Source organism: Nelusetta ayraudi, unplaced genomic scaffold (genome assembly GCF_046127955.1).
Source record: "Nelusetta ayraudi isolate G7.1 ecotype Tasmania unplaced genomic scaffold, CSIRO-AGI_Nayr_v1 ptg000019l, whole genome shotgun sequence".
NCBI lineage: Eukaryota > Metazoa > Chordata > Actinopteri > Tetraodontiformes > Monacanthidae > Nelusetta > Nelusetta ayraudi.
The window spans coordinates 1,139,476-1,281,926 of record NW_027466069.1 but is presented as its reverse complement, the minus strand read 5'-3'; the positions used below and the strand labels follow the sequence as shown (position 1 = coordinate 1,281,926).

The window sequence follows — 142,451 nt, the reverse complement described above, 5'->3', positions numbered from 1 at the left end:
GTTGGAAACCTCCTGGGAGGCAGAGTGAGGAAGCCTGATGATGAGTCAAAGTGTCACGAGAGCAACGGCGGCAGCGAGGTGAAGTCATCCAATATCTAACCACTGCTTGGCGACACTTAGCTACTGTCACGTGTTGGAAAATAAACTGAGCTACTTTGGGTTTTTCTTCTATGATACTGTTGTAACTCCCCATATTGAACTCGTATTGAAATTGAAATTTGTATTTTGTTAATTCCAGGTCTGCAGCCTAAAAATACTGAGGGATTGGTTAGTGCACTGACTTTTCGGAATACCCAATTTTGTATACAAAAAAAAAAAAAAAAAAAAGGGAAAAAACTATTGTACAGAGAAAGGACAAAATTAAAATTTTCAAAAAACATGACGATTAGGTATACACAAAAATAATCAGCTGGCAGTGGCAGGGATTTGTAATTACGCAACTAAAAGGGCAGCTTAACTGTAGATCATCCCCATGTTTACACCTTTACATACGATTTAGTTCTGCCCAGTGGGAACGTGTGCGCCTGTTGTGTTTCAAGCAGCTCTGGCTCTGAACAGGACTGCTGGCTAATTCCTTCGCGCTGGGCCGTGAACCCACACAGAAGCCTGCAGGCGTGTAGCCTCGTGTCACTCTCCAAACAAGCAAACCCACGGACCCGTTCACTGGTAACACATTAGGCTTTTCTCCACAACGTAATGCTGCTTCCCTGTCAGAGTGTTGTTTTTTTTTGGTTTTCACTGTGCCAGTATGCACTGATGAGGCAAGCGATGGAACCTGGCCACTGCGATGAGGACAAGTGAGGATTTTCCCGACAGGGACAGACAGCGAGACAGTGTTTATACACTGCTCTCTGAGTCAGTATGAGTGAAATCCAAAGTTTGTTTCAGAATCAGGTCGCAATTCCCTTTGGGCTGCAGTTTTTCTTATATTTGATTGGCTGGTTCCTTCCAGGGTCAAACGCCATAATAACTGGTTCGAGGCTTTGATATTTTTGATAAGAAGGAAGAGTGTGTTGTTACAAAACGGCAGAGACAGAGAGCCAGTGGGGTGTGTCCTGGTGTCAAATGCGAGAGGACATGACTAATCTGCATATTTCTCTGTGTCAGTCATTCCCTCAGAGACCAGGACGGTGAAGCAGAGATCCAATCACTATAAATTATCTGGACACACCAGACATACTACTGTCACGACAATGAAAAGCAGAAAGTTGCTTGACTTTTTTTTTATTTTCCTTTGACTTTTTCATAGTTTTGTTTTTCTGAATGTGAAAATGCAAAAGTGAAATTCAAAAGTGACTCATGACATTTCGATGAGAAACTGTTCCTTGCAGATAGCCAGTAATCGTTCCCTGATGCGGTCCTTCCTGCAGAGTTGCGGTGCAGCGATGATCAGATTAGATTACAGACCACGTTGCCCACATCTTATCTCAAAATACCACACACTGACTGGACCACCACTAAAGGATTCTCCCCAGGTAAAGACCTCTTCAATAAACATTCGCCCCCTCTGTGAAGATTGCTCTAGTTGTCAGTTCAAGCAAAACATAAAAGTGTGGCTCCGGGGGGGGGCGGGAGAAAAAAAAAACACAACTAAAACACAAGGGGAATGCTGAAACAATTCCCTTGCATTTCTGTTGGAGAAAAGCAATAAAAGAAAGGAAAACTGAACAACAGAATAGTAAATCTCAATAAAACACACACACACGCACACACACACACAGGGTCGCTGTCAATGCGTGTGAAGTGGGTTTGCAGCTGTGGACTCACACACAAGGAATGCCTGCCAGGCTTTCGGCCCCGATCAAAGGGAAAACTGTGACCGACTGCATGGTGTTGAAAAGAGTTGCGTGTCCCACAGCGCGGGCCACTTTTATCCAGCCAGTGGGATCGCACGTAAGTATGCATTTAAAGTCACCATAAAAGATGGAATAGAGTGAATAACTCAGGGAGGAGACCAGAGGAAGCTCCTGGTTATCAGTAGCAGAGAAACAGCCGTGTGGAGAACATGGCTCCGTGAGCGTTTCTGACACCTCTGGTGAGAAAAAAAAAAAAGGCAACGTGTTGGAATAGGAGCAGAAATACTATAAATACTGTACTTACAAATATGTCATGTCGCTTCGCACCAAGACTTAAGAGTTAACTTTGACCGTCTGTGCCACGGTTGGCCGAGGGCCGATCAAAGTGGGTGGCTGGCCGGCGTGACTGTTTTCTGTTTCACAGACTGTTTATCTGCCAGTCTACCTGCTTGCCTCCGGTAGACGGCCTGTGCTTGTGACAGATGAGGGTATTGATTGGATCAGGCGGAGGCAGAGTCATGGAGAGGCATTTGTTGGCCTTACTGTGACCCTGATCAGAACCAGACAGGCTGGCATGCTGTCTGTCTACGTGCCTGGATATCACGTCAAGGGGTTTCAAACCCAGAGACGGCAGAGTCTGCAATTTGTTATGTCAGTAACAAATAAGTGCTTAGATCCACACTGATTGCTGCCCTTATCTTATTTCCTTATATGTACTTATACGTTCCTTGCTGGAAAATTCTTGTCCGTGGAAAAAAAATTGTTAAAGGAAAATGGCCATAGACAAAATAACAAATGAGAACTAAATTAAAGGGTTTATTAACAAAATGGGAGTGAGAAGGAAGAGCAAAGTGCAGGTGCATCTCTTGGAACTAAAATTCCAGCTGCCGACAGGAATTTGCATGTCCAAAGACATTACGTAGCTTGAACTTAACAATGATTTGTTTTTCTTGTCGCGTGATGCTGATTTCGTGCAAAATTCAGACGTGTGGCAGGAAGAAATAAACAGAGCCAATACACAACAATTAGACGGGAAAGTCTGTGTTGCGCAAGCTTGGTCGCTATGAATGGAAAATCACTCAACATGTCTGGTATTAGGTGTAGACGCCCAGTCTGCCGACTCAGTGCTGCTAAGCAGTGCGGCAGTCCCTAGGAGTCAGTTTTCCAAGGTTTGTCCGTCCTCGTGCCTGCATGTTTTACTCTTTATGAGCAAGAATCTTGGCTGGATGGATTAGAGTTCCCATAAACAACAGTAAACATGAGCGTGATGTTTGTTAGACCTCTTCTTCAGCACAAAATCGCTGTCTGCTTCCCATCTGCACCTGAGTGCAAAGACGCTGCAGCCAGCTCGTCCCCGCACAGAGAGCTAAGATCAATCGTCTGTGTGAAAGGAGTTGATCAGGTATATTCTGAGCACTGCAGGCCCTGACAGTGTCTGTTCTCCGGCTCTAACCTTGCGAGGGTTCTGCGTGATGTCATCCAAACTGGTGGACAGCAGGTTGTCTTTCATGGCCACGTACAGATGCCTCCCGTCTTCGTCAGGCAGCAGGGAGTGCAGGTCACCTGCCGCCAGGGGCAGAGTCAGCAGCCGGCCGTTCTGGATCAGCTCTAGAAGAGAAGAGGAGGAATTTGTTCAAATGACCCTTTTCATTTTTATTAATTACCCTCACGCTCAAACTAGTTTAATTGACTTGACCTTTTCTTTTCAGTGTGAAGAAACAATGAAGACACACACAAACGTCCATACAGACACACTCTATGTGGACGACATCTTAGACAGATGGGATGATAAACGTTGAGATAACCAGCTCACAGATTGCATGTTTTTTAGCTGATTACACCGATGCACACTGTAAACTATGTGAATACCTCACGTACGTCTTCCAAGTCTTTCTCCGTGGGTTGGACTTGGCACTGGCTTGCAAAGCTATAGGCATAAGCATAAAGGCTTTTGGCCAACATCAGGCATGGTTTCACACGTTGGCAGCCGTAAACAGCAATAAGAGCCTGAGATGAGATGAAACGAGCTCAAAAATAACTGGTTGGACTAGAAAAAACACTCAAAGCCGGACCCATGACTTCTGAAAGCTTCATGGAACGCAACAAACAAAAAGCATGAAGTCCAATTCTCATAGACAAAAACACATCAAGAGGCAACGGTTTCCATACACAAGTTGTGCCAATTGCAATTAGCACAACTGACTGGCCACAGTGAAACAGGATCCGATGCTTAAAGCAGTATCTAATATCTGTTTGCACTGTCACACGAAGCTTAGCTAAGTGTTGCAACTGAGGAGATGATGAATAATAATGGAATGTTTAAAGGTCGAACATTTGTTTGGTACCCTCTTTGGTTTTTCCAACACTGGCCCTGGGCAAAATGACTAATTAGAACTTTGCAGCCAAAACTATTGCAATATTAATATCATGGTGCATTGCAAATTCACAGTGCTAAAGGATCCGTATCCAACAGATGTCTACCGTATGCTCACTCTTGTTCGATTAGTGAAGGAAAGAAACCATGAAAGAATCCATCCACCCGTCCACGAATAAGCATGAAGGTGAACGGAATCTATGGCGACATGGGTTTGCTTGGTACTCATCCAAACTCATCAAAAAGAACAGCATGCGGCAGCAACATGTTTCCACAGCTCTGCCCAATTAACCAGCTACATGGTGTGAAGCCATGTAAACGTGTGCGCAGGTCCTCGCCGTGGTGTAATTATATGACTTGGACAGAAAATTACATGCCACCCTTTGGTCATTGTCACTGGTTACACGTGCTATCACCTTTTATGACATACCCCATCTAATAGAATATTTAACCAAATAAACAAAAAGGAGGAGGAGGAGAAGATGTGAAAAGAACAAGAGGTGGAGAGGATGAGAAAAATGACGTGGCCAAGTGACAACGAAATGAAAACGGCCTGACGTGCGAAGACGGCCACGAGATTAAAACGGGGGAGAAAAGTGTCAAAAAACGACAGTGACGGACAAATGAGGAGGAAGGGGAAGATAGGGAGGTAGAGGAGAGCATCACGGACTGTGGGGGAGGAGAAGGAAAACTTAATAGAAAATTAATCAGTCGAGATGGATGATGATGAGGGAGGAGGAGAGAAATGAGACCAGACGTGTGGGGATCGGACCAAGGCTGCGGGTGGTGATCAAAGAAAGAGTACATAGCGGCGTGATGACAAGGTAGGGAGAGGGGGGGTTGCCGGGCGCTGAGAGAGAAGTGGTACCAAGTGGAAAAACGAAGAATGATGGGAGAACAGTGGGAAAATTGCGCCGCGAAAAATGACAGATTGATGATAGATGGTTGGACTGGGGAGGAGGAGATGAGTGGAGAGGCGGATCAAAAAAATACAGCAAATGTGAGATGAGAGTGGCAGGAAAACAAATAGCACGACGGCTGGAAAAGGTGATGGCTAGACGGACTGATAAGAGAAGCAGCAGGCGGGCGGAGAGACGGAGCGAAGTGGAGAAAAAACGGCAGCGAGCGAGACAAAGAAAAGGGAGCAAGTGGCGGAAAAAATAGGTTAAGAAATCACAGCGAACAAAAAGGACGAGGAAGAGGGAGAACAGATGCCGGTGACGGACGACGGGGGAATCACAACACGCTGACGGCCGAGCAGAGACGCAGTAGACGGATGAGCAGCCGGGAAATGAGGAGAGGAATAAAGGAAGAGGACATTATGCGGTGGAAATGAAGAAATAATATGAAACAGAAAGTTGCAACAGAAGAGAAAACGTCTGCACATTTCGAGCAAAAAGTACAAAACGCGCTATAGCCCCGGGGGGAGGCGTCCCAGCTTCCTGCAATTGGAACCGTTACCGTCATACAGAGAATGACTGGAAAAATGTTTGGTTGGTATTGGTCTGATTATGTATGAAGTTTTAATTTATTCTCAAATTTGCAACTTCCTGGTCCTCAGTGAGGAGATATGTGGGTAAAAAGTCACAGGCTGCATTTCTGTGCGGGGTTCTCGGTCATCCTGGACATCGTGGCCTTCAAGTGCTACCTTTCAAGAGTACCAGATGTTCAGCCGTGGTGGGGAACACCTGAGGAGGTGCTCCCGAGAGTTATCACGCCCTGTCAACATGTGACTTCTTTTCATCGTGTTACATGGGGCGGAACATATTGGTAAGATGTTAGCCAAACAACTTGTGAGACCTCCAGTCGTCCACAACTTAGCACCTTGAGACCTTAGCAGCAGCTCCTTTGTGCTGGCCTGGCATTCCAGATGGAATGTTTCCTCAATCCACTGGGTTTATTTGACAAAAACATCTGGGAAAGAGCCCATCCACAACATTTGGAAAGGAGAGAACCGTCTCAAACCACACTACTTGAAAGGTATTTGGACAAACGTTCTGCCAGCCGTGTTTAGAATGGACCGATGCCAATTTTTTTTATTTATGGCGAAGACAGCAACAATTTGAGTCACTTCCAAACACAGTACAAATAATGCTAAGACCAAGTGAAAACACTTTAGACAATTTCACTGTCTGATTTCCTCTCTCCCACCTGTGGGATCAGCACAAGCTCTCAGTTCAAGAGCAGCGATGTGAAATAAAATCTGAGCTGCAGCTCGCAGCTTTAATTCAGCGGCGTACACGACATGGAAGTCAAAAAGCACAGGCGCGTTCACTTCCATTTTTCATTCCCGTATCAAAGGTTAAACTATTAGAATTCCTGGCATGTCTCCGGTTGAAAGTCGAACCTCTGGACCCGCTTGAAGGCAAGACGTATCTGACACTCTTTTCACGGGGAAACCAACCCCGGTGGAATTCATCCCTCGCTCTGCCTGCTCTGAATTACAGCGCCGAGTGCCACAAGAGCGGCGTGACCTTGATTAATTCAATGTAAAAAAGGGAGCAGCTCGCAGCGCAACAGAAAGTAAAACCGCCTCTGCGGCGGAAACGCCAGCGACATTCAGTGTCCATCACACGTTGCGGTTAGAGCGGGACGGCGGACGCGTCCCGCTCATAGCTTTCCAATCAATCATCAAAACAGCGAGGAGGAAGTTGCTCTGATCTACTGGAGGACTGACTTTGGACACCGTGGAAAGACGGCAAACTCTTTCACGTGGTTTGTTGACCCGCCTTGATTTCTTACTGACGTACTGTTTTCTTCTTCTCAAACTCGCAAAGGCCAATAAAACACCAGCTGCACCCACCCCACCCTTACACTTGGGACAGTCGCCTTGGCAACAGCAACCATGCCGGCATAATTTTTGAGGTTGGCTTAGTGTGTGTGTGTGTGTGTGTGTGTGTGTGTGTGTGTGTGTGTGTGTGTGTGTGGCGTGTCAAGGGGTGGTTCCTGGCCTTGGACCCCACCCACCCCCCACATTTTACACATACACACACACACACACACACACAATTGAGTGATTTCGGCCAACACCTCCCACTAACCAACGCTTTCGGTTGAACACGCAGTTTTACACTCTTTCACAAAGCTACTGTATGAAAGTGACTTCATGTTTCTTCAGTACATATATATGTCAAGATAAAATGACACCTCTTACAGCTGCTGAGGAAAACCAACAGAAGTCCAACCACACCAATGTGGATCATTTTAGAATTTATATTTGTTGTTTCAAGACACACCCTAGTTTTATTTGGTAGAATTAATGAGGATTTAATTGCAAACAAAGATGTTGGGTTGTTGTTTTTTTGTTTTTTTTTTGTCTGTTCCAGCTCTAAATTCCTTCAAGAAGTTGACTGAATTTTGATTTTCAGTTTAATGGTCTAAAAGCATGTCTCTTTCCACAAGTTTCCACAGCTGAAAGTTGGAAAACAATGTGGTACCACAATAATGAGATGTCCTGCTGACCAGACAGAAGAAAGACATCAGACGTCCTTTAAGTTACAATATAAAAGCCTGGTTGAAAAGTACAGCTGGGCTTCCATCAAGGAATCACAGATGGAGTCACACAATTGGCCAATTAAAATTGAGTTAGTTTTTTTTTTTTTTTTTCCTTAGAGAAATTATGGAAAGATGTCCCTTTTACAATCCACGTTAAGTATGACATTATAAAATAACATTTTCTTCGTTCACAGTATAAAATGTTAATTGTCGCATGCACACGCACACATGCACACACACGCCTGCTGAGTGCAGCCAGTCTTATGAGCATGGAGCTGACAGTGGGGTCAATAAATGTCACGACCCTTGACCCCAACCAATTGGCCCCTGACCCCTGTCACCCGGAATCAAAGACTGAAAAAGTTAAGACACAAAAGAACTGAAACGCTCAGAGATAATCCCACTGGTACGTACATACACACACACACACACACACACACACACACACACACACACACACACCGCACTTATAATGTCATCCTTTGTGTGTGGGTGAACAGGGTCTGTCTGGCTGGCTGCCATTGTTTGAGAGTTTGAATGTTTCCAGTGCTATTTGTGTGGTCATATTTGTGCGTATGTGCCTGTGTGTTTTAGCGGGAGGTATTTTTATCCACAGTGAACATTAGATTAAAGGCTGTTGGTCATGGGAACAGTGATAGACCTCGATGTGATTAGGGCAAATGTGCGGCGTGTGATACAGCTAAGAACATTCCTGCACTGCACCTCACACACGCACGCACGCACAAATACTACTTTTTAGACAATTTTTTTATATACTGAACATGGCTGTTGAGCATCTGCTAAAACACCTTGTGTATAATTTTACAAGGCAGACATTCATTTTACTGGAAACCTGTTTCTTTATTTTGACAACTGACATTACCTTGAGTGTTTCACTACAGTTTCCTCCCTTGCAGTACATTCGTTGCGCAATGGACTAATTTCACACACGCACTGAACCACTCAATAAACTACTTGTTCACGAGGGTGTGAATTTAATTTTGTTTTTTTTACCGTCTTATTTTCTTTTTCAATCAATTCAGTTTAAAAAAAATCCTGACATATGAAGGTGAGATACTGCGCTGGTTATTTGAAAATGTTTTTGCTTTAGCTACATTTATAGAAAAGGCCTGGTGTCAGCGGCAAAGTAGTTTGTATCCCACATTACAAAACCATTTTCATTGGATGTGTTCCTATTTTTATAGGTTGTGTTAAGTTTTGCTTTATTCTGTAGTCACGTGGCTATCGTGGATGTAACGGTGGGAATATTACTTGACAAATGTATTGGTCAGTGTTTAAAAAGCCCATGAGAGTTCTGCACCAATCATGGTGTTTGAAATTTAAAATGAACAGATCAATCAATCAATCAATCAATCAATCAATCAATCAATCAATGTTTATTGAGGGTGTGTCTTGTGTTTTTGACTGTTGTGTCAGAAGTGGGTTGCATTTTCCCATGCTTGGCATCACAACATGTCAAGTGTTCAGTATAAAAACATCGATTTGAGTCGCATTTCATGTTCCACAGGTTAAAGTGAGTTCTGTCATTTGCAATCGTAGCAGCTAGAATACAAGGCAGTAATTCTGTGATGATGTCATCAAATATAGAATTGTGCTTTTGACTGCCTCTGTTCTAGAGCCGCACCAGCTGAAATATGATATTAAAAACGTGTTTTCACTGATATCTGCAATGTCTGCTTGTGGCCATGACGTAACTCCACACTCAATTTGCGACTCTGCAGGAGATGTGCAACTTCTACCGCCATATCAACGGAGGACAAGTCATTTTAAATGGGAAAATGGGGTCGTGTGGGCTCTGCTGGTGGTGGCGCAAGCACAGCGAGACAAGAGACATGCAAGGCTGAAAGCAACAGAACAAGAAGATGAAAGAAAGAGTCTGAGTTAAAAGACTGTTTCAGTTGTTATCTCACTCCTGGGAGTCCAATTTGTTGTTGTTCTGGCCTCAATCATTCTCGATAGTACATTGAGGCGCGCTGAACTGCAAACTGAACTCTTAACGTCATTAAATTATTCTCGCACAAAGTTACGCCAGTGTGCCGTTCTGTCCCCGTGCTGTTTACGCGTCTCCGTCCATCTGCTCGTCTACTTGCCGAGCCTCGGGGAACCCAAACTGTCTGGTGCGACGTTCCCGGGGGGAGGACATTGTTGGCCGCGCCACCAGAGGGGGCGATGGCTGCGCTGGTGGCGGTGGTGGGCGGAAAGGAAACCGGGGCACATTTCCTGTGGAAATGGGGTTATCACTTCCCCAATTACTATTGCAATTACTGAAGGAGGCCTGCCTGGGAACCAGGCCTATGGGCATGCAGATGGGGAGACATGAGGGACAAATTCAGAAATCATTTGTGATTCATCAGTCCACTCTCACTTTACACTGAGATTCAGTATAAGCGCCTCACACTATCAGACCTTTGGTGTCATGAATTTTTACTGAGTTCACTTGTCTAGATGGATCTGAACATTCAACTGAAAAAATATGGTGTCCTGAACCTGAAGCAGATGTTGAGTGAACGACTAATCAAGAAAGAAAGTCGCCCTCTACAGTTTGAAATAAACCACAATTTAATCTTGTAGGGGGGGTCGGTGGGGGTGGGGGTGTAAAATTTAAAATAGGATTCGCTAAAAATTGATTTAATGCTTCTTGCTTTCACACTTGGACTGTCAAACGTTCAACAACTCACTGGGCACAGACCACCACAGCGGGAACACGACCGAACACACATCTGGACTGTGTCACTGACGGAGCAGACCCCACGTGGATGGCTTAACCTTCAACCTCAGCGCGTATGATGATTCATCATCATCATCATCATCATCATCATCGTCGTCGGGCTGCTGAGTGTTGGTTCTGGGCCGCGCCGCTGTTTAGCAGCAGTCTGCAAGTTCAGTCCCTGTTCGCTTGTTAGCGAGTTTTCTTTTTTTTCATCTATATTTATTCTGAAAGGGTTCACTGCAAAGACACCCATTGTTCTCTCCGGTTCACATTTTCCCAGCTAAATTAAGTCTTGAGGGAGTAGCCTTAATCTTTTTTCCTGCTTCACTTACACAAATAGATTTTCTGAACAAAAATTAGACCATTTGTTTGAATTTAGAACCGGAGCGGCTTTTAAATACTTTTATTTACTGCGTTCTCTTGTTGTCGTCTGTGTGGAGCGAGCAGGAGGGGGACCCGTGCGGAGGACAGTGTTAGTCATGCAATTAAAATATGCGTGCGACTGTGGTTAGAAAGTCTCTGACTGATTGCAAAAACATGTATTTGTGTTCATAATTTGGAGCAGGAGTCGATAATGAGTGTCATGAGTGTCATGAATTTAAATGACTTTTCCTCTGTTAATTAGACCAAAAACACATGATAAAAATACTGTAGTGCATTATTTTTTATAGCGACCAACATCGAAGATGGCAAAAGGTGGATTTTTGCATGCATGAGATGGTGACAGATACCAGGAAAACTCGTCCCATGCTTGCTTGTCGCTGAGTGCTTCGTATTTAAAATACATTAAAGGAGAATCATCTGTGCCTCCACATCCATCAGACAGAAAAATCCCTGTAATCTGCACTGTCTGTGGCTGAAACTTCTTGGCTCAGCTTCAAAAGCATAGTAGACATGCATTACCGTATATAACCGTCTTTCTTTGCACGTGGGCAATAACAATTTCTCGACATCTTCAAAAGTGGGCAGAGAGCCGGACGGGGGCTGTTCCTTACAAGGTTATTGCTCAACTGAGCAATTCAGAATTACAAGCACATCAATCTAAAGGGTAAAATGTTACGAGAAATCATTGGCAATGATTAAAAAAAAAAAAAAAAAAAAAAAAATCACTATCTGCCATCACACACCCTGTATTTTCTGATAAAGTCCTGGCTTTTTAAACAGGAAGAGGAAGTCTGACTTCCGACCTTTTGTGGCACTTGTCTGAGCTTCTCAACGCTGACAAAAACAGAAAGAATCACATTCTTGCGGCTTCTTCGTGTTTACACAAGCAGGGCGACGTCAGATCGTCATCACCAAACAGTCAAAGATCAGATGGTTTTGTTTTTTTTTTGGCGAGGTTGGATTTGGGTCGAAAAGTTCCCATTTTCGCTTCGGCTGCTGTACATTTGAAAAATATGACGGGGGAAGGCTTTTGAATTAGGATAAGGTAGGGTGGGTGATAGAAATGTTCCGAACAATACACATAGCACATCAGAGGCCCGTCCCCAAACATTGAGCGCAAAGTTACTCCAACTTTTTCCTGAGACGCGAGCGCGCGAAAAGTTAGTTCCCCTTCATCTTTGTGATTTCTCTTAACCCCTCTTATGTGGAAAATAGACGGCGCCAAAAATACCCTGCCACTCGTGCGCCCACCTACAGCGCTTCTTTTAAAAGAATCGCTGACACAGAAGCGAGATGAGAAACTTTTCTCGAAATTACCAACCGAACGCGTTGCAGCAAATGAATACTTCGGGGAAATGATGGAAATACGAAGCTCGTCGGTTATTTTTAACTAATTACCGTCAACAGGCGTGTCAACACGGGAGACCTCTGGGGGGGCGTATGATGTCCATTGTTGTCAGGACACCAGCACACACCAGTGTAATTAGATCCTTTTTGTATTGCCACAAAAAGCCCGGAAACACCAATACCCTGAAGTCCAGGCCAATCAACAACACTTTCGCCCTGCAGACATCCACCAAACTAACTTTATAATTGAAATATATAAAAGGCAGATTGTGGTGATTTGGCAAACTACTACAACAACAACAACAACAACAACAAAAACCCTGTGGAGAAAACTGCTTTTTTTTGTGCCCCAAGTGTGCGGTGAGCAAACGATGCCTGTTTGACTTCAGCGTTTACGAGCAATAATATTGCCACCAGTGGGGACGGCGGCTATTAAAATTAATCACGGAGAATAGCCTGATTCTGTGGCGGAGAAGCGTCCCAGCGAAAAAAGAAAAGGAAAAAAAAGCCCAGTCTCAGCAACATCCCAGCCCTAAGCCTGGAAAGCTCTGGCCTAGATAGAACCACATCTGAAAGAATAAATGAATAATGAAATGTCTCTTGGTTTTCATTATCACTCAGAAGGCTTTTGTGACTTATTAGCACACAGAGAGAATGGAGAGGTAAGTTGGGGGGGGGGGGGGGGGGGCACTTCTTAACTTACAACTTTGCCGGTGCAGGGAAAGGTAACCAGGATAAAACTGAACAGAAAAGCTTTGTGAGGTCTCGGGAAATGTTACTTTGATAAAATCTAAAGTGGCAAAATCAGCTTAATGTCAGCCCCATAAAACTTCAAAGTTGGTCTTAAATCTATTAGCAGTGACTCAATTGAATGTCTACATTGTTTTCCCCGGTTATCGGTGCAACACAATATCCCATCAAATGCATTCTTTGGTGTTTGCTTCTCCTTAATTTGAAAATGAAAGCCAGGCGACATGTGAGCAAAGAAACATCTGGACGCTGATGAGCTAATCTGCTGCGTCGACTCACCAGGCAATTTACATGCTAATAGCACAAACAGGAAAAGGACTCATTTACATTTACATTGCGGCTCCGGCATTTCTCCCTCGACAACACATTAGAAAGTCGTCGCGTGGGCCGGCACTCCCGAGGTCAAAGGTCACGGCAACACTTCAAACTGAGAGCAAACAAAAGTCAATTTATTCAATGAATCTGTGAGTAACACTAAACGTCCATCAAAAAGCAATTCGCAGTGTGAACACTGCGTGAATAAAACATGACCCCGGCGGCTTGGAAAACAGAATCGAAACTGACTGAATCAACCATCGAATCTCAAATAATTTATGGCTTTTCTCTCAGCGATCGAGACGGGAAGTCCACATGATGTCATGTGACAGCAGCAACTTGGCGGAGCTGCGGCGAAGTGGAGATGATCGAGTCACCGCGCGCTGCTTGTATGTATAGTTCAGTCATGGTGGTTTGTTGATAACTCTGGACAGTTCCCCTCTTAAACTGTTTGAGTCAGTGTTTTATAGCTTTTTATATTTCTCATAATGCACGTCTGTGTGTGTGTGGCAGAGAGGCTCTATCACAAACCACATTATCAAGAAAATCGCACTACCGTCCGCTGAATGGCTGCGGTAATTGACTCATTAAACAAGAGTCTCTGTGTGCACTCTGTGTGTGTGTGTGTGTGTGTGCGTGTGTGTGTGTGTGTGTGGGACGAGGTTGGACTGAAAAACTGGGATCATTTAGTCATTAAGAATGAGATGGTGGCTTTAGGAGCTAATCAGGCATGCATTTAAGTATTTAAAGCTGTTTTACACAATCCGGTCAGTCAGTCTGATTACATTTCACCATTCAGAGGTAATTAGGAACGACCCAGCGGTTCCAAGCTTGGGTCTATGCCAGGATCGACCCAGTTCTGATTGAGTTTTTTACCAGTTTAAAACTGAGAAAACATGTGTCAGGTGTAAAGAAGGTCCAAATGATGAATAAGTTGTTTTGTGATTTTTTTTGTATTTTATTATTGTATTTTGTGATTGCATTAACATTGATACTGCGAATAAAGCATCGGATAAACCTTCACGATGGTTTATCTGATGGGATGAGGTTCAAACTGTCCAATGGTGGCATCATGTTAGATTTTCACAATAAAACAATGGTTGCGGTGATTTGAAATAATTTGGTAGAATTTGAAGGTATATTTACATCACTAATTATTTTTCCACATTCAATTGGTGTGTTGTCTGTATAGTCACTGATTCATTAAAATGACACAACAATGATCTCAAACTGAAAATGTGTCATATGTCCTGGGAAAGAACGTCTTGTTGGTCTTGCCTGTTTCGACCACGTGTTGCTGAGTCTTATAGTTGCTGCTTACGACATCATGTTACATCTTACGTCACAACACATACACACACATAGAGGCATACAGTCAAATACCATGAACGTAACCTCCAGAAAATAATTTGTATTTTTTTTTATTTTCATTTCAATTATTTCATAATTCAGCAGATTTTAGAAAAATAATTGAAGAGCGTTTGTGCACCTACATGTATGTGTGCGTGAGAGAGTTTGTGCGGTGTTTAAGTGGAGCTAAAATTGTCTTCCAATTACAGCGAGTCTGCAACCCCCCCCCAAAAAAAATCTGTCTGCAAAAATCCAACATAATGATGAGAAGGGAAATGACCACAGCATGGAGCTCCCTCAGAGAGAGAGAGAGAGAACACACACACACACACACCAGTGTGCACGCGCATGCACACACATGCACACACAGACGCAGCATGCGGTCCATCACAAAGCCTTCGCAAATCATTTGTTTTTGCTTCTCTTTTCACAGATGAACATACTGGTTATCGTAGGTAAACACACACACACACACACACACACACACACACACACACACACACACAAACCTCTGTTGTTAAAAGACCACTCGCATCAGCTGAAGACACACAGCAAAGCAAGCAGCAGGGAGGAATCCTGGGACTGAAACACGCTTCCGACGCAGCATCAAGCGCAAACCTTGAAGCCAATGAAGCGAAACAAAACTCGACCGTTGCAACACCAACAGTGACTAACTGACGGTGTTCACACTGGACGCAACCGCTTGGCCCACGTGAGTCCTCCCCTTGGCTCGGCTCCCCTGGTGTGTACGACAAATGCAGTAGGTGGCGCTGTACATCACGTTGGTTTGCAAAACCACCATTACACAAGAATTGGTTGGTGTTGATTGCGAATGAATATACACATATACATACATATTGGGGGATTTGTTTCCTCACTCTGCCAATATGAACATCAACTGTTTTGCCAGCTTTGGCTCGTGATGTGTACAGCAGCTCGTGCCACGCACTCTTGGGCACAGGTCGGTGTCAAACACGCCCAGGCCTGAAGCATTCTCTACAGATAGTCTTTTACTAACATTTTGGTGGAGGAGTTATGTTGAAATTAGTCCCAACGATTGGAATCTTGGCTCCGATAGCATCCAAAACACCTACCAAGTTAAAAGGAACAATCTGACTTGGATAAACGAAGCGCAGAGCAAAGAATGCCACGGGTGGGTTCCATCATGCTGACCTGCCAAGGTGCGAACAGTCAAGATGTTTACAAAAAGTGAGAAACAGGAAAGACCAGGAAAGCAACAGATAGTAAGTTACAGAGAGAAGAAGGACGTTAGAAAACATTAAGAAAGTGAGTTTTGCATTCCCACAGGAAACACACACCTGCTTCCTCAGCCGCTCTTCCTTCATCTACGTTCCCACATTCTGATCTCATTGAATACAAAGTCCCACCTGTACCGACAGAATCTGAATTCTTTTTTTACCCTGCTGCGCTATTCACCGCAGAGTCTGGTCGTCTTCAGCCTTATCGCATCTACTTTCACACAGACTTTTAACTTTAGGCTTATGTAAGGGTTCGTAAACAGTTGGTTTCTCCCCACCAAAACCAAACAGGATTATAGGATAATAAGTTAACTGGACTGTAACTAGAAGCCTGGAAGCCTCAGCAAGGCTTAATTGGAGGGCACTTCACTGAGGGTTTGGTCGGGAGGGCTGAAGATCAAACTCCAAAATTCCGACTTAATTAGAAACGGTGCTTCATCACTTCCGACCGTCGTGTTCATCATGCCATAACAAAAAAAAACACAACAAGTGCAGATTTGAAGCTGCCACATTTTTTGTCACTTCTGCCTCGATGTTACAACAAATCCCGGCCACTGTGCAGCGCCACCTTCTGCTGAAAGGGGAGCGTACAACTCCGATTTTATTATACATAAAAACACACTGTGTTGTTAATGCAAGCAGAGGGAGGAAAACAAGGTGAAATCAGGAGCAACACAGTACTTTGCACAATATCCAGGAAATTCAAGCGTGTGTGAGTGTGTGTGTGTGTGTGTGTGTGTGTGTGTGTGTGTGTGTGTGTGTGTGTGTGTGTGTGTGTGTGTGTGTGTGTGTTTGTGTGTGCGCATGTGTGTGCCAATGATTTCCCAGTAACCTGTCCGTGGTTTCCAGCATGGTGGACACATGGGCCCGGGGCCAAGGAATAATTAAGCTGGTGCTTGATCTGAATCTGGGATCAGTGCCATCAGATAATTATTTCCTTTGTGAGCCATAGCTGAAACTAACGGACGGAGACACTTGATGTCGCATCCCGAGGGCCCGTCTGTGTCGAGGGGGCGTCGGCGATGGGGACGACGTCCCCGGGTGTGAAGCCGAACTGCAAAGATGCTAGCGCAAGATTTGATTCAGTCAGGGGGAAAAAAATGAATCCCTGGGCGATTAAGCAGCCTGTCGATGTTCTTTTATCAGTCTGAATTGTTTGTGTCATAAAAAAAAATCCATCAGCGAATATTAAAATGGAATGTGTGTAGAAGGCAGCAAATGAGCTGTTAGAGTTATACTGCTACTGATTCTTGGGGCAATAATAGCATCATCACTTTCAGGGTATTGTAGTGACAAGTGTCCTGATGTCATCATGGACATGCAGCGCTTTCAAAACGGTCTTGTGGGCCTTAAGGTGTCATTTTTACAGCTGCACTGAAGTAGGAATAGGAATGACGTATCAGTCTGTGTGTGGCCAACACCGTTTGCAGTGGAGCGAAAGTGACAAACTGCAAGTGGCAAAGACAAACTGAGTGACTGAAGTTCGGAAACAAGGACGCTTTAGCAACTTCTAAACCTGGTGTGTGGAAGCGTTTTGGTTCCGCTGCATTAGGAAGAGAAAAAGGAGAAAAGGTCGCAGGGAGATGAAAAGAATAATCAAAATAAACCCAACAACTAGAGCCCTCCAGTGCACAGACTGCAGTGTTAAAATGTTCAACTGTTGAAGAAAGACTGAACTTCCATTTCTCCCGAGTTTCCATTTGTCCTAAAGTTTTCATTTGTCTTTTTCTTTTTATTGATATCACAAATTGTCACCAGGTGTTTGCACAGTGCGATATTTCAGCAGGTCACATGTATCTGCCGTGTTAATTCCTCAGATGTAAAGATGGTGAACTTTGCTGTCGCCTTGTCTTTGACGGAAAATGTTCTAGTTATGGGGGGAAACAGAAACAAAGTTAAAAATGCCGAGATACAGTAGGTTTAACCAAATATCTTCCTGACAACTCTTGTCTGTTGACCTCGCTGTGAATGTAAGCTTACACCTGTCTTTAAACCGTGGTGTGGTGTAACTCCACCTGCATCGTCTCATTCAATATTGAAGAAGATGAGGGCAGCAACAGATAGGGGCACTGAAATGGAGCTTCAGAAAGAAAAATATTTTGTTGGTGTGAACACAAGCGGGAACAAAAAAGAGGTGCGACTGCGTTCGCGGTTGCGGTTTTGTATGTGTGTGTGTGTATCAGAGAGAGAGAGATAGAGAAGGAGAGAAAGAGAGAGAGGAGCAACAGATGTATCAGACATGAAGAGCGGCTAAAGGCTGGACGGACAGAAGCAAGGAGACGTGACAGGGTGTGTTTTCTCACCTGAGTGTGTGAACTGCAGTCTGGGCTGAGAAGCTCTCCAGGCCCCTGTGGTGGTGGACCCCAGGAGAGCCAGCAGGACCACTGCCGTCACCGAGAAGCTCATCCTCCTCCTCCTCCTGCTCCTCCTCTGGCCGAATCCTGCAGGAATCGGGCGTCTGACGAGCACCAGCTCAGCTTCAGTCACAATCTCACTGCTTTGTTTCCGGGTTGCAGAGCTAGAATCCCGACACACACGCAGTGTCGTACTGCTAAAAAAAAAAGATTAAAAAAAATTGTAAAATGCTGAAAATTAAAATCCAATCTGAGGTCCGAGTGGCACAGATGCTGAATCCAAACAGTGTCAGAGTCCCAGTGAGCAGGGATGACTTGTCCCAGGTCCTCAGGATAGTTCAGCACTCCGCGTCCCTGTTTGTAAACCTTCAGAGTGTGTGTCGGCGTCGGCTGCAGCACTGGAGAGTCTTCCAAGAATGAAGTAAGTCGTCTTTCTGCTGCCTCCTCGAAGCTTGACAGCTCTCCTCTCCTCTGCTCTGTCTATCGTCCTGCCTCTCTCTGCATGCGACTCCTTTCTCACTCTCCCTCTGTCTCTCTCCCTCTCTCTCTCTCTCTCCCTCTCTCTCTCCCTCTGTCTCTCTCTCTCTCTAGGAGGCGGAGGAAGAAAATATCCCAGATCACTGTGGCCATCCTGCACACGGACCAATGCAGCAACGCTCAACTGTTCCGCGCTCATGGAAAACCTGCCAAAAGTGGAAAAGAGAATCCTGCTTTACACCAAGCAGGTGCTACTGCTAATCAGATATTATACTAAACTATGTTATATATCATAACAGATTTTAAGGACCTGGTTTTAAAAAGGAAAAAGAAATTCAGAAAATGGTCCAGAGAACAATTATGTATAGAGAGATTTGATTGCAATCAGAGAAATTGTTCGCAGACAGACAGCTTGATAATTAGACTCCTGCTTGAAACCCTCAGACTGTGTGCATGTTGAGAAAGAATTTAGACTAATCTGGGGCCATGAGGTGCATTAAAATGAATGAGAACGATCTTAAAATCAATTAAGAGACAAGTCTTCCCCTCCCTCTCCCTCCTCCTGCCCTCTTTTCTCATTATTTTCTCCATTTTCGCTCCCCAACCCAGATGCAATCATTAAAACCCAGCCCCTTCCCTTTTTTTCTATTTAAATTCTCGCTCTGTTATTTTCATTAGACGGCTGCGGCTCACAGGAGTAAAGCAGCGGAGGCTGAATTTTTCACAAGCTCAAGTTCAATCTCAGGCTAGCGGGGACAATTTATTCACTCAGCGGGATAAATAATGAATTTAGGTTGCGTGCAAATGAACACGTATATCCTCCCTCTGAGGACTTTACATTCGTAAATGATTTATTTTCCACACTTGTTTGCTATTGTATAATTATTGCAAACCCCTTTTCAAACCATGACCCCGCAGATTAATTACATGGTGAGGTTTTCTGTAACCTGCTGTTTACACAGCTTTGTACACCTTTTAATTAGTTAAGGGCGAATCTGATCAAACACCACCCAATTAAGCTCAGCAAATGCTTCCACACAGCAAACGGATGCAGACGCCGGTACATGGTTTTACCAACAGGATAATCCCCAGTGATGGGAGCATGAACTGCCAGAGAACCCAGATACTTTCAAGTTGACAAATAATGAGCAATATTCTTATAAATGGTTTATAGCTTTTTGGTTTCACATGCTACAATACAGAAGCAAACACACAAGTTCACTGATCACGCATGAGCACCATGTAATGTATAAACTAACAGACGTTTTAGAAAAAAGTCAGGTTGATAACTTGTCTAAGATAAAAAAGGACAAACAAGGGTCTCTGAGACTCTTGTGTTATTAAAAGAGCATAATTAATAGCACTTTACCAATCTTTTTTGATCAGTCACCCTGTTAATCACAAATAATGACCTCCCAGCAAGTCCAAACAAAAAGCCTCTGATTTCTCTCCTAATGTGACCTCAATTAGTCAATTAGCGTGCAAGTTCTGGTTGGTGGGGATCATTACTGGCCTCAGATCGTACCGCTGCGGTTTCACACACACACACACACACACACACACACACACACACACACACACACAGCCATCAACTCATGCACACTCACTGTGTGTGTGCTGAATGAGAAGCTATTGAGTGTTGTTCTGTGTGATGTCGTTCATTGAAGTTCACATCATCAGCTGGAACTAATAGAAAGCGCCAGTGTTTTAAAAAAAAAAACATGATACTCGTGGTGCTCAAATTCAAATGCTTACACTAAAATGTTGTATTTGTCTCGAGAATACATTTAGGGTCTCTCTTGTTCACATGACAATGAGACAACTGAAAAATTAGATGGCTTAAATTCGCATTAAATTACATTGAAGGTAATTTAAAGGTAAAACCAAAACACACAATTCTGCAAATCAACCCTTTGTAATGACACAAAGGAGAATATACCTCACCAAGGCCAATGACCACTCATCCAGAGTACAGAGCCTGTAAATACAGAGCTAAATGTGTTTGTTTTCTCGAGATAAAAAACGTTTTTGGATAGTAATCATGCATCACTCGAGTCGAGACAAAAAGATTTGAAAAATAATATAGCGAGGATGTGGAGTATCTGGCTACAATACTTTGGACAAATAAAACAAAGCATACACAAGCAGTCAACAGGTGAAAAGTCTGATTATTATTTTTTTTTGATAACTTCTAAAATTCAACCTCAGATATTGAAAGTTAATTGTTCTAATTAAAATTGATAAATTGACGCCAAAAGATGTTAAAGTGTCGACTAATATCAAACGTAAAATGAGTTCTCAGATAATTAGCTTTAAAGCTAAGTTTACTGTACTGCATTTTAACGTTTCAATCTAAATGTATTGTTTTTATTACATTTGAAAACTGAGAAACGTGAAGTTTACTGAAAATGCCCAAACGAGAAAAGAAATTAACGAACAAACAGTCTTACCATATTGTAACGTGACTTTTTCATAAATGACTGACGGGCAGTTCTATCAGGTTCGCGCCATTACTCAAGCAGCACTCTGCTGCCATCTTGTGTTTCTTCCCGTAGCTCGCGGCTCAGCTCAAAGCTCTCGCGTTCATTTCAAATCAACAATTCTGAAGGATAGAGCCTGTACACGAAACGTGACTTTGCACAGTTGTAATCGTATTTTTCCTCACAAAAAAAACACATTCTCAGATAACAGGAGAAGAACATAACGATGCGTATTAACATAGTGGCGAATAACTTGAGGGAAATTGTCTTCAAATCATGTATGATGTACTGACAGCCTGTATCCGCTAGGGGCCAGTGTGAGATAAAGTAAAAATGGGAGTACGCGAAATGTGTTAGTTTTTGTTTTGCAAAAATAAGTATTCCTGTAATTGTTTGAATTAATTTTGTATTATCATAATAACAACAATAACGACCACGAAATGCCGCATTCTGGAAAACTGAAGAGTAATTATTAGCATAAATACATTTGGCTTTAACTGAAAGTTTAATTCAAGTTAACCTTCTCCCTTGGAATAATTTATTGTATAGTTTTGACATTTTCGTAATGACCTTCAAAAATCAGATGTCTGGGTTTGAATCTGACCAATCACATTATGTCCGTGGGCCGTTTGAATTTGGAGTTGATGACAGGGTGGGGTGACTCCCTCACTGGCTGTGCGTGTTTCACACTGCTGCGGCGCGCTCCCCGAGTCATGTGTTGGGTTGGAACCCTTTGTATGGGGGCGCGGCTGCCAGGAGCGCGCAGCCGCAGGGGGGTTGCTGTCAGTAATGAAGTGTACAGTGAATAATAATAATAATAATAATAATAATAATAATAATAATAATAATAATAATAATAATAATAATAATAATAATACAAGTAAGATTATCTCAAGATTGAAAAGTTAAAAATTTGGTTTTCTTTCTTTCGTGGGAAAGTGGTAGTGGTCAGTATTTTATGTTGCCTTTACAAATAAATATGCAATGGAAACTATGAACAGCGGTCCCATTATGCCTATTCTTAATTTCCCTGAGGGAGTCATCCCAAAGGGATCAATAAAGTCTTTATCTATCTATCTATCTATTAGAGAAACGAGGACTGATAGGTCACATGGGACGTGTGTTTCGGTGCGGACTAACTAAAAATAAAACTTTGGGAAACAACGGAATAGGTGGGTGTACGGATGACTCACAGACTCCGACCAGCCTTTGTCACAGCCTTACTCCAATGTCAAAACAAACAAAAAGAACACACACACACACACACACACACACACACACACACACACACACACACACACACACACACACACACACTTCATAAACTCAACACAGCCCCATCACTCCCAAGTCATCCTCAAAGATCGTTCATAGGAAGGATGCGTCACAGGGTATCCTTCCCTCTTTCCGCAGGGCTGACGATGCAGCAGGCACCAAGCCAACATGGGTTAAATTAAAAAAAAAAAAAAATCTAGTCACACCCCGTTGTGAGGATCCCTTGTCTACATTATGACACAATCTAGAGTCTACCCACAAGCCTTCTGTCTTAAGTTAAGACAGGAAGTGCCAAGTGTCTGCCGCTTCCTCATTCTGTCCATCCTGCAAAAACAAGTTATTCCATTTTGTTTGTTCACTTCTTTATTTGTCCTGTGCGCAGCAGTTCACATATGATCTCTTATAATTTTTAAAATTCCGTTGGTTAGCTTTTTGTGACTGAGAATTCCTGGAAGTACATATTCAAGTTTATAGTCATTCGTGCTACAGTTCTTCTACATTGGACCATTTGTTGCCCCTGACTTTCTCCCTCTTTGTACTATGCTATGGTGCCAACTTTTTTCTCTCTGTGTCATAACATTATCACTGTCACACACAATGTGGTGCAGATCGACACCAAAGCATTTTTGGATCAGTGTCAAACTCACAATGGAACGACAGCGTCAATATATCAGCACTGATCCTTTTGGCATGAACGAAAACAATCAAATAACACCGCTTGAATGAATCCATATCTTCTGGCTCCTTGTTTATGCCTATAAGATGAAATCACATTTCTCAGTCACAGCTTAGAAACCCAAAGTTGTGTTGAGAGCCCATTCAACTAGATTAAATTGTTTAAGCCAATGGTATGCGTCAATGGGCGATGTCAATTGGCCAGTTAGCCAGAGTTATTTGTTCAGCAACGCAGCAAAAAAAAAAAAAAAAAAATCCAAATGAAAAAAAAACACAGCAGATGGCCAATGTTTATAAGGTGGATTTAAACATTTGAAACTGTGCTTCAGTTTGTTGTATTCTATGTTTTAGAGTGCTACACCACTTTTTGTGGTAACATTTACCTGATGAAAATCAGTAGTAAATGCCTTTATTTATGGGAGGTAGCTGAGGTTGATGTTTTTCCTGGCACATGTCTTTACAAACATCATATCTACTTGGCCCAAAATTGGAAGCTCAACCACTGAGTTTAATTGAAAAATAAACCTTAAATACTCTTTGGAATATTCACTTCAATATTTTTTTCCTATTTCCTCCCACATACCCATCAAGTGAAGAGAACATTTACATCATTGGAAAAAGTACACGTCAAACATAATGTTTACTTCTTCATATTCTTCTGGGGCTCTAAAAAGCAGCTATAGGAAGAATGAAACTAAAACGGTTCCTATAAACAAACTGAAAATGTATAATATATTGAAGGTTAGCAAAATGGTTGAGCAAGATTTCAACACATGAGTCTGAGTAAGCCAAGCTAGTGTGCTACACAGACACAGCTGGTCGTGACAGCTAATCAGATAGCTGCAAAGACAATGCGAACAATTGTCTCAACCCGGGACATGCCTTTGGGAAAGACATTCAATGAGAAGCTGGAAAGGCTCACGGACTCGTCTAAAAACGCGTCAGAGTGAGACATCGCTCCCTCTATTTTTTTTTTATTCCCCCCCGCCGTCCCCCTTTGCCGCCCCTGAATGCCTTGCGAGCGGCCTGTTCCGCTCAAGATGATTGGTTGTCGCATGGCCCCGCCCACTCCTCGCCGATCGCCGGCTCCCATTAGACGACTGTGTTTCTCTTACTTCGCACCCCATTGGAGGACTCGGACGGACGATGAGCTCATATTGGTTAAATATAGTTGCGCTTGCGACGGGCTAAAAATAGGCTGGTATATAAAGCGGGTGGTTGAGCCGCGTCGAGCTGCACTCCTCCTCCGGTCGGCAGTCAGAGCTGCTGCGGCGCCTCCGCCGCGATAGGGTTAATTAGAGCCGGGGGAGCGAGAGAGACTCAGCCCGGCCCGTCACTCTCAGCCCAGCAGCGGCTCTGCGGCTCTCACTCCACCCCGCTTAAAGTGTTGCACCACAGGAGACGAAGCCCGGCCACCAGATTTTAGGGTGGAGCAGGAGGTGACGGGCTTCCTTCCTTCCCCCCCCCCCTCGTCATTTGAGCGGCGGTTTCACGTCTCTCATGCAACAGTCATTTCCCTCCTGCTGCTAAACCAAGTAGCCGTGTCGTGGACACGAGCAAACCTCTTAAATAAGTCATGAGCCGTAACGGCCAGCCATAACAATATGCCTCGATGGAGTGATATCATTGTTAAGTGCAGTCTCCTCTGTCAAGCCAACAAGTTGCCAAATCAGTAAGGTGAAAACCACGCCGACCACGGGCGTTGCTAGACCTACAGGGGAAAAGTCTGGCCTTCAGTTGTTGGAAGTGTTGTGGGCTATAATACAGTGGAAAATGTCAGCTTAAGAAAAGTTCCCATATACCCATTTTTAGATCTTTATTTTCCATCCCAGGTTCCAGTTGAGCAGCCTTGCGTAACAGACTCTCAAGATCTTCTCTAGAAAAACAGCACATTTAACCTGCTGTTTTTAGCCTCAGGAAAAAAAAGTTTTTTTTTTTTTTTTTTTTTTTTAACTTCCTGCTAAAACAAATGCTTTGTTCTCATCGTTCAATTTTTGGAGGCGGAAACTAAAGCAAGGTCAATCCAGAGGGCAGGACTAACACTTGGTAGAAAGTAGCAATAATGATAGTGATAGCTTGAGTTTACCTGGTACCCTTGGTGACATCACAAAGCGGAGGAGGAGCAGATGAAAGAAGTCAAGGGTGGACAAGGACAAAAGTGAATTTTTTGGTTACCTCTCCGCATTTAATTACAATGGTGTTATTTTACATCTTTGCCTCTTTGCATGCCTGCACCTTGCATCATGGTGCAGCTCTGTGGCTCTCAGTCATTTTCACTTGGCCGATGCTCTCGTCTCATTTGCAAAAAGGCTTCATTTCAGAAGCAGAGTGGCTCGAGCTGTGTTCTCGCTGCCTCTCAAATCCACCCACTGCGCCTCGTGAAATCACTTTTGAGGGGTGTCCGGCTCGTGTCTCCCGTCCATCCTTTCGTTTTTCCACACAAGCTTAGATCCTCCTCCACCCCCCACTTTTTGCATAACTGCACAGCTGTCAAGCTGCAACTCCCAAAAGTTTGCTCCTCCCTTACGTAATGAGGTGGAAACTGCAGTTGTGATCCGAAACGCGCGCAGTGGAAAAGACAAAAAAAAAATTCACCGTCGTCGGAACTCGAGGAATGTCGGCGCACTTGCAGGTCTCCTCTGGTTCAGCTGGTGTGTCTTTGAAAAGATTCCAAATACTTTCATGCAAAGTCGTTTCAGTAGTTTGGGGTAGTTTATGATTCTGATTCTGATTCTGATTCTTTAATGACCACACAACCAAGCTGGTGGAATTTCTTTTCAGTACGGCTTGGTACAGGTTCCAACATTTAGACACAACATATATTTATGTATGCAGACAGAAACACATTTAGACACATTTAGACAAACACAAGGCCGTGCTTAACCCACGTCAGAGTTCAGGATGTTGGTTGCAACTATAGTACTGTTTTTGAAGTACATCAAGAAAAGTATTGTGAGTCTGAGTCAGCGTATGTCTTTTCTAAATGGGGGAAGGGGGGGGGGGGCTGGGTGGGAATGGGGTGATGCGTGTTGCACCTCAGAGTCGGATGTGAGCAATTGCTAAATGGCACTGAGCATTTGTGAGCAGCATCCCGCGCCCACACTTGTCCACTTTATTCTCGGATCTCCACACACCTCCTTGACGCCTTGACTTACACAACTGCTGCTGCTGCTGCTGCTACTCGCAGCGGCCGCCCTTGTTGCAACAGTATCAAGTCCTGCAGCATCCGGCATCATCCCACACAGGCTGAAAACGCCTCACCTCAGCATCCCACGCACTCCGCTCCCCTCTGCAGCAACGCCGGCAGAGCCCTCACGGTTTCGCCACGTTCCCGACAAGACGAGGGCAGGGTTTGGAGAGGATCCACAGTTGCAGGGAACGATCAGCTGCTCGCTCGTGGGAAAGCAAGCCCCGAGCAAAACCTTGCACATTTGGTGCAGGAGAAAAAAGATGATGCACAGTCGTTCCTGCAGTCACGTGGTGAGAGCCCTGAGGGACCCAGAGAAGGTTGAGGAATCCTGAGAGCTCCACTAGTTTGTGCTCGTGATCGGCTCGTCCTGACCCATGAACAGTCTAAATGCGCCAGTTCATATTTTACACCATAATCTGGTATTTTGTATACCAATGGCTACTAATTGTTGTAACACAGCAATACGGAGTTGGAATCATTTTACTATAGTCACTGGCATGCAGATACTTGTTTTGTCAACTTTATAAAGACTGATTAATACAGAAACTTTGATATTTCAACATCCCAAACTGTCAAATACTTTACATGGGTCTATATATATATATATATATATATATATATATATACATATATATACATACATATATATATATATATATATATATATATATATATATATATATATATATATATATATATATATACATATATATATATATATATATATATACATATATACATATATATATATATATATATACATATATATATATATATATATATATATACATATATATATATATATATATATATACATATATATATATATACATATATATATATATATATATATATACATATATATATATATATATATATATATATATATATATATATATATATATACACATACATACATACATACATACACATACATACATATATATATATATATATATATGATATTTATATCTCAACAATGGCAATCTCTACTTATTTTTGGTCAATCACCTACAAAGGGCATTGACAACTCTCCCCAGCTAGTTAACCCCTTGTTTGAATTCTCTTTTAAATGTGGGAAGTCCAACAAACTGCCAGGTTTTATCAGTAGGCTGTAAACAAAGGGTTAAATATGCTATTTTCTGGAGGCAGGACAGTTGGTTTAATAATGTGATGCTACTCTACTGGAATCAAGGACTCTCAAGTCTTGGCTGCCCGCCCCCCCCCATCTCATTTCCGCATGTGCCTAATTAGTTTCTACAGTACGTAGAAGACTGGAGGTAGAAGACTGGAGCCGCTAATGAATTAAGGCCCCAGGTCATGAATCCTCTCCTCTTGAAGCATTCGTTACTTCATGTGCATTGATTGAACATAAGAGCTCATTCCCATCGTCCCCCCCGAGACCCCAATGAAAAGAAGCTGGGTGTTATAGAAAGTAATTTATTACACAAACCAAAAGCTAGTTTACAAATACAGTTTCCAGTCCTGTGCGTGTGTAATTGTCTAGTATGAACAAAACCCACTTTCATATTTACAGACTTTGCATACAGCTTTTGTTTTCCCGTTCATTTGTTGACGTCACCGTTTCAGCATCCAAGAGCAGGATTTAAAAACAAAAACAATAAAAAGGGTGGGAATTAAAACCGATTTGTACATCAGGAGACTAGAATTTTTTTTTTCCTTTCGTCTTTTCAGCCAAGTCTGTGTTCCAAACAAACAAAGAGAAAACAGAACCTGCAGGTACGCGGCCCTTGGCGACGCTCTAGACAGGCAGCCGAGGGGCCAGCCTTTCTCCTGACTGCCTAACAACAGCATGTGGCTGGGGATGATTGACGGGAATCATCGCAGCCATTCGGGTAAAGCACATGAAAAGAAGAAACAAAAAAGCAACGACACAATCCCCCCCCCTGCCCCTCTGAATCTTCCACCTCCTATTTTAAATACTGAAAGATGACATGACTTCCTTATCTTTTTTGTTTTTTTTTTTTTTTTAAAGCAAGAAAAATTAAAAAAAAAAAAAAAACAACAACAGCACAAGACTAGTTTCTGCAACGGATTCCTCCCGTGGTAGACCAGGAGAAGGAAAAGGAGGGCGCCACACCGGAAGTGGGTGTGCTTGACAGCCGCGGCCAGCAACGTGCAGAAGAGTCAGGGAAGGTTGCTCGTTTGAATCCTTAACATCAATCAGAGAGGTTTTTAAAAAGGCGTTTGTTAGTGTGTCTGCAGCGGCCCAACCTGACAATTCTGCCGTTGCGCTGGGCGGTATTTTCTGTTGAAGATCACGTAAAGTGTGGTGTTTGTTTCTCGGTGGCGACAGTTCATCCACGAAGGCAAGAATGCGCGTTACTGGTGGAGAACGCCACATATTCCAGGCACACTTCCTCTTTTCACACAACAGCTTCTGATTATTGTTATACGTGACCTGGCCTGCACACACACACACTCGCATGCACGCACATACAAGACTATTGGCTGTGTGCAACTTGGAACAATCCTCTCCTTATTCTTGGTCCTGGTCTAGAACCAGGGGAGGTTGAGCGCCAGCAGTCGGCAGCCCTGTGGAGCAGGACGGGACGGTGGAGGGTAGTGAGGGGGGAGCAGGAAGCTGGAGCTTCGTCAGGAACGCCGTCAGCCAGACACACTCGCCGCATCTAGTCAGAGGTTTTTCAAACGGAATCACGCACATTAAGCTGGCCGGCGCACAGCCGGCGCTGCTCCACTGCAATCAAACCTCGACGGTGCTGCTCTGCGGACACCAAAGTGTCCTCCACATCCACTCTGAAACAAACCCCTGTTCTGTGCCTCCACGCCGAAATCCGCCGAGGCAGCGCTTGCGTTTTAAAAAGCCAAATGGAGAGTTCAGAGTGGAACTCTGTGTTTAGCCTGGCGTGAGGTCTGATCAGCGCTCGTTCATCACCGCAGGCTCAAGCTACCCTACAGGAAAAACGCCTCCCTGTTTGCTAAATCGACTCTGAGCTGATCAATCTCCAAAAGAAAAAGAAAAGAAAAAAAAAAAGAAGGGTCGGTGCCTACGGTCTGGATCGCTTCTCCTGCATGACGCTTCGACCACAGACGGGTCGTCGCACGCGCAAGTTTCACCAGCCAGACGAGATCCTTAGATGGTTCTGACTAGACGGCTTGAAGTTGCCGTGAAGAGCCCGGTGGTGCCATTTCATTTCAAAAAGAAAAAAAAAAAAACTCATAAAAAGAAGAAGCTCCCTGTACCCTCGTCCACCCACCTTCCCGCCCTCTCCAATCAAGGCTGCCCACATCCACGTCATGGGGTCAATTCAGTCCAACACACAGCCATTTTACAGCGGTAGTCGTTTACTGCACTCTCTTCTCCCCCGACGCTCCCGTCCACCCCACCCCCCCACCCCGTCTACTTCACCCCTTCGTCCAACCCGAGCCCCGTCCCCCCCGCCCCCCGGCCGCCTCCGCTCAGGGTAAAAACTGTCCATTCCGTCGGCCTCTTTACAGCAGTACACATTTACTGCTCTTCTTGCCGCGACGGGCCTGCAGCGCCGCCCTGGTGGCCATCTCAAACACCTCCCGGACGCCGTCCTTGGTCTTGGCGGAGCACTCCATGTAGCCGAAGGCGGCGATTCGACTGGCCATGTCCCGCCCTTCCTCTGACTTGACGGGCTCCTGTCGGGTGAAAGGACAGCGCTTTAACCGACCAGTCGGACCAGAGCATCAGGTACATTTGTTGGCTACTGCGAGAGTCCGAGAGGAGGTAAATCTACTACTTCTGGTCGTAATTGTGCATTACGTAGAAGACGATTCCTGGTACCTGCTTCATTTTGGCCAGCTCCCGACGCGTGTGCTCATCGTTGCGCAGGTCTTTCTTGTTTCCTACTAAGATGATGGGAACGTTGGGACAGAAGTGCTTGACCTCTGGGGTCCACTTCTCCGGAATGTTTTCTGTGAAGGTGAAAGATCAGGAATAAATCTACTACTCAAGTAGCACTGGCTTGAGATAGCTTCATTGTGCATGGAACATGGAGATGTGTTGAAAGACATTGTCAAAATGTGACAGGAGACGTCAGTTTACAGCAGTCAGGATGGGTTTGATTGTGAGACAGTGGCCACAGGAGGAGATCAGAGCTGAACGACTGAATAAAATCTAAAATAATACTGCCAGCCCAAAGAAAATGCTGCTGCCATTTCATCTTCAATGAAACCTCTTGATGAAAAGCAAAGTGATGGAGCAGCAGTTAAGCTCCTTTCTAGCATAACTTGGAAATCCAACATGGTGATTACCGCCAACTCTTTAAATGTGTGCTGATTTCATTTAAAGTCTGGATTGCAGCAACGATCACTGGAAGATGAGCCTTTATATCTCCACTAGGCAAAAAACCAAAGTGGTGAAAAAAAGACACTTGGTCAGCAAAAAAAAAAAAAAAAAGATGCCTCGAGCAGAAACGATGACGGGGAAGCTCGTGTAAGAAAAGCTGCGCAGGAATCGGGCCTTTGTTTTAATGCAGGAGACTTCCACTCTATTAGCTCTGTTAAATTCATGTCTGGCACTTTAATTAGCTGTACGTTTTATGAGCCCACTTTATGGAAAGCCACTTCCATACGATTATGGAGGGAGCCGCTCATAATCATCGCAAAGGAGAAGCTGAGGCTTCTTGTTACGGAGCGTGGCTGTGCGCCACTGCGCAATGAAAGATTAGTACGCATGCAAATGTGAGCAGTTCCTCTTAAAGTGACATGAGCAAAATCCCCCCCAGAATATATAAAAAAAACCCTTCAGCTTAAAAATAGCAAAAGACTAGAAGAGTACGTTGAACAACACAGATGATTTCAGTGTGGCGGTGGAACGTGCGTAGGAACGGTGAACTCACCCAAGCTGTCGGGGCTGTCTATGGAGAAGCACATGAGGATGACGTCAGTGTCTGGGTAGGACAGGGGCCTCAGCCTGTCGTAGTCCTCCTGGCCCGCCGTATCCCAAAGAGCCAACTCCACCTGGAGGACACATGAATTGCCAAGTGAGAATCGCGACAAAGAGCCAAAAAAGACAAGGGGTCGGTGACAGTTTTATGCACTATTCAGGCTCGTCCGTGTTCAATTAATAAATGATGGGAGACGCAGAAAAGCGCCATCGTCCGAGGAGGCGGTGCCAGGCGCTCGAGGATGTTGTTCGTAGCGGGATTTTAAAATTTCATGCCCAACCTCCCCTGCAGACGGGGGACAGGAGGTGTGGCAGTGATCTGTTGGGCATTGCAGTAAACTCCAGCTGTTGAGGGTTTTTTTTTTTCCCCCCACATCCGTCCGTCTGCTCGCACAGCAAGGAGCGTGAAACTACCAGCGTCCTTCCCCCGCAACGCTGACGGGTTCAGCTTTTTGGTTTAACAGCTGATCTTCTAGCGCCGATAAAACAAACCGCCAGTGTGACCGAACGACGGAGCCGACCGCAGTGTTGAACAAAGAGGCAAAAACAGGCGGGCGAAGAGCTCGTCGGCAGCGAGCAGAGGTGAAGCCGGTCGATCGAGTCTTCGCACCACGCAACTCCATTGCGCACGGAAAGAAGGTCGTACGGTTTTATGAGTGGCAGGCTGAGCACCGCCGTTGAGCAGAGTGACGGCGGCTCGCGAGCAGTTTGCCTCGTACCTGGAGCTCGCCGGGAGGCAAACCACTTCACTACTCACTATTTTTAATTAAAATAAATAAATAAATAAATAAATAAATGCGTCTGAGATGGAGTTGAGGTTATTACCGCTACACTCTTTCGACTGATCGGCTGGAGAAATCCGTAGAAAAAGACCTGATTTCACAAATGACTGCGGCAAAGTGAGTGATGTGAGGTGTGGAAACTGCAGGGTTTTATCAGCACTTGCTCACTTGAGCTTGAAGGTAGAAATAGAGACTACGGCATTACGGAGCATTAGGGGAGCAGTTAGCACCCACTACAATTGAAACCTCGAGTGCGACACACACACACGTCCATCTGAAAGACGTTCAAATATTTTGAGGAAAAATCCATGAATGTCCAGATCTGGGTTTTGGATCTATTGGGGAGCCACTGCGGACCACACTGTCGGGGGTGAGTCTCTCACCTGTTTGCCGTCCACCTCTATGTCGGCAACGTAGTTTTCAAAGACGGTGGGGACGTAGACCTCGGGGAACTGGTCCTTGCTGAAGACGATGAGAAGGCAGGTCTTCCCACAGGCTCCATCACCGACAATCACCAGCTTCTTACGGATGGCTGCCATCTCTGCGGGAAGATCGACGGAGAACAAACATAAGTAACTCGTTCAGAACAGCGATTGGGCCATATGGACAAAAAAAAAATGATCACGATAATTTCTGGCATTTATTGCGATGACGATAAAAAAAAAATAGAATACAATTCAACCCCATCTTTTTGGATTTTTTTTGAAACTGCACACAAAGTCGTATTTAAAAAAAAAAAGATCCTGTTTACACGGATACGCTGGAAACGAAGTAGTACCTATGCCAGTTCTGGTGTTGGAGGAAAAGTAAGACCTGAAGCACGCCGTGTTTAAAGAAGCAGCAGCAGCTCGCTAACAACATGAGCGCCCCTGACAATAGGAAGAAAGATCGCCTGTGAAAAGACGGTGTGGATAAACGACAGAGATGAACTTGTGCTTCGAGTTACTTTAGAATGTTTAGCAACGAGCTCCACGCTATCAGCCTCGCCTTCCGACTGCCAGCAGCAAGTGCGTTGCGTATGTAAATAGGTCATCAACTCAAGTTTATTATCGAGAGATGACATTTTCTTACTCATTACTGGGGAATTTCTTTGACGATATATCGCAAACGATAACATATCACCCATCCCTAGTTTAGAAAAAGAGGAAGAAAAAATAAATAAAATCCAACATTCCTGTGTGAGACACGCTGCGCAAGCTACACTTCACATTCCAGCCCTGTCCTTAAAAAACAACGAGGGAGTCGAGTACAAGACGCCTGTTGGAAGCAGCAGTTTGAATGATCCATAATCAGAGGGCCGCTACAGATTTGTCTTTGAGTGAGGCAGAACAAGCAACCCAGCCTTTTTTTGGATGGTGTGGGTGGGAGGAGGTGGGGAGATGCTTTACTGTTGTGCAGCGTCGGGTCACCGGCTGAGGTCACGCTGAACCATTTCACATACGCACAATGAGGTTGACACGGGGACGCCATGCTCGGGATTACGGACTCTCCACTCAAACGGAGCCGAGAGGTGGGCCGTCAATCAATCCTCAGTCACACAGACACTACTGAGAACAACCAGGATCAGAGTCACGTCGTCACTGCGCACGAGTGAGGGAAACATCCAACAGGATTTCCCTTTGTTCAGGAATTGGGTCAAAACACTTTATGTTGGCTGGCGAGGAAATGGTGGCGCAACTGTTTAATGCCACGCAAAAAGCAATCGTCGTCGTCTCTGCAGCAGTGCCCAGGACTTCCAACACCAGCAGCACAACACAGAAGTGCGGTCTAATACCTAAACACACAAGGACAGCCGGCCCTCGGCTGGAGGGGGGAATAAATCTCACGAGGATGGGCCATTTCCTCCTTGATCTGAGGAGGAGCCACACTGTGCGGCAATGTCAATCATCTTTATCCACCCCGTTATCTGCCATCGCAGAAGGTGAGCTGGACGAGTGGCAGCCCTTCTAATACATCTCTTTATATCGAAATCATCACTTCACCTGCACTTTTGATAAGCTAAATTTCTGGCGCTGTATAGTAAATCCACACCTGATGAGGAATCCAGCTTTTAGGGTTTCACCATTTTTATCTTTTACCAAAACGGTTCAATTGTGACACACAAATGATGGATGTTAAATTTGTTCAAACGCTGAACGCTTTCCTCTCAATTTGCAACTCCCTATACTTTGTGTGAGGCCAGGGAGTCTTAAAAAGACACCAGTTCCTGTACAAACCCCCATTACTACATTTTGAATGGTCCAAGCATGCAACCGATTGTTACAGCTTTCCGATATTCAAAGCCCACGTCGATACCTCGAAACCGCTTCATATTTGACAAGAACAAAAAGGTATAGTTGGCTGGTGCAAAAATAAAAATTGACTTCCAATTTCACTGCAGTCCCATTACTTTCTGACCCCGAAATGCACCAAAGCACAGTGAGGTGCTGTAAGAATCCTATAAATGGTAGATGAACGCTGTAAGTAGGACAGCCATGTCAAAATAGATCAGACCATTTCCACCATGACTTGAGGAAAAAGAAAAGACAAAATTGGGGGCAGTTGTAGCCCGGAGGGGTAGTACAGTCAGTGTTTGAAAGGTTGACCAGTAGCTGAAAAGGCTAAATAACAATGTGGCCCCTTTAAGAAACATAAAACAAGATGCATTCAGGCATTTTTTTTTTAATTCCATGCTATTGTGCCCAATTGTGAGAACCAAGCCAGGAAAATCCCCTCCAAAAAGGGAGAAGGGAAAAACAAGAACAGGAAACTCTACTGGAGCAAAATCAGGACAAAACACAAGTGGCAGGAAGGCCTCCATTAGCAGCAGCAACTGTTATGTCTGAACATGTTTCAAAGAGGCCTTGAGACACAAAATAGGATAAATACAGACGCACTTTGAATGTCACGATAGTGGAATTGTGATTAGACGTCCTCAACTCCATCACTGAGATGAAGCGATTCAAAGCCACTGCTGATTATACTATTAATTCTACAACTTCAACTGTGTAGAGACAGTACAACCGGACGACCCAGGGTAAATAAAACCTGCTTGTTTTGACCATGTGTAATGAAGAAATGGAACTTAATTAAAATAATAATAATAACGAGAATACTACTAATAATACAATAAATGTAAAACGATTTTCACTTTCTGAGAAACTTTATCAGAAGTTGTACATCTGTGTTCCAGATGCTCACTGTTTTTTCCTGGTGAAAACTCACACAAACCTGAAAGAGGAATTTATAATTGCGCCAAAAAAATAAAAAATAAAGTGAAAATACCAGATGCGTGGCATTCAAGGTGCTTACTGATACTTGAGGCACATAACGTGTGAAGAGAGGGAAATGATGTAACACCAACAGCAGCCTGAGGGCCAATTAATGCTCATCTGTTCACGGTTGCACTTAAAATGATTTCAAACCTCAGACAGCAAAAGGCCGGCTACGCCTTGTTAAGAACATTATAAAGTTGTCGGGCAAAAAAACGACATGGCCTGGAGCGCATGTCCTCACCTCTACCTGCATCCCGGCGAGGAAGCCAGAAGGTGTAATTTACGAGACAGACAAACATCGGATAAGGAGCGAGAGGCAGGGATAACACTAACAGGATCAAATGAACGGAGGGTGCGTGCTAAGACGAACAAAGAAAATTCCTGTAAACACAGCCAACCAAAATAGGACAACAGCTGGCAGCCGAGGTAAGCCTTTTTCCTCAAGTTTACCCATTCACCTAAACAACTGATACTGTAAGGGCAAATACAGTTGGCCAGATCTGATGGAGTTTTCCTCAAAATGCACCCAAACTGCAGTTATGAGCCTTGGTCCCCAGAGTGTGCACATTCACACCGTTCTTTAAGAAATCCCCAGACCCTTCGGGGGAAATTCTCACTTTCGATACGGCGTCATGTGAAATTATTCATTCATCCCGTGTTCCTTGTATGACTTAATTAAGCAGCGGCATTGACGTCTGCACCCACGTTCATGACACCCAACTGATTTGACAGTACACGAGTGTTTCCCTTCCCGACACCTGAAATGTCAGACTGTTTGTTGCCAAAGTATGTGACTCACTGCAATACAAAATTAAATTGCCAATTGGATGCAAAATCAAAAAAGAAGCATCAACTGCTAAGGCCTGTTTGCAGGCAATGGACCTGATAAATCACCCAACGCTGACCAGTACAGTGGTTACAATGCCTCAGGTAAAATAACTGATTCAATTTAATTGACATGAGTGAGTATTACTTCCAAATATGCTGCCAAACAAACAGCTTATCCCAAGAAACAACAAAACAATTTTTTTTAGGAAAAGATGGGCTTCTTGAGATGGGAGGTTTGGTCTGAATGCACAGCAGACTGACAGTGAAACTGCAATAAAGCCTGCCTCGCCTGCTTGGTGCAGTGAAATGACTTACAGTGCTTCCTGATACATAAATCAGTACGGCAGAGGCTCAACAGTGACCAAAAAAAGGAAGCGGTGTCAATACATTTTTATTTCAGTACCGTTTCAAAAGCACCAATTCAAATTAAGACTTTCACTAAACACTTAAACACAATGCTATTTGCTTAAACATTACATTTTTACCTTAAAATACAGCAGTCTATAAGAATACAGCGCTTTCAATTTAGCCAATGCACGAAGGATTACAAATCCAATTTAGATGTAAATGATCTAAATGTGCAGAATACCTAAACATCAGCCAAGAGCCAAGACGGGTCATTTAGGGCAGTGTCCTTAACAATCTGTCCTGGACATTGCCATCAACTATTTGAGGTTTCTGTGATATTTGTCTTTCAATTTGCATTTCTTTAAACTTTGTGTGAGTCCAACGGGCCTTACAAATACACCAGTTCCTGTACAAAAACCCATTAGTACATTTGGAATGGTCATATTCCGATATTCAAAGCCCACACTGATACCTTGAAACCGCAATAGACATTGGTTGGTGCAAAAATTAAATTGACTTCCAATCTCACTGCAGTCCAATTACTTTCTGACCCCGAAATGCACCAAAGCACAGTGAGGTGCTTTAAGAATCCTATAGCAGCGCTTCCTGATACATAAATCAGTACGGCAGAGGCTCAGCAGTGACAAAACAGGGAGAGGTGCCAATACATGTATATCTCAATCCCGTTTCAAAAGCACCAACTCAAATTAAGCTTTTCACCCAGCACTAAACACAATGATATTTGCCAAAATGTTACATTTTTACCTTAAAACGTCAACTATTTGGGATTTCTGTGATATTTTCCTTTCCATCTTTTTTTCTTCTTCTTAAAGAAAAACATTTTCATGAACAATCGCGGACAATCGAGAGAGGGGGGGGGGGGGGGCGGGTTGGGTGGCTTGCTTGAAAGATCTGCTGGTGTATAGTCCAACATTGTTTTCGAACCAGCATGCCACTGGGTGGGTCACCAGAAAGATGGCGTCATTACAGAGGCAACAGATGGCTAGTGTGTCCGCAGTGGAAGAATGGGTGGGTGGCCCATATCCAAAGTAGACGCCGAGTCAAACACGAACCTAATGTAACGCATCCCCATGGCTTAAAATATAAGGCGAAACTGTACAAATGTGTAAATATAATAACGCAAGAGCGCAAAAGTTGAATTCTTCAACATGCAAATAAGGGTCGATTTTAGTGCAACTAGAAAATAAAATAAAAAAAAAAGACAAGAAAACGACGAAACACAGGTCAACAGCTAAAATACACACTATTCAATTTTATCCTGATGATGTGACGATCCTTTAAAAACTAAAGGGCAACACTAACAACAGAAAAAGGGAGTGTGCGGCGATAGAAAGCCGATTGGTCATTTGAAGCTGGTCGGGGGAAGAAAAAAAAAAGCCTCATTGTTTGACTACGGTAGGATTTCCAACCCGGGCCGGTCTTTACACTTCAGTTTGTAGGGAACCACTGAGTTTTAACAGCGAGCCAGAGCCATTTGAAGAGCTAGACCGGGGTGTTTTTGAAAGAGCAGCCACACAAGTCATGTTGTAACGGTTTTCCACCCGCTTCAATTGTGCGGCAACTGCGGAAGCGGCGTTGAAACAGGGACGGTTGGCTCAAGTAGCTACCGTCGGCTAACCCCTAGTTAGCTTTTAGCAGCTATGCCGCGGCGTGTCAAAAGCTCCAGATAACTATTTAAAAACACATTAGTCTGCTTATAAACATTCTCAAATACTACCGAACTAAAACATCACGATGCTCGAGTGTTGTAGGAAGTACTTTACCTGTTATTCGTGAGGCAAGCTGTCGGGTTTAATGTCAGCGTTTCCCCGTAGCGAAGTTGCTCTCGACCGCTGCTGCCTCCGCTCTCGCTGGGCGACAATGAATTAGTTGTCGGGAGCGCGCACGTCCGTGGTTTGTAGTTTCGCAGACGGGGTGGCGGGGGGGGGCGACGGGCACGAGCAGCAGAACCACACCTACGCGGGCACGAGGTGTTTAAGTTACAGACCCGAGGAAAAGGCGAGTGTGCGGAAGTGCGCGTCGTTGGGCCGAGGCACAAACTAAGCACCGTGTGTTCTCTCGTTCAAAGCGACATCCTCCTCTGATCAGTGCTAATTGCCACCACTGCTACTTAGCTAAGTCCTAAAGCTCCAACTCACCATCGCTTGAATCACCCACTAGGTCTTGAGGCAGCAGAAAATGGCTTGGCTTTCTGCACCACCTGGCGGTCATTACTGGTATAACTATACAAATAAAGGCAGAATAATAAATCCAAACCAATGTAGAGGGAAAGTAAACTGACTTTATAATCAGATGATGGAGCGTTCGTTCACATAACATGACACTAATTTCACACAGGTTTGTTTTTATTTAAAATCATTTTTGAGAGCACTTCGTAAAAAAATAAATAAATAAATAAATAAACTTTTGCAAAATCTGTAAGCCAAGTGTGAACCACTGTGAATGTATTTTTAATGCCTAATTTACCTTTACACACATGTTTCAGACATGTGTAACATGTACTTCAAGCCCCAGTGGCCGAATGGATAAGGCACTGGCCTCCTAAGCCAGGGATTGTGGGTTCGAGTCCCATCTGGGGTGGATGATAGCAGAGTGGCGCAGCGGAAGCGTGCTGGGCCCATAACCCAGAGGTCGATGGATCGAAACCATCCTCTGCTATGTCTACATGTTTTAGTGAAAAGGAAAAGGACTTTTTTCCATTAACAAAGGTGCCAATGTAACCGTGAAGGAAAAGGCTTCAACCATGTTTGGTGGACTAACATCCTCAAGGGTCTTGCATACTTCTATGTGTAGAACCAACCCTTCCTGAGCCTTTTACATGTCAATGGAAAGAGGAGCAAGCTCAACTAACGAAACAATGTCAAGTCCCAGTGGCCTAATGGATAAGGCACTGGCCTCATAAGCCAGGGATTGTGGGTTCGAGTCCCATCTGCTGTGTACAGTAGCAGAGTGGCGCAGAGGAAGAGTGCTGGGCCCATAACCCAGAGGTCGATGGATCGAAACCGTCCTCTGCTATGTCTACATATTTTACTGACAAACGAAAGGACGTCTCCATTATAAAGGTGCCTATGTAACAGTGAAGGAAATGGCTTCAACTATGTTTTGGAGGACCAACAACCTGAATAATCTTTTGTACTACTATGGGCAGAGCCACCACCCTCCTCAGTCTTTTACAAGTCAATTCGTGGAGAAGCAAGCTCAACCCATCCTCTACTAAACCATGGATACAAAGCCCCAGTGGCCTAATGGATAAGGCACTGGCCTCCTAAGCCAGGGATTGTGGGTTCGAGTCCCATCTGCTGTGTACAGTAGCAGAGTGGCGCAGCGGAAGCGTGCTGGGCCCATAACCCAGAGGTCGATGGATCGAAACCATCCTCTGCTATGACTTTTACTGGTAACTACTGTGCACATATCTACATCATGGAAAAACGATATTTATACAAAAATATAATATTTTTTCTTTTTCAATGGCAAAGGAAATTGCTCCAACCAGCTTTTGAAGGACCAACAAGATTTGTCTGCTAGCTTTTGTACATTACTGGGGAAACCTCACTGAAACATTGTTGTAAAGCCTCAGTGGCCTAATATGGATAAGCCACTGGCTTCCTAAACCAGAAATTGTTGGTTCGAGCTCCATCTGGGCAGGGTAGTAGCAGAGTGGCGCAGCGGAAGCGTGCTGGGCCCATAACCCAGAGGTCGATGGATCGAAACCATCCTCTGCTATGTCCACATCTTTTAGTGACAACCAAAAGGACTTTTTTTCCATTAACAAAGGTGCCAATGTAACAGTGAAGGAAAAGGCTTCAACCATGTTTGGTGGACTAACATCCTCAAGGGTCTTGCATACTTCTATGTGTAGAACCAACTCTTCCTGAGCCCTTTACATGTCAATGGAGAGAGGAGCAAGCTCAACTAACGAAACAATGCCAAGTCCCAGTGGCCTAATGGATAAGGCACTGGCCTCATAAGCCAGGGATTGTGGGTTCGAGTCCCATCTGCGGTGTACAGTAGCAGAGTGGCGCAGTGGAAGCGTGCTGGGCCCATAACCCAGAGGTCGATGGATCGAAACCATCCTCTGCTATGCCTTTTACTGGTAACTACTGTGCACATATCTACATCATGGAAAAACGATATTTATACAAAAATATAATAATTTTTCTTTTTCAATGGCAAAGGAAATTGCTCCAACCAGCTTTTGAAGGACCAACAAGATTTGTCTGCTAGCTTTTGTACATTACTGGGGAAACCTCACTGAAACATTGTTGTAAAGCCTCAGTGGCCTAATGGATAAGCCACTGGCTTCCTAAACCAGAAATTGTTGGTTCGAGCTCCATCTGGGGAGGGTAGTAGCAGAGTGGCGCAGCGGAAGCGTGCTGGGCCCATAACCCAGAGGTCGATGGATCGAAACCATCCTCTGCTATGTCCACATCTTTTAGTGACAACCAAAAGGACTTTTTTCCATTAACAAAGGTGCCAATGTAACAGTGAAGGAAAAGGCTTCAACCATGTTTGGTGGACTAACATCCTCAAGGGTCTTGCATACTTCTATGTGTAGAACCAACTCTTCCTGAGCCCTTTACATGTCAATGGAGAGAGGAGCAAGCTCAACTAATGAAACAACGTCAAGTCCCAGTGGACTAGTAGATAAGGCAATGGCCTCCTAAGCCAGGCATTGTGGGTTTGAGTCCCATCTGCGGTGTACAGTAGCAGAGTGGCGCAGCGGAAGCGTGCTGGGCCCATAACCCAGAGGTCGATGGATCGAAACCATCCTCTGCTATGTCTACATATTTTACTGACAAACGAAAGGACGTCTCCATTATAAAGGTGCCTATGTAACAGTGAAGGAAATGGCTTCAACTATGTTTTGGAGGACCAACCACCTGAATAAACTTTTGTACTACTATGGGCAGAGCCACCACCCTCCTCAATCTTTTACAAGTCAATTCGCGGAGAAGCAAGCTCAACCCATCCTCTACTAAACCATGGATACAAAGCCCCAGTGGCCTAATGGATAAGGCACTGGCCTCCTTCTGCCAGGGATTGTGGGTTCGAGTCCCATCTGGGGTGGATGATAGCAGAGTGGCGCAGCGGAAGAGTGCTGGGCCCATAACCCAGAGGTCGATGGATCGAAACCATCCTCTGCTATGACTTTTACTGGTAACTACTGTGCACATATCTACATCATGGAAAAACGATATTTATACAAAAATATAATAATTTTTCTTTTTCAATGGCAAAGGAAATTGCACCAACCAGCTTTTGAAGGACCAACAAGATTTGTCTGCTAGCTTTTGTACATTACTGGGGAAACCTCACTGAAACATTGCTGTAAAGCCTCAGTGGCCTAATGGATAAGCCACTGGCTTCCTAAACCAGAGATTGTTGGTTCGAGCTCCATCTGGAGAGGGTACTAGCAGAGTGGCGCAGCAGAAGTGTGCTGGGCCTATAACCCAAAGGTCGATGGATCGAAACCATCCTCTGCTATGTCCACATCTTTTAGTGACAACCAAAAGGACTTTTTTCCATTAACAAAGGTGCCAATGTAACAGTGAAGGAAAAGGCTTCAACCATGTTTGGTGGACTAACATCCTCAAGGGTCTTGCATACTTCTATGTGTAGAACCAACTCTTCCTGAGCCTTTTACATGTCAATGGAAAGAGGACCAAGCAAGCTCAACTAATGAAACAACGTCAAGTCCCAGTGGACTACTAGATAAGGCACTGGCCTCCTAAGCCAGGGATTGTGGGTTCGAGTCCCATCTGCTGTGTACAGTAGCAGAGTGGCGCAGCGGAAGCGTGCTGGGCCCATAACCCAGAGGTCGATGGATCGAAACCATCCTCTGCTATGTCTACATATTTTACTGACAAACGAAAGGACGTCTCCATTATAAAGGTGCCTACGTAACAGTGAAGGAAATGGCTTCAACTATGTTTTGGAGGACCAACAACCTGAATAATCTTTCGTACTACTATGGGCAGAGCCACCACCCTCCTCAATCTTTTACAAGTCAATCCGTGGAGGAGCAAGCTCAACCCATCCTCTCACTGAACCATGGCTACAAAGCCCCAGTGGCCTAATGGATAAGGCACTGGCCTCCTAAGCCAGGGATTGTGGGTTCGAGTCCCATCTGGGGTGGATGATAGCAGAGTGGCGCAGCGGAAGCGTGCTGGGCCCATAACCCAGAGGTCGATGGATCGAAACCATCCTCTGCTATGTCCAGATGTTTTAGTGACAACCAAAAGGACTTTTTTCCATTAACAAAGGTGCCAATGTAACTGTGAAGGAAAAGGCTTCAACCATGTTTGGTGGACTAACATCCTCAAGGGTCTTGCATACCTCTATGTGTAGAACCAACTCTTCCTGGCCTCCTAAGCCAGGGATTGTGGGTTCGAGTCCCATCTGGGGTGGAAGATAGCACAGTGGCGCAGCGGAAGCGTGCTGGGCCCAGAACCCAGGGGTCGATGGATCGAAACCATCCTCTGTTACATGCATCTTTTACTGACAACCGAAAAGACTCACACGTCCACAAACACTACATTTTGCGAGTCTGACGTGTCAACAGAACGGACAGCAAGAGCAATTTGTGAATTACCAGACGTGTACATAGGTGTGAATAGACATCAAGTACTACTGCAGTTTTGAACCGACCTGTTATGATTCAAAACCTTATGGAAGCACGGAACTGTCACTGCTGCTGTCCGAACATCTCACATAATTTGTGGCTCTGACTCACCTTCATCAATGTGGACAGGGGGGGTGACAGTGAGAATTCAATAAATTGGTCATCACTGTAATCAACATTGGCATCTAGAGCCAGCACGGCGGACCAAAATGAATTAATCAGTGTCATTTGGGTCTGCAATAAATGGTTGCAGGATTTTTACAGAAATTATGCAGCCGCTCAATGACGATAACATGGCCCCCTGACTGCTCAACAAGGATATTAGAGACGACAGATGCTACCAGCAGAGACTGATTTTCACTTCATATTTGCACGCAAATAAGAGAATTCCCATTGTTGATATCTGCATCATTTAATGTCTCAGAAAGAGAAAAAGTGTCAACGTGTACAGGATGATGTTTCAGGTAAAGTTTAAATCACAGTCAAGGCCTTTGCACGCTGGATGCATTTATTTGTTTGTTTCTTTTTCAATGACAAGTAATCAGTGAAAAAATATTTTAGGGCATGGCATCTCAAAAAGTATAAACACCATGTTTTGAAAAAGCAACAGCTTTATTTTGACAGTGGCATCCTAAAATACAACAGGACTAGCAGTTCTCCTACTTCTGGTTGGTGAAACGGATCCTAACCCCCTTCCTTGCATGTCGGACAAAAATTAGTTTTCCAACATTTCCGTTGCAAATTTGAGTGGTGGCTAGTTTGAACCAGAATGATACATTACCAACGCAATTAGATGCATTTTGATTATTTTGTTATGCATCCAGTGCATAAAGGTCTCGATCAATTTAAAATTGGTAAAACAAACCAAAGAAAAAATTACAATCATCAGCCTCTGATCTGTGTACAAAGAAGTTACTGCACAGTGTTTCGAAAACATTTTTTTTTTTGTAAAGAACAGACCGAGAGGAAAGAAAAAAAAGAAAGACTTGTTTTCTATTAAATGAAAAAACGGGGACTTAAAAAACGTGTCCATTGTCTGTTTCCGTCACACCAGGCTACGGGAGAACGCGTCCTGATGGACTCTTTTGGCCTGGCACCTCCTCTTTAACAGTTTCCGTCAGACTTCAGCAGCAAGGCAGACCTGCAGCAGCTTTTCACCTCTGGGCTCCGCCAGTGAGCTTTTCAGCTTGGGGTCAGACTCGGGTGAGTTTGTTTGTGTGTGTGTGTGTGTGTGTGTGTGCGTGTGTGTGTGTGCAGTGCACGTGCCGATACACGTTAGCATATTCACAACTTAGTCGAAGTGAGCGCTGGTGCCGCTCCTGGCTTCTTCTTAAGCACGTTGCTCGGCTTTTTTTTTTTGTGACAAGAATAAAGAAGACGGTGAGTCTGTCGTTTTGCGGCCTATCGAGGGCAAACAATCGACAACTTCTGTTAAATAAAGCTTTACAAAAAAAAAAAAAAAAAAAAAAAAAAAAAAAAGACTACTGTACATCAATTCATGATATTTATTTAGAAAGCAGGAGAACACATGAAGCAGTAGAGAGAACTCAGGGATAAAATTTCTGGCTGTCGTAAAGCAGGAAGAAGAAGAGTCAAGGTTTACAACCAACATGTTGGAGCTGATAGAACTGTACAGTCACTTCCCTCTTTGGGCTTCACCATGACATCGACAGACTGTCTATGAGCTGTACAGTCGTGTGTTTGAACGTGGGCTGATCTAAGATGCTGAATGTGTCTGTTGTATTGAGTGTGTTCGCGCCTGTGCGTGCGTGTGTGTGTGTGTGTGTGTGTGTGTGTGAGTGAGTGTGCCGAGTCGCAGTCACTGGTAACATCCGCTGAACACACAACCAGTATACCTACCAGTGGTGAGAGACAAGGGTGCGCACCTGTACACAAGTGTTCGACCGGTTACGACCTAGAAGGTGCATCCTCGAAGCTGATGATGCTCGACTCCGGATGCTGAGGTCCGCTTGTGCTCGGCGCCCCGGCGCCCTGCGACAGCGAGGAGGCAGAGGAGGCGCCGGCTCCCCCCGCAGGCCTCGGCACAGAGGACGAGGAAGAGGGTTCGCGCCCGCCGGGGAGGAGCGGCTGCGTGTCGGTCCGGACCTCGTCCTCGTCCTCGTCCTCCTCGTCGTCCATGCTGGGCCAGGCCGACTGGTCCTCCACGCGCTTCAGACGCTCGTTCAGGGCTTTGAGGGCCAGTTGTCTGGAGGGGAGAGCAGACAGAGGAGCGGTCACCCTCGGGCGTGCGGCTCAAACCACTGCTTTCGTTTGCCCCGCTGATATTTAATGCTGTAAATTGGATACGCGACACACGGCTCAAATAGGTCCAGCTAAGCCATAGAGAAAACATCAAGGGAGCAGCAAGGAGAACCACAGCTCATCGCTAAACACAGGGAAAATCCTTGAGCGCATGCTTTTCATTCATTCATTCATTCATTAGCATAAAGTTAATTTCCTGTTTTGCAGTCAATTATACCAGCAGCTGAACAAACTCAAACGTTTACTTTTCCCATCCTAAATCCACACAGCAGCCATATGTCACAGTGAAAGAAAGCAGAGCAGGAAAAACTGAAACAAAACAACAAAAAAAAAGCAAAAAGAGATGTGAAAGAATATACTGAAATTCTTCATGACACTTGATGTTGTGTGTGTGTGTGTGTGTGTGTAGATTTTTCTAACAGAGGAGTTTTGAGTTTCTAAATACGATCACAGACCGGAAAGAAACACGGCAATAAGCGGTAAGCGAATCTGCACGACAGCTTGGAGCTGCGCCTGGCTTGACAAAGACAAGGGTGAAAATGAATCTGTGACAGCTTGAGAGTAGGTGTGCGTTTGAGTGAGCTTGCATGTGAGGAGAGGCTGTGGGGGTGTCAAAGAGACATGGGCGTGTCTGAGGTATCGGAGCAGGGTGACAGATGATGAGTAAACCAGATCTGTGCCTCTCCCGTCCTCACGTGGTGCGATTATTTGGCATAGGTGTGTGTGTGTGCGTGTGTGTTTGCTCCACTCCCGTCACCCACTGCCGACATTCTGGACAAACACGACACGCACTACAAAAGAAGGAGCGTCACTTTTGTGTTCACGTTCCGTTCCAGGACCGTCTGCGTTGTCGCTTTGCTTCGTTCCGAGAAAACGACATCAAAGACGCATCGCCCGCTCACCTCCGCCTCTCTGCATCCTGCGGGTCCGTCCCCGGCAGGCTGATGGTGATGGACGATGGCGCTCCCACGTCGTACCTCTTCACCATCTTCCGGCACACCTTGACCTTGACCAGGGCGGCGTGCACCAGCCCCGCCAGCAGCCCCACGGCCGGCTGCACGGCCTCGGGGAAGAAGCTGGCGAAGGCAAAGTGGTCCGACATGTCGCCGCGGCCCCGGCTGTGCCTCTGGTAGAAGCGCAGGTAGATCCAGCCAGACAGGGCGCCGTAGCTGTACGAGGCCAAGGGGGCCGAGGTGTCGAGCAGCCCGGAGAGGCGCAGTAAGGCCAGGAGGAGGAGGACCAGCGCCGGTGCCGCTTTCAGTCTCACCTTGCAACACAAGAGACGTGAGATTTTTTTTTTTTTTTTTTTTTTTTACCTGCGTTGTGAAAACAGTAAAATGCAATTCTGCTTGTTTGGCCACATTCTCACTCTCGCTAAAAATCCAACACCAGAGGGGGAAAAAAATAAATCATGAGTGCAAATACAGATGATGCCATCTAATGCCTCTTAGTTTAGCATTTCTCAGCTGGTGTGTTGCAACCCAAAAGTGGGTCGCGGGGCTGTTTTGACTGGGTCCAGGCTTCGTGGGCAGTTACTCTTTTTTCCCCTTTAAAATAAAATGGGATTTCAACACACACACCACACACACCACACACACACACACACACACACACACACACACACACACACACACACACACACACACACACACACACACACACACACACACACAGAGAGCTAGATAGATAATGTTGGGCATTTATTTAGCGGGACAATTCAATTCAATAATTTATTCACTAGACATGATAGAAAGTGGGCTGATGTTTTGATTTTTGTGGAATAAATTTGGGTGGACTTCAAAAGGGGAAAACAAAAAAAAAAAGTGGGTCCCGAGACGCCACCGGCTGGGAACCGCTGTCTTGAATGTGGCTCACCTGCGGCACCCTCAGCACCGTGGTGTCCCCCATGGTCTGCTTCAGCGCCACCAGGACCCCGCCGAGGAAGCCGGCGCCGCCGTGGATGCGCACCGCAAACAGGAAGTCCAGGTCAAACGTGGCGATGTAGGTGAGCAGGTAGGAGAAGCCCGCCAGGAGGCCCGCGGAGACGTTGGCCACGGCGAAGAAGATGAGCAGCTCCAGGGCACCCCACAGGGGCTCCAGCAGCCGCCCGCAGGCCATCACCGTACCCACGCTGGCCGCCACGCCCCACACGTGCTGCTCCACCACGCCGTGGCTCACTAGAGTCCACACCCAGAAGTTGGGTGGAAACAGGTAACCCGGGGTCACCCCGAGGGCGTACGGCGTGTCCACGGCCCACGACAGCAGGTAGAGGAGGACCACCACGGCGCTGATGCTCTTCACCACCACGCTGGTGCTGGCCAGCGCAGCCAGGAAGTGCTGGCGCGCCACCGGCAGGTAGCGATTCATACTGGGGAGGGAATTTCGTCCGGGCGTCCGCGGGCGATACGAGCTTGGGAGAAGGTTGACTGCTGCCTCTTGGGGAGCAGCAAGGGGACGGGGGCGGGGGTCGATGCTGGGAGAGCCTTACTGTCGGCTCGAGCGGGTAAGAACCGTGCGTGCTGTCAGGCGCAGAAGCCACACTGAGCCGCGGGTCTTCATTCGGGAATCAGTCCATCCAGCTGCCCGAGGACACCGCTCGTCATGACGAAATCCGGCTCGACTTCGATCAAACAGGGGAGCAAACTTTGGGCTGCAGCCGATAAGCAGTAACTTGAGATAGCCTAAGCCAAGGACAACCTGACGACTTGTCAACCTTCAGTCGGCACGGACCGGAGTGGGACGGGCAAATAAATGACAGAGGAATGGCAGAAGTACGGAAACTTGAGTGGGGGGGGGGAAGGAGACGTAGCTCCGCTTGAGCTTCTTCTAATGTCAGCTGGCTAGCTGGTAAACAACACAGCACAGCTAACGCTAGCTAGCCACAGAACTTCACGCATCGAGTTGTTCTATTCTGTGTCACCGTCATGGAGGAGCAGGGCCGGCTGCGTCTTCATTTGATGGCAAGGCAGCAGCTGGCGTCCGTAAAAGCAGAACATTCAAATCCAACGTTGGAAGCTTCCGCCCGGGTCCTCCGTGGGCCGGGTGTCAGGCAGCCGTAGCTCAGCCCGGAGAGAGAGAGAATCCCCCTGGCTGCTCAGCTAGCTAGCCAGCTAGCGAGCAACAGGCCTTCAAAACACCGTCAGAAACGCGTCCAGACAGGCGTCCAACGACACCGACTTGGCGAATACTTTGTACTACCTGGGCTTCCCGTGTCTGTTCCGCTGCTCTTCCGTTCACGGAGAGCAGGTCGACGGGGGAAATATTTTACATTGGTGGTGGGCGCTCCTCCTCCCATTAGCGCCGCTCAGCTACTACCTGCCTGCGCTGTCTGTGCCTGCCACCGTCATCAGCAGCGCTGAAAAAACGTCCAGTCACGTCACATAGAGGCATGACGGGAAATTGATTTTTTTTCCTCCCTCTTTTTTTAGTTGCCTGTCAGCTGGACGCGTGGAGCAGATGACGCGGCTTCCATTTAAATTGAATATCCGATGTGTTTTTTTTTTGTTGTTGTTGTTTTCTTAATGTAAGATGGCATCAGAAACAAATAGGAAGCAGCTGAATTTATTCATTTATATCCTCCAGCGTAGTGTGTGTGTGTAGTTATTTAACAATGTTTTCTTTGATACATACTTTCAGATATATTGCCAATATACACACACACACACACACACACACACACACACACACACACACACACACACACACATATATATCTATATATATGTATATACATGTATGTACGTACATAGATATAGATATAGATACATATCTATATATATATAGATATGTATGTATGTATATGTACGTACATGTATGTATGTATGTATATGTACGTACATACATACATATTACATACATATCACACACACACATATATATATATATATACATATATACATATATATGTATATATATATATATATACATATATACATATATATGTATATATATATATATATATATATACATATATATATATATATATATATATATACATATATATATATATATATATATATACATATATATATATATATACATATATATATATATATATATATATATATACATATATATATATATATATATATATATATATATATATATATATATATATATATATATATATATATATATATATATATATACATATATATATTACTACCCAGAAAATTAGAATATCCTGAAAAGGTTGTTGTATTTCCCCATGTGTGAACTCTTCTGAGCCAATCCAAGACAGACTTTTTTAAAGGCTCAGGACCCTTTTGCAGGTGTTTTGGATTCTTTGGACACTTTGAACCTACAAAACTGAAGCTTTTCACAGCATTCTAATTTTCTGAGTTTGTGTGTTTGCGGTTTTAATAAGCTGAAAATCTTAATCGGCAAAGTTACAACAAGGAACTGCTTGAGATATGTCAATTTGCGTGTAATGGCTCAATAAAATTTGTTGGTTTCATCTTTTATGTTAAATTGCCAAAATAAAACAACTTTTATTTGATATTCTAATTTTCCGGGTAGTACTGTATATATACATACATATTAACTGTACCTGCAAAATTCAGTGACTTCAGGAAAAACTAATTTAGCTCTGTTCTGACCATTCTTGACCACGAGATGTGCAGTCTAAGACATAACAGTCACTGCCTTTACCTGAAGAGGTGTTACTCTCTCTTTCCAGACATGACCAGATTTGACCACTCATCAAACTGTTTTCTTCCACCATGGGCCTCAACACACGTTTTAAAGTTTGGATTTCATAATGGAAAATAAACACGAGGATAACAGATGCATTAATCTTTATTCCAAACAATCAGAATGTGTATCACATTTACAAAAAAAAAATGGACGAGCCACGCACAGAATAGGGAGAACACTGAACAATCCACACACGGACGGCAGCCTCCACTCGGAGTTCACAGAAAAAAACAAACACACACAAAAAACAACAACCCGGCCTTCATTTGAAAATAGAGACACGTGCAGTGATGTTCGTTGTGCTTCACGGGACATGCTCTGTTGTTCCCAACACAGATTGCTCACAGCACCTTCACATGGGAATCACCCAGTCTGAAAAGGGCCTTGTCGCTGATCTGCTCTGCAGGCAGCTTTTCAGCCAGCCACTGATTTATTTCTTGCCGTGCTGATGAATTCTCAGACTAACACATTTCATCCGGAGGCACAATCTGAAGATTAAAGTCAGGTACAGTCCAAGTGGAGAGAGAGAAAGAGAGAGAGATTGAGTTTGCAGTTCACAGTCACTGTACTATTGGAGTGGGGGGAAAAAAAGTTACAGGTAAGTTAAGAACGCTCACAAACAGAAACGACATGCTTTTGTGGTTTTCAAAACCGTTCATTTACAGGGTGGGGCCTCATCTCCAGTGAGGAAATTCCGGAGTGGCAAATGGCTGTCTGTTAAAATTCTTACTGTACAACAAGAAGGAAAACCCGAACCAGTGCTAAATTAAGTCTCTTTAAATTCACTTCGAGTTTTTGATTGAACAAAAAAAAAAGCACCAAAGTCTTCTTCTCACACACAAAAACTATGTCTGGAGCAGAACTGTAGCAAAGCCAAGTCATGCAGCCCCATCATTTCAACTCCACCAATAATTTGAAGTGATTTTTATCTTTGCAAAAAAACAAAACAAAAAAAACCAAAATGGCTGTGTTCCATGTTGCCTTTGACCTCGGCAGTTGCTGCCAGTTTTACGGCTCAACTGACTTTTTTGGAAGCGCTTCTGCAAAGCCGAGTCTCGACTCCGTTTGAACTTTAAAAAGCAAAAAAAGTGAAAAATGCTTCAACTGTGTGTGTGGTGTTTTTTTTTTTTTTACGCATTGATGAATGAATATTAATGAGAAGAATAAAGAATGGACCAAAAGGCCGACGCCGCCTCTGAGACGCAGGACGTTTGAGATTTCACCCGACTATTTCCTCAAACTACTCTTTAAAAATGGAGCACCACGTTGGCTAACTAGTACTTGAGCTGAAATCACAGGTACAGACGATCAACATGCAAAGTTTCGTCAGTAAGACACACAAATCTTTAAAGTACAGCAAATCCTTTGTTTTTATCAGTTGCTATCTAGAATAAAGGCGATCAGACTATGATGGCTTCCATGATATAATGGTGTTTTCTATTTTTGTTTTTACTCAGCAGCATGAATACACTCCTGTGTGTGTGTGTGTGTGTGTGTGTATGTGTGTGTGTGTGTGTGTGGGGGGGGGGGGGGCGAGGGGGGGTTCCAAGAGAGGTAGCTACTGAATCTGCTTCGGCTGATTAGGCAAATAAATTGGAAATATACGGTTCAGAACATGTTTGTCTTTATTTACAAACTTCCAAAAAAAAGAGAGAAAAGGATCTAAAGGTAATCAGAGGTCATACACACGATCCATCGATAAACTACACAGGCTTCAACTAGAGCCAGTCCTCAAACACAGCAGCATTTTCTTTTTTTTATCACAAAAAACAAAAAAAATAAAAGATTCTCCTCAGCTCCAATGGAATTGAAACAGTCGGCTCGGCTCAGCTCGGCTCGTCCGATCCAATCGTTTTGTGTAAATAAATACGTAAATTCAAGTAGAAAGTGGTGAAACTAAAGAGCAGTTCGCGGCCACAGCCAACTGTGCCGCCGAGAAGCCGCTAGCGCGGCGCACTGAGGGAATTTCACTAGTCTGCTGCCGCTGTGATGACACAGGTGGGACTTTTCTGATGATGATATGATAGCGAAGAACCAAAGTAGAAAACAAAAACCGCAACAGCAACAACAAAAACGAGCAAAGCACTTGAGATCGTTGTTTACCCCCCCCCCCCCCCCCGACACCCCTGGCTACGTGCCTCACCTCCTGACCCACTCACTGCATGTTGAAAAAGCTTCGTATACGTGCACAAAAAAAAGATGGCTCATATTCAGAATGTTTTCACACGTCAACACGATTGTTGTGATGGAGCGAAACGTTTCCCACACTGCAGTATAATATCACCGTAAGCCCTGATGTCCTCTTATTTAGGGGGGGGGTTCTCATAATAAATAGCCAGTCGGAGCCGCTCTCGCTGGGACACCGCAGACATACTCCATATAGATTTCTTTACAAAAAACACTATGCCGTTAAAAGTGCACAGTTACGCACTTGTTGGTTGGTCCGCATGCTCGTTTTGGACAAGTTCACATGTGCTAGGTCAGACTGGCAGATCGTCGCCGCTTCTGCGTGTGGTAACAACAATGAATGACCGCGAAAACAAAACGAAAAAAGAGAAGAAAAAAAAAAAATCCATACAAACAATGTAAAGAACAGCAACAAAAGGAAAACAAAAAACATCGTACAAAAATAAAAATACAAATGAATAAATATGCACTGTCATAAATAAATTAAATTTGGTAGATTCAAACATTGTAAAAAGAGAAGAACAAATAAAAAAAAATGAAACGGAAGTAAACGAACAGTTTCAATATGAAGAGCAGGAAATGCTTTCACCCACCCCCCCCCCCACCAAGGATGTTTTGTATTTTTTAATTTTTTTTTAAAGCTCTTGCAGCAGCCAGATTCTCGCAGAGATTTTGACGTGACGAGCGGGAACGATATCGATACAAACTCGTCAGCTGACACCGACGCCGAGTGGCGTCTTGTTACAGCGTCGCCCGCAGCTCCGCCCACAGAGGAGGATCCTGTAAGTGCCGCGAGGCGTTCGAGCGTCTGCTTCAGTATTTGGTCAGCGCGACACGGCTCAGTCTCTGCTTGGAGGTTCCTCGTGTGCTTTTTGTGTTGCTTGATTTTTTTTAAATTTTTTTAAATTTTTTTTTGGCAAAGTCAAACTAAAAGAAAGAAAAAAAAAAAAAATCCCTCCAAAGTGAAAACGAAATACAATCTTGGTTTTCGCAGAAACACTGGTGAACGCTTTTGCGGTCAAAACGCAGCAATCATTTTCTTTTTCTTTCTTTGAAAACACGACAGGCAGATACACACACACAGTAACGACACGTGCGTAACCATGAAAATAAACTCGGGGCTTTGCGAGCTTTTTCCTCCTCTGGGGTTTGTGTTACGAATATATAGGCTTGAGTGAGTGTTTTGCATCGTTTTGTCGCTAGGCTACAGTAAGACTGCGGGCGGGATTCTTCACCTCTCCTCTCTCACAGTTAACATTCAGAAAGACGGAGGAAAGAAAAGGCATTTTCTGTTGGTTATTTTCTCCGCTACAAGGAGGACACCTCGCATTGAACACAGTTGTCGCTATTTTCTTTTCCCTCTTTCTTTAACCTGGCTGTTTTTAGGCAATTGTTTTCTCGGAAAGAAAGACAGAAAGAAAGAAAGAAAGAAAAAAAAAGGAATAACCTGTATAAAATCCTCGCACACCAAAAGACACGGAAACCATCAGATCTTGACGCATCTGATGCCTCGACACAAGGAGTCTCTTCGAAAAGGCCTGGTTTTGAAAGGCATTTGATTGAGCGTACATTCTTTTCATCAGAGATTGAAGGTTACACTAATATAACCCCGGCAAGCCTCTTCTTCAATAGTCCAAGATGATGAAGATTACAATCCCCCCGTCCTGGCAGTGATTTATTGAGTTGGATCAAAATGCATCCTAAGAGTCCTATTTGATCGGCTTTTTTTTTTCTTTTTTTTTTTTAACCTTTTCCTCGAAGAGAAAAATTCACGAGCAAGAATAAACAGGTGACGAACGATACCATTCAAGTCACTGATATATAACAAGTGTTACTACCAGCTACCATGATAATCAAATCTTTTCTAAAGGGCGATGCCGCCCAAAAGTCTCTCTTCTATTTCCTCAATCAGCTGCAAGAAGCAAAAGAAGGTTCTCGCCGTGGAGCAAAGCTGCAGAACTGGATTCTCTCAAGTCAACGGTACAACTAGTGGCCATTCACGGTCACTGCAGGCCAACGCTCAGCAGTATGAAGTCCAGTGATTCGTATTTCAATGCCAGTATAGGACAGAAATGTGGAAGCTCAGAGTCCTGTGACTTTCATTTTCTTCATCCGATGCAGCTTCTTCTTTTTTTTTTTAAATTCTCTTTTTAAATTCTTCTTGATTCTACCTTTTCAAAACTCAGACATCTGAGAGACGAGAGGCGCTCTGCATCGAGCCAGTGTTCAGTCCCTCGCTCAGGCGTCGTCTCCAGGGTCAGAGAGAGAGACGAAACGCTTTGTCTGGCGTCATTGCTTCAGATTTATTTATTATTTCAATCTATTTATTTTGTTGCCTCTTTCCCTTACGGCCTCGGGCCGCAGGTGCCTGGAAGCCTGACCGACAGGACGTCATCCCGTTTCCGGATGATTGCTAAACCTAATCGAGCTCGAGCAGTCGCATCACTCGTCCGTCACTGCCCGCTCACCTCGATGACCTCGGAGGCGTCGTCGTCGTCCGAGCTGCCGCCGCCGCCGCTGCTGATGTTCCCTCCGTTCATCAGCACGGAGCCCCGCTGGCCCTCGGAGCCGAGGCCCACCGAGGGGGAGAAGGAGGACGGGGAGGACGAGCAGGAGCTGGAGGCCGAGGCTCCCTGGTAGTGGGAGAGGAAGCTGGCGCCGCCGGGGCCCGGGGTGGCGGCCTGGCCTGGCAGCCCCCCTGGCAGCATGGAGCCCGTGTACAGGCTGGCCAGGGACTGGCCGTAGGACAGGGGGAAGCCCGGCTGCAGCATGGCGGCCATGTGGGCCATGCTGGGGCTCAGCATGAAGGGGGGCGGAGCCTTGACAGACGCGGAGGAGGAGCAGGAGGTGGTGGTGGTGGTGGTGGTGGTGGCCGAGGAGGAGGAGGAGGCGGAGGGGGCGGGGCCGAACAGCTCCGGGTACATGTAGCCGGGGTCTCCCAGCTGGCCACCAGGGGGCTGGAAGTAGGGCGAGCCGGCCCCCATGAAGAGCGGGTGGCCCAGCATGGCCGGGTTGAGGCCCAGCGGAGGGAGGCCGTAGCCGGGCGGGAAGGGGAAGCCCGGCAGGCTCCGGGAGGCCGAGGAGCGCTGCTGCTTGCCGGGACGCTCGTCGACGGACGGCGGCGTGGGCGCCTTGCGCTTGGAGGCCGTCCTCAGGTCCTGGGCGGCGCCGGCGTCCGCCGTGGCTTGGATGACGGAAGTTGGGGCGGCGTCGAGGCGCCGGCTGGCGCTGCCGGTGGGGGGCAGGCTGCTGCCGTTGCCGCTCTCCGTCGCCCTCTCTGGCGGCTCCTTGGAGCCCCCCGCGTAGCGCTGCAGCTCGTCGATGATCTCGGGGCTGTCAGGTGAGAGAGGGCGGGGCACCGAGTTGGAGGTCACCTGCGGCTTCCCGTTGGGTGACAGAGCGCCGTTGCTGCCATTGGTCGACAGGTTTTCTGGAATCTTGGAGTCTGAGGGAGAGAAACGGGTCAGATGAGAATTGCTGGAAAACATAACAAAACAATTGTTTAAACACACTTTTGAGTTTTAGTGTTATTACATTTCTGAGTCTGTAATATCCAAATGTCTCATTATTAACTTCTTTGACTTGAAACTCCCACCTTTGTGATGTCACAAAGGGCTCTCATACCTATCAGAGGTTTGTGATGGTACTATCCCCAGTCAGGTTCATCCATACCTTTGTGGTCAAATTGTTTTTTTGTCATTGCCTAAACTCAACTACTTTGACAAACTTCACTGGACAGGAGATCTGAGAAGCAGTCATCAATCTCACCAGTAGGGGGAAGTGTTGCGGAACCTTCTTCTGCAGTTTTTGCCCTGTTGGCTGCTCTGACAGCAAAGATCCGGCCATCAGACGTCCTTATGTAAGTCCCTACAATGCACAAGAGGAAAGATGTGAATAAACAGTGATCCGTCTGTGCACGTATGCAAATATAAACACTGCAAATGCTTTCATGTGTGGTTTCAACGCACATGATGCAAAAATAAAGCAAAGGGAAAACGATGGAACACAAACCTTTAGTGCCTCTGATGATGTGGATGCTCTCCCCTGCAGTGATCCGGGCCTGGACATCTGTTGAGCTGTTGGTTCCTGGGATCACTATGTCTGAAGAATCAAAATTAAAAAATTAAAAGTGTGGCTGAGGTAAAACAAACAAAAAAGAGCGACGGTGACGAAGGAACAGCTGCCTACCAGTCGTGGTGACAATCTTCTGCACAGACACTCCGGCCTTTTGCAGGCAGTTGACGGGGAAGCCTCCCGTTGAGTCATCAATAGAGGCGGAGCCAGCAGAGGCTTGCCGAGGCATCATGGGAAGCGGAGTGGACTGGGTTGGCCGGATGCTGGCCACTGGCTTCTCCTCAGGACGTGGAGGTGGGCGCCTAGGAACAGATTTAACGGAATATAAAAATTAAAATCGACTGACCTTCAATATTCTCTGCCAAAAACAGTGTTTACTGTCTTATAAACAGGGTCTGAATAATGAGAAAAAAAGATTGAGGGATTTGCATGTGTCACGCATCAGAATCCCAAATGAATAAACATGAGGAAGGAAAAGTTTATTTTCCCCACTCGTGTTTGAGCGAGTTAAGTGAGTCACTGACCAGTTCCTCTGGCTGAACGCAGGGATGTTGGTGAGGCTCTGGTCGCTGGCGGGGTAGTAGTGAGCGTAGGAGGGGCGCGTGTACGGCACCGACGCCCTCTTCTCCTCCTCGTAGCCCTTCCTGGCCGCTCTCTTCTCGTCCCGGCTCAGCCGCAGCTCCCTGCGGTCCATCAGCAGGGACTCGTGGGGGAAGGGTTGCTACAGGGCGGAGGGGAGAAGGTGGTGGGTGGAGGAAGGGAGGAAGAAAAACAGAGAGATGTTGTCGCTCCTTAAAACGATCAGATCAGCAGACGCGAAATCACTGCTTTCCATGTCCAAGACGATCAAGCGCGACGCCATGAGTCGTCGTGGTGAACACCGTTATGAAAATCTGAGCTCAGCTTTTGTTGCGACTGCCTGATGCACCTCCATTACAGGTTTTTCGGCAGGTCGTCGTTAATGACAAGATGACTCATCCAGCCGCAGACACGCCGGGGCATCATGAGACAGCTCATAAGTTGTTATAAATATAGTGCATAGCTGGTCCCAAAACTGCTCCAGGGTTCTGGTGCCTGACGTTTTCTGGAGGACTTGGAGCGAAGCCTAAAAGACCTCTAAGTCTAAAAGTGCAGCCTGTTTCAGTAAAATCATCGCCTTCCTAAACCTGCGCCGCTGACGTAAAAAGTGGAAAAATACCCTTCACGTGTAATACACGTAAGGACCATTAGGGGGAGTGTGAGGACAGTGTTTTGCGGCTGCCATGACCTACCTTGGTGATGAGGTGGGGGAAGAGGTGCAGCGCCTTCCTCAGGACGCCCTCCATGCAGCTCTGGGGCTGCAGCTCCACCAGCTCCGGCTCCGGCTCCTCGTCCACAAAGTGGAGCAGAGACTCCACCTCCCTCCTGGTGAAGGTCAGCACAGGGTTCAGGTCGTCCACCACGCGGTCTGACGGGAAGAGGCGCAGAGGGACGGTGACGCAGGGGGAAAAACACACAGCAGCTAGCAGTTTTGTTTTTTTTTCAGTGAGGGAGGTCTCACCTGACATGCCCTGTTTGGAGATTTGCCGGTCGTAGATCTTCTTCTCCAGCGTGAAGTCGCACACCAGCCGGTAGATGTGGCAGGGCTTCCTCTGGCCGTAGCGGTACACCCTGCACACGGCCTGGGCGTCGTGGCACGGGTTCCAGGAGGCGTCGAACACCACCACGCGGTTGGCGCCGATCAGGTTCACGCCCAGACCACCAGCCCTGCGGGTTCGGCAGAGGTCGACCATCAGGTTTTTGTCAGCTTCAGGTTGGAACTGAAGTTTACTTTGGGTCGAGTAGGAAAGTAGCGAGGAGTCTGTGTGCTGCGTCACCTGGTGGACAGCAGGAAGACCCAGGCGGAGGTGTTGGATGGGTCATTGAACTGGTTGATCAGTCGCTCTCTCTCTGAAGCTGTTGTACTTCCGTCCAGTCCTTCGGGAAACACAGGAAACAAAGGAGGGGTTCACATTTAAGTATCATTCTTCATCTGTTAATATTTATGTACAGCAAAAGTCAACTCAACAAGTCAGTAAAATGAATCTCCTTCTGGCTGTTAAACCAAGACACACCAGCAGGTGGCAGCACTCACTGTAAGTCAACGGCTGTGTCATCAAGAACGTTTGTGCCACAGTTTGAGCACAACAGCAAGTGAAGTGTTGAACCATATTAACCTGTCTACATCTGATGTAATGAGTAGAGGACTCACTGTAGTAGTTGAGGTTTCGGACCCAGTTCTGGTTGGGTTTGTCTCCGTTGGGTGACGGGGGAACCGGCCTCTTGGCCAGAAAGTCCTCGATGACCGTCAGCGTGGACAAACTCTGACTGCAAACAGATTTTAAAAAAAAAAAAATCAGCGAAACAGCATTGGGTTAAGAACACGTGACTCCCTTTTGTTTGTCCGATCGCCCACCTGAAGACGAGGAGTTTGTCTCCGCTCCTGACGCTCTCCTCGATCAGGTGGAACAGCAGCACCATTTTGGCAGAGTTCTCCAGGAGGCCCGGCTCGTAGTCACACATGACGTCCTTTGCCTGGCGGCGGAAACGGAGCAGAGAGAGACGGAACATATTGAAATTCATCACTTTAACCCGGGCAGATGAGTTGATAAGATGCTGGCAGCTCGGTCTGCTGTTTGGCAAATGGGAGCACATTTGTAAAAGTGACACTTCAGTATTTAACCTTTGCTCTGTGCAGTTTCAGCATCATGAATTTACATTGGTGGTAAAACACAAAAATGATGAAGACTGTGAAGTGAGTTGTCCTCCTGCGTACCCATTCATAGGTGATGACCTGGTTGGCTCTCTCCTGCAGCTGGTTCAGACTCAGTCCACCCAAGGGGGGCGGAGCCTCCAGGGGTTTGGGCTCCTGGCTGGGCACGGGGGAGCCCCGTGCGGCGCCTGTGGATGTGGCGCCGGTGGCGCTGGGGGTGGTGGAGGAGGAGGTGGGGGTGACGTCATCAAGGTCCAGGTCCTGCTCACTGGCCAGGTTCTCCTTCTGCAAGGCCTCGTACAGCACGTCCGGGTGGTTCCAGATCTGCAGGCATGCGACACGGGTGATGAATGACCAGGAAGTTATCTGTTGTGCACACACACACACATGCACACATGCACAAATGCACACACACACACACACACCCTCCCCCTCCTCACCTTGCAGCAGACGCAGAAGGCCTTCAGAGGGTTCAGGCTGAGCCAGCCGCTGTTCCCTGCCTCCTTGAAGCGGCTCATGAACTCGGTGTAGAGCGCCCTCTGGAGGGGGGACAGACGCACCAGGATCACGTGTTCCTCTTTGGAGGGCAGCTGGTCCTTCAGGACGTCATGGCCTCGTCTGAGGCAAGAGAGAGCATAGATGTACTTTAAAAACTGGATACCGGACTGAAAATATGGCGGCGCGCCTATTCTTTCCCAGTGGCCACTCGAGGTACTGCAGCAGAAAAAAATCCCATGGACGCCAAAAGCATTTTTCCCATAGACATGGATACAAAAATAAACACATTTAAGACACTGTCCACGGACTCACCTCTGTACGAAGCCCTCCAGCAGGCTGTGCAGGACGTGGCTCCTGTACCTCATCAGCTGGAGGTCATGCGGCGTGCTGTCCACACACTGCCCGTTCAGAATGGGCCGCTCGAACATGTTGCTGAACTCCTGCCGCGTGCCTGGAATTCCAGCGAGAAGGTCAGCGGCGAGAACGACCAAAGGGGAATGAATGGGGCCGAAAGCGACTAAAACGGGACACACACCCAGGAAGTTTGGTCGCACGAAGTCCACCATGCACCAGTACTCGATCAGGTTGTTCTGGAGCGGGTAGCCGGTGAGGACCACGCGGCGCCTGGTGCGGATGTTCTTGAGGGCCTGCGACGTGTTGGCGTGGCAGTTCTTGATGCGGTGGCCTTCGTCACAGATCACCACGTCCGGGCCGGGCCGGGACAAGGCCCTCTCGATACCTGGGGGAGGGGCGCCAGTCGTGAGCGACATCCTACCGTGGATCACAGCCTACGTCCGCGCCTCATTTTAAGCTCCTCCCCTCCCTACCTTTGAGCAGCTCCTGCTGCCTGTCCTCCTCGTCCAGGTCGATGACCACCGGCCCCATCGTCTTCTTGCTCTTCTTCTTCCTCCCGGCCACGAAGCTCTTCTTCAGCGACAGGAGGCGGTACATCTCGTAGCCCATCAGCAGCACGCCGCCGTCCCGGCTCCAGTCCTCCACCACCTTGGCCCTGGCGGCAGTGTTTCTGGGGACACGCGAGGAGAGACAGAATAAGTCACTGGTAATCATTTTTATCTTAATGTGAAATGAAAGTGAAGTGTCTTCTGTTTTGTGTCAGTTGCCTTTATTGCTACCAATCTCTTTGGGTTTCTTTCATGCCACTCTCTGAATGCAGAATTCAGATGATGTAATCGTGAAAAGTCATAATAATTAGAATCATGACATTGATGTTGGATAAACTAAATAAAGTATGATAGAATCTAGTCTATTCTGTAGTTCCTGAAAAGATCAAATGAGGTCACTGTGTCACTTTCCAACAGAGCCGACATGATGGACTTACAAACCATCGTGCCACACACACACACACACACACACACACACAGACAGAAGCCAGATGGTGATCTGAGCTCAGCAGCAGGTCACGAGGACCACAGAGTCTCTTTAACAAGTCGGAAATAAAGTATTTTCTTTTCTCTCTGTATTTGTCACACGGCTGTCACGGCTCGTCAAGCCATCGCCGGGTGACTTTCAAATTGCCTAATCGAGGAGAAGCCCCTGCGAGAACGATCTCATACCAATGAGCCACAGCGTCGCTGCGGCCGCCACTCACTTGTGCTCGTCGTTGAGGATGTGCACCTTGAAGCTGCGGGGCGTCAGCACGCCCGGGTCCACGTCTGCAGGCAGCGCCTCGGCGGGCGGCACCCACATGTTGAACTCTGACAGCCAGTTCTGCAACGTGTTCACCTGGAATTCACACAGCGACAACGAGAAGGAGGAGTTGTGAAGGAGAGTTCATCCTTTCGAGTCGTGCAATTGTGTGGAATCGGTTGAATCAATTCTAGACATTCCATTTTTAGCTGTTTTAACGCCATACGTGCAGATGATACACATGTATCTTAGTTTTATTGTAAGTTAACATTTGATTTTAAATAAGACTTCCTTATTAACTTGTTTTTGGATGTCCTATGATAGGATGGCTAGGTCCCCGTCCCTGCGGACATGTAGGATATGTAGGTCAAAATAACTTGACCAAAATTTCCATCCTTCCGAGAAGGCAACAAACTTGTTGTGTCCGACGACTGCACTTCTCAACTCTGGCTAACCGTCATCTTCAAATCTCATCTGATTCATTCTCGCTCGGCTGGAGCCGCGGCACTGGGGCGGTGCTTACCGGCACAATGGCGAGCACGGTGTGGGCCTGCGTGTGTCTGAAGAGGACGTCGATGAAGGAGATGGCCTGCAGCGTCTTGCCCAGGCCCATGCTGTGGGCCAGGAGGCAGCCGAAGCCGCTGCTGCTGCCGAAGCGCTCCAGCGACTCCACCAGGTTGTCGTACAGGAAGCGGATCCCGCCCACCTGAGGAAAGACAAAATTAATAATAAAGAGAAATAGAGGATAAGAGATAAATAAGACACAGTGAGCGAGCGAAAATACCTGGTGGGGTTTGACGGCTCGGGCCAGCTGAGGCGACAGGAAGATGTCCTTCTCGCCGGCCGGGTGGTTGAAGTTGACCAGCACTCTGCCCTGGGCGTCCGGCTGGTTTAAGGCGTCGTCGGTGTGCGCTCCGCTCGGCTCGCTCACGGCCTCCTCCTGCTCCCGCTGGCCCTTGTCCTTCTTCTTCTTCTTGCTGTGGCGGATGCGGTCGTCCTCGCCGGAGCTCAGATCGATCACATCTGCACATAGGAAGTGGATGCAGATGAGATAGAAGTCAATGAAATAAACACTCCAGACGGCCCTCCGTGGGAACCATCACAACTTTTTTGTTGATAAAAGAGGGAAACACTGCCGGCCAACAGGTTTCATAAGGGAATATTAATGATAAATGTTTAAAAGTAAAAGATGTAAGTATTTATTAGAGGTTATTTTTAAAGTGAATCCCCATGTGTCAGATCTAGTAGCATTAAATGGTTGGACTGCCAACTGCAAGTGATCTTCTCCGTTTCCTGATCTGGTCTATTTTTAATAAAGCAGCCGTGATGCCAGAATAAAGTCATGAAACCCAGAGGTGATCCACCGTCTGGCCTGCTGTAAACACACAAGGAAGCTCATTGTTGCTGCCACCTCACAAGTGGACCTGCTGCTTATGCAAATATGAAAGCAAAAAAAAAAATGAAAACACTGCAGTTATTTACTTATCACGACTTTATGCAACTGGGACATGCACACGTACTTTCCGCTCCATTTCATGCCAATGGCCCCCCCCGCTAAATGCCGCACAATAGGCCTTTAGCCAGAGACGATAATCTGAGACTTGTCGCCTGCCGCCTCGGGCCGTAAATGTTTTTTGGGACCCGCAGCAGCTTCACCGTGCATCCTGTTGGCCTTTGTTGGAGAACTGCACAACGCTTGTGACATCACGGCAAAATTGAACATCACTGTGTGTGTGTGTGTGTGTGTGTGTGTGGAAAGATTGAAATCTATGTCTGATAAAAAAAGGAAGGAGCTCAACGTCACCGGTATCAAGTGGTGAGAGTTACACAAGCCGTCTGTGAGGGGAGGACGGGAAGGGGCATGTGTGTGTGTGTGTGTGTGTGTGTGTGTGTGTGTGCCAGTATGTTAGTTTGTATGAAGATAGAGGGAGAGAGAGAGAGAGAGAGAGAAAGCTTATATAACTGCAGTGAATGGCTGGTTATACAAGTAGGATTAAAGTGGAGGGGGAGACTGGTTATGCAACCCCAACTAGAAATGTCACTGTGCCATTGCAAGAGTGTGTGTGTGTGTGTGTGTGTGTGTGTGTGCGTGTGCGCGTGTGCGTGTGTGCGCGTTAGTTCGTTGTGTGTGTCCTGGCTCGTAACCAGGATTAGCCAGCTTTATTGCTCCACAGAGCCGCTCTGATCTGCCCCACAGACACTCTGCCATTCATCCCTCCGCACTCAAACTTTTTGTCTTTCTCAGCCTCCAAATCGACATCTCATCTGTCTGTCATCTGTCCGTCTCGCCGCTATCACTCTCTCAGCCAAGTGTGTGTGTGTGTGTGTGTGTGTGTGTGTGTGTGTGTGTGTGTGTGTGTGTGTGTGTGTTCAGCTTGCCTCAGACGGAACATGCGCCTTCATCTCCGGCTGAAAGTGCGTAAAAGTGTGTGCGCTGTTGTCCTGCTATTCTGTGTGTGTGTGTGTGTGTGTGTGTGTGTGTGTGTGTGTGTGTGTGTGTGTGTGTGTGTGTGTGTGTGCTCAGGCAATAAGGAAGTACATCATGTACCCGGCGAAGCTGTTGAAATATTCTGATGCACATGGCAGCTAATCTACGAAATCGACGGGGACGGGCGGGGACGTGCACAAACACAGAGGAGGGTTTTGACCTCGCCTGCTCAAGGGAACGCGGGGAGGCGTCCGCTAATTGGGTTTGGATGTTTCCAGAAGAGGCTATTGGCGAGGTTGCTCGCCCTCTGAATTACAAGAAAAATCCACCGCCGCGCTGATGAGTTTTGTCGAGGAATTAAATGCGCATCGTCATCACCTCCGCAGCACCCAGCGGCAAGTTTTCGCAGGAGGCTGTAAACGGAGGGGTAAATTTGCAGGGTTTTTTTTGTTGTTTTTTTTGGATAATGGTGTGAGGCTGATTCACTGACTCAGAAAACTGTGTTAATTTGGGACCTTTCAAGAGAGCCAGGCCTTGAACTGTGGGGACACTCCAGACTCTCCTGAGGCTGCAGCAGACCCCGGGTCATTTTGGGTGTAATGTGACAGAAACAAGGCAGGGACACTTTTATGCGCTGCCGTTTGAAGCGGCAGCTGAAGGGTTTGAATATTATCAGTCGTAACGCATGTTCATAAAAAAATGAAACCCTTTGGTTAGGTCGATGTTGTCTTTAAAGGTCGGCAAAAGAAAAGATGAAAGCGGCTGTGTGTTATCATTCAGATTTGATCCAAGGGATGATTTCAATTTGTCTTTTCATTTGAATTTTGTGTGGTTCAGACAGTGGCTCCACTGTTCACGAAAGCTAAATGATTTTCTGCAGCCGGAAAGTCTGGAAGTATCAAATATATTTATTTTTACCTGAGCACAGACACTTTTACCTGCTTTCAGTGTGAATTTGGAGACAAGCTACATGCGATTTCTAAAATCTTCCACTGTAACATTCTGGCTGCTATTCTGAAGAACCAACACCCGTCTTCTTTGGAAGCCTCGCCCAGCTGCCGAGGCCGGGCCAGCACTTACAAGGGGATGATGGGTAATAAATAAGCTTCAAGGTGTCCGTGTCCCCTTATCTGCTTTCAGGGCCAACTGACCCACTGGCCCGTTTAGGCGAGCAGTGGTCAAGGCGAGGCTGCAGACAGTCAATGTGACGGCTGCACTGTGTCACCGACATGAACCTTAAATTATCAACACAAACAGCTGCACTTTGCAATGAAGACTCTATAAAGCGGAATTGAATAACGCACAGTAAAAAACTATTGGCACTTAAAAAAAAATTTGATTGCTCTGAAGTGTAAATCAGAGGGCGGTGAGCCGCCGGCGTGGCCCTGACCTGTTTTGCGTGTGCGTTCTGCGGGAGCCGCGGTGGGACCGTCCGACTTGCTGCCCTCCTCCCCGACGCTGGTGCTGCTGTCGTCCAGGCAGATCACTTCCCCTCGGAGCGCCTTCTTGTCTTTGGGGTGCGACGCGGCCGACACGTGCTTGGAAGTGTTGCCTGGGGAGGCGGGACAGGAAGCGGGGGAAGAAGGGGGGAGGGGAAAAAAAAAAAAAAAAAAATCAACAAGGTTGGCACGCAACAAACTGGAACTCCGCGGCTTAGCTTGTTTGTGTTACGCCACCCAGAGTGCAACACGTCGCTCCCAGTCCTCACCGGTGGTGTATTCGGGCGGCAGCTGCGCCGAGTCCTCCTGCCTCTGCTGCTCCAGCCGTCGCCTCCTCTGCAGCTCCTCCTGCTGGGCGGCTTTGGTCACGGCCTCCAGCTGATGCTCCCTCAGTAACTTCCTGCGAGGTGAGACGAGCCACCGCAGACGGTGGTGTGTTTCATGACGTGATCCAGTGGCATGTGGTTTTATCCCCTGGCCCCGCTCGCGCCGTCGCGCCAAAATGTATTACGACGGGCAAATGAAACAGTAAATTGTTCGCAGCTGCGTTAATCACTATTTATTCAATATTTGGGCAGAGTGGAGTGAGTCAGGAGCGTGAGTCAGGAGCGTGACTCAGAGCTCGCTTGGCTGCGGCTCAGTTTTCCCCTGGACACGGAGACCACGTCGGCTGCAAAAGCCAGGTTCCAAACAGCCTGACCGACCCGCTGGTGGAAAACTGTCGATCTCCGCAGAACCGCGCACGGACGGGTCTCAGAAACGCGCGGAACAGTGGCACAGTAAGGGACTTCCACCGCAAGTTTTGATTGCAATCGTCACACCACCTCGAAACACGACGGCCTTCAAATCACCGCACAATCGCTTGTTTATGCGATTCTTATTATAATGCTTCACGCATGATTGCAGTTTATGGGCAGAGTGTCTGCGTGCGCAGACACTATGACGAGCCGACTCGTCCTTGACTGACAGGCTTCGTCAGCACCGAGTTGCGGGCTGCGGCCAGTCGTTTTTTCTTCCGCTTCTTCTCTCTCTCTCTCTCTCTCTCTCAAAAAAAAAAAGACAATCAACAATTTTCTGAGTCAAACAATGACTGCAGCTCGAGTTCAGCCGGCGCCGACTGAGACAAGTGAGAGTTGGTTAACAGTGACTCATCGGTTAGTTGCTCAGCAAACGATGAGTCAGTCGAACTGAGCCGTTGTAGAGGCGCAGTGTGTAGGATTTAGCAGCTTCGCAGAGCATATTGCAAACAAATGTTAATGTTAATCCCACTTTGCTGGCGCCGCGTCTTTCTCACAGCAGCTGCCATGCCGAGCTGATACGGTGCAACACGCCACCATATCAGCTATTAAAAGTGCCCGTGCTTTCGTGCCAATAGTTAAATGCTCCAAACTGGTCCTTTAAGTAGATTTGGGATTTTAACAGGGTGACTTGATGTAAACTCATCTTAACGTCCGAGGCCTTTACCACACTCAAGACTTCAGGTTCAGTGAACTTGCTCTATTCAAGGTCTCTCGGAGCGGCCGACGTACCTGATGTTGCGCCTCATGTGCACGGGCTTGGAGCCCCTCTTCTTGGTCCCCGTCAGGGCGGAGGGAGGGGTGGGGCTCTGGCTGGCGGGCCTGGAGCGGGGGGGCCGCGGGCCCTGCTGGGAGGGAGGCGGGTGGGCCGGCATCTCCCCCGAAGGTGAGGTAGATGGGGGAGGGGTGCACTGCTGCCACGCCGCCAAGTCGCCTCCCTGAGCGTCATTCTCCGAGCTGAGGGAGGCGCTGTGGGACTGGTCTGTGGCGGACACAGGGAGGGAGAGAGAGAGAGAGAGAAATAAAGAGAGTTATTAAAAAAAACATCCAGGGTGTCAAGCTGTTCCCAGGCCGCTTTGAAAGTGGCAACACGGCATCCTCGAGCTTTGTGCTCCGCTCCATTTGAGGCGGCGCGGGCGCAGATGCGGGCGGCGGGTCGTGCCAGTGCAGTCGTGCACGTCGTGGCCGTGGGGGGAAAAAAAACCAACAAGTGTTGCCCGGGGTAGAAGCGGCAACACGACGGCTCGCTGCTTAGCAAAGAAGCTCTTGTTAGGAACTCGTTTCTCAAATGAGCAGCAATAAAACCGACGAACAAAGCCGCCGGGCGAGCGGGTCTCTTTACTGCCGCTGTTTGACTCTCTGTGCTGCACAGTCCACTCACACCGACCTACAGCAAGATATTCCACTTTTTAATTGGCTTAAATTAAAATTGATTTAAATCCTGGACTCCAGTGGGGCAGCCACCGGGTGATATTCATCAAAACAACCAAGCAATGAGCTTTACTCACTACTGTTGACTCTACAGTTTGAGGATAGAGACACGCTAATAATGAAGAACATGGGTGAGGTGAACTTTTGCAGGAACTTCCACGTTTGTTCCGATGCGACAAAACCTCCCGTCACCATTAATAAAACAAATTGCCCATTCCACCGATGGAGAAATATGACATTTTGACTGTTTTTGCCTGAAAACAAATTTCGGCTTTAATTTATCTGCTCAATCGAGCGGAACTCTCTGGCGAGGCTCCTCATCCTGCGATAAAGCTTCTGATCTGATTTATCTGCCGAATCATTTAATCCCTCTCCAAACTTCTCCACGTTCCCACTTTCTCGTCTCGTCTTGCTCATTTAATCTGCCCGCACTTCACTTTCTACCTTCCTCCTCCTCCTCCTCCTCCTCCTCCTTTTCCTCCTCCTCCACCTTCTCCTCCGCGTCCTCCTGCTGCTCCTCGGCTGGTCTGGCGGAGACACACTGAACCAGATCTGAGGCTTATGTAAGAACTGGATCATAAATATGGACGACTTACGAAACGCAAGACACGACATGCGCGTGCGCGCACACACACACACACACACTAGAGGAGCAGTCCAGCCAAGAATCTGCCTGCAGAGTGGACAAACAAGAACTGCCTGCCAACACATACATGTTTGTTTGTTTTTTTTAAAATCATTTATCTTTAAAAAAAAAAAAAAAAAAAAAAAAAAAAAGGATTTTCAAGACTTGTTCACCACATGGCACCAGACAAACCAGGCAAGATGCACCACCACACCCTTCCACACGCACACATACTGTATACAAACAAACGAACACTTAGCATACTGGCGCAGCGAGCTAGCTAACTAGGTGGGCTGGTTGGAGGAGCTCCTTGCTCAAGTTAAAAACAACTTAATAGATAAATGAGCACTTTGGTCCATCGACATAACAAACTTCTCGACTGGCTGCTAATAATTGTTTGCGTGTGTGTGTGTGTGTGTGTGTGTGTGTGTGTGTGCGTCTAAGAGCAGCTGTTCCAAACAATCCATTTCGGACTTTGTGACTTCACTTGAGTTTCACCCTGAGGAGACTGGAAGCCAAACGCATGAAAATGACCAAAAGACCCAGAGCACAGATTTTCTTTTCTTTCCCTCGGAAAAAAAAAAAAAAAAAGTTCACTTGCTGCATTCAAAAACCTTGAACACCACATAAATCACTAGCTGCTACTGCCATCCATTTGAAAGAACAAAACAGGAAACCCGAGACCACACACAATCCTGGAACCACTCAAACTTTTTCCAGGAATGATTGTGAGGGCTGCGGCCGCGATTGGTGGCACTTTATTCACCATTAGGCGAGCGAGATAACAAAGCCACGGAACAGGTTTGCGTTTGACATGGAAACGCTAAATTCCTCCCTGTTTATCTTGAAACTCGAGCTGACAAAACAGTTATGTAACAATTCCTGAAATGCACAGGACCTCTGCATCTCTCTCTCTCACACACACAGACACAGACAGACACAAAGACAAACACACAAACACACACACACACACACACACCTGCAGTGGGCACTAAAAAGGGACATCAAGGGGGCAGACGGGAGAGGAAAGAGTGGAGGAGGGGGGAGATGAAAGCAAGGTCATCATTCAAACACAGACAGGAACTACAAAGTGAGAGCAGGGTGGAAACACACACATAAAAAACATGATGGTCACACACACACACACACACACACACACACACACACACACACACACACACACAAACACACACACACACACACACACACACACACACACACACACACACACACACACACACACAGACAGACAGGCAGGTACAAAAGACGGACTGAGGAAGCAAACATGTTTCCGTGACGGTCAGACCAGCACCGCTGTTACTTGGCCAAAGACAAAGAGATGCTGGCAAGGCCAAAAGGAAAAATGGCACAAACACATTTTTTCCTGTATAATTTGGCCATCACTTGGTGCGACTTCAAAGCGTTTTTGTGTTTCTCCTCTCCAAGTATTCTCATACGATCGTTCGTTCGGAGTTTGACTTGCAGGTGGACGCGACTTGGTGTTAAAATCGCGGAGAAGAATCATTCGAGCGAAAACACAAAGAGCAGCTGACGATTCCGCTGTCGGTTCGAACCGACAGCGCCAAGAGGACATCCACAGCGAAACAGCGACAGGTTAGCGGACCAGCAGCAGCAGCAGCAGCACCGCAACTGGATTTAACGAGGCGGGACGTCTGAATTCTTCGCCGCGCTTTCCATCATCCTCCTGAACAAACATGTTTTGCCCGCTGAGGAAACGGCACCTCGGCGCGGCGCCCGAGCCGCTTCGCTCCATCGTCATCCCAACGCTTTGATCCGTGGCTCTCCCTGCACCCCTAACCCCGCCCCTCCCCCGCCCCCACGGCGAAGCCGTCATCGCGGCCGTAAAACATCCCCACAGGAAGGAAGTGTCGGCGGGATCGAGCAAAGTCAACCGGCCAAAGAACACAATGCGGCGGCTCTCGGCGGTCCCATCACCCCCCCGCACCCTCCGTCCTCTCCCCCTCCTCCAGTCTGAGAATGGAAAAACAGGACCTTGTGTTCTGATTGGGAAACACATCTTTGGAATTTATATTAAAAGTGATTATTCATGCTGCTGAGTTTCACGCAGGCCATGACTGACAAGACACACGTGGTGCTTCGGTCGCTGAGGAAGAATCTCCGCGCTCGGTACAAAGACGCTTCTCCTCTTTACTTCACGTTTAGCCTCTTTGTATGGATATCACAACAGGACCAAATGGACTTTCTCACAGATTAGGTAGGGGCAGTCGAAGAGCGAGCGGAATCCTCCCACCGCCGTATCAGAGCGACTCCTCTTCCTCCGACTGCTCGCTGCCCTCTGCTCGGCTCCGTGTTCGGCCTCATTAAGAAAAACCTCCCCTCCGTTCCGCAGAGCTGGAGGCGTCGCCTCAGGGTGAATTTTTTCGAGGCAGCCGCAGAGGTGACGGTTCGCCCGGCTGTGAGTCAGACCCCACGAGGGCCAGCGAAGGGCAGGCAGAGAAAATATCGTGACGGCACGAAAGGCGACGTGAGATCGTTGGGAAACACAGGACTGGAACTAGAAGTGGAGACCTCGGCGAGGAGAAGAGGAAGAAGGAAAAGGAGGATAAGGAGACAAAGAGGAAGATGAAGGAGATGGAGAAAAAGCAGAAGACAAAGAAGAGGATGATGAAGAAGAAGAATGTGGCGAAGACGAAGAAGAAGTAGGAGAGAATCATCAGCAGTGTTTTGGTGGCAGTGAGCCAATAGCTGGTGATGGTGGGAGGTTATCCAAGCTGCTAATTTTTTGTGAGGGACACTCCCGCCGGGTTTCTCTCACACACGCATGTACATACGCGCAATAACAACTTAAAGAAGAATGTGAGCCCAGTGCGGTTAGAGAGCAACTGCATGCCTCAGTCAGGGCGAAAGTTGCAGCGTGTTCCAACCACAGCGTTACGCAACCGCGACCGAACGTATACGTACGGAGAGTCTCAGCACCATCGGCTCCTTTTCACGACAAAACACAACTAGCGCCGCGACCCTCGTGTGTTCCTGGGAAGACGAAGGAGGAGAGACCAAAAAAGCTGCTGGAGGGGGACAAGAGAGGGTTCGGCCTTTGATTGGCAAAGAAGCTACTGCGAATAAATGCATTTCCCATCAATAAATAAAAGTATCGTCTCCACCAATTTGCGTTGCGTCTTGGAGGCTTTTAAAAGCCACTTGGCTAAGGCCGAGCTGGAAATGATGGAATGTTTTTCTTGCCTTGTTTTTTTTTTTCCAGGAAATGTACACAAAGTTTTGGACGCAGTGTACTCCCTGGGGAGCGATAAGTTGCTGCTCTTGAGGGAGAGAACCCTGGAACAGATTGCGGAACGTCTGCCCCGCAGCTCCAAACCACGAGAGGAGATGATAATCTGTAAATAATGTTCTCCTCCAGTGTCCTTCACTAATCTGGACACACACTGTGCCAGTCTGGTTTCCTACGGGGGCGGGTTTGACGGCCAAGCGGAGACGGCGGAGGAATCCGTGGAGACGGGAGCTAAACTCTGGGCTGAAATGGAAGCGCCCTCAGGAAAACCCAGAGTTTGGACGTTGACAAAGCGTGACGTGTGTTTTCGTACTTTTTGAGTTGAGTTGTTTATTTTGTCACCATGAGGTGAGGCTGACCGCAGCAGTGCACCACCCGTAACAGAGGGCTTCACTGGAAACCGGCTGGAATGTGCTAGAAGCAGACTGATAAACACACAGCTTTCAGTTGAAATTGGGTGGTGTGTGAGACTCCCAACAAGTTTTGTTTGAAAATGTTTTTTTCAAGTCAGCGCCCAGGAACCCTCTTAGCATTTTGACAGCCGCTTATTGGACTGTGAGTAAAAGATCACAAAGAGAGCCCGAGGCACTGCTTAACACTGCAAAGGAAGACAGACAATCCATTTGCATCCATAAATCAGTAATTTGGCGGGGAGCGAGCGCCACACAGGAAGTCCAGAGCTCTTGACCTACATACGAGACCTGGTTTTGGTAACGTCCCGTCTCCTCTCCCCTCCACGGTGACATGACGAAGACAAAGAAGAAAAAAAATGGACTTCAGGGACCAAGGGTGTTGACTTATTCCTCGCAAACACACCCGTCTCATAACTCCCTCCTTTTTCGGGACGTGAATGAGGTGACATAAGTGTACGGCAGATAACGGCAACCACAACTTAAGAGAAAATCCGCTTTGTCACATATTTCATGGAAAACACACACACACACACACACACACACACGCACACACACACGCACACACACGCACACACACGCGCACGCACTATCCTGTTACCCAACACAGGCAGGATTCCAGGAAGCCATCGGTTAAATAAAGGGATGTAGAATTTTGTTTTTTTTTTAAGGCTACGTGGTTCAGAGATGATCCGGCTAATTGATTTAATCGTAAAACTGGCAACGGGATTCTGAGCTGGATGTGACCGATGGGGAGGATTAATCTGCCGAGAGCTTGGAAGCATGGAAAACATCCGCCCCGTCGCACCGAAGTCGGGGAAAAAAAAGAGACTATGTGAGTGGCGGGCTCACAGCAGCGACTCCCAGATCCCAATATAAGGACGACTTGATCCGACCGTTCCATATGCTTCATGTCAGACATCTCCATCAGCCTGCATTTAATCTGTGTGGTGGGGCTGTCAGTTGTCTTCTTTGCGGTGATAAAAGTGCCTTGATGTTGTCGCAGACACTGGGCGGTTTGAAATTATAGCTCTTCTGGGCACAAAGCTCAGAGGGAAGTGGGAACTCGGGCCGCCATCGGCCAGTCCGTACGTGCTCATTATCCCGTGCGCTCCGCTCGCCGGTGTGGATCTAGCAGGAGGGCGAAAACGGCGGACGTGTCATCGCCGTGTCAGCGTCTGTGGATCGGCAGACGGCCGAGTCGGGTTTTAAAGCCGATGTGTGGAAGCACTCTGGGAACGCAAAGGATTCGATTTGTTTGATAAAGACAGAACGCAGTGTTAACCAAATGAATAAGAAGGCACTTGCTGTGAAGCTCAACTGAGTCCTGTGAAATCCTCGACCTTGGTCTATAACAGTGTCATCAACATGAAGACATGAAGTCACAGAAGTATTAAAATGAAGACTCGATGAGCACTTTTCCGAAAGAAACTTTTGGGTTTGCCAAAAGAGACATTTGCAGAGTCGATCAGAAAACAAAATTTAACACAGGAAGCTTGTTTTTTTTTTTTTTCCTTTTCTTTCCTTTTTTTTTTTTGCCTGCCGGGAATTAGCAATTGTCTGAGAAAACAGCAGGAAGTGGAACCAGAGCGTTGACCAGACCAGAAAGAGAAACTGCTGAGCGGCATCGACGACAAATGCTGATCGCTCCGAGGAGATCAGTGAAGAAATCTCACTTATGCTGCCTTTTAGCAGGGCCTGCGCGCGCTGCACGCACGCACGCACACACACACACACACACACACACACACACACACACACACACACACACACACACACACACACACACACACACACACACACACACACACACACAAAGTTGCTCTCACAGACAGGCCACCGACGCCGAGGCTGGTCAGACGAGGGGGGACGCTTATGTAACCGCCGCCTCTGGCTGTTACACAACCAGCATGTTCACTGGAACCCAACGTCCCGTACGCACGCACACACACACACACCGCGACGCAGCACGTCCCCCGGCAATAAAAAAAAAAACAACCTCTTCCCGTATAGACGTGCTGAAATATACACACAGCAGAGGGACAGAGGAGTGTGTCGCCGTGTTTGTGTGACATTCCCCCCCCCCACCCGCCGCCCGCTTCCCCCTCCCAGTCAGTGCTAACAGAGATCACGCTGTTCTCACACTTACACGTCATCTCCCCCGAAATTACACTGACGGGAAATAACGTCAGACGGCTGATCGAGAGCCGATAAGTTGCAGAGAGACACAGACGAGCGTGAATAAGGCAGAAACAGCGAGGAGCGGGTCCCTCAACTCAATTATCCTCAACAAAAGAGCAATTCAAGACCATTGATTAAATTTATTCACGTCAATACTGGAGCCACTGATTTTAATGGTGAACGATAGATTTTTGAATACTTAATTTCTGGCCCAAAGGGGCCCTGGTTATGGCTCTTATTCATTAAAGTGAGACAGATCCTTTTGACAAATAAGGCTCTGACATCAAATCTATCAATAAGCAAAACCACTGTCTTAACATGAGGAGAAGGAGAGGGGGAAATGTGCTCTGTTGCTGATGTGAGAGGTTTAAAAAGTGCCAACAGATCCGTAAAAAGACACTGATGTTTTGTCCCTTGTTGCTGCTGCTCAGCCTTTTCAGTTGCCACCCTCTTGCTCGACCTTCTTAGGTGAAGCAAGACGAGACTCACAAACAAAACTGAAGACGCAAACAGCTGTTTAAAAAAAAAGAGAAGAAAAGACAAACAAACAAAATACCAGCGGTGGGTGAAAAAAATGCGGTTCTGTTTCCAAGATTTTACATAACTCTCCTTGAGAACAACATCTCATTTTGAATAGCCAAGATTATTAGTGGTCTCAACGAGACCAGACACACAAACACAAGCACACAAATATATATATATACACACACACAAAGACACACACACACACACACACACACACACACACACACCCTTACATAACAGACTGGCCTGAATGAGTTATTAAGGCCGCTTTATTAGAGCGAGACAGGTGAGTTATGAAACCCTCCCACAGGCTGCCTGTGTGTGTGTCTGCGTGCGCGTGTATGTGTGTGTGTTAGCGTGTGTGTGTGCATGCGTGAGCAGAACACCACAATGACTAAACAGAGTGAACACTAAACCCCTGCCTGGAGAGAGACAGAGGGAGAGTGAGGAGAGGTGGGCTGGGCTGAGTTTGTAGGCCAGTGTGTCAGTGCTGCAGCGGCTGAAGAGGAAAAGGAGGAGGAAGAGGAGGAGGAAGAGGAGGAGGAAGAGGAAGGACAGGCAGAGGAGGGAATGGGGGGTCAGAGCAGGATGGAAACATTGGAGGTGAGAGGCCTACAGATGATGGAGGAGGAGGAGAAGGAGGAGGAGAAGAAAAGGATTAAAGAAGTAGAGGAGAAGGTACGGAGGGGAGGGGAGAAGGAGGGAGAGGCAGAGAAGGTGGTGGATTAAGAGAAGTGAGGGGGAGGGAACATGAAGAGAGGCGGAAGTAAGAGAGAGGAAGAAGATACGGGAGGGAGGAGGAAGAGTGAAGTGTTAGAAAAGGGGGAGAGGAAAAGGGAATGAAAAGGGGAGGCGAAGGAGCGGGAAGGTGAGGGGAGCAGCCTCATGTGACCTTTAACCCCCGCAAAATCTCTCATTTCCATGTCAGTCAAACAACGTGAAACAATTTCCATGTCAGTAGAACGATGTGAAGCGAGCAAAAAAAAAAATGAAAGAATGGACTTTCCTACGGTTTTTCAGAGAGGTGAATGAGAGGTTGTATAATATGGGAGCATTTCGAAACCTGGATTTCACAACAACAATCGAAGAAGAAATGATTATGTAACGTACTACAATACAGCGGTGCAAATACCTAAAGATGGTGGTGGTGGTGGGGTGCCACCAGCAGGAGAACTGGGAAGACTCTCAACACCAGGGTCAACCAAATAACGCACCACTATTAGAGGTTTCAAAGCGAGTTCATCAATGATCCGACAAGGAGAGGAACATGGGAGACACGTGTGGCACGGGTGGGGGCGTGGGGTTTTGGAAGAACTCCCTTCTGACGAAGCAGGAACTGAGGGCGGAAATGTCGGTTGGGAATGGGAACAAAGGGGGCCAACGCGGTCCGAGATCAGAGGCAACAGCTGAAGATCAAAATAAACGGCAGTGAACGGCAATGAACACGGGCGACGTGAAGTGGTTGGGAGGGTGGTGATGGATTCATTAGAAGCACCGTATCCCTTTAATTTACAGACAGGGCAGGCAGGCACGGGCCCCCCACCCCTCACTGTTTGGCAGCCGCCCCGTCTGAACAGGTTGTTCCCGCCAGGACTTCACAACTGAGACAGAATGTGCCACCGCCGCCGCCGACAACACCACACTCCGTTTAGGCTGTCTGTCGAGGTGGAGGCTCCACTGACTCACCATCACCTCCTCCACCGGCGCTGGACACGCTGTACCAGGAGCACCAGAGGGGGGGAGGGAGGGAGGGGGGGCGAGAGAGAGAGAGAGAGAGAGAGAGAGAGAGAGTTCCCTTGCCTCCTTGGTCGCCCTTTTATCCAGCATGTGCGCAGCTGCAACAGAGGTGCAGGGATGGGAGGAAGGAACGCAGCGAGCTCCTGACAGGAAGCCGGGGAACTATTCTCAAAATTCTCTGAGGTGTTTTAGTCAAATGTGACTAAGTGTTAGAAAAGGGGGAGAGGAAAAGGGAATGAAAAGGGGAGGCGAAGGAGCGGGAAGGTGAGGGGAGCAGCCTCATGTGACCTTTAACCCCCGCAAAATCTCTCATTTCCATGTCAGTCAAACAACGTGAAACAATTTCCATGTCAGTAGAACGATGTGAAGCGAGCAAAAAAAAAAATGAAAGAATGGACTTTCCTACGGTTTTTCAGAGAGGTGAATGAGAGGTTGTATAATATGGGAGCATTTCGAAACCTGGATTTCACAACAACAATCGAAGAAGAAATGATTATGTAACGTACTACAATACAGCGGTGCAAATACCTAAAGATGGTGGTGGTGGTGGGGTGCCACCAGCAGGAGAACTGGGAAGACTCTCAACACCAGGGTCAACCAAATAACGCACCACTATTAGAGGTTTCAAAGCGAGTTCATCAATGATCCGACAAGGAGAGGAACATGGGAGACACGTGTGGCACGGGTGGGGGCGTGGGGTTTTGGAAGAACTCCCTTCTGACGAAGCAGGAACTGAGGGCGGAAATGTCGGTTGGGAATGGGAACAAAGGGGGCCAACGCGGTCCGAGATCAGAGGCAACAGCTGAAGATCAAAATAAACGGCAGTGAACGGCAATGAACACGGGCGACGTGAAGTGGTTGGGAGGGTGGTGATGGATTCATTAGAAGCACCGTATCCCTTTAATTTACAGACAGGGCAGGCAGGCACGGGCCCCCCACCCCTCACTGTTTGGCAGCCGCCCCGTCTGAACAGGTTGTTCCCGCCAGGACTTCACAACTGAGACAGAATGTGCCACCGCCGCCGCCGACAACACCACACTCCGTTTAGGCTGTCTGTCGAGGTGGAGGCTCCACTGACTCACCATCACCTCCTCCACCGGCGCTGGACACGCTGTACCAGGAGCACCAGAGGGGGGGAGGGAGGGAGGGGGGGCGAGAGAGAGAGAGAGAGAGAGAGAGAGAGAGAGTTCCCTTGCCTCCTTGGTCGCCCTTTTATCCAGCATGTGCGCAGCTGCAACAGAGGTGCAGGGATGGGAGGAAGGAACGCAGCGAGCTCCTGACAGGAAGCCGGGGAACTATTCTCAAAATTCTCTGAGGTGTTTTAGTCAAATGTGACTGTGTTGCAACTGAGTGAAGCACATTTAAACGTACCCACCAGCGCGTTAGTACCGTCAGCAGAAATCTTTGGAGGGCTACTGATTCTTTTCTCTTTTTTATTGAATGTGTACACTTTGTGACGCTCGTCACAGAGTTTGCTGTATCAAAGTGTCTCTTTTTACCTTTTTCTTATTAGAAACCAACACAGGGGTGGACAAACCTTTAGACACTGGGTTTTAAAAAGTGTAAGAGGGGCTGGAGCAGGAGCAGATGGATGGAGTGTTCTGCTGACCCACCTCATAGGAGGAACAATATATCATGGAATATGTAGAAAAGACGTGCTTTAATGTCTATTGAAAATGAACACAAGCAGAATATGTGTCTTTGAAGCCCCACGATATTCAGCTCTTTATTGAAATGACAAAAAAAAAAAAAAAAAAAAACTCTAAAAAATAGATGAAATACAGCTATTTTATGACTTACTTACTATTAATATGATCTCTTTAAGTTCGGTGGCCCCCGGGCCATAGTTTGCCCATACATAATAAATGTTGATCCACTAGATTCACGGACTGGCGTTAATAATAATAAGAAAAACAGCAAAAAAACATGAAAGAGGCGGATGGGATTTTCCACCCTTCAAGGCTGCTAAACAGCCAATCATAGTCTTAATCATAGTCTTGTCTCTCTCTCTCTCTCTCTCTCTCTCTCTCTCTCTCTCTCACACACACACACACACACACACACACACACACACACACACACACACACACACACACACAAACTAAAGGGAATATTCGATATAAAAATAGGCTTTATCAAAAGGCATCTCGTTTTAACATTTCGTAAGTTCTCCGCGTCATTCCAAGCCGCGGAACCCTTGCAAATCTCCCCATCTTCACACCCCACAGATTAATCCCTCTTTCCTGCCCCGGCCAGCAGCCACAGCAAGCCGAACACGGTGTTCTCCGGTCGGCGTACTACGACACGGTGCATCGTGTCCCCGCGCCGCCCGCCTCACGCGTTTACCCCCCTGACCCACTGGTCTGATGAACCATATGTTTTCCTGCCGCCCACATGCTCGCCGCACCGGCGCGAGCCAACCCTGCGCCGAGGCCGCCAATCACGAGTCGGCATTGGTTTAGGTAACCGCAGAGACAGCCAATGGGAGTGCGCCGGGACCCGGACAACAACACGAGAGAGGGAGGCAGCCGAGCTCACCACGCGTGGTGCTGCTGCCGGTGGAGCGGGTGCAGGCGGCGCGAGGAGACCGGCGCGAGATTATTAAAAATAATAATAATAATAATAAAAAAATAAAATAAAATAAAATAAATAAATAAAAAGGATGAGATTTTATTTTTAGTTAAAAAAATTAGGAAAATGTGGGCACGAAGCGAGAGAAAGAGCAGGAGGATGAGTAGAGAACGTGCAGAGCAGGCGGAAGTGAGACGCTCAAACGGCAGGTATGGATCCAGTGTTACACAACAACGTTAAGTAACTTCATCAAGTGTCAATCAGACGCCGCTGCTGCACATTCGAGACATTTCCTTGAAGCCCCGTCCGCCCCTATTGACGACCTACTGCAGGTGGAGGTTATCTAATCTGATCCAACCTGCAGAAGCACCAGCAGCGGCAGCGCACACCCGCTCTGCAACCACCTTCTTTCTCTTTATCCCTAACTTTCCCTTCTCTTCGCCCACCCACCCCCTTTGTGATGTCACGTACCTGCGAAGGACTCGGATTCGTCCAGGAGCAGCATGCTGAAGAGAAAAGGGAAGATGGGCTCTTCCTCTTCTTCGTCCTCTCCTCGGAACCCCCCCCAACAATCTGGAGCTCTCTTGTCAGATTCTAAATCAGCCCCTCTTCCTCTACCGCAAAAACAACGAACAAGCAAACTGATTTCTGGGAGCCAATAGGCAGGATTTCTGAGTTTCCCGCTCTCTTGCCCCGGTCTGCTCCTTTACTCCACTGCCTCAGTGACTGACTGACTCACTGACTGAACACCTCGCTTCTCCTTTTCTAGGCAGCGGCTCTGTGTGAATGCGAGGCAGCGGAGGCAGGCAAGGCAGGCAGGAGGTGCTGCCAGCTGAACAACTTACGTAACCCTGCATGCTGGAGCCGGGGCCCCGCCCAGGGAGAGCTCCGACGGCCGGCGGCCCCTCCCCCTCCCACAGTGCTCTCCACCCCCACCCTCTGCCTCCGAAGCGACTAGCAACTCCTCCGTGAAGACGCCCACATGCATACACTGCCTCGAAATCTGTTGGTTGCAGCGTTGAAAAACAGCCTGGGAATAGTAGCGAGGGCCGATTGTTCAGTTCATTCTAGATTGTGTTCATGTTTGCTTTTAATACTTGTTACACAAATTCATTTTGAAGATGGTCTTTTGAACACGCAGCAATGGTTTTCTCTCAGAACCGGCATTTTGCACTTAATCCCCCTCTATAATTCAGCTTTGGAGAAACCGTTCAGTTTTGTTTGGATGAATTCAACCGAAGCCATACGAGTGTGCCGGATTTAGGAGCAAGCCACTGGTAATGTTAATCGTATAACAGCTTATTATGAGGGAATTAAGTCTTAAAAGGTTCTGCCCTGGATCTTTAGTGTCACTGTTGGGACGCCAACCTTCTCACTTGTGATTTTACAAGAACTAAACAAAACAATATTTTCTTTTTAACTTTTAGTATTTCCCAATACACATTGTCAGACGATGTAAAAAAAAAAAGTGACTTTCAACACAATTAAAATGCTCCTAAATTCATCCATGCATTTTGTTCTATGATCAGATTTCCATTTATGTTACGTACAACATTGTATTCCCTCTTATGTAAAGAGACGAGGTTTAGCCAGAATGTAGTCATGGGCCAAAGTACAAGACCTTTATGTAGTTATGCAAACTGCATATTAAACATGTTGTCCACCAAACTAAACTTTGTTGGCTGCACAACAATGGCCCTTCCAAAACTGAGTGCCTTTTCTCCTACGCTCATTCTGACTTCATAGTGTCATCGTGCCTCTACGTACAGCTCGGGAAACAATAACACCGGCCGGACAATACTTTAAAGTAGAGTTCCATAATCAACGTAACAGGACAAATACTTGCACTACTACTACTACTACTACTTACACACAAAATGTGCAAAAACTACATCTTAAAAGTAGTTTTCTTAAAAATATCGCCCCTACTCTCCTCAAAGCAAATTAAACGAAAATAAAACAAGGAACAACAGCGACGCAAGCCGGTCCCAGCTGTGAAGTTTTCAGATTTCTAAGATTTTGGCATTTTCCACAACACCTTTCCTCCTCCCTGAAATATACAAGGAAACATTTCACCGCGGATCGCAAGACTCGTAATTACAAAACTAGTGGCAACATGTTAGAGAAAACAAATATGAATTACGCTTGTGACAAAAACACAGAGAAAAAAACATAAAACAGAACAACAAACACAGCCCTGTCCTGATACATCATCATAAAATTTCCCATTGGACTGAAACGAGAATGCATTTTTCAAGGAGGTGTGAGCAAATTTTGAACCATTTTTTTTTAAATGGTGGGTGTGGGTGGTTGAATTCATTTTGTAACGTGCCCTCTCGACACCTCTAAGCTCCAAGTGTCCCTTCCACTGACTTGGCACGGCACAACATGTAGGTCAGTGTGGTAGAAGCCTCTCTTTACATGTGCAGATAAGCAGGCATGCAGCGGGAGAGATAGCAGCAAAAAAAAAAAGGAAAAAAGAGACACGGAGCAACTGAGGGGAATCGCAGCAGCCACTCAGTAAATAAATAAATAAACTAAATAAATTCTACTCCCAACACTGAGGAAAACTAGCTGACACACACACACACACACACACACACACACAAAGACTGTTCTGCTACTCACCCATGTCATGTGGTTTAAAGTTTCTGATTAACGTCTGCTACTCTGCTGAGAGATCCATGCCTCCGCTACTCCTCTGCCCTAAAGTAACGTCCTGGGGCTGCCTCTGCCTCTTAAGAGCACCGTGTCGGAGTGCGTGAGCCTCTGAACATCTAGCTCCGGCCCCGTCTCGTAGCTTTTCTGGAACTCAGCTGAGGACAGAAGGCCACCGGGACAATTACAAAACAATGAGTCGCTGAAAAGCTGCCACGGCCCGCCGTGCGTCCGCAACTCCTCTCGGCCACCCGAGCGGCTCTTCCTCCCCCCGCCCTCCCCGGCTGATGACACAGGCGTGTGATGTCAGCAGGCCACGCCCACTCCATAGAAGCTGCCTTTAGGTAACAGGGGTAAAGGGGTTCAAACAGGGGAGAATGAACAGCAAAAAGAGCCTGCACCAGAATTTTGGCCCTTTATGTAACTCCTTCGATGTGCCGTCATTATAAAGAATTTGAAGAACCATGCACCAAGTATTCTGATGCAAGGGCAAAAAAAAAAAAGAAAAAAGAAAAACTGGAGAATATCAGAGAGAGAAAAAAAGAACAGCGGGAAGACACACGTGGACCAAAACACAAGACAATAGTATTTATTATTTATCAGAATATAATATTCATTAGCAGACGAAGGCAAAAAGATGTCCACGTATTTTATTGTAATATAATAAATATAGTCTATATGAATCATGTGATGCTTTTACATGGGGATAAATAAGTATTACAGAGAGATGTAGTTTTTGAGCTGTTTTGAGCCAACAATAAATTTTAGAGAATTTTGTTATTTTCAAACTTTATTTGTTCAGGATTTTGTGCAGTATTCCTAAGTGTTTTTCTCAATAAAAAGATACTTGTTGATGATAAGCAACAGTTAATTGTTGCTGTTTTGCTTTCTGCAAAGGATTTTACAAAACGGAAAGACAGGTGGAAAAAAGGAAGCTCACAAAACGAAATAAACGCTGGGGAGGAGAAATAAAAAAAAGAAAGGGAAAAGAGAGTCTGAGACTGATCAACTCATGTGCGAGCACTTTCTGGTCAGCGAGCACTGCACGCTGGCAAAACAGGATGGTGTCGCACGTCGTAAACGCCAATAAACACAGCGTAAACACCACAATTTGCCTTAGAAGGTAAATTAGAGACGCAGAGAGACGTGGAAAACATCACTGCGGAGGAATGCAAGAGGAAAGGCGAGGAAGCGAGCGCGAGGTCAGGTGCGCTGGCTTTGGAAAGAAAAAAGGAAAAAAACAAACAAACAGACGGGAACCAACAAAATTTGAAACAGAAAAAAACAAAAAACAGAAAAAAGGACGGATAAAAGAGATTATTCATGAAAAGCATACGGTCTTCAGCGGGGGAGTGAACATCATCAAAGAAGCACAATGAATCAAAATGGCTGAGAAGAGCCGAAATAGAGGAAAAGTCACGGGTAGAGGTCTGTTTCACAACAAACCCCTGAACTCAGAGACCCTTTTAAACCTGCCACAGCGGTGTGGGCTTATCCTTCACTGACGACCCCCTCCGCACACACACACACAAACACACACGCACAACACACACACACACACACACACACACACACACACACACACACACACACACACACACACACACACACACACACACACACACACACACACACACACAGGAAGGTGAGTCCACAGTGTCACATGGCTGTACACACTAACCCATTTTTCCCTCTCTGTGGAGAGGGGGCTGCACAGCGCAGTAATGGGGGGAGGGGCTGTGAAGGAGGCCTGGCAACGGTTTGAACACGCTCTCACACACACACACACACACACACACACACACACACACACACACACACACACACACACACACACACACTTTGACCTTTGCCACACTGTGACAGTTCTGGGATCTGGCCACGCCCCCTTTTGCGGGGACTCAAGGCTCACATTTCACTGTTTACATAACCTAGATTAACCAATAGACAGAGGGAGAGAGAGAGAGAGAGAGAGAGAGAGTGTGTATGTGTGTGTTTGTGTGTGTGTTATGTGTTCGCAAATATGGCTTAGTGCTTGACTTAAAGTTGCGTCCGGATAACATTATGAAAACAATCCAGAGAAGTGAAATTCCCCGTCCTAAATGAAACAACCATCAGGGCTGCCAACGAGCCCAGGAGTCTTTTCTGCTTTGGCAGCTTAATCAAGCCGAACACAATAAGCTGCAAGTGTTTAAACTCCTGCCGCTGGGCGCTAATCAGTGGCGTGCTAACCCCGCTCGGCAGTCGGACAGCTCGGCTTTCACCCTCTGAGAAATGGTCAACATATTCAAGAGCCACTTAGATCTCTTGACGACTGCTGTGAAAAACAAACAAAAAAACAAGAGAAGACCAGAAGGAGGACGCCAATTTCAGGAGCTTGTCTTGGAAACTTTGTGAATTGTTGCCTTGAATGTTACAGGGAGAAGCGCCACCCGGTTATCTCCCAATATGTTTTTCCTTTTTGCAACAGGCTTCACCGTTGACATTTTCTTTGGGCCTTCTCCAAGACAAAGTAACAGCGCTGTTTGTGAACGCCGCATGCACGATTTCCTGCCGACGCGGTCCCACAGGGGACGCCGTGACGTGATGCTCGCCGCTGCACGCCGACGTCACCACTGTGTCGTTTTATCGCTGTTGACAAAGCAAAAGTTTGGAACGCACGTCGAAGCTGGAGCTCCTCCACCACGTACAAAATCAGGCCCGGGAAAGGACTGATGACGCAAGTGTGTGTGTGTGTGTGTGTGTGTGTGTGTGTGTGTGTGTGTGTGTGTGTGTTTCTTTTTCCACTCCGGTGAATAAACAGTGGCGTTGTAAAGAAACACCTTTGTCATGGTGATGGAGTGAAAACCAAGTAAGAAGGTCTCGGGAGGACACGGAGATCCAGTTTAATTCAACTTTAGCCTGACGACGACAACAACAAGGCCAGGACTCTTTCATCTCAATGGGACTTTCTTGGTAAAATAAAGGTTAAATAACATTTAAAAAAAGGCCACTTCAGATGGGAAGAATGAACGCGACTATAAAAGAAAAACAGCCCGCAACACTGAAGTATCTTCAATAATGATGTCATTAACAGGCATTTAGGACCTAACAAGTCTTCCTCAGTGTGCTTGCTCGTCCAGGAAATGACATCATCATCTAGTCTCATCATTAGACACAGGTGTACTAATTTAGCTTATCACCTTAAATGGATAATAATAATAATAATAATAATAATAAAAAAAATAATAATAATTTGGTGTTTGGTCCTAGATGCCTGTCAGTGATATTACCAAAGATTTTTGAGATGGACACTTGAGTGTTGTGGGCCGTTTTTTCTTTCATTTTTGGATAGCACCTCTTTAATATTAATATTTGTATTTGAGAGAGAGTTTTCAAGAATGAAAACAACATAATAACCAGTGCATAATCGTCCAGGTCGAAAGAAAAAAAATAAATAAATAAATTAAGCCTTCAATATGTCACTGTGTTTTCTCTCCTCCTGGTGGTTTGGCTGCCAGCTGGTAGGGCCGAGTTATTCTGACTCATAATCAGTTTGACATCGAGGCGGCGGACTACCTGTTCTCAAGTCTGCTCGCGCGTACACACACACACAGGAGCGCAAACACACACACACACCATGCCGGTGTGTGTGTGTGTCAGCTTGTGTCAGTATGTGGAGCAGCTGGTGTTACTGTATTGCCTCCTACATGCCACCTTGCACCCTCCTAATCAGGTCAGAGACACACACGTGCACGTGCACGCACACACACACACACACACACATATATAGGACCTACTGACATCCCTTCATTTTCCACTCTCCTGTGCAGCTGGACCCTCAGCCCGACCTTTACTTGACCGCTTTGCATCCGAACTGGATTCCTTCAGCTTCGGCCCACCGACTTCTAAGGTGACTTCTAACATCGTCGTCCTCGCCCGGCGAGTCGGGCATCGTGAAACACGGCTGGAAATGAGTCTCGGCGGAGTCCACGCGCTGCTCCCACAGAAGAATTGCGAATAGCGAGGGCACGGCAACACAATCAGCACATCGTCGCGTGATCAGAAAGAAAGCAGAAAAGCGTCTGTCAGAAGGCCTGTTGCACGAAGAAATAAGTGAATACGAAATACTTGAGCGAGCAGGAGGAGGGAAGAAGCACCAGCGCGGCGAGGTAATTGAGGCACAAGTGAGAAGAAGACACCCGTTTGTTTCCTCAGCTTTTTAAAAAAAATAAAAAATAAAATAAAATAAACAAACTTTGCACACAACCACTAACAATAACCAACGTCAGAGGTGAAAATTGAAGTGGCGATGATGACAGCCTTAAAGAAACAACAGAGCTTTCGCTGATCCGTCCCGAAGCTGATTAAAGCAGCCGGTGTTGGCGGCGCCGTCCGTGGGAGGAGACATGTTTACTTGTTTTTCTTCTTGGGCTCAAACCGGGCGAGCGAGAGTGCCGATCGTCTTAGCGACACCTACACAGAGGCGGCAGAGCAACAGGCTAATTAACAGACTATTACTCTGCTGCTCTCTGGAGCCTGCACACACACACTTATGCCTGTGTGTGTGTGTGTGTGTGTGTGTGTGTGTGTGTTGTTTTTCGCGTTATGAAAGATGTGACTAAACCTCATGACGGATTCATCTGAGGTGCTCGGTGCCAATAACATGTTGCACTCCCTCCCCTCAATCTGTTCACACATACATGTGCGCGTGCACACGCATGAACACACATACACACACGCACTCCTGACCTAGAAGCGACATCCCAGCAGCGCGGCGCTGCTGAGGAGGACAGTATTTTTTCTCTCCCACCTCCCCGAGTCCATTTGTCAAAGTCACCCTTTGACAAATGGCGCTGCTTCCACAGGCACACACACACTTAAAAAAAAAACACCGCACACGCACTGTTTTTTAATCCGAGGGTGAGAGCGAGCGATCGCTGGCGTCTTTTCTAGGTCACTTCTTCTTCCACGGATCTGATGGCTCTCAAAGCTTAAAAAACGAACACGGTATGGTGTGGTAAAATGGTCCACATCATTTATATTTCGTAGTATTAGTATTTTGCACATCATGGTTAAAGAATGGGCGACACGGTGGCGCAGTGGTTAGCGCTGCCGCTTGAAAAAAGATAAAAGCAGACGAGATATAAAAAAAAAAAACAGATTCAGAACAAAAGTGATAGAGCGTGGTGTTTCCGTAAAGAAGCCGATAATACAAGATTATTCTTATTTCTGCTTCCTTTCATTCAGGGGTTGGGAATTAGTTTGTGTTAGCGTCTCGTTGTTTTGTTTTATAAAAAAATAAATAAATAAATAAATATTTCATTGTTACCGTTGTTGTTTGAACGCACTCAGTAAACTGTATTGAGTCAACGGACGTTTGACAATTGCTCTTTTCAATCGGTTCCCGCTCTGACACGCTGACTCGTCTCCGACGGCGAAAAAAGAGCAGAAAAGCGTCTTACGGAAGATTTGAGTCGACCCTGTTGAACAACACACAGAGATTCCGCGAATGAACATGGGCCACCGTGGAAGTCGGCATTATGTGTATAACCCAACTGAAACACGCCGGAGCGGCGAGCAACCCTGCGAGAAACCGTTTAAAACGCAGAGCCGAACATTTTCCCGACGGCTTGTCGGCCTCCCTTCAAATGTTATTAGAGAATTTTTTGTTTTGTTTTGTTTTGTTTTTGCCAGTTTCATTTCACTCCGCTAAATACGCCAACAGGGCTGCTGGTAGATGATTGACTCACACCGTGGGTTGATGTTTAAACCTTGGAAATGATACGTTTCATTGTCACAGTGACTAAAGTTAGAGGGGAGACTCTTTCTTGTGTTTGCACTCGATCTTGGAGATTTGGAAGTTACTCCCTTGATTAAACACAGCTGAGTCATGGACCTCGTGCCAGAAACTCTGTCGCTACGGGCTGAAGATGTGCTCACGTTCTCCCTCAAACCAGTGACACGCGCCCACTTCAACCAGATGCCAGTTTTTAAAACGAATTATCAACTTTTATTTTTCAAAGGTTTTTTTTCCTTTCTTTTTTTTTTTTTCAAAGGTTCAAAGTTTGATTAGTTTTGATCCGATTCGTTGTCGACCCTGCCGGCCGTGGGGCCTCCAGACCTCCGCACAACATGACCTCTCACATCTTGTTTTATCACTTTCAATTAGGGAAGCAAATTATCGATTAATTAATTAATCATTACTTGATTGACCTTATTGATCGATTAACGATTAATTGATAAGCAGCAATTTTTTTTCCTGAGAACCTAAATTTCACAATGAAAAATGTGTAAGGAACACATTATTTAACCCTTAAATAATAATGAGAGTCCAATGTGACCCATTTTTACATTAGAGAACAGTAAAAACACCCTAAACATTCATCCTCTGACTTTAAGTTGACTTCTAATGGGTCACATTTCAACTTTTTTTTTAATCTAGGTATATTGTGACCATCACAGTATCTACAGGTGAATTGCTCTCTCCTGCCACTACACTGTTATGTGACTAATTTAATTTATTCGATTAAATTCTCAATCGATAAATAATGAGTAATCGATTAATTGTTAACATCCCTTACTTTCAATCCTTTGCTTTTCAGAATTTATCAATGTCAGGTCAGTTGTGCAAAGGGTGGTATGTATGTAATATGTCGGGACACGCGAACCGTGTCGGTGGCCCCGAGCACCCTCGTCATCCTCTCTTACTCTCTCATCTTCCTTTCACATGACGGAGACATAGAGAGGCCACGTTAACAGCAGCGCCGCCACATTATGTGGCACCGACCGCAGTGCTAATGTATTTAGGACAACATGCATGGCGAGAACGGAAGGAAGCGTGTGCGTCTGTGTATGTGTGCGTTTGCGTGTGTATGTGTTTTTCACGGCTTCGTGAATCTCCAGAACCGAGCTCCAAAAAGAAACACAATCTGCTGCATGAAAGGGTTACACAATCCTGTGTCGAAGAAACTGACACCCCAAGTTTTTTTTTTTCGTTTTTTTTAATAGATTAAAAAAAAAAAATCAAAGTGTTTGCCGAAGTTTCACTCAGACTTAAAGAATGCGTGTGCAAAGAAAAAACCCAAAAAATGTCACAATACTTATGGCAGGAAGTTAGTTGTTATCTTTAGATGTGGTCAGAGGAAACACATCACAGGAGTCACAGCTGCAGCCGGGCTTAGAGAGTGCAACACACTCGCCTGACGCACACCTCCTCCAGAATGCATCTGCTCATTGCAGCAATGACTGTGATTGGTCAGCTTGTTCACCAAACCTCTCTGGACTGTTGGGAAAAACTGCAAAAGGAGGAAAAGCCTCAAGGAGAAAGACACGAGCAAGTTCATGAACTGCAGCAGGATCTCGGATGATACCGAAGAGCCACCGTTTGCAGCCCACATCCAACAGTCTGCATGTAGGATTGTAATTTAGGATTTACTGAGCACTTAACTGCACTTAAACGCATTAACTGACGGAGAGAGAGTTAGAAAACAAAACTGGTGTCCTGGCAGAAAAAAACAAACAGCCCAGTGAGTGTAAAGAAAGACAGTAGGACACCAGCTGACGACCGAGAACTGAGTATTGGCCAATTCTGTTCGGTGGACAATCAATGGAATCGTCCCAATCGCAAACAATGAAGATTGTACAAATGCACAGTGCCAAGTGATGCCGGTTGGTCTGAGATTTATCTGGCAGGCTAGAGAAAAATATATTTTTTGCACTAGTTAACCTGTAAGTTAACGTGTGCAAACGGATCGAAGCAACTGTTCTGAGGCAAACGAGAGAAAGAACAAAAAGCTCGAGACGTCAGGAAGTCTGCCAGAAGATTTTATGATTTTATGCAAGGCGCTTGCGTAATCTCAGTGAAGCGGCGCTACTGTACGCTGGAAACCAGCATGTGACGCAGAGCACAGGAACCATCCAGCACCATGAAGAGCACCTCCCCCCCCCCCTCCTCCCCCCACAAAAAACGAACGACAAAAGAGCAGAAGACGGCACTTTCGAGACGCGAGGACTTTCGCGGCTCCCGCAAACAAAGCAAACTCTTTGTTCGTTCAACCGACTTTGTTATCTGAGTTTAGTATTTCAACTGAAAGTCAAGTGACGGAGCGCTCGCTCAGATGCATGACGTTTTGTAATAATTAGAGGTGGCGAGTTTTGTTGTTTTTTTTTTGCTGCTGTTGCTCCTCTCTGCATCTCACATTTCAACAACTTTAAACACTGCAGTGCAGGAAAAAAGAGGAGAAGAAGAAGCTGTTCTCTCTCTGCAACAAGGTCAAAGTCAAGACTGACGCCAGTGAAGTTATTCAACCAAAGTTTAAACCTCACCACCTACGCACCAAAACACACCCCTACACACACACACACACACACACACACACACACACACACACACACACACACACACACACACACACACACACACACACACACACACACACACACACACACACTGCTCCCCCCTCTGAGACGGCTCCTCTTGTAATAGAGCTAATAGATGATTCACCATGTTATGCAACACGTGCTGGCAACAGAAGAAATGAGGAGAGTTTCTTTTTGGTTTTTTTGTTTTTCCCAGGAGGCTTTGTGCTGACGATGTCTTGTCCAGTGGCTGGTCTTAACGATACGCTCCCTTGTCGGTTGAAATGCTCCATTCTCAATTGAGCATATTCTGTGTTCTGCAGCAACATTAGTTCAGGTGTTAATCCCTTTTTGGCTTTGAAATCAGGAATTCTGATAATCTGGATATTTTTTAAAATTGCACAAAAATTTGCTTTTTTGAAGAATTGCCAAAAGTATGTTGACATTTCCAACATGTTTCGTCTGGGCTTGAACCATGAGGTCTGGGAATGAAACAATCTTTCCATGAAGGAATTCCTCCAGGTTATTCTGGGTTAAACATTTTCCCAAATCAGACGAGTGCATTTATTTATTTATTTTTTGTTCTAAATTCATCCGGCCAAATTGGAAACATATTTTTGGGACGGGGGGGCCTGAAACAGCTGTGTTGGTTTAAAATCAAAGCTTTTTTCTTCTTCTTTTTTTAAAGCCTCCGTGGTTTGTTTTTGCTTTGACTTAGGCAGAAGAACCTGTATGATTTTAGTCTTACAGCGAGAGGTGGTGGAAACAGATGGCGCCGACGAGGGCATACGTGTATCAAATGTAGGGTGCGCTCGCTCGCAGCGGGACTCACTGTTCCTCCAGCCGCAACTTGGCAGCATTCTCAACGTTACGTGACGCCGGCGTGGCCGATCTTAATTTGCCGTGACTTATGGTGCGTTCCGGAACATCTGAGCTGGCAAACATACCAGTGAGAAGTCGGGAAAGCAAACGGGGGGGGGGGAAGAAGAACTATGTCAATATTGCAGTCGTAACCACAGCTATCAAAGACCCGCCGGCAAAAGAGAGAGGGAGGAAAAAAAGTGAGCGATGCGTAAGAACACGTGTACAAGTTGATTTGCTGAAAAAACAAAAGCATTGAGTTAAAAATCAAAAAGTGCACTTGCCAGGGGTTTAATGAGTTCAATTCTGGCTATGTGCAGACTTATTTTACAACTATCAAAACAAACCGTCTCTCTGCACATCCAGTGTCGTGAGCACTGTACCCCTGCTGACCAAACAAAGATATAACAGATATCACAGGACCATCACTATTGTGTGGCCAATGTCACATGACATAACATTGAACTCTTGGTTTTCTCCATTTTCTCTCTGAGGCTATGCTATCATTAGCATCACAGCTCGTCTGCCTCTCCCAAAGTCAACCAACGTACCACATCTGGCTCATTAAAACTTAATGTGCAAATTCTTCAAGTGCAGCAACAGCAAGCCTATGTCGCTGTGCCTATATAAAACACATGTCTCCGTTGTTTTCCCCCCTTACTGACTTCATTAGCAACAGCGGAACATTAGTCAACGTGCAGCGGCCTGCTGTGTGGCTTTAAGACCGCTGTTCCGCTGTACCAAGTATTACAGAGCTACGCATTTAAAATGAATCGCTGCTGACGGTGAAACTGGCACTGCGAGCGCATGTGGGGGATGAGTGGAGGGCAGAGAAATTACACGGCGAAAAAAATGATCGCAACGCGGCTCAAAACAGCGGAGAAAAGTGCTTCCAAATGTCAGAGAAAGCAGCGGGGAGGACGGACATGGCCGGGAAAAATAAGTAAGTACAAACAGGTGTGGCGCAAGTGAGGCTGTGACGCACCAGGTCTCCCTTCGTCCTCGTCATCCCCGTCGTTGTCTCCATCATCGTCTTCGTCGTCCTCGTCATCGCTGATGTAGTAGATCTGCTCCACTTCAGACATCCTGGCGTGCGGGCCGGCGCTACCTCAGCATGGCCACGGCGCACGGCTGGAACACAGCAAAAGAATGAATAAATCAACAGGTTCCAAACACAGATGCGACACATTTCAGTTGGCTCCGCCGCTCCGCCGCCCCGCCGCCTCGCCGCCTCCCGCCTCCCGCCGCAGACACATTACGGGATTTTGCTTTGGAGCGCGTGGAAAAGAACGGCGGCAGCATGAAAGCGGGGAAACCCTGGAGGGGGTGTTTGCCGCTCTGACTTTGTGCTCGTTTCAAAGGGAAAACACGCTGCAAAGGTACAGTGCAGTGCGGGAAGAGGGGGGAGCGAAGGGGCGCAGGGCGCTTTGTGCACCTGAAACTGGCGCAGGCGGGGGATGAGAAAGAGCAGACTGAAGGGAACTACAGAAGATTAAATCATCCAGTGAGTGTGCCGGTGAAAAAGGGGGCTGAGGCAGATCAGAGTTGGGATGAAATGGAGAAGAATGCTGGAATTCATGTATATGAGCGACGCCTTTTTATTGCTCATAGGTCAGAACACTTTATAAATAGAACTTACTGTACTGTACTGTAAGAAACTGCACTTTTTTTTTTTTTTCATATTCATGTTTCGGTTCAAAGTGCAGGAGGAGTTTGGAGCAACAAGAGATGCTCCGACGTGCTGCCTGCAGACACGCGGTATCTGAGGCCATCCAGGTCACGTTAGTCTCTCAAGTCGAAAGTCAAGTAGGCAACTGCACCTCGAGAAGTTTCAAGATGACCTTTGGCCTCTCATCCGAAACGCTGCTGCTTCCTACTAGAAACTCGTGTCCCCTCCTCCCAGTTAAGAAGCCGATTCATCTTTTTTAACTGGACAACCACCTGCACAGGTGACATCAAGTCAAACTCTGTTTAATGCATCACGGTCTCCGCTTTAAAATCACACAGTGCACAGCGCATGCAAATAAGACGGTTGGCCCCTGCAGCCCAGACTGTAATGGCAGAAAACAGGGCGTCTCAAGTGCAACCTGGGCATGCAGTACTTTGTGATTTATACGGCGCTAAAGGAAAAGATGCGCTTTGGCTCCGCAGCTCATCTCCGTGCTTTTATTTTTCCTAGGTGGCAGGAGCGGTTTGGAGGGAGACGGGCGTAGTAAAAAAGGACCATCACCTCAAGATGAAAGACGGAGTTGTGTAGCTACGGAGAAGGGGAGGGGCGAAAAGCTCTCAGCGTGCTGTTAAAAGCCGCACTCGGAACCACTCTCGCGCTGGAGCGCGGCGATCACACACAGTGAAAACCAGAGGCTGCGGCCGCGCCCTCGACATCAGCCAGGGTCGAACAGGAACAGGGCTCCAGCCCCGTTTTGTGTACGGCAAACATTGCAGCAGCCAATTAAAATGGGCGTTCAAAAGACGGGGAAGCAAGTGAAGTCGAGCATGTGGACAAAGGATTGCGTCATTTCCACGACGACGCGACAGTGAAATGGGTCCCTCAAAGAATAAATAAAAATAATAATAACAATAATGATAATTATACAATAAATTGAAATAAAAAAATGTTCATCATCTCATGCATGCAGCATGTTCGGCTCGTCCTTCGCAAACCACCCCAGATTTTAGCTACACAAACTGTCTTGAAGGGGCTGATAAATCGCACCAGCTCTCACTCTCTGCTGAAAGCTGCAGACATTATTTTCTTTGCGGGAGCCAAGAAAAAGAAATTATGGCTGTCTGACTGTACTAAAAAAAATGGTCCCAACCGCTTTGAAACTAACATCACACACATCAGAAGCTCCTGTGCGCCGTCGACTCTTGCCAGCTCACCGCACACGACCGTTTGAAGGCGATTGCACAACAGGTAGCCTCCGGCCTCGAGTGAATTACAGGTTGGACACGGCGGTTTAACATCCGCCATAAATCCTGCCGGGTTCAACTTTTATGGAACTCCTGGCTGAAAATAGGCGACCGAGGATCCGACGAAGAGGCCTTTAATGTCCCATTCAGCCAATGCCGACGCACACAAAGCAGATTTGGAAATATCTGAATTCCCGTTGGGGAAAAAAAAAAAATCAAGCAGTATCTGGTTTAAGGAGTTTAAATAAACCTTCTGCTCATTCATTTTTTTCTGTGCAACCGCCGTGAATCAGCTCCAAGGGCCGGTGAGCGAGCCGCCGGGACCACACAGCGACTGTCGTTGCTGCCGTTCACATCCTGTTTCCGACCGAGGAGGGTTAGAAAGCGACGGGGTTGAAAGAGACTTGATGCTTACTGCGGTGGCCTCCACAGGACGCGATACGCGGTTTGTGTTGGCGCAAACATCCAACGCAAACTCCTCCCCGGTGCCTTTATTGTGGCGATCCAACTGCATGTCAGCCCATTTCCTCAGACAGAACTCTGCATCAACATACATTTTTTTCCCCACCCCTAAAAAACGAAACACAGACACACACACACAAAAAAACAAAACGCTCCCAAAAACAAACAAAAAAAAGTCCCCGGCAACTTAGCGGCACTGTGTTTTCTAGTGATGGCTGAGAGATGTTCTTACAATAAGTGATCAAAAAAACTTGTGGGAAAAATGTTGAATCATGTAAAACGCAATGTAACATTTTACTTGACTATTCAGGCTCTGCACTTAGATTCTTTATGACATAATCAGAGGTGCCTTAGCAAGTACATGCGAACAGCTCTGTACATTACTTTTTTTATTTATTTATTTTTTTTACTAAACGCTAATATCAAACAAGCCAATTTATGGACCTTCCCAGTCTTAGCTCAACAATTGAAAGTGGAGCTGCCAGCAGGGCTGATGCGCCTGAGTGGGCTTTCACATTGCCACTCCAGACACATCTTTTCACAGGCTTTTTGTGCTAGCACTGTATACATGTAAACGGAGTGGAGCGAAACAAAGAAACACCAGCATGAAAGCCTTTAACATTTCTAACAACATCACACTTTCACAGTCATAAACATCCTGACATCTACATGTAAAGAGGCCCATACAATATGCCACCTTTAAACCATGTGGGAGCATTGAAATACATTAAATAGGAACATGTGATCAAGTCCAAAGGCACTGAAAGGCTCCACTGAGATTTCAAACAGGGTCTTGATGAGCATTTGAACTGTGCCACTATCACAAAGCACCTGTATGGCTAACAGCATGGAGAGAGGTGCTCTTTGGCTTGGGCATAAAAAGGACATATCAAAGAGCCCTTCAGGAAGTCCACGCAAAAAGGTCTGGATCTCTGTGTAAAGACGACTTGCGCTAAATCTGTCCCGTCAGGCGTTTTCGAAGAAGGGAACTGGAGCACATGGGCGTCGGCGTTGTTTGGTAAAGCCAAAGGGGGAAGACCCCAGGAGGCTAAATTACAGCTGTACTGCCAGAGCAGCTCCGAGCGTCACTCCAGGGCACTTCCCAAGCCAATATAACTCTGTCTGATTTTAGTACGGGTCACCCAGAAATGGTGAACCCCGCGGCGCAGTCGCCGCTGGAGGCGGGCGCAGCGGTAAATCAGGAATGAGCACATGCAGTTGTCGGGTCGCCAGAGCTTACGTAACCAAACATGCCACGGCAGTGTCGATTTCAAATTTTGGCAAGGAGCTCGCGATGCACTACTGTTTGAGCATCTCTCGGCGCCGCGATACAAAGATAAGCAGAGGATCTCATTACTGTAATTGGAAATCTAAAAAAAAGAAGAAAAAAAAAGTTGGGTCTTTTGAAAATACGTGGAAGAATTTGTTATTCCACAGCCATCAAAGAGCTGCAGATATAAAGCAATGGAATTTCCTTGAAGACTGTCAGGTCAGTGGACAATTTATTTTGGTTTAAAAAATATATATTCCTACAGTAACCTGATTTAACACCGTCAAAAGTAGGGCACATAAAACTCCTGCAGACATGCAAGAGCTTGTTATTACCCTTCATGATTTAAAGTCCCATCCAGCCCCAAAAACCACTTGATTCATTGCCATCCAGCTTTATGTAACTAAATATACACCAAAAGGAAAAGCAGGCCAAACTGTTCTGATCACACCGGCCCTTCCAGACTGTAAAGTAACAGTTACATAACATTAGGTGCATGCCAGCCTAAATGAGCTGCTCCAACTTGATATAGCCTCTGGGTCCGACACCTGGGATTCAGGTTTCTCCTTCACCTGAAACGACCTTCACAGCCACCTGGAGGTGGACGGGACCAATAACATCTGCACGACATGGTCCCGTCCACTGAACAACAGGCCTGCACCGACGTTTCACATGTCTTTGTGTGTTTAATTTGAGCTCTATGAAGTACAGTGTAATAACCTGGTTGAGCGGTTACATCATGTACCACGCTCCTCCCCATCTTCCTGTTTGAACTTAAAGGAAAAAGATTAAAGAAAGGCACTTCAGTGGAGAAAAGGTCTGCCTACAGGCCCGGGTGACACAAAGTGAGAGTCTAAATCCTCAACCGTTTTCAAAGGGAAGCCTCGACTTACGGCTAAACTGTTGCAGTGGATTGCATTTATGCTGTTTTGTTTTGAACAAGACAGGTGAACTAGCGGAGGTGCGGGGGGTCGAGGGGGTGCTTCTAGCGGCATCCTGTGCATTTGTTAGCTGCACCATTCACCATTAAATGAAAGGGCAGTTAATTAATACAACTAAATAATTAAAATAACTTTAATTGTGTAAAATGTCCCACTTTACTTGGGATCCATAATGATAACAAGTATCTGTAGCTTGTATATGAACCAGAAATGTGAAAACTCAAGTCTTCACATCTGTTGCTTTCCTCTTCACCAATACACCACCTTCTGATCCAAACAAGACTTTTGCAGGAGGCTAACAAGCTGACATTTTTGCAGGAAGCCGAATATGCTGCTTTCTGGATGGTCCCCCACCTCCCCGAGTCCAGAATGATGATTTCGTAGGTAAAAAAAAAAAAGGCTCAAACTTCCTTAACTGACTGATAAGTTGTAATAAAAATGACTAGATTCTCAACAAGAACAAAGAAATAAAATAACAGTTTCACTGCATGTAGGTATCAACCAGAAGCAGGAGTGAGACTCATATAAACCCTAAACACAAATGCACCAGTTTGCCTTATAAAAACAATAATAACAAAAAAATCAGGCTTAGCTTCCAGTAAACCCTGTTGACCCATAGGTTTCTTTAAAGTGGTTAAGAATTCTGTTAAGAAACAGAATTCTGGGATGAAGACAAGCAAAACACAACTCTTTCACTGCCTAGTAGTGAAGAACCGGCCAAAAACCAAACAAAAATAAAAGATTCTTAAGCAACAATCTTTTCAGACAGAATGTTCTAATTACATCTGGCAGAAAAATGTGAAAATGTGAACACACTCAAACAGAGAGACCTCAACTGGAGAAAAAAATAATAACAGTCAAATTGTTCAAACTATATGGATCATTTCATGGTCCTCGCTCCCCCAGTGCACCATCCTACCTTACATAATCTCACACAGCGATCCCAGGAGGCGTTCCGGCTACGGAGCAAGTCAACTCCGCGTTGAAAAGTGCGGCATTAATCCAGCTGGGGCTGGACAGAGCTGGACGAAAAAAAAAAAAAAAAAAAAAAACTGAGCCAGTGGATGTGGAAAAAAAAGGGGGACGTTGATGGGTGCAAAGGATATAAAAAGCAAAAAAGAGGAGAGGTGAGGGTGGGCAATAAAAATAAAACGGCGAGGCATGCGGGATGACGGGGAGAGACGGACAAAGACAGGGGGAAAGCTTCCAGAGATGGGGGGAGGGGAAGAGTCTGGTCTGTCTGGTGTCCTGACCACCCCCACCATGTGCCAAAAAGGATTTTGGGAGTGGGGGGTTGGATAACCTCAGTTTCAAATGGTTAAATAAATGGGACAAACCCTCAGCCTGAGCCGGCAGGGGATCACAGCAGCAGCAGCACATCTGAACTTCATTAACACGGATGGTGAAGAAACATCTAGACACCCCAGATTGTAGTCACTGCTGAAGGCTTGGTAGGAATCACTGATTTTAAAAATGCAGGAAATATATATATATATATATATATATATCTATCTAAACGCATTAAGTCCCAACAAACCAAAATAAAAAGGCGCCCTATCTTGGAAACTCGTCACTCTTCCATTTAAACACCAACCCATAAAATGCCTTCCTGTTAGACACGGTTCATTCCAAGAAAGCATCAAAACGGCGGCACAAAAAAGAAAGCCCGCAGATTACAATTTTTTCTTAATGTGGTATAAATGTCCCGCCCTTGCAAAATTGTCCAAGCCTGGTATCAGGAATGCTTGTGACGTAACCTGGCGTGTCAGAAGAATGTTTTCAAAAATCTGTTGGGTTTATTTCGCCTATTCAAAACGGCTAAGAGCTGGTTGAAAGGCAGAGAGAATGTTTTTCTCCACGGCAGCGTCCATGCTGGACTTGTTAGCAGTCGTAGGGCTTTCAGCCACGTCCTTTCTATTGTCTTCTTCTGTGGTTTCCAATTGGCAGTCGCTTCCCATGTTTATCACGACCCAAGTCCCGGGAAGGTCAAAAAACAAACAAACAAACAAACAAAAAACTGCTTCAGGCGGGAGGTTTTCAAGACGGTTGTCGTGACATAAGATCCACACACGACCTTATGGTGCATTTCGATTCTGTGAACTCAACATTAAGGTTCGACGTGCACAGGCTGATTCACACTGTGTGCTAAAATGGATAGAAACACAGGAGACTTAATGTACGCATCCACAGGAGCCGGTGTAATTACCTTGAGAGCCAGTAAGGGGAAAAAAATGAAAAAAGGGAAGATAAGGGAACAGAGAAGACAGACGCTTGCATAAGCTGCCTTATATAAGATCTGGCTAATAATGCCACTGTACCGCTCACTAGAAAAGTTATACAAGACGTATGCCAAGAAGCGCGCGCACACACACACACACACACACACACACACACACACACACACACACACACACACACACACACACACACACAGTCGCTGAAATGCATTTTTTTGCTCCTCGACTTACTCAGAACCAGAATCTCTGCCTCTGTCCTCACACAGTCGCCTAAAGAAGCACAGACAGACAGTCTTTTACTTTCAGCCTTTTACAAAACATATGGAAAATCCACACACACTCCCATCCAAACACACGCACGCACGCACGCACGCAGGCTTGTACTCAGAGTTCAGCGGCGTTGAACAGTGCGTTCCACGGCCTCATTATAAACCCTGCAGGAGCTCAGGGCAGATTTAAAGGAGAGGGGGGGGGGGGAGGACACAAATCGACGTTGCCAGTTGAGAAAGGGGACACACAGTCAAATGTTCCTTGAAGTCTGAATTGGCAGAAATGTTTTGACAGCACTTCTGCTTTGAGAATCAAAACCAGAAAAAAAGACTGATGATTGGTGGTTTTGGTGTAAATGCTGACCGATTTTAAATCTAAAACTGCCAAATATTCATCCCTGTGCATTGACAAAATTTAATTCCAAGAACTCATATTTCAGTCATTTTTATTTTTTAAAATAAAATAAAAAAGTATTTAGCCCTTTGTTTACAGCCTCTTGCTAAAAACTCATGCTTTGTTGGACCTTCCACATGTTTAGAAAGGAACAAAAACAAGAAGATAATAAAAAAACAAAACAAGAGGAAGAAGCAACAACTGGCTAGGAGTGTTGTCACTAACCCTGGGAGCGGTCAATACCCTTGTGACATCACAAAGGGCTGAGTCTAGCTTAGCACACACTTTCTGAAAGGATGAGGCAAATAATTACAATATTAATAAAATAACAAAATACCATCAACACTCCAGAATTACAGTTCTGAAAATATTATGAATATTATATAACAGCATCTTTTTTTATACAGAACCAGGCTTACAGACAGAAGATTTACATCACAACTCCGCCGCTTGTGTAACAGAATTACACAATGCCGCAGCCTGACAGTGGTGGGGTGGGGGTGGGGTTAACCCATAAAGGCAGGTTGCTTTCAATCACAGCCAATAACACAGACATGCACAGACCTGGTGCTATAAATTTTCCAAAGGACTGTACAAATAGCAGCATTTAGCCCTCTGTTTACAGCCTCCTGCAAAAACACTGGGTTTTTAACTTCCTGCTGAAACTGATGCTCTGTTGAAACTTCCATGCTTTCATGTTTAGTTAGGGGCAAACAGGAGCGGGTCTCAGAGGGCGGGGCCAACACATCACCGAGGTTATTGTCACAAACCTGGGTGGGGTAGCAATGCCCTTTGTGACCGTCTCGTGTTTGCCCCCAACACGTCACAATAGGCTGTTTTTACAGAAGTGTGCCTTTAAGCTCATACTCACAGGAGTGGTGCAAGCAGAAGATGCAAATGATGGATTTTCTCTTTTCTGGTGATATTATTTTTAGGATAGAGACATGGATCAATGTTAGAAAACATTGGTCAAGGTCAAATTTTGCATTAGGAACCTTTAAAATTGAGAAATGCCAATTACATTGTTTGCATGATATTCAACACCACATTTTAAAACAGCCAAGTCTCTGAGTTCAGCTAAATCTGGCCTCACTCGAGCTAAAAATATCAGCTCTGTAACCCATTCCTCTAAACTCCTACTTATTCTAATTCGGACGCAAACCTTTTCTAACTTTGTCTCTGAACCTGCAAATACCTCTGACATGGTCCAGTTAAGGCTGGGATTAGCCTGCATTGATTAGGTTGACGTGTCGCATTCACACACACACACACACACACACACACACACACACACACACACACACACACACACACACACACACACACACACACACACACACACACACACACACACACACACACACACACACACACACACAATAGTAGTAGCCTCACTACAAGGCTGTAAACAGGTTAATCTCTGGTAGACCTGAGGTGCTGGAATGCTAAACTACATTCAAAAAGAAAAGCATGTTCACCAACGTCATCCAAAAATAAGGTATTTGAGCCAGTGACAAACTATGAGATTTCTCTGGAAGTACATACTGCACATGATGGTGAGAATGAATGATGCGGAAGCCAACGCGCCCGATCAATACTCCCTTATACGGGCAGGAGTCGAACTGGGAGGGGTCAAAATTCAACGTGGGAGGGATCAGCATTCATTGTGCTCCGGTAATCTTCAATTGGACAATGTTGGCGGCTCTCCAGCCAATCAGGGGCCAGCTGGAGGGTTCACCGAGGTCTTTGAGGGTTCACGTGGGGCCACTGGGTAGAGAGAGGCCCTCCGCCTCATCAGTCCCCATTTCGGCAGGCAGCTCATTGTGCTGATTGATAAATGTTTGACGGCCTCCGAAGGTGAGCTGATTGATTTATTAAGGCTAAGGGGCATCTTCTTTTAATAAATATATGATCGTATCAGTAATCATAACAATGATCAGCTCAATATTTATTCATCCAGTAAGGAATTTAGTCTCAGCAAAGTGCACGTACAGGTTGGCAAACTCACAGATGACTCACAACTTAAATCGTAACAAATTTTTGGACCTGCTGCTGAGCCAGAGACAAAAGGAGCCGTCGCTTCACTTCACTGGATTTCATTTAACTTGTACTATAAAAATGATTGGTTGAGCCAAGTTGCCAGAGTAAATATTTGTTTAAGAAATTCCAATCTTTGACCCACCGACCCCCCATTTGTCTTTTCACAAATCTTATCTCCTCTTTGTGGGGTTTATTAGACAAAGTTGACATCACAATATGTCACAATAATGAAAACTACCTAGCAACTACTTTGAACTGCATTCAAAACTATGGTGAAGGAGGAAAAAGAACTGATGGCAAAAACCAAAAAGAAAAAAAAAAATCTTCTTAGGTTTCATAAGAACGTTTCAGGAGTTGCATCAGAATCTAATGGTCAGAACAGGTCATAAACAAATCAGAGCTTTAAATAGTGATGAGCATCATTCTCCAGAGAATTTTCCAGTCAGGCCACTATCTTAGCCAAGTACTGTTGCTTTTACCTGGTAGATTTTTTTGGTTTAAAAAAAAATGAAAAGAAAGAAACATGGTCAAGGTAGGAGGCCAAACTCAGGGAAAAACTAACTGACTTTTGGCTCTGATTTAAAAAAAACAAAAAAACCCGACCAACCCAGGGATTAATTTTGTGAAAAAGGACAGGCTTTTACAAGTGCTTGATTGGTGAGACTGAAACCTGTGATGGGAAAGCAAATCAACGCCTCACATGACTCATGCTAATATAAACGCAATGGTCCTCAAAATGATGAAAATAGGAAGAGCTAAAAGGTTAGCAATGCCTTAAAATAGAGTTACAGTGGATTCCCATTAGAAAAAACTACAACCTAACAAAAGAAGAGACAAATCCAAACAGTCTTCAGCCCATCAGTAAAAGTCTAGACTCAGGGTAAGACTTTGCTAAAGCCTCGCTAATGGCAACATTAAATCAGTAACAGTTTAGGCCTTCTCAGTCTGTTGGGCCCTAAAGGGAGAAACGCTGGTTTTCCACAGTTTCCATCAAAGGAAATTGAGTGAGGGTAAAAACAGGCCGTCATATCAGTCACTTAGCTTCTGCGCAACAACCCACACATGGCCTGAAGGTGGAACAACCCCAACCGTTCATCTACATAAATGTGCCTTTAGAAAGTTCCTTTAATCTTTCTGTTGCCAAGTCAACGGTGCGGAGAAAGCGGCCAGTCGTCATAGAGAATAACCCTCTGGAAGAGGGAATACAAACTGAGCACTGCAGAACTTCACTTGAACTCTGGAAAACAGAGCAGAGATGATTTTTTTTATCGGATTGTCGCATCCTCATCGTCTCACGGTGACAAATTTACCCATTTTGCATTGCAGCGATCACTCATTGCTGTAGACAATGGTCTGCATGTAAACTGAAAAACACTAAATACTAGTTTTACAATCAAGTATGTACTGCATTCATCTGGTGGATGGGAACCAACCTGCACTGACCATCGCCTATGACTAAATGACCACCCAGCTGTCGGATGTTCCACCCATTTTCTCTGCACTTCGCTTTTTTTTAATTTTATAAATCCTCTCTGTCATTTTCCTCCTGGGATCATTTTATCCATTAACAGCTCTGCTGGAGAGGAGGGGGATAATGGTCTCCCAAGCCGCTGTCAGTGACCAGGCTAGTTAGAACTGCCAACAGGACAAGTCCGGACAGTTTTAGCGGTACGAAAGGATTTGACGCTCGCCCTTCCCCGGCCCTACCCTCCTCGACTCGTGCAACAAAAACATGAAGCATTCTCCACGAGAGTTTGTTTTAGGATGAACGGAGCAACACATTTAACGGCCTCGGCTTTGAGTTAAGCATCCTATGTATGCGTTTTGATCCCACCGCGCCTCATTGCCAGTTTAAATCTTAGATTATGAAGAAAGAGGTGCAGGAGATGTTGCTCTTGTATTTAATTGAATCAAGTTCTGATTAAAAAACTAAAAAAAACAAAACTAAAAATCCCTGTAAAAGAATTTGTAAGCACTCCGTGACCTCTCGCTTCTGCACCTTGTAGCTGCGATTACTCCAATTTATTACGTCAGGATTTCTCTCTATGGCTCCAGTTTCAAAATTGCTTCAACCGTGTAACAAGCGCTGGAGTCTCCCGCTGATGTCTTGATCGTGACAGTCTCCTTTTAAACCACAGGGAGCCGTATGCAGTCCCTTCAGCCATTCTGGGAACTACCCCCTTCAGACGTACAGCACGTGAGGTCTGAACGGAGGTAGTTCCTGGTCTCTCTTTGCAGAAAATTTCTAGGCAGGGACCATGGTGTATTTTTTTTTTTTATTATTTTTTGCTCAACAGAAGCTACCGGATACAATTCTGGATTTCCCTCAACTGGCATGTAAGCCAAACAGTTGTCGTAGAATACAATTTTTACTTTTACTACATTAACGGCAGAGAAAATTACACAATGTTGATGATATTTCAATATGAAATATAATATTGCACTATATTTTGCCTCTAAGCACTCTCTTTTGCCCTTCCGTGGCTTATTAACTTGCCTCAATTTGAGCTGTGTCATAATCCCCCAAGATACAGAAAAACATCTAAACAGGCCTTCCTTGTTGTTTTATGCAATATCCCCAGGCTCTTTACACTGCTTTCTGTATACACCACTGATTCCTACTGGTGGCGCAAATGCAAATTGCATTAAAAGGGCAGATGGAATAAGCGGAATTCCTGCTCAGTTCCCCACTGAGTTGTTCCCTCAGCTGACGATCACAGAAGGGCTGGCGTGAATGGTCCTTGCGACAAGAATCAGGGCGACTCCTTTTCGGACGATAAAAGGTGAGATACAGGAAGTAGGGCTGAGCAGAATGTTAGACATGGCTGTTGGCCTCAGCCGTGCATGTTTTTAAGAATTATTAAAACATGAGACGCAACCGAGGTCAGAGGCGGAGTTGCCCTACATCGCTCCACTCGGTCTCCACTACCGTTCCTCTTCAGAGGCTCCCCGGACAAGAAAAGAGACCAGTGTGCAAAATACAGTGGGTACAGTGGGCAAAATATCTCATAGTTTTTCAAAATGCTCAAAAAAAAAGTATATTGTTTTCACTAATGGTCACTAAAATGTCTTTAACATCATCTGTCTAATATCAATTTTTTAAAAAATAATCGAGGAATTTCATTTGCCTTGAGGCGTCGTTCAATTAAATTTAAAGCTCGCGTTTCGCAATGACTCTTCTTAGTGTGGCACACAGGGTTTCCGTCATAAGCCATGCGCCCCCTGCAAAGCGGGAGAAGACAGAAGCGGTCTTTTGGCAACGGCACCAGGGCGGTGCGGTTTCGCGCTTCTGAAACGCGCCCACATCTGGTGTGAACTTGCACACTAATGTTAATGGCCGTGTTCTGCTGCGGAGCGGGCTTTCATTAAGCAAACGTATAATCGATTACCAAAATATTCGATAGCTGCAGCCCTATTTAATGCAGAAATTTCTTTGCCAAGCGGATCCATGATCCATGAAATATTGGAAGGTTATAATGGGCTTTCTGCATTTGAAGGAATTTATACTGGTATTGAGGTAACAATCAGGAGGATGGTGATTGATTGATTGGTGATATTGACGGGTCTTTCGCACAATAAAAGAGACTGTGCTTTGGTTGAGACTCCCAGCCATACTGCGTTTGTCCTCTCTCAACACGAGCAGAGCAGGTCAGTCAGTCTTCCGCGCAGCCTTCGCTCTATCCATCCCTTATGAAAACAGGGTGCAGGACAAAGACCACATCCTCCACCGTTCCTCCATCCACAGCTTTACCAAGAGTTGTGCCTTCATACATATTTTTTACCCTCAAATAAGCAGGAACCCCAAGGTAATAACTTCTTCCCAATCCAACATTACAATTGACTGCATCCATCACCCGATGCAGGAGTTATTCCGGCTGGTGTGGGTCATGCTGCACATCCCCAGTAATGAGATATCAAACTACCGTTAAACTGGCGGTGAGGCCGGCCAGTTGCACCGGCCCTCCTCCTGCCCTCGGTCCCTTCATCCCTCCACTGTCCATTCTTTCATCACTTCTGTGCCCACGCTGCCTTTTATTTTAGCACGGCGGCTGCCCGCTGAGCTCAGTGGCAGGAGCAGGCGGGAGGAGGGATGAAAGGATGTGGGGAAGGATGAAAAAGATAAAGGTCGCATCATCATTTCATGGCGAAAGCAGATCGGCCGCTAAACAGACCCACAATCGACCCATAAAGGCTCAACGAGCGAGCTAGCCGCACTTGTTTCAATCTCATGGAGCAATGGCCTCAGGAAATAAAAGGGAACTTTTTGATACGTTATGCATAATTCACTGTACCAATGCTTTCAAATAATGTCTGCCCCAAGTTTGTCAGTGAACTCCAGAAAGGACACTTAGAGCGAAAGCCTTCACACCGACACAAAGCCGCCTGCGACTGAACACTTTTAAAAAAGGCCTTGATGTCATAAACTCACAGGCAAATAACCTTTTTTTTTCACTGAAGTTTCTTTAAGAATCAATTTGTTCTCTTAAAGAAACTTAAAGAGATTACCGGTTACACCCCTAACTGATAATCAAACAAAAAATTTAAAATATAACGAGAGTTGTCTTTGTCATCGTACACTGTGACTGTTTACCAGAAGACTGATCCAAGGTCTGATTAGACGTTCAAATTCACTGAATCCACAATGAGACTGATCTCTGAGAGAAGACTGTTCTCTAAACTTTATACCACTCCACATCAATACTGGAAAAAAGCAGCAAAAGATTTGAAGATTTACATTTTGGGTAATTAAAAGAAACACACAACAAGGGATGAACCTGCAAGAGAAAAGATTCAAGCATTTAAATATTTCTCCAACATATCCCTTAGACCAAGCGAGGGGCTTTTCTACCTTACAGCTCCAGTTTTCCGCAGATTTCCTGCAGTCGCGCAGGCAGAATTGGACAAGAGAGGAAACACCCGCCCCCACCTCGATGGACCAGTGAACGTGCAGCTATTAACAGCCATGTTGGGTATCGATTACAGGAAATGACTCTTCTCTTTTTCTCTCCATGCCTCCGTTAAAGCTTTGTCAACCCTCTCTGGGGACTCTGAACTGAGAGACACTGAGGAATGTTCAGCGTGAAAAATTCTTATTACGTTAACCCAGATCGATGAGTGTGGCACGAGACCTCGACGGCAACACTAAGTTTCTCTTACCTATGTCAGACGTTTCGGCTTGTCATACAAAACCTACTCCTCATCACAGCTTAAGGCCAGGAGCTCAGGGTCACATTAGCTGCTACTGGCGTGTCATGTGAATACACTCTTAACCCTACAGGCCGTATGGTACATTGTAGGTCACTGGGACATGGGCCATTGTTTTGCAAGTTAGCATCTGCAAGCATAGCAGAAACTGATATGGTCGTCACCATCTTGGCTTCTAAAAGCAATGTAATAGATAGGATGATCACGTATGGACACGATGACCAAGTATGGACACGGTCATCTGGTTTACAGGTAGGTTTTTTGTCATCATCCTGTGAACAAAATAAAGCCTAAAGTAAAATTACACAGGAAAGTCTCTGTTCTGAATTTCATACATTAAAATTTCTGTGGACCTCCTTCCAAAGCAGTTCCTTACGCTGGAAAGTTAAAGGGATACAACATTTTACAACATTTTGTCTGCTCATATACCCATAGTCGAAAAAGCAGGAACATTCCCTCCACTGCGCCCAGGGGTTTACTTAAGAAAGCAGTTTCAAGTATATGCTTCAAGTGTTGTAGTGTTAAGAAATACACATTATCATTTCAGAGTGTGGCGAATGTGTGAGACAGGTGACAACTTGTACATGAGATCTTTTGTTGTGGAGTTATTGGATTGTGTGTTTGATAGGTTTTGGTGGAGGAAGACCTGTAACACTGTAACACCTCCACTTTGCTTGCTGAGACCTCAGAAAGGGATGTACCTACTTGTATTGCGACAGGGATTATGGCGAATTTTCAGTGGGATTTTCCAAAATGTTAAACTGGCCCTCTAAAACCTCCAGTGACAAATTGCGGTACCAAATGCAAATTCTTTTCAATTCCTTGGAGTAACATAAAGGGCCCAAATAACTCTAGCACACCTGAGGACTTGGGCCGTCACCCTGGGAACCCAGCCAGTGCTTAAATAGCAACGCAGCTGTGTTGAACGCGGTAAATTAAAACTTCTGTGTTTCCACTCCCTACCTACCGCACCAGATGATGGCTCATTTCAAGTCTTTGGGGAAATGTAAAGCACCGATATAACTTGCAAAGGAAAACTGCTGCATACTGTGGTAAATTAACACTTCTGTGGTTACCGTTGCCCAACTGCCACACCAGACGATAAGTCGTTTCGAGTCAGTGGGGAAATATAAAGCTCCGAAACTGACTCTGACACACCTGACACCAACCAGACCAGTGAAGTAGCCCTGGGGACCAAGATGTTCCCTTACGCTGGAAAGTTGCTGCACTGACTACGGCGAGTGCAAACATCTAGTGCCGAACCGTTCCAGGAGAAGATGACCCATTTCAAGTCAGTGTGGGCGAAAACATAAAGCACCAAAGTTGCCTTGATTAGAGCCCAATTTACATAAGTCTTTACATAAGCCCCTTCCTTTTTGTTTACCCTCAACTCAGAACTGTTAGGTAACACTGGTCAAAAAACAAACAAACAAACAAAAAGCACCCAAAACAAAGCTTGACCATCCTGTTTTTGAGCGAGCCTACTTAACCCCGCGGATGTGTCAAACTGGGCGAACCCAGCTGGTGTCAACTCCTTTGCCGGTCACAGCTCGTTCCGAGAGCCGCGCGGGATGAGACCGAGAGGGGGAGCAGAAGGAGGAGAGGACCTTTAAAAAAAAAAAAAAAAGAAAAAAGAAAAAAAGGGGAGAAAAAAAAAGGAAAAACAGAGCAAAGCAGCGTGTTCGCTCGTTTCATAACACGGAAGCAGACCTGCAAGGGCAACGCAGACTACATGGGAGGAGGAAGAGGAGAAGGAGGAGGGTTGAACGTCGGGCTGCCCGCAAGTGCAGCTAGAAGCTCCTCTATTGTCTGGAGCCTTATAGACCACCCACACCGCTCATAAAACGCCCCAAAAAAAGACAGAAAGAAAGAAAAATGAGAGAAACGACAGAGGAGTGAAACACAGCTGAGCATATACGCATCCCTCACCTTTGGCGTAACCCCTCTCAGGTTTCTATCTCGACGGGTTCTTGTCCGAGTGGAGGGGGGGGCGTTTTGTTTGAGAAGTGGCGACCGAGCCGGGGGAACCGGCTCGCGCTCATTCATCAGTTAGCAAGCAGCCCGCCTCGCTCCTGTTCGTGGTCCCCCGCGTGCGCTCTACGTGTGGGGGTGGGGGTGGAGGTGGAGGCTGGGGGAGCGACACCCGGGGCATTACGAAAGTTCCGGAAGTGCATGAGCATCCAAAGTGTGGACGCAAAAACAACAAAGCTCCGAGCCTCCAATTTCACCAATTTGTTGTTTAGCTAACCATAACCTACACCTTTTGTCAACTTGTCACGTCAACTATGGTTTTCGAGGTGAAACTTTTCTTCTTATTGCCGCAAAATATTCCAGTGTTTAATAAAAACATTAATAAATAAATGAAAAAATAAAATGTTAATCGCTGACATTTGGTTGTAGTTTTTGTAACGTATTTGCTTACAGGACTTTTACTTCCGAACAAGATGAAGGAAAGTGAGGCGGATACAAAGGAAGGTCTGAGGACATGGAGCAAAGGAAAACAACAGATGCTCACAGCATAGGAAGTTCATTTGAATATTGCTTCTTTTTTTCTCCCTTCTTAAACCCCAAGGCAACCCGCGGTAGCACATGGATTAAATAACGCAGACAGTTATGCAAACGCAATAAAACTATAAATCAGATATGAAGTGTACAACCAATAAGAGTGGTAACAGCAACAAAGTAATTAGAGTAAATCTAATATTAAACCCTTCAAACAGCAAAACCTGATGAAAATAAATAATAATATGAATAATCTCCCAACTCTGAAGTTTTGTTCTGCCTAGTACAGCAACAACAACATCAACAACTGTTTCTCTTTATTGTTCCCCAACTTGTTCTGCTACAGTTGCACCACACCAGCCTCGCAGGTGACAAACTACACACCAAGTGCATGAGTGATTAAAAAAAACAAAAACAAAAAAAACCTGCCAATAATTCTAATTGTACCAGCTGCACTGCTTTGGCATTGTGCATAGTTGTCGTTAAACATTAGTGTTGTATTATTTGCTATGTCATTTTTTTTTCCAATCAGCGCTTTAGGCATACATAAAGTGGAGAGAAAAAAAAAAAAAAAAACTCTGTCCTCAACATGATAAATAAGTGAACTATGATATGACTGCAGTGCAGGTGACTGCTCATCATGACCAAACTGGAATAATATACTGATCACTGCTGAAATGACTGCCATTCCTAGGGAGAATAAAGGCACAGATGCTCGAGCAAAGACTTCAGAAAGAAAAACAAACTAGAACTTTTTGGGATTGTCTGCAGAGTGCCTGAAAATCGGTCACGCCTACTTTCATCTGCGCGCGCGCATTTCGATGTTTTGATTAACACAGAGGAACCGTTGCAAACACACAATTTCAGGGGGATGAAGTGAACTCACGTGTGATCTTTAGTTTGATATAATTAAAGCAATTCCTCTTATATCCCTTAAACTCTCAAATAATATTAACTCAGTCATTTGAACCACCCAGATGACGCTTTTAGAACTGTAGCCAGAAGGCACACGCCTGTAGCTGTTGAAATCGCCACCTCTGGGTCTCTGCTTGTTTTGGACTGCAGTAGATGTTTTCCTCAAGTTTCCCTCTGAAATCTAACCAGCCCAAAAGTTGACCTCCCATTCGTTTCGATTGTTGCCCTGTGTTGGAAACGGGACCAGCAGGTGGACTACCGCACACCTCCCTGAGCTGATGACTCAACGTTCAGTAACATCGTGTTCCCAGCCACCCAGGACAGTACACCCCACCTCCTTCTGTTATCCCGGGACTGCCCCCTACTGGCTAACAGCCCACAGTGCCGCCCGATTATACAACCTCAGCAGTGGGGTGAGGCCCAATGCGGAGCAACAGATAAACACCTGCTTGGATAACAGCTCGTTTGATTTTATTAGGTTTATATAACAAGTGTAATTACCAAATTAAGATGGGGGTATAATAATAAAAAAAAATATTCACGCAGGTATGAGATATAAAAAGGGATGTTATAGGTAGCAATGGAAAACTTCCAGCATAATACTGGCATTCATTGCTTTGACTTTATCTTTTGGTTTGTCTGCATCTGGGAGAAATTCACAAACATGAATTTGTTGACGAATGAAGCTACTCTGAGCACCACTGTAAATAAGGTTTCACCTGGAAAATGATGTGCCTTTTTTTTTGGCATGCACATCAGATCTCAGCAGCCGGTTCTTTGCTGGAACAGACAGGAGCTCTGGGCGGTTTGGCTTGCCTCTGGCACGCTGTGTGTGACTGTTCTTCGTTGTGGCTCATTTGAAACAAAGCTGCAAGTCTACAGCGACTTCCTGTTTCATCTCTATAAAAAATGATATGACATGCTCATGACTATAATTTCCTCATTTATTTTCAAAATCATTTTATAACACAGTTTCTACTTCTTTCTTCTTTGTGCTTGACATTGCCTTAGTAATTATGTCAGTCACAGACACGTTTGGGTATCTGGATTGTTGCACCTAAATAACTGAGTGATGGAAGATCTCTATGCTTTGGCCATATGTAGAACCAGGCTCGTCCCTCAGTTGTACCTGTGACTTAGTCCCTTGCAACAATGTCACTAAAGGTAGTGGTAGATTAACCCCGTTCAAATTGGGACACCTCTACAACAATGTCATTGTGAATGGACTTTTTAAATAGCTGGCCCTTTAATTGTTGGTTATACTTTCACCTGGCACAAAAGATAGAACATTTCCTATTTACTAATCACACACATATATCTCAAAAGAACACCTAGAAAACATTTCTTTAATGAAAATACCACTAATTTCTTTTAAAACAGTATCTAGCATCCGTGAGGCTATCTAGCAGCTGACTGACTCGGTAAAGTATTTCTTCAAAGCACAAAAATCTCTTTTCCTTTTTCAGCCTAATTCTGTTTTTTTTGTTTTTTTTTGCTCAGTCATTTATTTATGGCGCTCTTCGTCTCCTGCACTCTGCCCTTCTCTTCTTCCCCACTGACGTCTCCTTCCTCCACTTTTTTTTCCGCCATCACCATGACTTGGCAACTTGCTATTTTTACTCTGTCCAAATGAGACGAAGGTTCTCTTTCGAGTCCGACTCGTCTGTCTCCTCAGTATCTCTCAAACCAGAGGTGTCTGTGGCCACAAAGGTAGACGGACACAGTTGATAGGAATAAGCATAAGGACAGTTGAAATAAAGGTGTGTGTGTGTGTGTGTGTGTGTGTGTGTGTGTGTGTGTGTGTGTTATGGACATGTGGGGTCAGTGGAGCGACAGGAGAAGACAGCCGCACCTCCGCCGCTAAGGAAATTGGAACAAGCACCCAATTGCAGCCGTCTTCCTCTCTCTGTCATCCACTCTCTGTCTTCCACATAATTTCTTCCTGTGTGTGTCAGGCAATCTTTTCTCATCTGAGACCGCCGGGAGACCCTGAGAAGTGAATAAAACACCCCACCAGAGATTTCTCTCAGCTACTGAATGCTCCCACCTCACAGAGAGGGCACGCTTGTCGTTACAACCCAACCCTGTCACACCTGTCTTCCGGAGCAGACGGTGAAGTCGCTCTTCTCTGGCAGGGGCGTGAAGTTTGTTTTTCCACATTCAAACAGTTCCTGACTTGGTGCGTCGTTGGCAGGGGAAAAGAAAAAAAAGAAAGAACAAGAGTTATGGGAGTGTGACTCAACCTCTTCTTAGGAATCAGCAGATGTGATTTTGTAACACTGCTTCTCTGACTTTTACATTTCATAAACAGTGAAAGACAAAGCTGTCATTGATTAAAATGAGTGGAGTCGCCACTATGGAGTGGAGGGACCATTATGCAGCCCTTAAGGCCTAGTGTGTTTCAGAGATAGTGAGAGGGGGGAAAGCATATCTTCCTCCAGCATCTCTCAACCAATCAGATCTGGGCAAAGCTGGCCTCCACTTACTGACCTCAGAACATTTTCTTGCATGATTTGTTGTTGGTCTTGCAGATTTCTTTGGAAATGGGTGTTTGAAGAAATATATTTGAATGATTATTTTTTTTGCGGTCTGTGTTCTGAGAAAAAACAGGAGTCACTCTGTTTTCTTAGGAATCAAGAGGTGGGATTGCGTGCTTCTCTAAAACGTTTGAGAATTTCGTCCTCCGGGTGCTCTGGCAAAGACATGCACATTAAGCAAACTAGGAATGCTAAATTACTTGTCGGAGTTAAACTATAAGTACATGAAGCGCTGCTGAGTGGGAAACAAAAGGTGTACTCCTGGTGCTCTTCGGTGTGCCGATCAAAAAGTTAGAAAAACATTTAAAAAAGACTAAGGCACTCGAGGAGATTGAAAACGACACAAAAGCCATAATTAGATCATGGCTTTATAGTTAAAAATGGCAACATGTTTCGGCCATGTAGGTCCTCTTAAAGGCAGAAAACAGAGACAAAGGGATCTCCTTCATACAGCTCTTTAAAAAAAAAAGGTACACTTGTAGGAGTTAGTGCGTGTGGCATTGGCTTCAGCAACCCCCTCGGCCTTGAGTGACATCATGCTTAGTCCTGCCTTAATGAATACACCTCATAATATCACCACAATATCAGCAATATGACACCAGAGCTTGACAATCCACACATTACGTCATCTTTATTGTCAAGATTAAGTAACGTGTTTTTACATTTTCTGTAAACCAATGATGGATTCCAACAGGCTTCATCTTCAAAGGCCGTTTTGCTTGCAATGGACGTATATGTCCATAAGGTGGAGCTGTCTACTATTTAATAATAATTATAATTTTCAGACTTCATACATTGTGCATAATAATCTCATATCTGCAAACTCTGGTTCCCGTATTGCAGAGCTTAATGAAATCATGATGTTTTCTCTTTCTGATGAGGTTAACGTGATGATTTCACGTCACATCACCACCATCACATCTGCACCTGAGAAATCATAATGTTCTGCTCACATACTATCAGGCATACTCAACTCAACATCTCCTCGTGAATACAGACGCATGGCCAGGTTTCTTACTGAGGAGACAGCACAATTAATGACAGTTATAACTAATGATGCTCTAAAGTCTTTACTGGCGCGCTTTTATGGGATGGCGTTAACTAAATGTGCTTCACCTGTGTGCCTTTGGCTGCAAAACAGTTTATCTCCTTTCACTTTGAGCCTGTGTGTGTGCCAGTCTTGCTTACTTATCAAGCCCCTCAATGTGCTGCTCTATGTAAGAAAAAAACAACAAAAAACCCAATTCTTGTTGAGGGGCCTTATGTTCAATCAAACCCAAGCACAGAGGTGCTACAACTGCAGCTACGTCTGCTTCAGCCTCATTTCTAACTCTTCATAAATAGACGGCCCCTTTTTGCCACTGCAGATGCGGCCACAAGTTTACAGAGAGCTGCAAGGCGTTCGCAGATTACGCCGAGGGACATCTCCTCCTGTCTGCTCCTTTTGTTTCTCCTCGCGTCTTTGATGTCTTTCTGCTCCTCTGCTTCTCTCGTTCCTTGGCAAGCTTTATGCCACAAATTTATTGTCGTCCATCTGTTGTAATAAAATATCTCTCGTGGAGGATGGATTTTCTTTGGGACAGAACAGTATTATTGTCCTGGAGGCAGCATGTTTTTGGCTATACTGTAACCACACAGCTGAATTTCTTAGGAAACGCACCACATGGGGGAATAAACTTTTTTTTTTTAAAACTTTTTTAAATATTCACAGACTGTGAACCAAGTTGCTGTCTATCAGCGCAGAATAAAATGGGAGAAGTTGCGACTGAGATGCCCGCCAACATCACAACTGCATGCAGCGCAAATCTTTCCAATTATAATACTAATTATGCATTGACTAACAAATTACCCCATTTTAATCTCATCTTCACCTTCGTCATCCACAGTGTTACTCGGCCCTCGCTGCTGCACGAAAACAAAGAATGCTGACAAAGGCCAACCCCCCCCCGTCTTCGACAGCACAGTAATTAGTCTCCGTTCACTGGATGAAAAGGAGGTTGGGGTGGTCTTGCTCTTTTGTTGGGGAAAGTTGTCCGATGGGGAAAAAATCATGCGGTTACATCATCATCTCCAAACTGTAACACAACGCAGCTTTTGGCATCTTACAGTTGCATTTAATCGCATGCTCACCAGGGTTAGCCATCTGGAAGCTAATCAACGGCAAACATTCAAAAAGTTGCAACGAAATGATGCTGTTGTGATTGTAACTGGACAATATGGTCTTATTGTTAGCAGCTAACTGGAGAGCAGCAAAAGAGCCCACATCATATTTTGACTGGCTAGAGACTGATCCATCGGTTTCAAGACGGTTCTGCAAACTTGGAGATCTGCACGATCCAGCAGCCTGGCAGGGTTAAAAAAGAGAGATGATAGGGCACAGAAAGAGCAGGGAAGGACATTAGAGACAAAAGTACAAGCCATGAATGCCTTCCATCAAAATTACTATGAAGCAGCAAAGCAAAGAGAAATTCACCCAGAGACGTCTCCCGCTGACAGCACTGCTTTAATTAATTCCACAGTGGAATGAAAGTGAAAGGCCTATTTCTGTCTCATTATTATACAGACTTAATTTCCTACTGGGAGGAAGGAGAAACGGCTTCCTCGTCCGACTCCTTTGTGATGCAGCAAAAGACAGGAAGACAGAGAGAGAGGGACTCAGAAAAAAAGGACAGCCCAGATGAAAGGAGGACCGAGATGGAGCCGCTGATACTATCAGTCTCACACTGGCGGACCTTCCGAGTTGAGAGCAGGCAACGTGTTTTTCCTCCTCCTCCTGCGTCGTTACCACGACGACGCGTCCATCTGCGGCGGCAATCAACGACATTAGCCGCATGTGTACAGCGTCTGCGGAACTCCAGAGATTATCTCGCGGGATTCTCCTGTAATCTGTGTCGCTGCAACATTTTAATTAAACACAGCGGCTCTTTGTGCTCTCCAACACGCGTTGGCGCGTTAATTGAAATGTTTCTCCTTACGTTTGGACCGACTGTTAGTCTTTCGTTTTTATGTTTTGCTTGTTTGAATTTGGAGTCCTCTGTGGTCATTTTTATTTATAAAGCCCGAGGGAAAACAAATAGACATGGCAGCAGTGACCCAGAGGTTGGAGAAGAAAGGGGCGATGGGAAGTTGTTGGTTTGAACCCCCAGAAAGGGTAGTGGAAGTGGCCACTACTGCTTGGTCCTCTGCTTCTTGTAGTAGTGATGGGAAAGGTTGTTGGTTAAAATCCCCAGAAAGGGTATTGGAAGTGGCCACTACGGCTCAGCCCTCTGCTTCTTGTATGTAAAGTGGCTATGGGAAGGTTGTTGGTTCGAATCCCCAGAAAGGGTAGGAGAAGTGGCCACTTGTGCTCAGCCTTCTTGTTCTTGTATGTATAGTTAGATTAACTAGGTATGATGGGTCAAATGCAAAGAATTAAATATCCCAAGGTGATTGATTAAAATTTTCTTCGAAACGTGTTGCTACATCCATCCATCCATCCATCCATCCATCCATTTTCAATACCCGCTTCCTCCTGCACTGAGGGTTTGCTAGGTATGCTAGCAGGTCAGCGCTAGTGTTGCTACAATTACAAAGTTTTCTTTTTCTTTTTTTTAGCTCTTTAAAGTGTCTGATAGTTTGTTGCTTTAAAGCAATGGTGCAAGGAGAGCCAAAAGTCTTTCAGAGAAAACTGGAATCAGTCAAATGTGTAGTGCTGGAGCAAGTCCCCAAACTTCTTTTTATTTTTTTTATTTTATTTATTTATTTTTTAACTTTTAGCCATGCTGTGGGAACTCATTACTTCTTCTGGTGGCCTGTGTCAAAGTGAAGACCGAGGGTCTGCAAGGAGATGAACGACAGAGTCCGCCTGCTCTGTGCGGACTGAACCCTGGTGGTAAAAGTGCTGATCGAGGTCTCCGCTGCATATCAATCATTCAATCAAGGCGACCAATCGGGTTTCCCTTGGCCACCGTCTGTTGCTGGGAGTGAAGTGGAGCGCTGGCACATTGCTCATTTTAATCTCCCTAAGTATTCGCCCCCAACGGTAGCGCCAATGAGTCAGTCTGTCAAGGCGATCGATCTGGACGGTGCGGGTTCGAACCCAGCGGCCGTGACTTCGTGACGGAGGTTGGAAGCTGCGCCCTCAACTGGATGCCGTGTCACATCATTTACCGACAGCGTCATGAAAACTGAATGAAAAGAGACCACTGATGGATGTTTTCTTTTTTTTTTTTTTTTTCTGCCCCTCATTCGGGAAGTGCGGGACAAATATGATTTTTTTTCTTAGAGGCAATAAGAGCTAAATGACAGCGAGGGTGCATATTAAAAAGGAAAGTAACGTCTTTAAAGATATTTCCGCAGAGATTTATTGACTGTTTACTTGCTCGGCGCTATTTAATATTTCTGTTGTTTTTTTCAGTTCACAGCCAAGGCTTCCCTGCAGGTTGAGGCTTTTATTATATCAGCGTCATTATAGGCTGCATAAATGAATTTTTAAGGGGAAGTAATGATTAAAAAAAAAAAAGAAAAAGAAAAAAAATATTAAGCAACAGGCAGAAAAGGCGAATTACAAAAGTCTTTGGACATCCACACAATTGTCGTTCATTTGTCACGTAGCAATCAGGGTGAGAGGTGCATAGGCCTCCTCTGTTAGGTGCTACAAGTACCACTCAGTCTTTCTGCACACAAGTGGAATTGCAGATCTGTGTCCTTCAGTAAAACATCACTGTAACAAAGATCCCTCTCCCAGCCTATGCATGGCCTTGACCTACTATAAATAAGGGGCGAAAACGGACGCAGTGCTCTGTAGTGTGTTTTGTGACATGTAAATGCTGTAGGAAGCTTATATGTTTGGTAAGTGGAGCAGCAGCAGCAGCAGTGTGACTTTTGTCTGTGTGCTTAGTCTATACACTGAGAGGGACACACTTTGCTGGCGCGGTTGTTCCTTTCTGTAAAGTCTGGCCGTAGTGGGACACACTTGGCGGCGGAACACAGAGTGAACTTTTCCCCTCCGGCTGATCGCAGGCTCCCAGGCTCACTGGCTCACTGGCTCTTATATCTGACGCCTTTGTTGTTGTCGGCACACGGGATGGATGTAAAACCCTTCGTCGAGCACAGCTTGAAATATGTTTTATGTTAAATTTCTGCCACGGTCTGTATATTGATATCGCTACGCTGCAGAGTAAAGTTTTCCAAGTATAGAAGCGGTTTCGGACACTGTTGGCCAACACAGAAGGCCTCAACGTTCAATGGACGGCGTGCCGTTTTAAAAAATCCTTTTTTTCCACTTTTACCCTCCTCACTTTAATGACCCACTCTGAATGGAGCGCCGCCCTAAATGATGAACACGCTGGCTGACAGGCTCACATCAACCCAACACTGAGCCTCCCGGCCGGAACTAGCTGCAGGTCTACAGTAGCTGTTCCACTGCCTGAACTCAATTCATTTTTTGGGAAACATTTGACCATACAGAGGGATGTCCCTCTGCCGCTGTGGACCCAGAAGCCATGTTGGTCTTTTATTTTGGTGATTTAAGGACGCTACGGTGAGAGAGGATATATCAAAATGAGTAAATGTAATGAAACCAGTACAATCAATAAACATTGCTTTAAATACTTGTATACTAATACATGTATATTAGACTGCTAATGTGGTAGTAAATCAAATGACTAAAATCAATTAGCAGCAGGGGTTAAAGTGCTTTAGACCCTTGACATTATTCCAAGCAGAGGCAGAGCCCAGCAGGTGTGTAATGCCGACTGGAGTATTTCCCTCCTGAACACGTGACGCGCCTATGCAGTTAGATCCTGCCTCCTCTGCGCGTTCCCACCAGCCCCCGTGCCCTTCTTTGAGTGAGAAAGTGTCACGTGAACGCGTGCGCGCACTCCTCCCTCCCCTTTCATCTTCCTCCAGCCCTCTCAGCATCAGCAGCCACAGAGCACGTCCCCGTGCATGTTTGCAGATCAATCAGATAAAATCGATTTGATTTACATAAATGGGATGATTCTAAAGAAAAAATAAAGAAAAAAAATTATATTTCTTTGAAAAACACATAATCTTGTATAGGACTTCTGTGTGATTTATTAGAAAGTAAGTAATAGCGTAACAGTGAACTCTTTATTAGCAAATGATGTCACATTTAGAAATGAAAGAACCAGCCACAAACTCCTAGGAAAATTATATCAGCACTGTTTTCTGTTTGTGGGCGTAATATAAATATAAAGGTCCTTGATTTAGCTTATGTCACACTTCTCTTTTGCCATATCGGAATTCCCCTCCCCTAAAACGCCCCACTCCTGTCGTTTAAGCATGATTTTCAATCGAATCCCGCTTCTTGTGCCCCCAACCGCCCCTCCCACCTCCTCCTCCCCCCCCACCCCTACATCGTATTCGGGATCGCGCTGCGCGCTCCGGCTAGCACGTCAGGAGGAGGCAGCCCACTGGTGCTGAGGCTGACGAGGCTGCAGCCGCTGCCGCCGCCGACGACGACGATGATGACGGCGGTGATGGAGGAGCATCGCTGAGTTCGCTCTCCGACTTAACCCCCCCCTCCCTTCTCCTCCTATTTTATTCTTTTTTTTTTCATTTACACATCCGCTTGCTGGGAGTCTCCGACAAAATAGCAACGACGCTGCCGCGCGGGAGGGACGCCGCCGCCGATCTGACCTGATAGCTCTCTCCACCTCCCTCGCGTCTCCTCGGCCGAGACCGAGATGGGGAACGAAGCGAGCATGGAGGGCGGCGGGCAGCCCGGGGAGCCGGGAGCCGCCGGGATGATGGGCTCGGTGATGGCCGGAGGACCGGCGTCGGGACCGGGACCCGGGCAGCACATGAAGCCGGTGAACGGAACCGCAGCAGGGGGAGGCATGGGGATGGGAGGCCCCGGGATGGGGATGGCGAGGTGAGTGAGGGGCAGCGGCGCTCTGCTGGAGGGGTTTGGTGGGCTTCGCTCAGCTGCATCCCGTGTGCGTGCGTGTGTGCGTGTGTGCGTGCGTGCGTGCCTGCCTGCGTTTAAGCGTAACGGTGGCGGGATTATCAGGGTGCTGTGATGTGTCTCCCTCGGCGAGGAGCCCGTGTGATGACGGCGGGGTTATTAGCAGGAGAGGAGTGACATCTCGTGACAGTGTGCGCTTGCGAGCGTGTGCATGCGTGCGTGTGGGCGAGAGAGATCGAGAGCGCGAGAGTGCAGCCCGGCCCCGGACACGGAGCTGACCGCGGTGCTGAAGAGCATCGAGCTCCCCGGTCGCAGGAGAGGCGGGACGGGCTTTGACATTGCGCGCAGAGCGGCGCCTCCTGTCCACCATGCTGCCTCCGGGATTTTATTTCCGCGGCGTAGTATTCGCTCTTCCCTCCTGTTCAGGCTGTGCTCTCATTTCTGTGTTGTGTGTCTTTTTTTTTTTTTTTTTTTTCCCCCCCTTAATCCGAACCTCTCCCCGTGTTGAACGTCGTCGTTTGCGTTTTTGAACGCTGCCGTTTTTTGATGCAGCAGAGGCGCCGTAACACTCACTTATTTCCGCATGGTGTGTGTGAGAGTCTCTCTCTCAATCTCTCTCTCTCTCTCTCGATCTGTGCGTGCGTGCGTGCGTGTGTAGTGCGGGACTTGCCTCATAGGCGTGTTTGGCGACGGTGTGTGAATGGGTGAGTCCTAGGGTCGTCATGCAATGACAAATTACAGGATTTCTTGCCAATAGTAACCATGTGTCTGATGCCCACATGATTTCAAACATAACATAACATGACATGACATGACATGACATATGTTATGTTATACCTGATTATGACCCATAACTTGCACAGTGGGCACATCCCATCGCACAACCTCGAACAAAAATCTCCCCTTTGACTTAGCCCTGCCGTGGCAGATGCTGAGGATGCACGCACACACACACACACACACACACACACACACACACACACCCTCTTCTTCAATCCAGAGATATGTTACCACCTCATCCATGACAGCCTCCTGCAGCCGTGCACGGCCACTGTAAAAATGCTTGGGGGTGGGGGGGTGTTGGGGGGGAGGCGGTGTGTGGCTGTGTAGTAATGAGTAGGACTGCAGCTGGCCTACGCACACGCGCGCACGCTTCACGCGCGCACACGCTGCGTTCCCAGTGTGTGCCTGTGCGTGTGTGGGGGGGTTATATTTAGGACACATCCTGTGTTTGATTCATGCCTCTGCAGGAGAGAGGAGTGGAGCCGCACAGGCCCATCTATCATTATATAACACAGGAGCTCAAAGAACAGATGACAGCCGCGGCTCGCTTGCGATTGACGGCGACGCACAGGCTGCCGTGTGTTAGCGGTGCGTCGTCCTCTTAAGAGGATTGTATTGTCTTCATTTCTTAAAACGTTATGTGTGCATTACAATATTACAAGTCTTTTTTGTACACACACTGATTTGGCACCTCATAAACCAACGGCTGCATCTTGCGTCTAGTCTTCATAGGGGGGGAAAAAGAGGCAAGGTTCCATTTGTTTGTCTTTTTTTGCACCGCCTCCCATTAAGTATTTATAACGGCGTAATACACGGCCATGTGAACAGATTGAATCACGTGCAGTGCGTGTTCGCTCGCCCTTCTCCCATCCGCTCTCTCTCACTCACTCCCCTCCTCCCTCAGCCGCTCTGCATGGCTGCTCTCCCTCTCCCTCTCTCTCTCTCTCTCGCTCTCTCTCACACTGTCATGCTTATAGCAGCTCCCCTTCCCCGCCCCTCCCACCCTCTCCGCTCTCTGTACATCCTTTGCACACTGAAGGGAAGAGAGGAGGAGGAGTGGGGTTACTCTCATCTAGCTTCCTCTCCTCTTTTCCTCGTACATCTCTCTGCTTCTCGCTGCAATCGATCGCTGCACGTTCCACCGTTTGCATGTTTCTTTTCTCTTCCAGTCGTCGTGGACAACAGCATCCCACTGGATTTTTGAAAAATGTATTTGCTACAATGTGAGACCATATTGTGCAAGTGTGTGTTTGCGTGCGTGCGTGCGTGTGTGTGTGTGTGTGTGTGTGTGTGTGTGTGTGTGTGTGGCTGTGTGTGTTTGAGTTTGTAAAGGATGCAGCTGCCATGTCAACGACGGAACTGAATAGAAGGAAGCAAAGCACCCACGTCTCAGTCCGTCTTTTCTCCCTGTGAGCATCCTTGAGACATGCCTCACTGACTGGACTAAGCCAACGTTAAACTTAGCTCTTGGTTAAGCGTTGGACACTTTTGGATCCTTTGATGTCTGTTAAAGGCAACAAGACTCTGTTGGGCACAGAGTAGTACTAGATCATAAAATCTGATTGAAGACCATATGGGATGTTCTCCAAATCGATTGGCTGCATTTCACATATCCATCTCATAAAGTTCCCATAGAAAACGTCCATAATTGAAAGGCCTATTTAAAGATCTTGGAGAGCGGATGGACGTCTGTCTTTCTCATTAAAAGTGGCACCAAAAAGTTTTTTTTTCATGGTTAGTTTAGCCCGCCAGCAGTGCAAGAATAGTTTGCTGAGATCAACCTCCAGATAATCATTTATGCCTTAACATTGTCTGGTTTAAATTACAACCGGCAATCTGTTACACTCTAATAACACACAGTTGAATGTGATATTTCTCCATATTATTTGCGTGTCATTCTAGGACATCGCCAAGCCGACGGATGCCGTCGCTCCTTTTCATTGTCGACTTACTGTACAATCCTTCAGTCCTCTGTGAAGCACCCTCCCCCTACCTCCCCGCCCCCTTTCCAACCAATAACTAGCGCCGTACAAATTGCCCGGCCTTTGAGATTAGATACAACCTCGGCGCTGCTCAGGGAATGGGAGCACAGATAAGCAGAGGGAGGGGAGCGGAGATACTGAAGACGGTGGAGGAGAAGGAGAGTAGGGAACTGAAGGAGGTGAGGGAAGGCTTCTGGGAATAGATGTGTTCCTGTGTATGACGAGATCAAACCTAAAGGAATATAGGGATAAGGGAGGGGAGGGGTCGATGTATGAAAAGGTGAGTAAAGCATGCTCTGGCGATGGAATCAAACACAAAATGGCAGCAAGGAAAAGAGCTGCTGTAGATTTTAGCCCCGCACTAGCATCATTTGAAATAAACGCTTCCAGAATCCTGTGTTTTTTCCCTCAATTGTATTCACAGATCCGCCTACTATCGAGATTATCAATATTGTAAAAGAAGAGTCAAGACATTGAAAGTGACTGGAAGAACCTTCTATTACATTTCTGTGGACAAGTCAGATTTATGACATTGAATTTTACCAGGAAGGGAACTATTTGTTGAGTGTCACAGCATCATTAGCATGGCTAGCAGCTGCAAACCTGTGGCGGGCGGGTATACGTGTTGCACTATTTTAATGACCAAATGCTTGCAAAAGCCAATCAGGCATCAGGTATGAACACAGTCAAGCAAGAAAAAGCTTCAGCGCCGTTGTTTGTGTAATTTAATGCAAACATGTTGTTCAGGTTAGCGGCAGCCATGCTAAGCTATTTACTAGCAGCCATCCGTACTAGCTTCTTCTTCTACTTCTCCTTTTTGAGAACCATGGAATCTCCTAACTCTGTAGCCATAAAGGAAGTTGATTGGTTCTAGAATCCTCACAACATGAATTGAAAACACTGCGTGTAAGATGTTGGCAAGGTGCATGAGCGCCATTTCAGATTTGCAGCGAGAGCAGTCTTCGGCGATAGAATCCTCCTTTCAACGCTCAAAGTGCGAAAAGACAAATTAAAGAGAGGCGGGGAGATAAAAACAAAGAGGATCGAGAGTCCCTGCGTCCAGATGGCAGAAGAAAAAAGGAGAAAAAAAAAAGAGGGTGCAGGGCGAGTGCTGCAAAGAGGGAAGAGGAACTACGTCCGCAGCATCCTCAGCACAGACGAGAGAGGGTCCCTTCACTGGTTCACTGACTCATCTCACACATTTGCCACGCAGAGGCCACATTTGAATACGTGTGTGTCAGCCGCTACAGCCTTGCTTTGCTGCTACGTGTGTGTGTGTGTGTGTGTGTGTGTGTGTGTGTGTGTGTGTGTGTGATGCGATGCGACGACTTGATCGGTGTGCGACCTCCTGGGCCGTGTGCTGCTGAGCCAAAGACAGCGAGAGGACACGTGTGTTTGTGTGTGTGTGTGTGTGTGTGTGTGTGTGTGTGTGGAAGTCAGGAGTGTGTCTGTGTCGCTGTGTTTTATCATCCTTTGACAACCCGCACACCTTAGCGTGCTTTCTCACTTCTTTTTTTTAAAACCATCAGCCACGCGTGTGGGATGTGTGTGGGACGTGTGTGTGTGTGTGTGTGTGCGCGTGTGCGCGCACGTGTGTGTGTATGTGTCTGTATTTTTATAGTAAGTGTGACTTTGTTTTGTCACCTCGGCAGAGTTTGCTGTCAAGGCTTCCTTTTGGTGTCGGGATTTTTTTCCTTTTCAAACAAAGGCTGTTAGATATCAAACACTGATGAGTGCTTTGGCCATTTTCTTTGTTAAAAAAAAAAAAAAAATAGCGAGTTTAACAACTAGGTGAGATTCTTAGTTCTACAGATATTTCCTGCGACAGTGGGCTGTCTTCCATGAGGCATCACCTCAGTGCATCTGGACGCAGTTTGATTGGTTCTGGCCGAGAATCAGAACCAATGGGGTGTGAGCACCTTTGCCAAAGCAAATTCACCTCCCAGGTGAGTTATTGCACGTAAAAAGGCCAGTGGGGCTGCCGCCTTGGTTATTCAGTTCATCTGTAGCTCAATGACTGAATAGAGACCAATATTATTGTCCCATAAAGTGAATTCTGTACATTTTGGGACCTTAACATCGTCATATAAAACCTGCCCCATATTCAGAAAATTAGAATATCCTGAAAAGGTTGTTGTATCTCTGCATTTCAACTTAAAAGGTGAATTTGACACATTATATAAACGAATAATATGCAAATCAATATATTTCAAGTTTTTATTTCTTTGGATTTTGCTGATCAGGTCTTGCAGCTTAAAAAAAACTCAAATTCAAAAACTCTGAACATTAGTTTGTGGGTTTGTGCTTTTAATAAGCTGAAAATCTTAATCAGCAATGTTACAACAAGGAACTGCTTGAGATATGTCAATTTGCGTGTAATGGCTCAATAGAATTTGTTGGTTCCATCTTTTATGTTAAATTGCCCAAATAAAAAAAACTTTTACTTGATATTCTAATTTTTCGGGTAGTACCTGTGAAACGCAGATGCAGGAGAAACCGCAAAGAGTGACTTTATCCAGCATTTAGGCTGGGCATCTGAGGTCAACATTAGTCAACACAAAGGGCCCCTCGGCCGAGTTTGCAGGCTGCCGTGACGACTCTCAACCCGCGGGGCGGGTGAGCTGATCCTGAGTCACCGTCTTCGGTCATCCGAAGGTTCGGTGGCCTCCTCAGAAGGACCTCTAGAACACACACACACAAGTTTATCAGGCAGCTCCAACCAAATAAAAAACGGCCAGAGTGTGTCTGTACGTGGGCGTACAGCGGCGGCTAGCCCGCTTAAAAAGTGAGATTTTTTAGAATTATTTGGCTTTGCTTTGTAAATGTGAGGCAGAGCAGCGGGTAGCGAGTGGGCGCGTGGCAGACAGAGGGCCCTCTGTATATATTTGTGCTCCATGTTATCGGGAGGGCCGCGTTCGCTCTGAGCCCTCCGAACGCTAAATTTGTTTGGGTGGCTGCGTCGGGAGATAAGATGGCAATAAGCACAATATCACAGCCCGGTATTAGTTTTCAGCAACTAGAACGCCGTCGCCGTAGCTTATGAGTGAAACCCCCCGCCTTCCTCCGAAAATAGATTGAACAGAGACGATACGGTTATCCGAGCGGGAGGAGGGCGTGGAAGTCTCCGGAATCGGAGGCCAGGACGCCGGCGGAAAAATGGATTATCTGTCAGACTGTTGGGGGGGGGGGGGGGGGGGGGGAGAGGTGAGCGGAAACAGACGGGGACAAAACGAGGGAGGCAAAGTGAACACGCTGGATGATGGTCAGTCAGCCTGGTGCACGGTAGACAGGGCACCGTATATTTTGCCGCCTCTCCTTTTGGTCCAGACTGGAAGGAATCTGAGATCAGGCTGACGGAGGGCGGTTGGCTAAAACGAGGAGCCAAATCACAGCTTTTGAGGGCGGAGTCCGGAAGCACCTGGTGTCGTACTGTTTGTTACGCTGGGCGAGTGGAATTTCTTTGACTGCACTACAAATTCTGTCTTTGCTTGCCCTTGTTTCCCCTTGAGATCAGGATCAACTCAAAAGAAAAGCAAAGTTGCCACCACTGTACTAACTTAGCACAGGACAATAGTATAAGATCACGGAGCTGTAGGATGGCAGATATTTTAGGCATAAGTCTTAAATTTTGCCATTTTGCGAAACTTCCATCCAGTCATGTTCATCTTGGTGGTCCAGTTTGAGTTTGTGTAAAGCATCCATTCTAGCATTTCAGGTTAGTTCATGGATATGACACAAATGTGAATTTGAAAGCTTTTTGCATTAACAAGGAAGTGATCCCCTTTGGTTGACTGTTTCAACTTCAAGGGATTTAATGAGATTTGTAGCTTTTCAACATATTTCAGGACTAGAAACTTTGTGGAGACGGTCGTGAATTTGGGCAAATTGAGACTTTGTTGACAGATGAAGTTGTCCCCATATTCTGCCAGTCTGGACCTTGATGTATCCTTCCATATTTTTTTTATCTGTAAATATTGGATAAAAAAAAAGAAAAGTCCTTCAGGTTACGAGCTGTGTCAGTCCCACAGAGTTTTGTCCTTTTCCCTGAAGGCTGGGTGATGATTTCTATCAGGTAGCGTCAGCGGCTGACCTCCTGCGGAGTCAAAGTGCAGCTCTGCCTGCTTCACCACATCCAAGCCTGCAGATGCCCGCAGCGTCGCCTCCTTCAAGCCTCGGATGGTTTTAGCTCTTTGTCGACCGAAGGGTCAAACAAGCTCTTCATGTTCACGGGCTCACGCCTGACAAAACGCTACTCTCTCGGTGAGGTCAATCGTTGACACTCCAGAATCCAGAGCTTTAAAAAATTGCTTCCCTCCTGGCAGAAAAAAAATTTTTTTTGCTAAACTATTGGCTGCAATAGACACTTTCTGCTCAGGCACATGTGATGTGTCAGTGTGCAGTTTGATCAGGAAGCGTCTACGAAAACCACTTTGGAGTCTTTGAATTCATTTGAGTAAAAATAACTGTGGAGGAGTTTGGATTCCTGAGGGAAAAGTCTTCATTAGTCTCTTCCTCTGTCCTCGTCAGACGGCATCAAACAGCAATAGTGATTTGAAATATTTTTCACTGTATGCTAATTCCGTTCCCAGAGGACTGGATGGACCCTATTCACAAGTCAAATACAGACTGGATCTGCATCGGGAGGCACTTAGCAAGAAGTTATGCTCACAAAGAGTTTAAAATGTATTTGCAGTCTAAAGACGGAGGTGAAGTTCACATTGCACAAGGAAACAGAAGACCAATGACGAGTGCAGCAAACTGCTCTCAGAGGAACAATAAGTTTTCGGTTTACTCGCACTCACATCAGTTTTCTCCAGTCAACGAAGGTCTGATGGCTCCTAACAGGAAGTTAAAACTACCACACGGTCCACAGTCTTCAGATTGTAAGTGACAACAACATGATTCTGCATCATAATAGCAGGACTTACTTACAATACAGTCAAGACCTCCAATCACAAATCCAAAGAGTTCATCCGACCACAGTTTTTCTTTCCAATTGGCCTCTTTTTACAAACATTTTCCGAGGCCTCATTACCGCACAGATATGTAAAACATTCCATCTGCCGCACATGAATTTCGGGTCCATGTGGAGCTTTTCATCACCGCCCCGGCTTGCTGTGTAGGTCGTGAGCCTTTCGCCTCTCGCCTCTCATCCGGTCGGAGAAAGTCTGAACTAATTGATCGGCAGCGGGGCTGAGCTGCGAACCCGACCCACGGAACATCTGCCGGGTCGAGAAGGCGCCCTGCTCGCTCCTCTGTCACTGTCACACAGAGGAGAAGGTCCTCACAGAGAACAAATAATAAGGCGGTGGTGGTCTGGGAGGAGCGTCCAGTCCACCCAGCGAGACATAACTGCAGCTGACCTGGCTGGTAAGCTGGATGTAGAGGCTCACATCCCTCAGGGTGACGCCGCTGGCCCCTGATTCAAACCTGGGTTGCGGTCCGTCATCACCAGGAGTGAATTGCATGTGTGTAATTAAGAGAAATATTGGCATATAGGTGAATATGTAGGTGAATTTTGTTGTTATTTTAAGATTGTTGGGTTCTTTTGAAAGGTTGTTTGTTTATGAGAGTGTTTCAGGCGGACAAACAGTGGGGTGCAAAACGGTTGATAACAGTGTAATCAGAATCTGACATCCTGCAAAAAGTCTGAAACAATGAAATCTGAGAAATATAAGAAAAGAAAGAATATACTCACGTTGCAATACTAAGTGATATGAAAGCTCTCATTTGACCATTTTCAGCTCCACGCATCAGAGGGAACAGCTATAGCTCTCCAAGGAAAAAACAAAAACAAAAAACACATATTTAGCCCTGTGTTTAGAGTCTACAGCTAAAACAAACAAACAAAAAAAAGTTCTGTTTTAAGCTTCCTACTTAAGCTGAGGCTTTGTTTGAGTGGAGATTGGAAGGTGGACTCGTGTAGCAGAGCAAATATTTGACCAGGGTTTCTGTCACCGTCTGGATAGAGCTTTTAGTGCCATTTATGACATCACAAAGGGCTGGTTACTCTTTCCAAAAATGAAAGAGGAACCAGGTCAAAGATGTAAATAAGTGATGGGCCTTCGCTCCTCCTAAGTCATTTCGGTCCCATTTCGGAAGAAAAAAAGCTCGGAATCTTTAATCACAGTGACGACGGCACTATTGCAGACGGCTGACCAGGCAGCATTTTTAGTCTGGAGACTGTGTTCACGCCTTGAATTGATTAGTTACAGGACAGAACAAATGTCCAGAGTCTTCAATAAAATCAAGCATAGCCCATTTAACAACAGCTCATTTATTTGAATTGGAAATATGTTGCAAAAATCCCCGGTTCTAATCGTGTCTGGTTTTGCCGTCAGTCGGCCGCAGTGTGTGTTGTCAGTATCTGCCGTGTGTGTGTGTGTGTGTGTGTGTGTGTGTGTGTGTGTGTGTACGCGTGTGTGCACGTGTGTGTGTGTGTGTGTGTGCGTGTGCGTGTGTGTGTGAAGATGCCGATGGCTAAATGGCACTCCGCGCTGGCAGATGCAGTTTTTCTTTTTTTTTTACTCAGTTGGGGAAACGTTTCCTCTGACTTTGTGTGTCAGAAAGGCTGAGCTCTGCCATTTTGCCACCGCCGCCGCATAAATGAAGGTCACGCTGTGTTCCAGCATTGTGTTGTGCCACCTGACAGGCAGCTTCACCTGGGCTGAACGTTACATGTTGTACCAACCTTTTCCTCCTGTGCTGCAGTGAATACACTGATTTGATATCATATTTAGATGATATATATATATATGTATATACATTCAACAAGAGAATATAATGATATATAAATCCATATATATTCTATCGTTTGTGCTTCCTGGTTGTACATCACACATTAAATGTGATTTAAAATGTCGAGTGAGATTCAAACTCCGTTTTCACGATTCTTGTCGCTGCTGTGTTTCACCGGCTGACAGGGCCGAGCAGAGTCGGCTCCCTCTGGACGCCACAGTTTAATTTCCAGAACCCTTCTGTTCCTGCAAGTCATTTGGAGTCAGCAGCGGGAGGAGGGAAGGGAGGGTGCGGGGTTGGCACGGCGAGAAACACTCCCCTAATGGGATGTTTTTGTTATCGGCATTAAATTAGAAGGGAGGAGGAATATAGGATTTTTTTTTTTTTTTCCTTTCCGGATCTGGGTCAGTTTGGTCGACGACGCCTTCAAACGTTTTTTTCTGTGCAGCTTCAAACCGTCACGCCACCAGCTTCTTCAGCATGAGCCCTGCTGAGAGCCAATCCCGATGCAGCGTTTTTTGGCCAAACTCGTTAAGGTCTCCGCTTTTAGACTTGATTCAGAGTGCTGTGCTGCCTGACGAGGATCCAGGGCAGCATTCAGTCGGGCTGTGTTGAAAGAAAAGAAAAGACATAAAACATTGAGAGCTTAGCTGGTTGCAACTCCAAAATAATCACCTGTTAAACTGATCGGCAAGTGGATTTCTTGTTTTCTCAAGTCTCCAGTTTGCCATATTTCTGCTGCTTAGTTGGCCTGATCTTCTCGTGGGTTGATTTCTGGAACGCCGCTTTGCCCGAAAAACCGTTTTAAAACTTTAGTTTCCAAGTCCTGCGTGTGAGCCGCCTGCGTGCCAGCCATCAAAACATTTCTCCAACAACGTACTGAGAGGCAAAAAAGGCTACAAGGCAGCCAGGACAAACAGCGAGGAGCCTCGAGTGCCGGAGCAGCCGCGCGGCGGCGCCGCAGTTCCAACGACAAACACCACCTCCGCGGGTTTCCGAAGGCCTCGCCGAGTGTCCCAGTCTGATGAGGAACAAGGTGGGAGGAGCTAAATCCAGCCGGACATATTGCGGCTCAGCAGTTCTGCTGGCTTTGCGGCTGTGCCAAGGACAAGGCTCCGTATCCCTCAGCCGGCTCTCTGCTCTCGCCCCCATCGATCGGGATTCTCTCTCCGTGCGCCACAGCCGAAAACCTTCTGCGGCCCAATTAAAATCGGAGTTTCTCGTTTTTCTCCTTTGATGCGTTTGATGCATCAAAGCGAGCGAGTGACCAGCTTTTGATGACAAGTGAAATTAGCTCACAGCTACTTAGCCAGCCGTCGGGTCTGGCTAAGTCGTTACTGATGTGATTTAAAAAAAAAAAAAAAAAAAAACATAACAGCAAAATCTGCTGCAATCACTTCAGATACGCAACCTGGACCAGTCACCTGTTCGCCTGCAGCCCACAGAGAAACTAAACAAGCATCTGCACTCACACCTGCAGACAGTTTGTCGTTCTCAAACTGGAGGCCTTCGCTCACTGCTAGAACCAAGTGAGAACTCTGCGGCTAACAGCCGCGAGATGATTCCTGCCAATGAGCACTGTGTCGGTTCTCACCCATCATGACAGTCACCCACTTATTATTCTGCCCGGTTCATATTCACACGCACTCACATGCAAACAAGGGGTTTTAGGACGTAGTAGTAAACAGAAAAACCCCTCAGGGCCAATCACAGCGACGAGGCAGAAGGGACGCTCCAATGGAGATGAGGATGTTGATTCGCTCCTTGCTTTTTTTTTTTTTTTTTTTTTTTCTCGTTAACAGCCTTTCCCACCCCTTCAGCCTGCAACAATTTGTGCCAGGAAAACAGAAAACTGTTGAGCGAGGTGGTCTCTATTTATATCCCCCTGCCCTATTTACTGCCCATTTTGAGTCGGTGCAGCGCAAATTAATCCTTTTATTACACGTGCAGCATGAAATAGCTGCTTCTGCTTCTGCTGCCGCTGGAGGTGATGGAACCGAGCTGTGGCTGCTTCATGAAGGAAGTAATATTTAGACGTCGGGGGATGAGATGAGAATTGGGCAAGTTTTAGCAAAAATGTAGAAGGTGTGAAATAGTGTTTACTGTTTGAGACACACACATTGTACGTGTGCTCTAACAAATCTGCACACTATTTCTTCTTATTAGCCTCATACTTGTGGCTTACGTGGCTAATGTTGGTCAATGTTGGTCAATTCTGATAAAAATGTTATTACTTATTACATCTATCGATTAAAGGTTTAGGGTGAACTTGGAAACCTTGGCGATTTTTGTGAATATGGTGATTAAAAAAAAATAAATAAATAGTTGTTCATTTTGCAAAGACTGTTTCCTCGTAAGATAAATAGATCCGATCCATTAAATGCCACGTTGGAGCAATTAGAATCTTAATTCCTCGCATCCCGCCAGGACATAATAAAAGCAAATGTTCTCATCTGTCTTTCCAATTCCAAATTATTATTATTATTATTATTATTATTATTATTATTATTTTTGCAGAGCTTAACATTTTTCCACACCACTGTTTACTAAGAACGTTTGGAGGACGTGTCTGAGACGAGTCAACACCTATTAAGTGTTTTCTTGATGCTAATGAGGCTTAGTTGCAGATTTATGTTTAAGAAGTGAGGACATTTAGTCTCTTGTCGTCAAACTGTCTGTGTTGACCCCCTGCTGGGGTCAGTCGGTTGGTTTTATGAGATTATAAAAAGTCCCTTGGAAAGGCAAAACAGTAGTTAGAGAAGCAGAGCGAGGAGGAGAGTGAAGTTGGGGGAGTGGTTTGAAACCTTTCAAGGCAGCAACTTCACTCACTTCAGGGCTGAATTTGCGGCCAGGGTAAACATTATCTTATGTATTGGTTAAAAAAAGAAAAGAAAAAGAAAACACCATAATTGCTGGAGGTCTCTATTGGTTTTCCTTAAAAAAAATCTTTCAAGCTGGTAATCTTGCAGATGAAAAGCTCCCCTGTTGTCAGTCACTCTGATTTAACTAGACCATTCAGTGGCCTCGGAAGAGAAAGAGCCAACAGCTCAGTGAAGAGTTACCGTAAAAACCTGGTAAAGAATAGTGGCCGCAATGTGGATGCCATCGGGAAACGAAATGATCATTTCCAAGAACAAGGAACGACATTAATGGCTTTTTTTTTGCTGCTCCAGATGGAGCTGCTGCTGACTTAATTAACTGGCAGCAGAAACATTTGATTGGTCTGTCTTGAGACATTAAGCGGGTCCAAATAAACATCCATTTAGTTATTTATTTATGAGTTTGAGGAGACCCCCTGTTTCCGAACGATCCTTCCCGCACTGGGCATATAAATTCAATCCAAAGTATAACATAGAACAGGCATGGGAAAACTACGGCCCGGGTGTCATATGCGGCCCGTTAAGCTTTTTAATCCAGAAATGATGATAATAGTAAGTCATGAAAGAGCTAAATACCGTGGGACTTCAAAGACACATATTTTGCTGTATCTTTGCTTTTCTTCATTTTCAGTTGCATTAAAGCACATGTTTTCTGCACATCCCATGATATATTTCTTTCTCCTATGAGGTGGGTCACCAAAACACTCCATCCTTCTGTTCCATGTCCATCCCCTCTGTCAAATTTCAGAACCCACTGTGGCCCACCAGTCAAAAAGTTTGCCCATCCCTCAGATAGAAAATGTGAAATAGACGTGTAGATGGATGGAAAAACATATGAAGCTGTCCTTTTTAATTCTGTTGTTAAACCAACATACAGAAAAGCAGGCAAAATAACACACACACACACACACACACACACACGCACACACACACACACACACACACATACACAAACACGTGACATCGACAAATGTTCCACTGTAGTTTTGTGCTGCTGTTTGTCCTCTGATAAACCGCAATGAGCCGGAGTGGCGGGCGAAAAGTGAGGATTTTTGTCAGAGATAAAGTCGGCGGTGAGTCATTGCAGCCAGCTGGCAAGTCAGATACACTCGCTCTGACTCACAGAGCCGGTCGGACACAGACGGGCCCGAGTGCGTTCTGGTTCCTCTGTATCTGCGAGAGCAAAGCAGGAGACAGAGGAGCTCGACGTTTGTAGAAATGTGTCTCAGTGCTTGGATGCTGAGTAGCCAGGATGCTAGATGAAGAGTAGCGACCTCCGTGTGGGCGGAGCTGCTCATTTCTGCACTGCTAACCCCCCCCCCCCCGCAACTCCCTGCTACAGTACACTCACTATTCACCCCATGAATGTCTTTATAACATGCCTTCAGATTTTCCACGTTATGTGCACATTTTTTTAAAGGGACACTTCACCCGTTTATTCAACCCCATGTGGAATCTCTCCACAGAGGACGACTAGCGCAGCTGCCGGGGCTCAGTTTAGCGCAGAGCAAGTGCTTAAACGCCGAAAGGCAAGGAGGCGCGCCAATAAGCCTGTTCTGTGACATACATGGCTGCATTTCACAACAGAGGCAAAACATCCTGCATAATTGATGCGCCGATGCAATATTTAAAATAAGATAGAACGGCGGCTGTTATATATAGAAAGGCATCTACCGCATTAAGGGGTTGGGATGACATGACTAAAGACTTAAAAAGCTGGAGAGGTGCATTAGACATCTGGCTGTGGGTCGCGCTGAACGCGCGAGTGTGTGTTGCTGTGCTCATCGCTGTCGGCATAAATCAAGCAGCAACCGTCCAACACCTGGTACGATGAGCCTGCAGGGGCACTTTTTTTTTAAAATTTGTATTTTAAGTTTAGCTGAGATGGCAGTGATGATATTTCCACTCAGAGCAAAACCGAAAAAGAAAGAAAAAAAAAAAAAAGCTAGCATCCTCTCGTCCATTAGCTCCTCTCTTTCTTTCTTTGAGCCCGGAGGAGAGTGGAGGGAGTTGTCGGGATGATGGGATGCTTTTTATTTAAATGCGGGTCAGCGCTGGTGGCCCTTTTTCTCAGCGTGCAGCCTCGATATTAAGTCACTCGCAGGAAGTCCTTGCACCTCATCATGGCGAGGAGTAGATCTGCTCTCACTGCAAGGCGGATGTTTGGTCATTCATGTGGATGTAGCCAGTATTTGTATCCTGTAAACAAGGCCGCACAGATTGACTTTGCTTAATCCATTGAATCATGTATATCAAGTATATTGCTTTCCATACTTCTCCAGATTTCGAGAGATCTATAGAACAAAGAAAAAAAAAGCCATTAAAGATGAACCATGCAAGCGTGCGCTTTGCGGACGCGATTGAGCCGCCAGATCGCCGCCCCTCCTCCGTGTTTTCCTCTTGTTGCGTTTAATAACACAGTCCAGCGGCTTCATCGCCACCAACCTCCAAAGAAGAGATTATCTGCTTTAGGGCTCCGAGCGTGAAGCAGACACAGGCGTTACATAATGTCGGCTCCAGCGGAAATGAGTGAAAACCAGCGGCGGCGCTGGGACCTCTGACACTTCCAGGTGTTTCTGATGGCAAACAGGGAGGAAAAAGCACTGAGATCGTCGCTTGTTGTCATTTTTAGTTTTCAAGGCTCTCATCAGCTGCAAAATTACCTTACCCAATTTCAATAACAGTATGAGGAGGACTAGATGTCGACCCGATTTGAGCACACTCGCTGTTGTGTTGACTTTGATTTGAGGGGAAAAGGTTTCAGTGGCTGTGTGACTCTTGACTCCTGCCACTGTGGGGTCGCAGACGATGTCACCTCACTTTGCCCTGTGTCATACCAAAATACATTTATTATCTTCCCCTTTAAACAGTGAACCCGGTGATATTGTGCACGGTTCCATAAGTTCCTTCAACCTTTACTGCTCCAGCCGCTATAAATCTGCTTTTCGCCTTTTATAAATTGCTGCGGAGGGCTTCCAGTCTGCCCCTGCAGGAGTTCACACACGGCTCCATTTATCATCCGGGATGAAAGCGTGATCATGCGTACACATCGAAAGTGTATTGCACGTGTATGCAAATAGGCTCTCGAGCAGGCGGGAGCTGTTTGGGACATGTTTGCACCCAGCAGACCTGGTGGCCATAGTGACAGCAAGCAACGGCGAGGAGCGTGTTGTGCTGAATCACCTGTTACAGGGGGAAACAGTTGCACCTGCTGCCATCGGCTCCCTCTCTCTTCCTGGCTCAGGTGAAAACAAGCAGTGTTGATGATGCAGAAAGGACCGGCCTCCCTCAAAGGTTACCGGGCCCACCTTAAAGATAGCCGGAGTGGGTCAGCATCTCCCGGAGAGGAGGAAGTAGAAAACCTGGACTTATTGGTCGTCTCTAACCATGAGCTGAAGGAGACGGAACGCAGGTAGGAAGCAGCAGTTGGTGAACTAGTGATTAGGTAGACTAGTGCAACCAGACCTGAGGAGGAACTCACAGATTCACAGTTGATTACAGTTGCTCAGTTGGTGGCGGTTCACTGTCTCTTAGTTTTCACTGTTTCCTGAGTGCACTAATAGGATAATAATACTCATTTGATAATAATAACCATACGAATATGCAGTATGCAAACTATTAATGCTTGTGTACTGACATTGTAGTGCTGTCAAATGCACGGTGTCTCAGTGTTGTGCACTTATGGAAAATGACAATGGAAAAGGCCAACGTAATTGCTTCTGCCTTGAGTGCGTCTCCTCCTTGCCTTCGCTGACAGTGTGAACGCACTTCTCTCCACTCAAAAGAACTAGTTTGACTGTACACAAATCAGGGTGCGCACCAGCTTCCCCAAGCTAAAATCTTGCCAGCCACAGTTAGCTGTGTTTGTCATACCTATCTATATTTGTAAAGATATATTGTATATATATATTATATATATTGTAAAGTAATGCCGGTCAGAGGCTAGTCAGTGCGTTAGCTGTACCTTCATTTGCTGCTGCCTGCACTCATAATTTCTGTTTTCGTCAATTAATTACTGTCAACAATATGAATAAATGAAAAGATTCTTTTTCATTTCATTTAATTTCAGTCATTTTAATTCTGCTGCCAGACGTTCTGTGCTGTGCGATTCCTCATGTGAATTTGCTTCTTTTAATTTGGACACGTTAGGGAAACTGAGAAATGGCGACGTAAAGATAGAGTAAACAAGTAAACAGAGGAAGAGAGGGCAGAGACTAATGGGAGGCGCGTTACAGAGGTGGAGAGGAGGCAGATGGAAATAAATGGGCCGTACAAAAGCAATTCAGTCAACAGCCCTGAGTTGAGGGGGAAAATTGAGGGCGGAGGAGCGACAGAGCAGCAGCAAATAGATGTTTAGTTTGGGTGCAGCAATAAACTAAATAGACTTGTTTGGTTTCTGGGGGAGAACGTATGTGTCTGAGGGGAATAAGATCAGGTAAATCCTGGCAAAACCCGCTGTCCACTGCGTGTATCAGCTCACATCCTAATGCTAACGTCAATAGAAAGTGATTTCCTGGGACTGCAGAATGAAACCCACGCACACAGGAGCTGCCTTTCTACCCCAGACAGCGTGGGAATCGTTCAGTTGTATTGTCAGAACTGTTCAATGTGTTTATAGGTAATGGAACAGAAAAAACACCCCCCCCCCCCTTTCCCTCCCGGATGAATACGTTTAATTCTTTTGATTGCTTTTGCAGTTGTGCTAAAGCTAAAGGGTACAGCAGAGATTAGTTGTGAAATAGAATTTGCATTGTATTTTCAAAGGGATTTGGCAATGGTCTATAGTAATATGACCAATGGGGCAGTTATGTCTAGATGTTTTTTTTTTTTACAGTTTAAATACATTATGAATCTGTTTTTGATAGTCTTATACTTATATGTTTGCATATATCTATTTTTAGGCAACTCTTTTACAGACAAGCAGGAGCAGTTAACAGGCCGGATGTTTCCCCAGCTCCTTACATTAGTTATGCAAGAAAATTGCTATCAAAAGTGTTTACAGCTCTTGACATGAAGGAATCCCATGCAGATTTCCAAGCAGGTTTCTGTCTGATTGGTTTATTTTTCCGAAACAACTCAAATTACTCAAAGCTCAAACTCGAAAGACTGAAAATCCCGGGAGGTCAGCGGCGCACAATCACGTCGCCACTTCCCTTTTTTGACCCTCCGCTCTCTCCCGTCTGCGCTCATCTGCACCTGTCGTCAACGCTTTCTTGTGATTGGCATATGAGCACGGTCCCCCTCCCCTCCTTATGATAAGACAGCAAATTGAGGGTTCCTAATGGGAGTGGGCGAAATCACTTTGACTGAACAAGAGTGTGTGTTGGTGCCGCTGAAGAGGGGGTGTGACAGTGATAAATGTGCCCGGTGTGGCGCTGAGGTGTAGTGTGTAAACACGCTGGGAGAGCGACCGTTCCTATCATTCGCTTTGTCACCTGCGTCGGCCTCGCTCTCTCACAATTAGCCACGGTGTCTTCCGGAAACGAAGGCGATTGGCCACAGTGCCGCTGGTCGCCGTCCACTCCCGTAGCTCCGCCCTCAACTCAGTTTTCTGCTGCGTTTCCTCTCTTCTTTCTACAGTACAGATCTTAAAGACTCCTATATTATGTTAAAAATTCACTTTGATAGTGTTTCCTAACAGTGGCCTTCGGCCTCTGCCCTGTCAGTACACTCACAGAAATGATATGAAGGTTAACGCCCATTGAGAACACACCTACGCAGGGCTTCCGGTACCTTGTATCAATTTTAGCGGGAGGCCGTCAACAGAGGACTAAAATTGCTGAACATTTCGAAGCAAATCAAACCTGCCACCTGCTTCGCTGCTTTGTTGCTTCGCTGCGCTGACAGAGCACAGCGGGAGAACCTGATGCCGCCGCCAGATCACAAACTCTGGAAGCGCCCTGGAAGTTTGAATTCCACTTCCACTGCCGCTGGCTTTCTTTCACTCCCACTCCCCGTCACTCCGTTTTTTCCCCCTCCGGCAGACTTTAAATCTTTAATCCTCGATCTCGTCTCTGCCGCGTGAATCAGTGGAGCTGGGAGGTTTTTGCTGGAGTAACCCCCAGCTCGCCTTCAAACACCCACAACACGCCCACAAACAGGCAAAAAAAATTTATTAAAAACAGTTTTTCTTTGACTTTGAGAAAAAGCACGTTTTTTCCCCTGTGCGCGACTTCCTTCCACTTGTCTGTGGACTCGGCTGCTCTGCAAACTGCACTGACAAATTCCGCTGAATCAAACTTGTCATTTGGTTCATCACGTGCGCGAACGTTCCCTTCACCCTAGGACTCAATATAAGGCTGACAAATGGGGTCTCCTGAAGTTCACCTCACTTCCCAGAGTGGGAATAAACTGAAGCAGGGACTGAAAGCACAAGAAAAAAACAGTGAAAGCAAGCAAGGACGAGTCAGCGCAGATTGTGTCGATGTCACACACTGGGAGTCTGAGGAGTGATGAAGGGAGAATGGAAGAAAGTTGACCATCGCGAAGAAGAGAGACAAAGCAGCAGGTATTCCAGAAGTCAGGGACAGACGGGCAAAGAGCTGCTGGTATCGCAGTCCAGCCACACCGTCTGTGATTAAAAAAAAAGTTTCCGTTGAAGAGGAAGTAGACTGTAATATTGTCACACCGGAGCTCAGTCAGACAGTCCGGATTTTCAATTTTGGTGCACAGCAGAGCGAGAATCAGTCAATCCATGACAGAAAAGGATAGAATACCTAATAAGTCCATTTCTGGACGGCGTCTACCAGTGCGTGGTGCCTGACTGTAAACACCATTTGGAAAAACAAATATGTGAGATTTAAATATTACGGCAGCTCAATAAAGAGGTAACAAGCCCGAAACCTTCCTCACTTCCATGCAGAGCTGAGAGAAATGAGAGCTATTTTACCTTTAAAAAACAACAACAACAGCAATCAAATATTTGAGAGGAGAGGGTTGACTTGCTCCACTGATTATAGTCATCAAATGTGTTTCACTCTGGAATTGTAGTTATCGGGAAGCATGCAGTTATTTGTGAGTCAGGTGGACATTTTTTTTTTTTTTTTTTTTTACTCTCAGTAAAAAAGACCCATAATTGACTTTGTGAATGTATTTACTTCAATATGGAGGTGGCTTTTCGATCGATTCTCGAAGCGGTTGGCACGATGAAAACCTGATTAGCTGGTTGCAGCTCGAAAAAGACTAGAAACACCACGTGTGTGTGTGTGTGTTTGTGCGTGTGTGTATTTCCGCCCCCCCCCCATTTCATCGTTAAAATTTACAGTAGATGGCAGAGTGAGTGATTCAGAATTGCAAGAATCCAACCAGCGACTCTTATCAAACAGCTTTGAAGAATGTTTTGTAATTGTTAACATCCTCCCCTGTTAATAATTCAAACATCCTCGGGGCCGAGTTTCTGCGTTCTCCGAGCCTTCGCGTCTGCTGCCGGAGGCTCGCACAGAGAGAGAATATTGGTACGTACGTGTGTGGGTTTTCTTTTCTTTTCTTTTGCCACATACGTGAAAGGTGTACGTCTGTGTTTGTGTTGTTTGGTTTTCTCTTCCTAAGGCCTGTCAGTTGGATGCCACGTGATGTTTTGAGGTGCTCTCGCAGTTTTCGCAGGCGACCGGCGAATGAATGTGCAATTATTCTTTCTTTCCACCGTCGCCCCTGCTGCGTCGTCTCTGAGTGAAGATAATTGAATTGGTTGAAAAACAGACACAATTACCAGGCCGGTTCTCCTGTAGTGCTCGTCCCTTTTACAATCAATTAAACAGACTGAAACATTTCTATTAAACACTGCTGCGGTATCAGACAGCGTCTTGTGGGCTTATTACATTTTGCCCTCGCCGGCCGCACAACGCACATAATAATTTCGTTTCGAATGAATTTCCAGCATGAAATTCAAATTAACATTCAATATAAACTTCTCCGAAAGTAGATTTGGGGTGGAGACAATGTATTTCACTTTGCGTGCCCGTGAATTTCGAGACGGTAAATGTGATTAACTGGAAAGAGGTCAGGAAATTCAGAAAAACGTCTTTTCTTTCCTGAAAGCTTCACGCTACACAATTTTGCCTGAGTGTATCAGCGATCCACGACAAAAGGAGCCGCTTTCACTCGTCATTTCAAGTCAAATTTTCTGGAATTCCCAGTCTTTGTCTAATTCAAAACGAATGTTCCCTTTTCAACTCTTTTTTTCCTTTGTTCTTCTTTTTCAGGGGCCCGATGGGTCAGATGGGGAGCCCGAAGCCAGGCATGCAGCAAGGAGGCGTAGGCGGGATGGGAGGCGGAATGGGTGGAGGAATGTCAGGCGGAATGGGTGGAGGAATGGCAGGCGGAATGGGTGGAGGAATGGGAGGAATGGGCGGAGGGATGGGAGGTGGGATGGGAGGGATGGGAGGCGCGATGGGAGGCGGGATGGGAGGTGGGATGGGAGGTGGAATGGGGGGTGGGATGGGAGGTGGAATGGGAGGTGGGATGGGAGGTGGAATGGGAGGAGGAATGGGAGGAGGAATGGGCGGTGGAATGGGCGGTGGAATGGGAGGAGGTGGCATAGGAGCAGGCATGGGCTCTGGTGGAGGGATCGGATCCAGAGCTGGCGAGCCCTACCGACTGGCTACCCATGAGAGCCCCGTGTCCCCCCGACACATGCAGTCCAGCCAGGGGTCCGGGATGGGACACGGTCAGGGGTCCGGGATGGGACATGGCCAGGGGTCTGGGATGGGACACAGCCAGGGGTCCGGGATGGGACATAGCCAAGGTTCTGGAATGGGACACAGCCAGGGGTCCGGGATGGGACACAGCCAGGGGTCCGGGATGGGACACAGCCAGGGGTCCGGGATGGGACACAGCCAGGGGTCTGGGATGGGACAGGGCCAGGGATCCGGCTACAACATGGGACAGGGACAAGGCATGATGGGAGGCGGCCATGGAGGCCAAAGTCCCGGCCAGCACGCCTCCCGTCGGAACCTCCAAGTCGACTTCAGCGGTTCGGGCGGCTCCAGGACTGGCCGCTCCCCCTCCGTGTCCCCTGACCGGGGCGTGACGCCCACATCGCCCTACTCTGTGCCACAAATCGCTCCCATGCCCACCAGCAAACTGTGCCCGGTGTGCAACACCGCAGAGCTGTCCAACCCGCCGGCCGTACCCAACTACAACACCTGCACCCAGTGCAAGGCGACTGTCTGCAACCAGTGCGGATTCAACCCCAACCCGCACCTCACTGAGGTAGGTCCACCCTCAGCACATGTATGACTTGGTGTTTCAATAAGACCTCGACTCAAGTAGGAACTTCTAACTCATTTATTTTTGTCAAAGAAAACAGGGTCTAAATTTAGTGTAATGTTATTATTATTATTATTATTATTATTATTATTGTTATTATAAGTAGTAGTAGTAGTATTTGCCTCCCTAAAGCAATGCTTTGTAACAGACACCGGACTTTAGAGGTACTGACTGCAGCTTAGAGTGATTTTTATTGGATCGAAGCTCGTAGTGGTTTCTTGTAACTCTTGGCTTCGTGCCTGAGTTGCATCCATAGTGCGGCAGAGTGCCTTGTTTACATTGCCACTTTGGTGCTTCCACGTAGGTGCAAGCCTCACTTTGAGATGATGTTTGGCATATTCAATGTTGTGGTTGTAATCATAATTACAACCACAACAAAAGTAGTAAAAAAAAATAGCAACTCACCGCGCTGGTATTACGACCTTATGCTAACGCTAGTTGCTAACACTTTGAAACAGCAACAACAAGGTCCGCGCATGAATCTATTTTTTTTTTTTTTGTGTGTGTGGGCCGGAGGGAGTCGAAGGGAGCCTCAATTAAAGTTCTGGATTACATGACGGAAAGAAAAGAGGAAGTTGAGTCAGAACACAGATGGTGGGACGAAATGCGGGGAGAAACGTTTCACAGTTCACCAAACACTCTGTCGCACACCTTTGACTCTGAACAAAATTGGCTGGGAGTGATTGGAACAAGTCAGCAAATGATGGAAAAAGGTTGTGAGAAATGAGTTCAGGGAGGCGGCGTGTGTGTGTGTGTGTGTGTTATGTGTGGGTGCGGGTGCATGCGCGTGTGTGTGCGTGCGCGTGCGTGTGTGTTTGCCGAAACTCTTTGTTCTCAGACACACTAGTCTATATTGTCTGACAGCCGGGAGAATAAAAAAAAAGCACAAGTTGAAACTGTAAAAGTCGATTCGGGCAAAAAGCCTCTTTGTGTTTGAGAGCAACATCCCCCACCTGCCTGTTTTGCTTCTCACTTGGTCGGGATTCAAACCACTGGTCAGGTTTCAGCGGCAGGTGGCAGGACATCATCGTCACTTCGGCCTCCAGTGATGCACGCACACACACGCACGCACGCACACACACACACACACACACACAGGGAGCGCTGTCTCCCCGCTGGCGTCGGGTCCGGAGGTGCCTCAGCGCCAGACAACACACGAGCACCGCGTCGCCTCAAACAAACAGCCGTGTTTGTGTTATTGTCAAACATTTTGATCTCAGTTTGCGCGTGTGTTGGGAACATTGGCAGCGGTAAAAACCCGCCCGAGTTTACCTGCTGCATCACTCCGCCTGCTGCTCCCCACACGATAATTAGCAATTCGCAGCAGCAGGAGACCGATAACGGCGCTCACCGGGACGCTGATGTGTCTTGACTGCGGCGCAGACGGAGGATTTTTTTTTTTTTTGGGGGGGGGGGGGGATTTCCAGGTTTGAAAAAAAAAAAAAAAATGTCACACTCGCTTTCAGGCAGTTGTGGGCTGACTCACGGTGAGAAAACAATGACACATCAGATATAAATCCTGAAGGAGCATTGGGCCCCCTTTATTCAACTCTAACCCTAACCCAGTCTGGTTTTGTCAGCGCAGTGTCTCCTACATTTATTTCCCAGAGTGGTGTATGTTGTTGTTGATGTCAGCTGTCTTAGTCGGTGGGACCTTTGTTTGCTTTCGTGCATCTTCGCTACGCACGTTGAGCAGACAGGTGGCGCCCTCAAATTGGAAAAGCTTGATTTGAAAATGACGTAGATATATTTAACTTTGTGTCTTTCAGCTCATTAGAAGCGAGGAAAAACAAGCTTTTCCTACTTGGCACCTAGTGGCGGGTGGAAGTTAGCTAAAA

The 142,451-nt window shown here is 46.1% G+C and overlaps 5 protein-coding genes, 1 long non-coding RNA gene and 10 other non-coding genes across 19 annotated transcripts in view; 12 read left to right on the top strand and 4 right to left on the bottom strand.

Moving 5' to 3' along the window:
• Positions 1-18,747, bottom strand: part of sema3h (sema domain, immunoglobulin domain (Ig), short basic domain, secreted, (semaphorin) 3H) — a 50,662-nt gene extending 31,915 nt beyond the window's left edge. Inside the window, exons 1-2 of one of the 2 annotated variants that reach the window (XM_076026132.1) lie at positions 18,105-18,747; positions 3,250-3,404 (exon numbers count right to left, since the gene is read on the bottom strand). In XM_076026132.1, coding sequence (XP_075882247.1) covers positions 3,250-3,404; positions 18,105-18,207 — 258 coding nt within the window. In that variant the 5' untranslated portion in view covers positions 18,208-18,747. The remainder of the gene's footprint in view (positions 1-3,249; positions 3,405-18,104) is intronic. The other variant, XM_076026133.1, reaches the window with a different exon arrangement.
• Positions 18,748-27,676: 8,929 nt separating this feature from the next.
• rhoab (ras homolog gene family, member Ab) lies at positions 27,677-38,418 on the bottom strand. The gene is made up of 5 exons (XM_076026130.1): positions 38,146-38,418; positions 32,315-32,472; positions 31,103-31,223; positions 30,046-30,176; positions 27,677-29,900 (listed from the first exon to the last, which is right to left on the bottom strand). The coding sequence occupies exons 2-5, from the start codon at positions 32,468-32,470 to the stop codon at positions 29,727-29,729; spliced, it is 582 nt and encodes a 193-aa protein (XP_075882245.1). The 5' UTR covers positions 32,471-32,472; positions 38,146-38,418; the 3' UTR covers positions 27,677-29,726.
• Positions 38,419-38,889: 471 nt separating this feature from the next.
• On the top strand, positions 38,890-38,962 carry trnar-ccu (transfer RNA arginine (anticodon CCU)). The gene has a single exon. It is a non-coding gene; the product is annotated as a tRNA-Arg (tRNA).
• A 6-nt stretch (positions 38,963-38,968) lies between these two features.
• trnam-cau (transfer RNA methionine (anticodon CAU)) lies at positions 38,969-39,040 on the top strand. Its single transcript has one exon. It is a non-coding gene; the product is annotated as a tRNA-Met (tRNA).
• A 652-nt stretch (positions 39,041-39,692) lies between these two features.
• trnam-cau (transfer RNA methionine (anticodon CAU)) lies at positions 39,693-39,764 on the top strand. Its single transcript has one exon. It is a non-coding gene; the product is annotated as a tRNA-Met (tRNA).
• Positions 39,765-40,033: 269 nt separating this feature from the next.
• On the top strand, positions 40,034-40,105 carry trnam-cau (transfer RNA methionine (anticodon CAU)). Its single transcript has one exon. It is a non-coding gene; the product is annotated as a tRNA-Met (tRNA).
• A 286-nt stretch (positions 40,106-40,391) lies between these two features.
• Positions 40,392-40,463, top strand: trnam-cau (transfer RNA methionine (anticodon CAU)). Its single transcript has one exon. It is a non-coding gene; the product is annotated as a tRNA-Met (tRNA).
• Positions 40,464-40,730: 267 nt separating this feature from the next.
• Positions 40,731-40,802, top strand: trnam-cau (transfer RNA methionine (anticodon CAU)). The gene has a single exon. It is a non-coding gene; the product is annotated as a tRNA-Met (tRNA).
• Positions 40,803-41,087: 285 nt separating this feature from the next.
• trnam-cau (transfer RNA methionine (anticodon CAU)) lies at positions 41,088-41,159 on the top strand. Its single transcript has one exon. It is a non-coding gene; the product is annotated as a tRNA-Met (tRNA).
• A 996-nt stretch (positions 41,160-42,155) lies between these two features.
• trnam-cau (transfer RNA methionine (anticodon CAU)) lies at positions 42,156-42,227 on the top strand. Its single transcript has one exon. It is a non-coding gene; the product is annotated as a tRNA-Met (tRNA).
• A 217-nt stretch (positions 42,228-42,444) lies between these two features.
• On the top strand, positions 42,445-42,517 carry trnar-ccu (transfer RNA arginine (anticodon CCU)). The gene has a single exon. It is a non-coding gene; the product is annotated as a tRNA-Arg (tRNA).
• Positions 42,518-42,523: 6 nt separating this feature from the next.
• On the top strand, positions 42,524-42,595 carry trnam-cau (transfer RNA methionine (anticodon CAU)). The gene has a single exon. It is a non-coding gene; the product is annotated as a tRNA-Met (tRNA).
• A 1,002-nt stretch (positions 42,596-43,597) lies between these two features.
• On the bottom strand, positions 43,598-48,627 carry tmem115 (transmembrane protein 115). Its single transcript, XM_076026129.1, has 3 exons — positions 47,142-48,627; positions 46,169-46,533; positions 43,598-45,210 (listed from the first exon to the last, which is right to left on the bottom strand). Exons 1-3 carry the CDS (start codon positions 47,631-47,633, stop codon positions 44,913-44,915), a joined length of 1,155 nt encoding a protein of 384 aa, XP_075882244.1. The 5' UTR covers positions 47,634-48,627; the 3' UTR covers positions 43,598-44,912.
• Positions 48,628-50,045: 1,418 nt separating this feature from the next.
• On the bottom strand, positions 50,046-108,158 carry LOC142888101 (helicase ARIP4-like). Of its 3 annotated transcripts, XM_076026126.1 has the most exons (23): positions 108,030-108,158; positions 91,355-91,500; positions 66,495-66,744; positions 65,235-65,365; positions 64,917-65,078; positions 61,883-62,121; positions 61,622-61,804; positions 61,061-61,194; positions 60,279-60,475; positions 59,987-60,190; positions 59,764-59,902; positions 59,394-59,571; positions 59,017-59,277; positions 58,657-58,775; positions 58,453-58,568; positions 58,079-58,178; positions 57,763-57,968; positions 57,494-57,669; positions 56,747-56,943; positions 56,337-56,524; positions 56,160-56,249; positions 55,917-56,015; positions 50,046-55,593 (listed from the first exon to the last, which is right to left on the bottom strand). In XM_076026126.1, exons 2-23 carry the CDS (start codon positions 91,452-91,454, stop codon positions 54,602-54,604), a joined length of 4,461 nt encoding a protein of 1,486 aa, XP_075882241.1. In that variant the 5' UTR covers positions 91,455-91,500; positions 108,030-108,158; the 3' UTR covers positions 50,046-54,601. The 3 variants fall into 3 exon arrangements, with proteins under 3 accessions (XP_075882241.1, XP_075882243.1, XP_075882242.1); XM_076026128.1 differs by lacking the exons at positions 91,355-91,500; positions 108,030-108,158 and adding an exon at positions 81,139-81,406; XM_076026127.1 differs by lacking the exons at positions 91,355-91,500; positions 108,030-108,158 and adding an exon at positions 78,982-79,293.
• On the top strand, positions 78,302-80,014 carry LOC142888103 (uncharacterized). The gene is made up of 2 exons (XR_012926656.1): positions 78,302-78,719; positions 79,284-80,014. It is a non-coding gene; the product is annotated as an uncharacterized LOC142888103 (long non-coding RNA).
• A 31,624-nt stretch (positions 108,159-139,782) lies between the features above and the next one.
• The window catches only part of bsna (bassoon presynaptic cytomatrix protein a), a 74,916-nt gene continuing 72,247 nt past the window's right edge, over positions 139,783-142,451 (top strand). Inside the window, exon 1 of the mRNA XM_076026125.1 lies at positions 139,783-140,556. Within this exon, the coding sequence (XP_075882240.1) occupies positions 139,783-140,556 (774 nt within the window). The remainder of the gene's footprint in view (positions 140,557-142,451) is intronic.

Bases quoted from the DNA above. Each gene is read 5' to 3' on its own strand.
- rhoab (XM_076026130.1), bottom strand. From the start codon at position 32,470: ATGGCAGCCATCCGTAAGAAGCTGGTGATTGTCGGTGATGGAGCCTGT. The intron at 31,224-32,314 runs GTGAGAGACTCA...TGTGTCCTCCAG, and splicing joins TAGAGGTGGACGGCAAACAG to GTGGAGTTGGCTCTTTGGGA. The intron at 29,901-30,045 runs GTACCAGGAATC...TTCACCCGACAG, and splicing joins AGCTGGCCAAAATGAAGCAG to GAGCCCGTCAAGTCAGAGGA.
- tmem115 (XM_076026129.1), bottom strand. From the start codon at position 47,633: ATGAATCGCTACCTGCCGGTGGCGCGCCAGCACTTCCTGGCTGCGCTG. The intron at 46,534-47,141 runs GTGAGCCACATT...TTGTGTTGCAAG, and splicing joins CGGTGCTGAGGGTGCCGCAG to GTGAGACTGAAAGCGGCACC. The intron at 45,211-46,168 runs GTGAGCGGGCGA...TCTCCCCTCCAG, and splicing joins CAGGATGCAGAGAGGCGGAG to ACAACTGGCCCTCAAAGCCC.
- LOC142888101 (XM_076026126.1), bottom strand. From the start codon at position 91,454: ATGTCTGAAGTGGAGCAGATCTACTACATCAGCGATGACGAGGACGAC. The intron at 61,805-61,882 runs GTATTTTCGCTC...GTCTTTCCTCAG, and splicing joins GAGCCGTCAAACCCCACCAG to GTGGGCGGGATCCGCTTCCT. The intron at 60,191-60,278 runs GTAGGGAGGGGA...CCCCTCCCCCAG, and splicing joins GCAGCAGGAGCTGCTCAAAG to GTATCGAGAGGGCCTTGTCC.